Here is a 113,030-nt window from a genome sequence, read left to right on the forward strand (position 1 = left end):
CAATCATCTCCAAGCTCTTACACAGGCTCATTGGGGCCCCCTTTTGGCTGCACCCTGTGTCATATTACAACTCTGTGAATGTCCTAACGAACAAATAAAGACTTTAAATGGGTAAACTGCATGGTATATGAAATATATTTCAATAAAGTTTTGTGGTTTTTTAAAGTCAGATTGTGTTAGCTCTTTAGTCAAAACTCTGCAGTGGCCCCTAACTTTACTCAGACTACAAGCCAGGGTCCTTACAAGTGAAAAAGCCCTTGCCCTGGCTGGCGTAGCTCAGTGGATTGAGCGCGGGCTGCAAACCAAAGTGTCGCAGGTTCGATTCCCAGCCAGGGTACATTCCTGGGTTGCAGGCCAGAACCCTCAGCAACCGCACATTGATGTTTCTCTCCCTCCCTCCCTCCCTCCCTCCCCCCCCCTCTCTCTCTCCCTCCCTTCCCTCTCTAAAGATAAATAAATAAAACCTTTAAAAAGAAAGAAAGAAAGAAAGAAAAAGCCCTTGCCCTGGCTGGCGTAGCTCAGTGGATTGAGCGCGGGCTGCGAACCAAAGCATCGAAGGTTCAATTCCCAGTCAGGTCATATTCCTGTTGCAGACCACAGCCCCCAGCAACCGCACATTGATGTTTCTCTCTCTCTCTCTTTCTTTCTCCCTCCCTTTCTTCTCTAAAAATAAATAAATAAAATCTTAAAAAAAAAAGGAGAAGGTGGATGTATTTTAAAAATTTAAAAAAAAAAGAAAGAAAAAGCCCTGCAGGCTCTGCCTCTCACCTCCTCTCCTGCCCATCTCCTTCCTGTTCACTCAGCACAGCCACACCAGCCCCCGCCCCCCCTCAGAGACCCAGGCACGCGCCTGCTGTGGGGCGGGCACTGGCTGTTGTCTCTGTCTGGAATGCGCTTCTCCATACCCACTGACCTAGCTCCCTCGCCTCCTTCAGGTCTTTGCTCAGATGTCACCTTCCTAATGAGGTCTGCCTGGCCACCGACCTTCACCACCGTCACCACCGCTGCTGCGCTCCCACGCTCACTTACCCTGGTCTACTTGACCTGCCAGCACTTACTGACTTGTAATAGATTAGTAACTCACTTGAGTTAGGTTTGCTGTGTCTCCCCTGCTAGAAAGGAAGCTCGCGGAGGGCCTTGATCTTCGGAGAGCTCACTGGTAGATCCCAGGGACCCAGGACGGTAACTGGAAAGGAGCAGGTGCTTAATAAACACTTGCTGAATAAATGAGTGGCAAGCATCTCATAAGTATGAGCTGCTATTATTCTCCTGTTCAATGAAAAGGTAGGCAGGTGAGGGGTGTGAATAAGGCTTCACTACCCACAAGAGCAGGTAGCTGGGCTCCTGAGGCTGAGATCTTGGGGCGGGGGGGATGGGAGATGGGAGAAGAGAAAGAATGGTCTTGACCCAGGAGCCAAGGAACAGGGCAAGGAAAGGGCAAGCAGAGGCCACGGAGCTACAGAGGCCGAAGGTGGTGATTTTCACACCCAGTGAACTGGAGGTTTTAAACTCTAGAATCAGTAAGGATTCCATGCCACAAAATGCTTGATGATTAATACGTCGAAATTAAAAAACAAATATTTAAATGTGATCGCAACCTAAGCACCCTCCTGGCCATCTAGGAAATGCTGCTGGCACATGGAACTCTGTTACTCTGTATTAAAGTTTTCCCTCTTTGCATCTCTGACTAGAGGAGCTATTTTCCACCCACGTGACCCTAGAGGTGTGCTGTGGGTAAAAAATTTTAAAATATGCAATACGTGAATATTTAATCAGGGGCACTGGCTTCTATTCCTTTAGAATGCCAGTTACAAAAATGACAACAGCCGATACAACCATAGCCGTCTGGTGTGAATGCATCAAAATTGTATCTACTTTTTCTTTTTCTTTCTTTCTTTTTTTTTGTCAGATGGGCAAAACCTATATACTTTGGTGCGCTGCAGAATTTTAGCGATTAGGTTATCTGTGCCATGAGATGAAAACGGTTGAAAATCGCTGGACCAGGATGAGGAGAGGAGAATAGGATTCATTCAGATCCTGCTGACCGGCTTCAGGACTCGCAGACACATTCCATTCCGGTCTCACCAGAGCCCTGGGGGAAGGTGTTATTCGTCACCCCTGTCACAGCGGAGGGAGCCGAGGCATACCGCCAAGGACAGGGCCTGACACGCAGGAGATGCTCAGCAAATACTATTTATTGTCTGGAATCAGAGGGAGAAACGTTGAGTCGGGGAGAGAGGGGAATGCGATGAAGCCGACCGAGTTCCTCATCCCCACTGGAGCTCTCCGGGGTCTCTGAGCTCTCCTGCGAGGCGCGGCCCTCCTGGGAAGTACGAATGGGAAGAGGCGTGCAGTACAGGGCTGGGCCGTCCCGCTCCCCAATTCTGGATAACCGAGCCCCTCCCCCACCACCACTTCTTAGCACCCGCTCGGAAATCTTTCCAGGACACCCCCCAGACAGCCCTGGGTGGTCTGGCGTCCCACCAGGCTGCAGGGGAGTGCCCAGGCCCGCGGGGTCCCGGGAGAGCCCTCACCGCAGCGCGGCGCACCAGCAGGTCTCTGCGACCGGTCCCTCCACCGCTCCAGCGCCTGCCAGGGACGCCAGTTCCCTCCTGCTCAGCCTGGCGCAGCCGGGCTCCGGGGGCTGGAGCGCGCCGACGACACCAGCGGGTCCGGCGCCCCCAGAGTGGGCTGCCTGTGCCGCGGCCTGGACGCGCCAGGGCCATTCCACAGCCCTTCCCCCCAGCGCGGCCAACCGCCTGGGGGATCAGCCCACCCCCACAGCGGCTCGCTCCTCCCTCTGACTCCAGTGCATCCCCGTCTCCAGCGCCAGACGCTGCCAAGCTCACTCCGCCAGCAGCTCCCTGGAGTCGCGCTGGGCGCTGCAGCGGCTGGGCCGCGGGAGCTCCGCGCGCACAAGACCCAGAGGGCCGCAGCAGCCGGCGTACCCTCGGGTTCGGCGGCACCATGAACGGCTCGGGTGGCCCTGGGGCCGAGGACCTGAGCGAGATGGGTGGCGGGGGCAGCTGGCAGCCCGAGGCGGTCATCGTGCCCACGCTGTTCGCGCTCATCTTTCTCGTGGGCACCGTGGGCAACACCCTGGTGCTGGCCGTGCTGCTGCGCGGCGGCCGGGCCATCAGCACCACCAACCTGTTCATCCTCAACCTGGGCGTGGCCGACCTGTGTTTCATCCTGTGCTGTGTGCCCTTCCAAGCCACCATCTACACCCTGGACGGCTGGGCGTTCGGCTGGCTGCTCTGCAAGGCCGTGCACTTCCTCATCTTCCTCACCATGCACGCCAGCAGCTTCACGCTGGCCGCCGTCTCCCTGGACAGGTAAACAAGGCTCCCCCTCCCCTCCCCCCGCAGCCCAGGGGTCGGTCACCCAGCCCGGGGCAGTACTCAAGGGTCAAGGAAAGATGTGCAGAGAGTGGAAAAGGACTCTAAAATGGCAGAGGGGCCAGGCGGGAGTGAAGGACACGGAAGCCTGTTGGAGAAGGAGGAGTAAGAATGGGGGACCGCTGTGTCCCCTCTGTGCCGTGCGTCCTCGGGGCTGCAGGCTGCAGACTTCAGCTCTGCGGGGCCGCGGGCACCAGACAAAGCGCAGCGATTCTGGCCACAAAGCGTTTTCCCGGTGCTGGGTCTGGCTGGAGGCTCCGTGTCTGGGTGAGGTCGGGAGGGGTGGGATGACTGTGCCCAACTTACAAACAAGATCGAGGTGGTAAGTGACTTGCTTGGGGTCGCCCAGTCGGGAGCGCGAAGCCAGCGGTCTCCTGGCATCAAACTCAGGAGCCTCCACCTCGGTAGCCTTGAAGCCACCGTTTGCTCTGCTCCACTCTAGTCCAGACTGTGGAATCTGGGTCCTTCTCGGGGTCCATGCCAAAGTCCCAGCGAGCTCGGGGGAGGGCCCCCAGCTTGGCCCCACCCCTTCTGCACCCCACCCCCAGGCCCCGGTCAAGGGCAGGGAGAAGAGCAAACCCGAGCTTGCTCACCACCCCACCCCCACTCCAGACGGAGTTTGGAAGGACAGGGGGATGATTCCCTGGAAGGAAACTCGGGCGTGACTGCGGTGTCTCCCTGCCCTCGTCACCCCAATGCGCTTCCCACCTCCCTTGGGAAAGCAGCAGGGTGAGGCCACATTCGCGTACACTGAGCGCGGAGCCTGACGCTTCCAAGAGTGCTGGTGGGACCCGTACAGCGTCGGCTTTTGTAAAGGAGCTTCCTCGCGGTGCCTCGCCTGGCCTGTCTCCAGGCCGTCTGCTGCAGCCTCCAGGCTCCTGGGTTCTACCTTTCCGGGCACGTCATTGGTGGGTAATCATAGCCTCCCAGAGCCCCAAAGACGGTTCAGCCTCCGGGGTGCCCTCCCGGGTGGAGTCCGACTGTGGTCACAGTCCCGGAAAAGCAGAGGAGCGGCCTATGCGCGCGCCTTTCCTGCTGCTGGGTCTCGCCCCACATCTAGGCGCGGCTGAGAGTGTCCGGGATGCGCTGGGTCGCCCTCTGCGTGTACGGAGTGTGACCGTGCGCTAAGGACCTTCCTCGAGAGCGGGTGTGTGGCTCGGGGTGCAAGGGATCGGGCCTGCACCCGCGAATCCGCCCGCTCAGCCGACGTCTCCCTTCCCGGCCTGACCCGCAGGTACCTGGCTATCCGCTACCCGCTGCACTCCCGCGAGCTGCGTACGCCTCGCAACGCGCTGGCCGCCATCGGGCTTATCTGGGGGCTGTCGCTGCTCTTCTCTGGGCCCTACCTGAGTTACTATCGCCAGTCAAGGTTGGCCAACTTGACCGTGTGCCACCCGGCGTGGAGCGCGCCCCGACGCCGGGCCATGGACATCTGCACCTTTGTCTTCAGCTACCTGCTGCCTGTGCTGGTGCTCGGCCTGACCTACGCGCGCACTCTGCGCTACCTTTGGCGCGCGATGGACCCGGTGGCCGCCGGCTCAGGCGCCCCGCGCGCCAAGCGCAAGGTGACGCGCATGATCATCATCGTGGCAGCACTCTTCTGCCTCTGTTGGATGCCTCACCATGCGCTTATCCTCTGCGTCTGGTTCGGCCACTTCCCACTTACGCGCGCCACCTACGCGCTACGCATCCTCTCGCACCTGGTCTCGTACGCTAACTCGTGCGTCAACCCCATCGTCTACGCGCTGGTCTCCAAACACTTCCGAAAGGGCTTCCGCAAGATTTGCGCGGGTCTGCTGCCCCGCCCCCCGCGCAGAACCTCAGGCCGCGAGTGCGTTGCTGCGCAGGGCACCCGTAGCAGCAGCGTGCTGGAGCGCGAGTCCACTGACTTGACGCACGTGAGCGAGGCTGCGGGGGCCCTCTAGCCTTGCGCAGGCGCCTCCCTGCGGCCCGGCCTCGCGCGGAGTCGCGGGCCCCTGCTGGCGGGACCAGAAGGTCCTCAACGGCACGTTGACAGTTAACATGACTTAAACGCACTTAGGATGTTAAAGGATTGGAGTCAGAGGTGGGGGAATCGTGGATGGAGTTTCCTCTGTCAATATAATAAAAAGCGCGCACCATTTCACGTGCAGCGACGTTCTGTGTCCCCATTTATCTCAGAGGCTGTGTGGGATATCTCAAAGCCTCTGGGACTTCACAAAGAAGCTTTGGCTGATTGGGTGCCGGTGCTTTCCTGAGTGTACGGGGAAGGAGAGCAACCTGTACAAGAGACAACGGAGTTAAAAATCTGCAAGAAATCCCTAAGTGGGTGAGGCTGGGGAGAGTGCGACCCGCGAAAGCTCTTTGCGCGCGGCCCTCTGAAGGCGCCAGGTGCGTGCGGACCGGCAAACCAGCAGTCGCCAATGCGTCACGTGGGCAGGTAGGCTGTTTAAGCGCACGCGATAAAGTCGGTGGATGACGGACGGGACGCAGACACCGCGGGTGTCCCGGTAGCATTCCAGCGCGGGTGTGCGGTGGGTCCTCACCTGCTCCCGGTTTCCTGGGGCCCTTTCGAGCCTCAGCAGCCCTGTCAGTGGCTACAGACTTTCAACTTTGGGAATTCCTTCCATTGCTGCGTTCATCTGGGATCAGGTCTCCAAAGGCTCACTGGGCTTCTGCTTCCCGCCAGAAAAGTCGCGCCAGACCACGCCCGGTCCTGTTCCAGGGCGCACAGAGGGGCTTTGAGGCCCTGCTGGGCTGGAGCAGGCTGAGAATCCGTGGGGGAACAGGATGCCCTGGGGTTTTTTCATGAGTTAGCTGCCCCCTGACGCTGAGTTCGCCCCACCTCTGGAGTCCTTGAGCCGAGGATTGTTACACGAAATCGGTTCAGTGTGTAAGGAGATGCAGGGAAACGCTCAAGGGCGTGCCCATCTCACATTGTCCAGTGCTGGGCAAGTGCAGGGTGCCTTGACAAGAGCCTGAGTTCTCAGCCAGGCAGGCACCCACCGCGGAAACAAAGGGAGGCCACTGGCATCTGCCCAGGCCGGAAGGGCGGAGTCGGAGAAGGGGCGGGGCTTCGGGTTCTGTGCTTGCCTGGCCCGCTTGGCTGGACTTGAATGTGGCAACATGTGCCAGACGGAGGGAATAGAGCGGGACGGGGAACCCTAAGCAGGTGCAGGGTGGGCGGGGCTTGGTCCTGGGTGTTTTTGGAACCCCGTGTGGGGGTGGGGCTGCCAATCCAAGGCTCCAGGGTTGTTGACCAGAGCGGGTGCCTCGGCCAACTGCTCAGTCCCCCAGACAAGTGACTGACATTGAGGTTGTAGCTTGGACGCCGCTGCTGCCCCCAGCCCCGCTGTGCGGCCGCTCACGATGACCCTGCGGCTCCTGCTCCATGTCGCCTTGCTCAGACCTGGCACCACTCCGCCCTCGGTCCAGGGCCGCAGTGTCTGCGCACCGGCAGGTGGTAGGTGGAAGGCGTAGATCGTGAGCTTTGGGATTTGGGCCCCAAGGTACCTGGGTGACCTCGGCCTTCATCCCTCAGCCTGGCTGTCCTTCTTTGACCTCAACCTGCTCCTGGAGGTTCAGGAAACCATCCAGCTTCCGAACAACGGGAGCAAGTCCCTGCTGGTGGACGTGCCGGTGTTAGTGAGAAATGTGTCTAACGTGGTAAGAACCCTCAGGAGGGGGCGGGGCCCAGGTGCTGAGCTGGGGGTGGGACAGGACTGGGTTCCTGGACTGCGGTGGCCTCCTGCCTTTTGTCATGTGGCAGCCACCCTCAGGTGACATGCTGCCCCCTTCCCCAGGACATCCTTCAGTACACAGTGTCCTCCAAGCTGCTGCTCCGGCTGGTGAGAGCCCGGAGTGGGGGGTGGGCGGGCGGTGAGTGCCACAGGGTGGAGGCGGGGCGGGAGAACCCGCTCTCGGCCCAGCACCCAAGCACCTGTCTTCGTTAACCCGCCAAGCTGAGGGGCGTGTATACACGAAGGGCCGGAGCCTCAGTGGTGTCCTTGTGTCCCCGGGCCTGGGTGGACACTGGCCTGGCCTGGAACGTGAGTGTGCACCCATGGTGCGTGCTTGCGCTGCCCCGGGACTCTCTGTCTGGGAGGCGGGAGCTCTAGTCCAGGACCCGCCGTGCACGGCCCTGCCCCCCATCCACAGCCCGGAGCCCTGGCAGTGAACACCCTCTCCTGGTGGCCCCTCTGGACCACCGGCAGCCCCCACTGCCCACGTTCCCTCTCCCTCCCGGAACCCCAAGGACTGGGGATGGCAGCTGGGCACCTGCCCATCTCCCCCACTGCCCCCTTCAAAGAAGGGGCTGAGCCCTTGGCTGTGACACTTCTCCCCGCAGGCTCCGGGTGGACTGGCAGGACCGGGGCCCAGGGACCCGCGTGGACCAAGGTGGCCATGTCAAGCTCCCCCTGGCCCTCACCACAGAGACCAGCTGCGACTCTGAGCTCCTCTCTGCCTCCCCAGGGACCAGAGGGGCCGCACCCTCGGCTTCTATGCGCCCAGCCACCCCTGGCTCTCCCTGCTCTGGTGCGGCCCCACTTCTGTCCTGCCTCCTCCCCCTCAGCCACTGCGAAGCAATTGCCCCCAACAGCCAGGGCCCCACCGCAGGGGCTAGGCCGCTGGTGTTAGCAACCAGGTCGCTGCAGCCTCATCCCTGGAAACATCCTAAAGGTGTGGCCACGCAGTAAAAATACCCCACGGACCTGCCGGGGGGTGTCCAACTTAGCGGGCAGGCCCCCCTTCCCCACCTCCCCCCCCTGTGGGAAACAGCACAGCTCCTGCTCCTGAACCCTGGTCCTTCAGACACCAGACGAGACACAGGTGGGACTCTGTGGCCACTCCCCCTCCGTGAGGCAGTGTGAAGTGCATTTATTTCTACAGTGAAAACCCGTCTGTGAGCCTATGAAGCCTCCCCCTCTAACTGGAGAAAACTTGGGTGGGGCAACGTGGGGTCCGGAAAGCCCTCTCGGGGGGGCCAGTTCCACCCCCACATCTGCCCCCCCCCCCCCCCGCAGCCGTCCACCGTCCGCGGGCACTGGCTGGTCCCTGCCCTCCTCCCGAGAGATCTGGGGGCCGTCCTCTCCCCGCCCCTCGCAGTGACGGAGCTGGCACTCCAGGCCCACGTGGTGGACGGACCGTGGGTGTCAAGAGGGAGCACAGGGTTCGGGATTTGAAAGCCCAAGTCCCGCCGCAGCAGCTGGTGCCCTGCTACTGGGTGACGGTGAGGCCGGAGGTGGCCACCAGAGGGCTGCAGGGGCATCGCAGATGCAGGGCCAGAGGCAAGACATCACCTTCCTGCCCCCACCCCCTGTGCAGCCCCCCAAAGCCCCCACTTTCTTCCTTCCCACTGCGCCTGCAGAACAGACTGAAGGCCATCATGTTGCTGTCGGTACCCAGGGAGGCGCTGCTGTGGGCGCACGAGTGCAGGGGGCGGGGGCCGTGGCTGCCCCTCCAGGCCACGGAGCGCACCGCCCATGAGGTGACCCTGCTGCAGGCTGCCTGGTCTTCCACTCCTCCCTGGTGCAGGCCCCCAGCCCCGCTCCTCCTCCTGCAACCTGCTGCTCAATGAGCCCTGCACCCTCGCCTGGCCCTGCCTCCTTCTCCTCTTGGGTCAGCTCCCCGGCACTGGGGGCACAGGCCTTGCCCCTGACTGTTGCCCCCGCCCCCCCCCTCCCCCCAGTGTATGTCCTCAGCACTAGAGACCGTCCCGTTGGCAGGGCTGCTGGCCCGGGACCACCTCAGGGCCGAGAAGAGCCCCAGCCCAGCCCCAAGAGGGGAGTGGCAGGACCGGGAGAAGGGGAGAACTCAGGGCCTAATCCTGAAGGCGGGCAGGGGCTGGGCCCTTCCTGGGGGCGGGAGGAATGGGGCCAGGAGCAGGTGGATGGGGCACAGCCGGCATGCCGCAAGCCAGAGGCTGGGGTCGGGGGTTGCTGGGCTACTGGGAGGGCCCTCGCCCTCACTCTGCCGGCCCCGCTGGCCGGGCTGCACCGTGTCCCCCCTGGCAGAAGCAGGTATGCAGCAGGGAGCAGGGCCGGCTTCCCCGGAGGCCTGGCCAACGACTCCGAACTCCCCGGCGTAACCCTGTGCCCGGGAGCCTCTCTAGGAGGGTCCTTCTCCAGCTGAATGAAGATGGCCCAGAACGGGCCGCATCCACACCCGGCTGTTGTGAATCACAGAAGGGGAAACACGGCCAAGGGTCCCTGGGGGAGGGGCCGGGCTGAGCCCTGAAACTCGGCTCCTCCCCCTGCCTCTCCCCGACAGGAGCCACCGGAGGCAAGGAGTCACGGGGTCCCGGAGGAGCTGGGCCGGGGCTGCCGACCGCACCTTCTTCCTGCGGCAGCAGGCGGCAGGGGGGGCGTGTCCGTCTTCCTGGGACTCCGGGCGTGGGTGGTGTGTGAGTCTGACCCGGCCCCCCGTGAGGCTGCACCCCATGGCGGCAGCCCAGCCTGTGACAGGGCAGGGCCCAGGCTCGGGCCCGAGAGAAGGCCATGACGGGGTCTCTGGGAAGAGGCGCAGGAGGTGGACTCTCCCCTAAGCCAGGAGGACCCTGGGCCACCCCGAGCTCTCCCGTCTGTTAGCACGCAAGCAAGGAGTGTGAAACCAACCCATCACCCAGTGCACCCGCAGGGTCTGTCTGCACGGAGCCCAGCTGCTCTGTGCAACTCTGTGTAGGTGGGGCCCCACTCCCCCCCGACCCCCACTCCGCTCCTGAAGTCAGCGGTGGCCACCGGCCCCCCAGCTGCCCCTCACCCCCCAGCCTAACTGCTCTTCCTGCGGCCACTGCTGCTTGGCCCTGGGCCGGGGGACACGGGGACCAGGAGACGGGCCGAGAGTCACGGGGGGCCGGCAGAACTCCTCTGGACGGCTGCGGCGTGCGGGACCCCACAGGGAATGGAGAGCGTGCACTGCTGGGGACAGAGCCCCCCGGCCCCAGGACGCGGCAGTGGGCAGTGTGCTTCCGCACAAAGTCCAAGCACAGGTCAGCCCTGCTCGTGTCCCCTCCAGGCCCTCTGGGGCCATGTGGCCCGCGCCCCTCCACCCACGGGTCTGAGCTGAAGGGGGGTGCCGCGTCCTCGGGGCGGGCAGCAGGGTTGCCCCGCCCCCCGCTGCTGTGCTCCCGAGGCAGCCGTGGGCACAGGCCTGGGTGTCCCTCTCTGTCCTTTCCTGCCTGGAGGCCACCGCGTGGCCCCTGCAGGCTGTGGTCAGGGACACAATGCCCAAGCTGTGTGGGAAGGCGGGAGCCCAGGAGCGCGCTGTGGTGGCAGGCGGGGGCTGCGGGAAGAAGCGCAAACCGGGACTCGAGGGCCCAGGCACAGGGCACCTGGCCCGGGCGGCGAAGAACCGTCCCTGTCCCCAAGGACATGAAGCTCACCCGGCTCAGAGGCAAGTCAACATGGTTTATGTGCCCGGTAGCACGCCGGCCCGCGCGGCCGGGCAGGGGCAGGGGCGGGGGCAGGGGCAGGCGCGGCTCACGCGGACGTGTCGAAGAGGCGGTCGATCATGTCGCCCACCTGCTCCACGCGGTACTTGATGTACTTCTCGGGGTTCTTGGTGAAGGGCACGCTGCTGTACCTGGCCAGGCACTGAGGTCGGTGGGGAGCCCCGGCCCCTCCCCTGCCCCCCCTTAGTCTCAGGCCCTTCTGGTGGGGGTACCCCTGAGCGCTGTCCCTGCCAGGTGTGACGCCAAGGCCCAGGGCACTGAGCCTGCCCCCCCACCCCCATGCTCTCCTGAAGGAGGGCACAGAGCCCCAGCTGGGGGGGTGCAGGTGTGGGGGGCGTGGGGCTCACCTGTGCAGAAAAGCCCCGTAGGTCTCCTTGACGATGTGCTTCTGAGCTTGGCGGATCTTGTCCCTCTGCTCCGTGTCGGGAATGGCCCACGCTTTCTGGGTCTTGCACAGCTCTTCAAGGCCGTCGTTGAAGCCCTGGCACCCAAAAGGGCGGAAACGGAAACAAAGGTTTGCGTCTGTGTCGCCACAACAGCAGCAGCGGCACCCGAGGAGGGGACGGGATCCCGGCTCACCTTAAAGCGCTCCTTGATCATCTGCCGCTCCTTGTCCCGGAGCTGGGGGCCCAGAAAGCCGACGTCAGAGCAGGGTCGCCTGCCGCGCTCCCTCCTGAAATGCCTGTACCCGGCCCCGCCCCCGGCCCTGCCCCTCCCAGCACAGCCAGGCCCCGCCCCTGGCCCCACCCAGCCCCGTCCAGCCCCGCCCCTCCCCACCGGCCCTAGCTCCGCAGCGCAGACAGCCATAGCCACCCTCCGCTCTCTCCTCCCAGAGGGCCTCTAGTCCTTGTCCCCAGGGGCATGACAAAGGTAGCACGCCCGCTAGACACCACTCCGGGCAGCTCACCTTGACTCCCGGTTGGAACACAGGTAGGTTCTTTTCCGAGATGTACTCCGTCACCTTGGTCCAGCTGCCAGGAGAGAGAGAAAGCGGAGGGCAGCGGAGGGGCAGCCTCAGGCAGCTGCTCCTTCCTGGGCTGGTTGGTTTGTCGGTTTGTTTAAAGCTCTTGATCTACTGCGGGGAGGGCAGGAATCGATCCGGGTCACGACTAAGCGAAAGACACCTGAGGTTTTTCCTTGGGAGTGGGAAGTGCCTGAGATGGTTGCTTTTAAAATGAACAAGAAGGCCCTGGCTGGCGTAGCTCAGTGGATTGAGCTCGGGCTGCAAACCAAAGTGTCACAGGCTCAATTCCCAGTCAGGGCACATGCCTGGGTTGCAGGCCATGGCCCCCAGCAACTGCACATTGATGTTTCTCTCTCTCTCTCCCTCCCTTCCCTCTCTCAAAATAAATAAATAAAATCTTAAAAAAAAAAAAGAATAAGAAGAAACAGAGTGTTCAATAGATTGAACGAATGGGGTCGGCTATGCCCCATGTCAGTGGCGAGGCGAGTTAAGACAAGGCAGAGGAGCAGGAGGGGGGCGGGGGGTACAGATCTGGGGAAGGAAGAGGAGGGCCCTTTCAGGGCAGGACGCACAAGGGGAGAGGCACACACAAACCCACATGCAGAAGAGGGATGCTCAGCCAAGTTCAAGGGCCCTCGCAACCTTGCTCTTTGCTTGGGCCAAACGCTCCCCACATCTCGGACACTCAGCCCCTGCCTGGCCCAAGCCCGGCTTCACCTTCCGGCAGGCAGACCACCCTCTGAGGAGGCTGGCACAGCGCCCCCTAGGGAGCAAGCGTGGTGGGGGGGTCCTACTGCCACCTTGTAAATGTGAGTACAACACAAGCAGAGGGTCGGGGCCCACAGGGCCACCGCTCCCTGTTACTGACTGAATCCTGGCTGGGCCAGGTGTCCTGAGACCCTGAGGGGGCGTGTGAGCGGTGGGCACGGGGCGGGGGGAGGGGGCAGAAGGGCCCAGCCTCTCACCTGCGCTGGTAGGTCTGGATCTGATGGTCGATGTGCTCCCGGTAGGAGCGCTCGGCCGTCTTCTGGGTCACGGCCACCAGCTGGATCAGCTCAGACCTGGGGCGGGGCCAGGGACAGAGCAGAGGGGGCGGGGTTGGCTCCCAGGGCCCACAGGCTCCGGGCCGTGGGGCGGCAGCACCCATGGGGCCTGCCCGCCCCAGTGGACCTTCGAGGGCTCTGAGAAGGCAGCACACACGCCCCCGCCCGCCGGGGGGGGGGGGGGACGGCCGCCGACCAGCCCGCGGCCACCCACTTCTCCAGGGCCTTGAGGATGTAGTTGTAGTTGTTGTGCAGGAAGATGGCGCTCAGAGCCGGGTCCTCGTACACCTTGGACTTGCTCAGCAGGTTCAGCTGCAGGTTGCCCAGGACTTTGCCTGCATGGGGAAGGATGGGGCCACGCCCACATGGCAGTGAGGCCACAGCGACCCCTCCAGGGACCCATAGACCAAGGCCTCTCTGTCCCTCCTGTCCCTCCCCGACTCGAGAGGCCCTCTGCCCGGCCCCACTCCGCCCCGGAACTGGGGGTCAGGCTGTAATTGCAAAGGTCGGGGGGCCGCTCAGCGGCGTGACCCGGGTAGTCGGAGGGCACAAAACGGGAGAGGGCGGGGAGGGGAGGCAGGGCCCGGGCCACGGCCGCAGCCGGCTGCCGCGCACTCACAGATGTAGGTGCTCAGGAGACGCTTGCTGAACTCGGAGTTGTAGCTGGTGGCCGAAGAGCTGGTCTCTGCGGGAGAGGAGAAGTCCCGCTGCGGAGGCTGCGGGGGCCCACACCCTCGCCGGCCTTCCCGCAGCAGCCCCAGGGGCGCCCGGGCTCACTCGGGGAGGGGCCTCTGAGCCTGCCTTCCTCTGGCTGATGGGACAGAAAGGAGCTCGGGGTGGGGAGGGTACCTGCTGGGCTCCAGGGCCCCCGCCCGCTGCACAGAGCACCCCTGAGGACCCCTTCTGGAAGCCAGCGCAAACCCCTCTATGGTGACGGGGCGGCCCGTGAGGAGCAGGACGGCCGGCAGGAGAGGAGCGGGACGCCTCCTGCCAGCCAACCCCGACCCGTGCTGGGTGGTACTTAAGGCCCACTGTTCCCACTGGTCAACAGCAGGGCCTCTCCCTGCTCCCACTTCCCACTGCCTCCTTGGCCCATGCCCTGCCGAACAGAGGGGACCTGCCTACACAGAGTGGAAGGCCAGGCTCGGGGAGAGGAGGGGCGGGCAGGGGCTGGGCTAGGATGGAGGGTGTACGCGGGGGGGGGGGGGGGGGTGTGCTTGGGCCACAGGATGCCGCCTGGGTAACCTCAGAGACAGGAAGCAGCCGTGAGCGGGGCTGCGGGAGCCGGAAGGCCCCGGGAGGGACCCGTGCGTTCCCAGACCCCCGCTCCCCAGTGGGTCCTGAGTCTGCCCAGTTGCCTGTCCCCAGGGACCCTCACTCGCAGGGAGGGTGGGGCTGCAGAACCCCGCCGCTTACCTCGGGGGTCTAAAGGAATATTGTATGTGTCCCCAAGAACTATGGAGTGAGAGGCAGCGCGCAGAGGGGAGGAGGCGGAGACAGAGACGGGAGAAAGGTGCAAAGTGCAAAAACAGGTTAGAAGCAGCCGAGTCACCCCGAGTCACAGACCACTCCCACGACAGCCAGGACCCAGAGAGCAGCGCACACCCAGCCAGACCTGCTGCAGACCGGGGACACCCAGGACAGTGGGGCCAAGCACCCCCAGGCTGGCGGCTGGCAACGCGTGTGCCCTCACGCGCCAACCTCAGGAAGACGCCAGGCTGGGCCCGAGACGCCAGCCTCTGTAAGTGCCGGCTGTGTGCGGTTCATTAGGAGGACAGGCAGACACAAGAAGAGGTGGAGAAATCGGACAGAGGGCGGGGCAGGCGGGGCACCTACAGACACCCGGGTGCCCTCCCCAGGGAGCCCAGGGGCGGAGGTCAGCCAGGGGAGGCAGTGGAGCCCGGCTCTCCGGATGCTCAGCCCAGGGGCCCACCAGCCCGCTGTCCCGCCCGGGGCCACATCTCCACCGGCTGGAGGCACTCTCCTCACCAGAGGTGGCCAGTGCCCACTGGGGGGCCTAACCCCCATCTCCAGCCAGGAGGGTGGAGGGGGGCTTGGGGTGGGGGGTCCCGCTCCGAGGTGCCAAGTACCTTGGGAGGCCAACATGGCGCCTGCCGTCTCCTGGAAGTCCAGGAGCTGCTGCAGGAAGAGGATGGCCTGTGTGGGGAAAGGGGTCCAGGGAGGTCAGGGGCTGGACCAGGGGTCAGGTCAGCTCCCACAACGCGCCCCCACTGTAACCATTTGGGTCAAGTGCGGGGTCTGCCCGGTGAAAAGGGCGGCTGACAACCTCCCGTTTCCCACTTCGGGTTTGGCCTGCGAGGGAGGCACCGAGCGCTGCACGGTCTCGGCCGGGCGGCTCCGGGCACCCCCACCCCAGGCGACCGCGGGCAGCACCTACGTTGCTCGTGAGCTCGTGCACAGTGCCGTCCTTGGGCATGTTGTACTCCTTGTCCGGGTCGTTCTGCGGGGGAAACGCAGCACTCCCTGGAAGAGCTCCCAGGAGGCCTGGACCCACCCCCCTGCCTGGCAGCTGCTCATGGCGCCACCTCCTGGCACACAGGTGTCAGGGCATGCTGAAGGCACAAAGGTAAGATGGACAAGCCAGGAAAAGGGGGGGCAGGAGGTTCAGGCCTAGAGCCCCCAGAAAGAAAGGGAGGCTCTGCGGGCCAACAGGAGACTCCCCCCCCCGCCCCCCACCCATTGCAGGCTGCCCCACTCGGAGCCCTGCTCCCTGAACGAGCTGCTCAGCCAGGTCACCGGTGGCCCGCCGGCGGCGGGGTAGGGCGCAGGGGGAGGGGAGCACCTTGATGTTGTCGGCGAAGTCCTCCAGCGCCTTGGCGCCCACGGTCTCCATGGAGGCGATGAGGCTGGGCAGCTTGTTCTTGGTGCTGGCGGCTGTGCCCTAAAGAGGCACATGCCTACGTGGCGGGCAGGCCCCAGCCCCTGGCCCCGGCCGGACGCCGGCCCTGTCCACTCCCCGTCCCCCCCCACCCATGGGACTGCCTCCTCTTCACTCACAGGACCCGTGAGTCGCTGCCGGGCCCTCTCGGAGCAGAGGTGAGGGACAGAGAAGGTGGCTCCAGGGGGAGGCCACGCCGGGCAGGGCGGCAGGACCCTGCCTCCCCGTAGCCCCCAGGGCCTCCCGGTACACTCACCTGGAGCACCTGGTCGACCTCGGGCTTGGTCTGCTTGAGGTGCCGCAGGACGGGGAAGACGGTGAGCACCGCGGAGAAGTCGTGCCTGGCGATGGCCTTCCGGGCGGCCGACACGATGTTGTCCCCCTCGAGCATGAGCCCGTCCAGTGCGTCCTGGAGAGGGGCCGGGGCGCCGCTCAGGGAGGGGCGGGGTGGGGACAGCGGCTCCCCAGGGACCGTGAGGGCACCCGAAGGGGCAGGGGAAGCCAGTCAGTGTGCTTCCCATGGGGAGACGCCAACCAGGCCCGCCCCCCGGGACTGCAGGGCGGGGGCGGGGGTGCCCGAGGGCTGCCCACAGAGGCGCAGCCCCAACTCAGGCTCCTGCAGTGACGGCTCCCGCTGCGCCAGCTGGGCCCGGGGCGGGGCGGGACCTGTATCAGGGAGTCGAAGGTCTTTTTCTGGTGGTGCTCGGGGATGACCGCCGTCAGCAGCTGGTACTCGCTCTGGGCCAGCTTGACGAAGGCGCTGACGCAGTGGATGTAGGCGTCGGTCTCCACGTCCAGCATGTCGTCTCTCCCTGGGGGACGCAGGGCGCTCAGCTGCCGGGCGGGCACAGCCCTCCCCCCGCTGCAGGGGCCTGGGCCCCCCCAGCGCCTGGCCCGTGGCCCCGACCGGCAGCGGGCGGGGAGGGCTGCTCCGGCAGGCAGCTGAGGACCAGCAGGCCTCGCGGGCCGGAGGGGAAGCCGGGAGGAGCCCAGCCTGTGTCCTGGCTTCACTCTCAGCTCTGCCATGGACAGTGCTCACGCCCCAGAGCGCCAGGTGCTGGAGAGGGTGGGAGTCGGGCCCTGGGGGAAGGAGGAAACTCCTAAATGGACTCCCTGGACGGGGTCTGTCTGAGCCCAGGACCGGGGGCTCTGGAACGGACCGGAGAGAGGGCGGCCAGGGCCGGGCAGGGGGCAGCGTGCACGTCAAGGAGGCGGGCACCTTGAGGCGGGCATGCAGCTCAGACAGTGCTGGGCCTGCGAGGGCAGCTCCCAGCCCAGGCAGGCCTTCCGGGACACACGAGAAGGCCGTGGGCTACGGCCTGCGAGGCGTGAGGTTAAAATCCGAGAAGAGGCAACGTGAGCCCCAGAGCTCGAGGGCCCTCTGGCTGCCAGCCGGCCCAGGAGGAGGCTGGGCCCCACCGCTGGAGGCTGGGACACAGGTGGTTCTATGCACCCCGGGAGCCAGAGCTTTGCCACCGCCTTTGGAGCCGGTGTCGGGGCTCCCTGCTCCCCAAGGAGACACGTCCCCTCCCTGCCTGCCTCCTGAGCAGCGGCAACTTCTCCCCTTGGCCCGGCCCGAGAACCAGGTGCGCGCTCCCGCCTGGAGAGAGGCGAGGAGACCGCGTTCCCGGGAGAGAAAGAGAGGCTGGAGGGAGAGAGGAGGCAGGTCTGGCCCATCCTCGGGGCGGAGCGGCCGGCGGGCCCTCCGGCGACTGCGGTGGGGGCGGCGGCGGCGGCCGCCCTCAGGCTGGGCTGCGGTACTCACCGGCCAGCGGCCCGTGCTTGTCGTTCGGGGCCTCGGACAGGCGCTTAACTCGGAAATCATGCTCGTGACCTAGCGAGACGTCGGCCGCACCAACACAAGCAGCGTTTATCCAGGGGCCGGGCGGGCTGGCCCTTGGGGTTCTGGGAAGAAGCCCTCGATCTCCAGGAGGGATGTCAGACGGGATGTCGGGGAAGGGACACTGGGGAGGGCTCCGGGCCCCTCCTCTGCCTCAGGCCACCTTAGGAACAGCCGTTTCAAGCCTGACTCGAAGGGCCCCGGACCGCCCTCGGGAGCTGGCTTCCCCCAGCCCGGAGGCCGGGAGGAAGCTGTGAGGGCCACAGAGAGGTCTGAGGATTCTGGCAGCCGCAGGGGCTGACGCCCCGCGCCAGGGGTTGTCCCCCCGGGTACGGGAGAGACACCCAGTTAGAGAAATGCCACGGCCAAGTGCAGGAGACGGCCTTCTGCCTGTAGCCCAGCATTGCGCTTGGGAAGGTGGGTCAGGCCCTCCAAGGAGGGGCTGTCCTTCCTCTTACAGGACAGAGGAGGACGCGTGGCTGACCAGTTGCCTGTCGCCTTGCTGCACACACCCCCCTTCTAAAGTTGGGGGTACGGGTGACCAGGAGGCCTAGGCCACCTTGGTCCTGCCACTGCTGGTCTGAGCGTGAAAGGGCTGCCCGGGCAAAGAACGTTCTCCGAGTTCAAACAGGAGACAAGGACAGAGACAGGGAGGGAGGTGGGGGGAGCCTCAGGGAGGGCAGAGCTGCCGCCGGCCAGACGGGACCGGGCCAAGGCCACAGCCACAGAACCTGTCCCTGCACCAGCCGGAGGCAGTGGCACAGGGACCTGCCGTCCCCACCCCAGGCCCCCTCTCGGGGCTCCCCCCGCGGCCCTCCTGGGGGGCCACAGGCTCTGCCCTGCCTCGGGAGCGGACACACGGTGGAGGAGGGGGAGCAGGAGAGGGAACACGGGGTGATTACCTTCCAGAGGAATGAGGTTAGAGCCCCCCTTTTTCCCATCTAGACCATGCTGGGAATACTGTTTCAGAAGGTTCTGAGCCTTACGGATCGTCCCTGTCACCAGAGCCACACAGAGAGGAGGTAAGAAGACCTAGGAAACGAGTGAGAGAAAACAGCAGCGCCCTCCCCCGGCCCCCGGCCCCGCGCCCCGCCTCCCGACACCGAGCATGCCCAGGCGCCACCGCCCCCAGCAGACCCTTCCCCAGGGCGGCCGGAGAGCCAGGAGAGCCAGCAGACGGAGACAAAGGAATGGACACCCCCCAGGTGGGCCTCCTGCTACTGCTGCTGACCCTCGTCCCTGTGGCTCTGAGCTCACTGAGGACGAGCCGGGGGTGAAGGAGGTGAGGGGCAGAGGTCCACTAGGAGGGGCCGAAATGAAAAGCGGCCCTGTGGTCACAATAAACAAGGGCTGGCGGGGAGGACCTGGGGACGCAGGCCTCGCACCCAGAGGGCAGGACCGGGGTCAGAGCCTGGGGGAGCTGGGCGCTGGGGCCCTGAGCAGACCACCAGGCAGGGCTCTCGGGGCATGCCTGGCGTTGGCAGGGAGCCCAACAGTAGTCAGTCAGGGAGAGGCAGCCCCGGGAGCTGGCGAGGCGGGAAGCGCTTCCCAGGAGGCTTGGGGACCCCAAGGCAGCCTGGCCCCAAGCACCGAAGGTCCCCACACCTCCAAAGCAACAGGAAAAACCTCGCAAGCTGAGCGGGGTTAACAGGGCCACCTCACAGAGAGAAGAGGGAGGGCAGTGGGAAAGGGTACATGCTCGCGGCACGGAGAAAAACAACAGTTAGTGTCACAAGTAAAAACAACGAGAACAAAACCGCAGCGCCCCAGCCGCGGGGTCGGCCACCTCTGCGGGAAGGAGACGCCTCGGGACGGGGACATGAAACAGCGTTTCAAACAGGCGAGGGCAGCTGCCTTGTGCTGGCGGAGGGGGGGTGCCCACGCGCAGGGCTCTGTCCCCTTCCCCGGAGACAGCTGGCCCCGGCCCGAGTCTCGGGGCACAGCGAGGCTGCCGGAGTCCTGCGCGTGCCCCATAAAAGGCCAGGCAGCGTGAAAGGGACAAGGTCTGCAGGGGCTCATTTCTTTCTGATCGCACCCCGACGAGCTACTGATAACCGGGTTTGGGGGCCCAGCTGAGCGCCTGTCTCCTGTGTCCCTGCTAATGAGCACGTCAGGTCCCTGATGCACACCCGACCTAGAGCAGATGCGCCTGCGGCCCGGCCGCCAGGCACCCAGCACCATGGATGAGCGCTGGTGTCTCGTCACCACCCACTGAGCGAGGAGGCCTCCCCGCTCCCCTCCCCGAGCCAGGAACTGAGGTCCCCAGGCTGGATGCCCCAGGCCTGGCATCAGCCCCAAGCTCGCCAGCTCCTGACAGCTCCCGAAACCCCACGGAGACCATGGGGACCCTGCCAGAGAGTTTTCCTCTTGGGTCTACAAGCCCAGGACTGATTAGGCCCCTGGTGAGCGCCACCTCCTGGCGGGCCCTGTTCCCGCACGGCCAGCCAGCACTCTGGGGCAGAGCTCATGGGGCCCGGGGACTTCAGGGCCCGTCGGGGAGACGGAGGGGAAGCGAGCACGGATGGCCGAGGCCCAGGTGGCCTCCCAGGCGCGGCCCAGCTGGACACGCAGAGGCACAGAGAGGGACCGACCGTGTGTGGCAGCCAGGCAAGCTGGCGTGGTGGAGTCACCGGTTTTCTGGGTGGGCAGTCGGGGCACCCCCACTGGCGGGGAGGACTCAGTGCACTCCCCTCCAGCGTCACCCAGCCACCCTAAGGCTCCCCTCGCGTGTGCCCCTGGGCAGCCTCTGCTCTGCCACGCCTCTGACCCCGAACACAGACGCTCCCGCTCCTGGGGAGTGAGAAACAGTGCCCGAGGACCCGGCCCCAGTGTGAGCGCTACGCCACAGGCCACGCCCACCGAGGGCGACCTCTCTCTGCGGCCAGACAGAGCCAGGCTGGCCAAGCCGCAGCCACACAAAGGGGCACTGTTGGCCCACACAGGCTGCAGTCAGCTCCCGATACCCCAGTAGCGAGTGGGGGCCGCGGAGACTGGGAGAGGGACAGACAGTGGGCTGTTCACCAGGGCAGCAACCACGCATGGCCCAGGCCGCTCCCCACTTCACTCAACCCCCCTCGCCCCCAGCCCCCGCCCAGTGACGTCCCCACCGCCAGAACCCATCTGGCAGTGTGGCTGGAAAGCCAGATGGACTTCTTCCTTTCTGGACCGACTGCGGGAGTGGCAGCTCGCCCCTCTAGGTCAGGCCCCGTGGCACGCCACCCTGGCTTTCTGGAAAGTGAGGTCTGCCCTGTCCCATCCCATGGCCTTGGCGGTGGCAGCACGCAGGCCTCCTGGTGGGACAGCGGGGGGAGGGAAAGGGGCCCAGCAACTGGCTGAGCCCTGGCACCCCGTTACCTTGCCCCCCACATCTGTGACTCCCCTCCCTACTCCAGAGACGCTGATGTAACCCCCAGACTCTGCTGAGCAGAAGGGAGGGCCTCACTGGGTGGGGGCCTTGGCGGCTGCTGGACACTTGCTGTCTGTCCTGCGCACCTACAGCTGGGGTCGCTCCCACAGGCTCTGGGGGGGGGGTGCCGAAGGCAGTGCAGGTCCCACACCGCCTTCTGGCCGGTGCGCACGGGGCCGGGGCGGGGACCCACCTGGCCGCTTGACAGGCTTCTTGGTGGGTGTGTCTTTCCTCTTGTTGGGGATGGCCGGGGAGTAGGGGACCCCAGAGGCAGAGCTGCTCTTCCGGAAGTGCTCCCTCAGGCCCTTGATGGAGCGGTCCAGCTGGCTGGAGCGGATCTGGTAGTAGACGTTCATGAAATCTGGGGAGAGAGGGGCAGCGGGCTGCTGTGGGGCTGCCCGGGGTCCCAGCCTTCCCCGCCAGGCTGGCTCCGCAGGGCAGCGGTGGCGCCCACTATTTCTTCCACTTGCGAATCCTCCCCGGCATCTGCTCTGGCTCACCGCCGCCCACGGGGACTCGTCCCCAATTCAGGCAGACTCTTAAAAGGGAGAGCATACCCCAATAGGACGGATCATTTTTAAGTTCTGAAGCTAAAGTGCTTTTTAAGGTAAAAAAATATAAAGCTAACATCCAATTCAACTTGGTAAGGAGTCCAAGGGTGTGAGCAATTCATAGGAGGCAAAGAGACAACAAGTGTCGGTGAATGGAAACACACCCAATCTTTAGCCGATCACAAAGTGAACATTTAAGGAAATAACCGGAGGGGCCCTGGCTGTGGTGGCTCAGTGGACTGAGCCCCAACCCGTGAACCAAAGGGCCGCTGGTTTGATTCCCAGTCAGGACACAGGCCTGGGTTGCGGGCCAGGTCCCCACTGGGGGGTGTGTGGGAGGCCGCTGATCAATGTTTCTCTCCTTCTCTTTCTCCCTCCGTTCCTCTCTCTCTAAAATTAAATAAGTAAAATCTTGAAACAGCCACCAGGGGACTGTGACAGCCCCAGGGAAGAAAGAACGGCGGTGGGGCTGTCAACAGAGCTGCTGCGTCCCCATCTACCTGGACAGGAGCTCGGTACCTGTCAATGGCACCTTTGAGAAAAGGCCCCGAAGAACTCCCTAAGAAAAGTAATTCACTCACTTGTGCTCAGAGCAGTGCTGCTCATCAGCACTGAGAAGCTGGGAAGCCCCCAAACGCAAGTGAGTGAGGACATGGGGACGGACTCCCAGTGCACCTCAGCACTTCCCGGCAAACGTGTCCCAAGGAGCCCAGGGCAGAAGGCGGGCAGAGCAGGGGGGCTGTCTGAAGGGCCTGGACACGCCGGCGGGCCTCCCTCTCATCCCAGGCTGTCCCCCAGCCCCGCACATGCGCCATGGCACGTTTGTGTGGGCAGTGCAGGGCGGCCGGAGACCCGCCACCAGGGGGTGCTCGCGGGAAGCAGGGACACCGGCAACGCACGCGGAGAACTTGGCGCGCGCGCGCACACACTAACAAAGCGTGGCGGGCCAAAAAGCTTAAAACTGAGTCTTCATTGGAATTTTTGTTTTCTGAAATGTTTGTTTGGTTCGCAGTTTTTGGTTTTTCAATCCGAGGGCTGGCGAAAGAAATGATGGCACTGCCACACCATGGAACACGGGGTGCCACGCCATTAAAGGAGCCCAGAGCAGGCGCGCGTGTCCCGGTAAGGAGTGCTCACGGCCTCTCAGAAGTTCCGGACAGAAAACCACGGCGGGACTCGGGTTTGGGGTGCTGCCTTCCACTCGGGAAGGAGGAGAGGACACGCGCTCACACCCACACACTCGCTGCTGCAGGAGTTTTGGGAAGGGGGTGCATCAACCCCAACAGTGCTCATCTTTGGGTCCTGATGCTGTAGGTATCCAGGGAGTGAGGAGGCGGACTTCCACTTTCCACCTGAGGTTTTCAGTACTTTTTCAGAAATTTTTTTTCCGAATATTTTATTTATTTATTTTTAGAGAGAGGGGAAGGGGGCAGAAAGAGAGGGAGAGAAACATCAGTGTGTGGTTGCCTCTTGTGCGCCCCCTACTGGGGACCTGGCTGCAACTCAGGCCTGTGCCCTGACTGGGAATTGAACTGGTGACCCTTTGGTTAGCAGGCTGGCGCTGGATCCACTGAGCCACACCAGCAAGGGCTGAAAATTTTATAATTAATCCGAAATAAAAAGGTAGAAAAACAGGAAAATAAGGTATATAAAGAAAAGCCTGGATTTGGCTAGACTCACAATTTGATACACAAGCTGTAGATTTATTGCCATATTATTTCCTATTAGGCTTTTTATTAAAAAAAAAAAGAAAACCCAGGAAGATTAAACAAATAAAGGGAGGTCACACCCCCACCCCGCCCGGGCCCTCTCACCTTGGTTGCGCCCGTACTCCACCAGCCAGCGGGAGATGCGGACCACGTCCAGGAGCACGCCCTCGGGCAGGTGCTCCAGGGGCACCTCCTCCTGGACCTCCAGCTCCTCCTCACCGCTGATCAGATCCAGGATGAGCACCGGGGAGACGACCTTACTGTGCCGGGTCATCAGGCTGCGGAACTCGGACTCCAGAGACTCCTTCCCGCGCTCAAACAGCAGCTTCTGCGGGGGCCGAGGGAGGGAGGGAGGGAGGGAGGCAGGCAGGAAGAAAGGGAGGGAGGAAGTGAGGGAGGGAGAGGGCACCCAGCTGGCCCTCACCTCCCTCTCCTCTGCCTCCACTTCCTTGAACCCAGAGAGGAAACGCCAGGAAGGTTTCCTCGATTATGCCTGCACCTCGTGTTCCCCCAAACTGTGTGTTCACAAGTGAGACCCAGGTTTTCATAAGCAGATGCTTCATAAATGTTGGCTGATTATTTTCTCACTGCACGGTTCACTGGCCTTGTTGTTAGAAAAAGGTTTGCAAAAGAAAAAAAATAGCTACATTGAACTATGTCACATTAGAAGCTTTTGTGCTGCAAATGATACAATCAAAAAAAAAAAAAAAAAAAGAAAAGAAAAGCCAACCCACAGAATAAGAGAAAATATCTGCGAATCGCCTGCCTGACGAAGGGCAGGCATCCAGGGCACGCGAGAGAACTGGAAACACGCTCACACAAGAGTGTGCACACGAGGGTTCACAGCGGCACTTTCCACAGGGGCCAGAAGGTGGGGCGCCCACCCAGGGAGCACTGACATGCATGCACAATAGCACGCGTGAACTCTGCGAACGTTACGTTGAGGGAAAGAAGCGAGACATGGAAGGTCACATGGTTGCGTGATGCCACTGATACGAGAAGTCCAGAGCAGGCCCGTTGACAGACAGAAAACGGACTAGAATGGCCAAGTTCACAGAGATAGAAGGTAGAGCAATGGTTGCTGGGGGCCGGAGGGAAAGGAGAGAGGGGAGCTAGGGCTTGAAGGGTAAGAGGCTCCGTCTGGGCTGCAGAGGAGCTCTGGAGGTGACAGCGGTGACGGCGGTGACGGCTGCGCAGCCCAGGGAAGGCACCCCGGGCCGCAGAGCTGCGCACTGGAAGGGGGCTGAAATGTGGGTGGACCCAGAGAGGGGGGTTACGCTAGGTGAAGTCCGTCAGAGGAAGACAAGTGCCATACGATTTCACTGATATGTGGAATCCCAAAAAACAAAATCAATGAACAAACACACAGAAATAAACCCACAGGTACAGAGAACAATTGGTGGTCGCCAGATGGGCAGGGGTTGGAGGGACAGGCGAAAAAGGGGGCGGGGTTAAGAAGTGCAAATCGGAGTTACGCAGATAGTCACAGGGGAGTAAAGTGCGGCAGAGGGGGCACAGTCAGCAATGCTGCAGTAACTGCGTGGTCAGGTGGGCGCTAGCCTCATTGGGGGGCCCCGTCATTAGATGTATCGGCGTCTCATCACACCTGAAACCAATAAGCGTGTCAACTGCAATTAACAACCAAGTTTTAAAAGGTGGTTAAATTGATACATTTTTATATTGTGTGCTTTTATCACTGTAAACAAAGCACAAATGCATGTATAAAAATCAATGTGAAGTTTATATTGTATGCGTGATTCATAATTCAGTTAACTTGCACAAACGCAGTGCAAATGCACCCCCGTAATTCCTGAGGCGGAGGCCTCGAGGACCACAGCCCGTGCGCTGCAGTGCAGACTGCCGTCCGTCCTACTGTGTTCTCCTGCAAGCGGCTCCGTCTCTCGTGAGCCCAGCGCAGGGACTGGTGTCCCTGGGCCCCTCGCCTTACCCTCTGGCCCCTTACCACTTTGTTGAGCTCTGGGCTGTCTGGGCTATTGTCCTGGAAATACTCCACAGCCTTCTGAATCTTGGCCATGCTCGCCAGGTACTCTTCCAGCCTACCTGTGGGGCTGGGAAGGAAAGGGGCCGTATGAGCCTGCGTGGATGGAAGGTGAAGAGGAGGAATGGCATTTGGAAGGGAGGAGAAGAGAATTAATACAGAGGCTCACACGTACGAGTAAGAATGAGACCCTCTGGCCCCAGCTCACCCCTCCCTGATGATCTTCTCTGTGTCGCTGGCCACATGGTAGTAGCTGATGACGTGGTCCAGGCAGGACAGGGTCTTCTCAACGTTCTCCTGCAGCCGCTGCAGGTTCTCTGTCTGCTTGTGCACGGGGATGATGGAGTTCTCCAGCTTCATCAGGCGGCTCTCGAAGGACGACAGGATGGACACCTGCGGGGGGGACCCGGGCTCTCAGGCCTCACGGTTGTGCCAGGACTGCTGCTGGATGCCCACCGGCCTTCGGCATCTGCTGCCTGTCCTCTGGTTGTCTAGACAATACTCTCCGTAAGGGAAGGGACGGGGGCATAGCTGTTCGCCACGGCGTCCTCAGCACCTGCCCCGGGCCCGACACACAGGAGGTGGTCCAAATGAATTGGCTGAGGTTTGATTTGAAGGCAGTCCAGGCATCAGCTGAATCCCTCCTAAGATAATCACCCCAGGATGGTTTCCCTTCCACCCTTTGGAGCCGAATCTCAATTTCTGTTCTTTCTGAGGCTTTCCTAGGCTGATCAGGAAGCAGTTTCACACGGAGCAGCTGCAAACGCATTGCTGGCATTTTCAGAAGCTTCTCTCTCAAAGGGTGAATCTCACAAAGTGAGAACTAGGACCTCATCCTGGTGCTACCAAATACACGCCCAAGTTCGTATTTACTCAATTGTGCTTCACAGTCTCCTCCAGGAATAAAGAAAACCCCGCCCTGGCTGGCGTAGCTCAGTGGATTGAGCTTGGGCTGTGAACCAAGGCATCGCAGGTTCGATTCCCAGTCAGGGCACATGCCTGGGTTGCAGGCCATGTCCTCAGTGGGGGCCACGTGAGAGGCAACCACACATTGATGTTTCTCTCTCTCTCTTTCTCCCTCCCTTCCCCTCTCTAAAAATAAATAAAATCTTAAAAAAAAAAAGAAGAAAACCCCTATTTGGTTGAGCACCTATTGTACACCAGGTACTGTACAAGATGCGTTCCCACGTGTCACCTCCTGTGACCTTCATACGGCCACACTGGGAGGCTGGCATTGTCTCTGTTTTATCAGATGCGTTCACTGAGGCTCGGAGTTACCTGTCCGGCGCCAGACACAAGTAAGTGGAGGGTGAGGACCAGCCCCCATCTGTCTGACTTCAGAGCTCATGCTACCCCGAAGCCCTCTGGGGGTGATGGCTGAGTCCTGCCTGCCTTCAGGGATCTCAGGAGTGCTAACCCCGCCCTCCATCCCCTGTGACCGCCCACTGAATTGAGGATGACATACGAGCAACATCCAGCCCACCCAAGCCCGTCTCACAGGTGTCTGCGGAAGGAGAGGAGGGGGGATGGAGAGCTTGGACAGAGAGCAGAAAGTGCAGGCCAGCGGAGGCAGCGGCAACCTCAGGGAAGAGGGGGGCACGGGGAAGGGAGCTAGGTAAGAGACAAGCCACACGGTTGCTGAAGAAACCACCCACTACTGCCATCAGCACCCAGGCCAGAACCCCGGGTCTTCTAGACCGGAGCTGCGGGTCGCAGGGCTCTCTCCCGTCAGGATCTGGGGGCCTGTCAGCTCCCCCAGGCCGGGGCGTCACTCACCATGTTCTTGGTGAGCTGGTCGCTCTTCTCCAGACTGTCTCGGATGAAGGACAGCGTCTCCTCCTCCTGGGGGAGCGCAGGGAGGGCATCACCAGCAGCCCGGGCCGAAGACCACCGCGCCGCGGGCCCACGGCCCGGCCGCCCAGCCCAGCTCGGTGCAGGGAGCGCCCGGCTCCCCCCCGCCTCCTCCCGGAGTGGACGCCGCGGCGCGGTGTCCGGCCCTGGCGCCCCCAGCCCCAGCCCACCTGCTTCAGCTTGTCCTCAATTTCCCGCCGCCGGGCGGACGCCTCCTGCGGGGGGATCATCCTTGCGACCCTGCGGCTCCCACTCCCGGGGTTTTGTGTCAGCGGCGTGCCTTCTCGGCTTCCGTCCCTGTCACACCCACTTCCGCCCTCGGCCCCGCCCCGAGCGCGCTGCTGGCTGCCCGAGGGGAGTGGCAGGCGGAAGTGCCCCTGCGCGGGGCACCGGGACGGCTGCGGTCGGCGGCCATCTTGGGTGTGGCGGGGAAGTGTGGCTCCGGCCCGGCCCGGCCCGGAGGCCTCCTTCAGCACTTCACCGCTCTGAACAGCACCCAGCCCGGGAAAAATACCGTTAACGTCTTGCTCTATAGGCCTCAGGAAGGGGCGTATCTATGATTGTGAACAAAAACTTTGAACTTTGTACAATGTCATTGCACTTTTGTAAATGAACTAAACACAAGGGGAATTATCTCCTTGTATGTATTTCCTAACACCAAGAATTATCTTCTGGAGGGCGTGCCCCTTGTAGAGCACACCTTCCCCCAGCTAAGTGAGTTCCAGGAACCCTTCTGGATTAGTGCACCAGCTGGCGTTGTTGTGAGAGGCTGCGTTCGGTTTCAGTATATTTTTTTTGTGAAGACTCTTTCAACATGTCTGCCGATTTCACAATGGGTGATAAGAGCGCACCTGCCCACACAGCGCTCAGTGTTCAGCAGTTAAAAAATTTTTAAAAGATTTTATTTATTTACAGAGAGAGGGGAGGGGAGGAAGAAAGAAAGGGAGAGAAACATCAATGTGTGGTTGCCTCTCATGCCCCCTACTGGGGACCTGGCCCACAACCCAGGCATGTGCCCTGACTTGAAATCCAACCCCCTGACCTCTTGATTTGCAGTCCTGAACTCAGTCCACTGAGTTACACCAGCCAGGGCTGTTCAGCAGTTTTTAACTGAAAACGGCATGACCCTCGTGCCCCATCCTCCCTACTCACCTAGTCTCTCCCTGACCCCTTTTTTTGTTTGTTTCCCTGGATGAAAAAAGTCCTCAAAGGGAAACGTTGTGCTGATGTGGAGGAGGTACAACAAAAAATGGCAGAATCACCAAAAGGCACCAAAACCGACGAGTTCAAAAATGTTTTGAGCTGTGGACAAAACATCTCCCTAGGTGCATTGCATCAGACGGAGAGTACTTTGACGGTGACTGAAGTTTAAGCATGTGAGAATAAATATACAGTTTTTTTAATAAATAAACTCTGTTTGGGGGGGATTCCCCCGTGTGTGTGCTGTTTTGTGTATTCTCAAATTTCCTTCACTAAGTGTGATTTGGTAGCCAGCTGCGCTGTACCGAGAGCCTTCTGTTTGCCCATCTCTGTTACAAACCCCTTCCTTGCTCCTTGCCTAATCCTCACAATAAACTTCCAAGCGGGGCACAGCTGAGGAAGCTCAGGCTCCTCTAGGCCAGCTGCGCTAAATCAACACAGCTGGGCAGCGGGTGGGTTCTCTGCTCCCCTCCCCCTTGGTAACTCAGGAGGTTGGTTGGTTGCTATGCAAAGCTGCCAATCTGACTTTCAAGAAAGTCCACTGTGAAAAGCAGGCTACGTATTTGACAGCCACATCTAGAAAAATGTAGTGAGAATGAAAACAGGAGTTGAAATTGTTCTCAGCCCCCAAAGCAGGCCTGCGGATGCAGTACAAGCTGTCATCCCCAACTAGCCTGAGTACAAGCTGTTGCGGCGAAAGGAGCAAGTGGTGTGTCAGGTGCAGTTTCAGAAGACTTCATTCTGCTTCACAAACAGGTGCAGGACACAGGTGCCAATCACAGCCCAGTGCGGGGGCGGGGGGGGCCGTCCCATGGGCAGAGATGCTCTTTCCAGAGGGGGAGGGGGGAGGAGGGAGGGGGAGGAGGGAGGGGGAGGGGGAGGAAGGAGGGGGAGGACGAGCTCCCTCCCCCAACAGTGTTTTTTTTTTCCTTTTTAAGGTAATTTCCTGATTCCAGACTTGGTGTTTCTTCTGAGGCATCAAGTGTGACACTCCCCCATCACAGTGTTTCCTGGCCCTGCAGCCGTGTAAGAGCGTGTGCACTGTGACGTGGGCAGCCGCCAGGACAGTCTGCTCCCCGGACTGCGGCCGCTTAGAGGGACGGGTGTGCTGCACACAAACAACCTGGGGAAACACCGCAGAACACGAAGAGGGTCAGTTGAGCACAAGGGGTGCTCAGTTTTTCTAGTTTCTAAAGGTGGTGAGTTTTCATTATCTTCCTATGAAAACACTTCTAAGAAATTTTCCTTGTTTTGTAATAATCAAAAATAGTCTCTTTTTTTTCATTCAGAAACTACCAGCCATCAACAGTGCACCTGACGGGAGTGCTCAGGAGGGTTTCTTCCCCCTTGAAACCCTTCTAAGTCTAAAACGAGAGAAGGGTGTGCAAAGCCCAGGAAGGCACAGCCTGTCGTGCGCTTTCCTATCAGGAGGAGAGAGCAAAGGAAAGATCTAGTGTGCTTCCAGCCACGTGTGGGCTCAGAATGAGAGCAGTTTGCCTTTAAAACAGTTTCCAAATTCCATGTGGTTCTATTCAAACTGCAGAGAAGATAAAACACAAACAGCATGCTCCACTGCCTTGACCCCCAAGCATCTGTGCTCCGGAAGCAACCCCAAATCCAGGCATATTATACACAGAATAAGCTCTTCTTTCTTTTTCTTAAAGAAAACAAACGCTGTCACATTAAACATTTTTTCGTCACCTGCGTGTTCACTTAATAGCATACCCTGGTCATCTGTCAGTACTGATGTTGGAGATGCGCTCCCCTGTTTGCCCAGACTTCCATCCACTGGATCACAGAGCGGTCCTCCGTCAACGGGCACTTGGGTTGTTTCTGGGTTTTTTCCTGTTGGAAACTCTGTCTCATGTAGGTAGGTGGCTCGTGCATGAGCACACCCGTACAGACATCTAGATATTACCGAATTGAAACACATATATCTTTAAAATTTCTGCAGAAATGCTCTGGCTGGCGTAGCTCAGTGGATTGAGCGCGGGCTGCGAACCAAAGTGTCGCAGGTTCAATTCCCAGTCAGGGCACACACCTGGGTTGCAGGCCATGACCCCCAGCAACCACACATTGATGTTTCTCTCTATCTCCCTCCCTTCCCTCTCTAAAAGTAAATAAATAAAATATAAAAAAGAAAAAAACAAAAGCAAATTAAGTCCAAAATAAACAGAAGGAGAGAAATAAAACTTAGTGCAGAAATCAATAAAATTGAAGGCAGGAAATTGATAGAGAAAAGTCAAGGAAATCAAAAGTCGGTCCTTTGAAAAGATCAATAAAATGAATAACCTCTAGTTAGGCTAATCAAGCAAAAAGAAAGAAGATACCAATTACTAATACCAGGAATGAATTGGGAGCGTCATTACTGACCCCATGGACATTAAAAGGATGCTACAGGGGTATTATAAACAATGCTATGCCTTCCAATTTGATAACTTAGGTGAAACAGACCTATTTCTTGAAAGACGGAATTTACCAAAACTCACACAAGGAGAAATAAATAATCTGAATAGGCCTATAGCTAGTACAAAAATTGAATCAACGAATAAGATTCCAAAACAGAAAGCACCAGGCCCAGATGGTCTCACTGATGAATTCTACGGGACATTAATGTAGTACACAGAAGCATTTCAGAAGAGAGAAGCAGAGGGAACCCTTCCTAGCTCATTCTGTGAGGTCGGCATTACCCTAATCCCAAAACTAGCAGAAGACATCACAAGAAAGAAGAACTACAGACCAATATCTCTCATAAATACAGCTGCAAAAATGCTAAAAATATCAGCAAAGTCGACTCCAACAGTATATAAAGAGAATTACAACTAAGTGGGATTTATTTCAGGTATGCAACGCTGGTTCAGCGGAATCGTATTACACATTTCATGTTCAGTATTTCCTTCTTGGGGTTTTTCTAAACAAATAAACAAACACAACCATAAGCCTCTGATTTTGTTTATTTTTTTTTCTGGTGAGCTTTAAAATCATTTTCACAACTGCAAATTGAACTCAGGTGCTCCACGAGGCTGGGGGGTGTCGCAGGGATCCACGCCCACTTCTGGGATGGAGGCAAAGTGTGACCCCGGGAAGGGAGGGCCGGAGGCTGCCCAAGGCCCTCCCGCAGCAGCTGCCGAGGCTGCCACAGCGGGGAGCCGGAGCTCGGGGCAGGGGCTGCAGCGCCGCGGAGGGCGGATCAAAGGCAGGCAAGAAGCACCTGGTCTTCACAGCGGAGCGACCGAGTCAGCGGGGGCTGGGCCTCCAGGCAGGGAGGCATCAGGGGGGTGCAGGCAGACCTGGGCTGCCTCTCTGGTACCCGGCCCGACACGGAGGGTGCCCACCAAATCTGTGATGGACAAATAAATCAGTGATGGCGGACCAAAGGGGTGCACGAGCTTGTGGGTGTGTGTCCGGTACCCAGAGTCGGGGACCAAGGGGAAAGCGGTCGGCGCGCCGTTGGAGACCACCGGAACCTCTGCGCCCTGCACATGACAGCCACATACATGCTCACGAGGAGCAGCAGCACCACACACAGATATGGCTGAGAAGACGCGCTAGTGCCCTCTGCCCATCTGTGTCCCCCCCAACCCCAGCCCCTCAGCCCCCCACCCCAACTTGTCACTGACACAGGACAGGCCCCAGGGACAGGTGGGAGTCTGGCTTGGGACACGTGTTCCCCTGGGAATACGTTCCACCTGGCGGCTGACTCCCGTCCTTCCTCATCCTGCTCTCCCTGGGGCATCTCCCGTCTCAAGGTCTCTTTTTTAGGTCCCCTCCTCTGCTTTCCAGAAGCCTCTGAGTGGGTTTTGAGGACGCGGCTGAGCCGCCGGGGGGCGCGCTTCCCCGCTAATTCGTTCCGGAGCTGAAAGCCCAGCGCAGGCCGCGAGGGCGCGAGGGAGAGTGCGCCCGCCAAGGGGGCCGCGAGGGGGCGCCCCGGGCAGGAACCTCCTAGAATGGCCAGGGGGGCAAGGCCAGGGAGGAGAGGCCCAAGAGCAGTGGATGGATAGAAACAGAAAAAGGGGGGCCAGAGGGGGCCCTGAAGAGGAGTGGAACACGGAGGCGGGAAGAAAGCCAGTAAACGCGGGGAGAGGGGCAGGCAGGGAGGAGAAACCGTGGGGCCTGGGCCAACGCTCCCGGGCTTTCTTCCCGTTCCCCCCAGGCCCCCCACCGGCCGGGAAGGAGGTCGAAGCCAGCGGGCCGTGACGACGTCGCTGCTGGCACCGCTGGCACCCGCGCCATTTCGGCCGTGCGGCTCCAGGCAACGGAGGACGCCAGCGGCCGGACAGCCCTCCGCGGAGGTGCCCGGCCACTGCGCCCCCAGCGCCGCGGGTGCCGGCGCGCTCCCGCAGCTCCCGGCACGCTCCCGCAGCTCCTCACGGTTGGGCGAAGTCCCACACCCCCGACGTATTCCCACAGCCCTGCACCCTGAAGGTCTGGCTTCCCCGGGGGCCGCTTGCCTTGAACTTGACTCAGCGCTTTCTCAGTACACGGCTTCAGAGGGCCCCACCCTGGCCGTTGTGGGCTTGGAGCAGGGGGACCCCAGCGGAGGACTGGCCCCCACACATGCCCTCCCTCTGGGGTGAGGGAGGAGTCCCATCATTTGTTCATGAATTCGAGGGTGCTGACGGAGGACCTACCGTAGGCAGCAGAAAGAGGGAGCAGAGCCCCCCTCAAGGGGCAGACAGACGGTGTGGGTTGGTCCAGAGCCCCCCTGCTAAGTTCGCAGATAAAACGATAGTCTTGGAAAAAACTGGGAATTTGAGGGGCACTGCCAGCCCGTGGGATACAGGCCACAGGAGGGGCAAAGGCCCTGGGCCTCAACTGGGGGAAATAGCTCTATAGTTACCTGGACGGATCAGGGAGGCCTTGGGAGGCACCGCTGTGTGGACTGGATGTTGAGGGGTCAGGAGAGGAACCCCAAGAAAGTGGCCAGCTTCGGGGCCACTGGGAAGTAGGGGATGGCTCTAGGTATCCAGAGAGGAGAGCGGTGTCTGCCTGGAGCAGTCAGGAGTGGAGGAAGGGTGGCCGCAGGTAGCACGAAGCAGACAAGGTTGGACTTATATTTGGCGAAGAGCCTTAGCAGGGTGGCCCGGGACAGGGACACCAGGGAGCAGGCCGCCACAGTGATCCCGGCGATAACTGGAGTGGACGCAGGAAGACGGCGGTGAACGGCCTTGCTCAGATGGGGAAGCGCAGGGGAGGCTCTACGGCTACTGGCTGTGGGGGGAGGGGACGCAGGGAAGTCCTGCCTGGAGCTGCCAACCACGGTCACTGGCGTCAGTTCAACACCAACAGGAACCCCGCTTTGGGACGTGGTGAGAAGGAAACGTGACTCAGTGCAAAGCAGCTCATTTGTGCTACAGCGCTGGGGATACTGCGCGGGTGAGAGGCGGCGCTGGGTCCCGGCCGCTCTGCCCGGCTCCTCACTGGTCAGCTGCGGCGGTCAGCTGTGCTCTGCACCGCCCTGCGCAGCCACGACATGCTCAGTGTTTCAGGTCAGCCAGGGGGAAAAACCACACACCCACCTACCCGTCTCCAACAGCAAGGAGAGCGGACTCCCCGAGACTGAGAGGAGCTGGCACACACAGACAGAAGTCCTGGCTGTGGGTCCCTGATTGGTTCGTCCTCATGCAAATGAGGACTCCAAATCCTCGTAGTGTGGTTGGTCGGAAAGGCACTGTCCTGATAGGTCAGAAACGAGCTGCTGATTGGTCAGTAAAGATGTTGATGGGCGTGTAGCTGCGCAGCTCCGATCGGAGGGGGGGCCCAGGGCGGGCTTGGGGGGGTGGGGGGCAGAGACACCTTTGGGACGGTAGTTCAGCGCACGCTGCCTCCTGAAGTGCAGGTTGCGGGAGAGGCCCCCCTGCGTGGAGATGGCTGCTAGGCGCTTTTTTAAAAATAAAGATAAAATAAAGATTTTATTTAGCTTTCAGTGAGAGGGGAACATCTATCTGTTGCTTCTTCCACGCCCCCAAGGGGGGGGGGGCCTGGCCCACAACCCAGACATGAGCCCTGACTGGGAATTGAACCGGCAACCCTTTGGTTCACAGAGCCGAGCTCAGACCACGGAGCCACACCGCCAGGGATTTAAAACAAACAAAAACACCTGAGCCCAGTTAGCCACCAGGAGCCCTTAGTAGGTATCTTCTTTCTCAGCGTCCCAAGGGCCATGTCTTTCCCTGATGCTGAGGGTGGAGGGATCCTGCCTCTGTGGTGGGAAACCAGGGGGCCTCCTTCCCGGATGTGGCAGCTGCCCTAGGGCAGGGGACCGAGTGAGATGACCCTGCCTGGGGCTGGTGTGTGTGTTCGGGGGCTCCACAGTGCACTCGTGGGGCCCACATTGTCATGCTCTGCGTATTTGGTCTTCTGTGGTGTGCATGTCCTCCACACCCATGGAACGAAGCGCCTCTCCTCTGGCTGTTTGTTGAATGAATGAATGATTGAACAGAGACGCCAGTGACGGGTGTGTGTGGTTCTCAGCGCACTCGACCTGCAGCACGCCACACAGGGTTAGATCTTTAGCAAGGGGCTTTTCAATGGGGCCAAGGAGGAGGGCTGGGCTGGGAGGGGAGGCCTGGGGTCCCCAAGGGCGGGGTGGACAGGTCCCAGCTGCCTTCCCCTGGCTCCCCACTGTCTGCCCGGCTTAGAGCTCTGACTTCTGGATCTAGCTCTGCCAGTGAGTGACGGAGCATGGGGCTGTGCCCTGCCACGCCCCCACCCCCGCCCATTCTGCCATGCTCTGTGGAGCCCACACCACGTGCCACTCCCGACTCCTGGCAGGTGTCGTGGAGAACCGGTCATGGCCCCTGCCCTCCTGGAGCTCCCAGTCCAGCGGGAGAGGCACACACACTGCCACTGTGGTGAAATAAGGGGCACTTGAGGCCTGCAGTGAGTGGAGAGGTGACAGAAGTCCAGATGAGTCCCCATCTAACAGCACCCAGGAGAAGCCACCCTCGTCTGTGCTGACAGCCTTAGCACCGTGCCCACTCTCTGTGCCCCGGCGTGCTCATCCGTGGGTGACGCTAGGAGGCCCCTAAAATCTCCTGCGGGCTCCAAGTCCTCGCCGAGATGACGGCGGGCCTTTCCGGCTGCCCCTGCCTCCCGGAGAGCGTGAACAGACCTGCGCCCCAGGAGTCCGGGCCTTTAGACGGGGGTGTCCAACCTGCAGACCCCAGGCCGCATGCGGCTCAGGTGGGCTGTGAATGCGGCCCAACACAAAGCTGTAAATTTCTTTAAAACATTATGAGGTTTTTTGTGTGTGATTATGTGTTGCAATGTATCTCACGTGTGGCCCAAGACAACTCCTCTTCTTCCAGCGTGGCCCAGGGACACCATAAGTTTGGACACTCCTGCTTTAGACCACACCGGCGCCCAAGGTCTGCCAGCAGCCCCATCGGCTGGTACGGCAGCTGCTAGAGTTCAGGGCCCAGCCCCAGGCCTCCTCCAGCAGACCTGAACCCCGATGGCAGCTGGGAGCCCCCAGTGGGCTGCTCACACTGGCCGCAGGGAAAGGGCACACACACTTGTCCTCTGACCTTGAGTCGGGAACAGACTGCTGGGGTGAAGCAGGGAAAGGGATTCTGACGGAGGTCACCCCCCAAACCGAGTTTAGATCCTGCAGATGAAAGGGCTCAAGGTCGGGAGGGGACCGTGGGTGCTCAGCAGGAGGCAGAGCAGGTGTCCGGGGACACTGCTCCAACCTGCCCCACCCTTTCTGGGGGCTGTGGCACCGCCGGTGCTGTCACTGATTTGAGCACAGCCTGGGGTCCTGACGTGTGCAGCCACCGCCTTCTCCAGCAGGAGTGCAGGCAGGGTGGGCCTGCGTGTTTCCGGGATGACGGCCTTCTGTCCGAGGGGCCACGGCCGGGGACTCGGACTTCAGGACCCTGGAATTAAGTGGTGGAGGGAGTCACCCAGGTGAGGGGAGAGTGGGAGGGTGGGGAGAGACTCTGGGTGACAGGTCACGGAGGGACGACGGGTAAGTGAGAAGGCGAATGGCGGCCGGGGCGGACCTTGACCCTGCTTGGAGGGCCTGAGGTTCTCCTGTCGGCGAGGGAAGCCACTACCGTGTCCTCAGCAGATGCGTGATGTGGTCAGCAGTGCACTAGAGAGGTCACCCTGGCCCCTAACCCTCCCCTGTACCGAGCCAGCCCCATGGGTTGCCACCTTGGAGGTTCACCCATTCCCCGTCTCCTGCCCACGACTCCTCCCTGCGTCCCACTGAGTATCCGTGCCGACTCTCCTAAACACACACTCCCCTCCCAGCACACGCAGGCCTTGCCGTCTGAGAGAACCTCCCCCGGGGCCTGTACCCACCACTGCCCACGCTCCCCTTCCTTTCTCCCGATTCTGAGCCCGGGGCAGCTGCCTGCCCGGGTGCTACCCTCGCTGTGCTAAGGAAATGTCCCCTGGGAGGCAAATGCCAGCTTCCTCCCTGAGCCTGCTCGGGCGTGTTGACTCCCTGGGCAGGCTCCTTGGGGCGTGTTCACTCCCCGGGCAGCAGGGGAGTGTGTGTGCGTGTGTGTGTAGGGGGGACAGGGGGCCCTAACAGTGGCCCTTTTCCAAGGCTCAGTCCTCGCTGCCTCTTTTCTTCTGCCTCACTTTTCGAAGAGCCTGGACTCAAGCTGTGACTTCCATCCTGGTGGCCTGGGACCACGCACCTCAGCCCGGCTCTGTGTCCTTCTGGTCCGTGGCACCCACTCACCGTCAGACTCCGCTGCCTGACCTGGGTGGACCTCCCGAGGGTCCGCTCCTCCCCTCCCCACACTGGGCTCCGCTTCCTTTGCTAATTCATGCGGTCATTCACGCGCCTGTGAATTCGGCGAGTATCCGTTACGCGCCTGCTCCTCCCAGCTGTCCCGGAGGTTTGCAGGCTGGATCAGTTTTCCGTTTGGAGCTGTGCCCTTGTGGCCGTCTCCTCTCCGAGGCTGGAGCTCCCCTTGCCAGTGGAGTTCCCGGTGGAGGTCACCACGGGTCCTCCCGGTGGAGGGGTGGGTCTGGGAACCGGACTGGGAGTTGGGTGGAGGTCAAAGTTCAAGCCTAGTGTAGGGGCTGCTGTCTCTTTGGGCATCGGCTGGGCTGTGACCCGGTCAGGCCAGGTCACGGGGACACTCGACACCAGAGTTAGGGACGAGGTGGCAGAGGTCAGTTCTATCCTCCGCAGACTGAGGGGTTGGGCCAGCTCACTAGTTCATCCCACTAGAAACACATATCACAGTGGTCCCAAAGTTTTCATCAGACAAGAGGTCTCAGGGCCAGAGGGCGGCAGAGCCCTCGAGCTGAGCCTTTGGGCCGGGGCCGCGGTGGGAGCGTCTGCTCTTCAGGACCCGCCTCTCTTCGCGGAGGTGCCACAGTTGGGCCTAGTTGGTGACTCTCGTTCTCCCCTGCCTGGACTCCCTTCAGGGCTGGGAGACCCCCCATGTCCCACTCAGCCCAATAGAACCCACCCACGACGTAGGGAGCCTAGAGGGACCTAGGGAACGTGGATGGAGGCATAAGTCCCGGCCCACTGTGAGGTGCCCCACCCCCTTTCTCCAGGGCTGGCCTTGAACTGATTGGTGGTCTCCACCCTGCCCTGGCCGGGGTTAATTTGTAGCCAAGTACCAGGCTCCGGGGGCTCTCTCACTCCCCCCAGATCTCCCACCTCATCTCAGAGCCTGGGCGTCAGGGCTGCCGGGGACACCTGCTCAGTGGCCCCCAGGGCCCATCCTGGTGTCCGGTGCGGGGGGGACCAAGCAGGAACAGCTGCGCTGGGCACAGCTCTGTCCTGGCGACCTTGCAGCTGGGGGGCAGATAGGTGAGAGGCCTGTTCGCTGATCCTGTGGGTTTCAGGGGGGCCTTGAATGCCAGGTTCTCCACAGCAGCCCTGCCTCTTGGCCCTCTGTGACCCCCCTGCCAGGCCCCAGGCCCCAGGGGATGGGGACCAGAGGAACAGATGAGAGTGAGGAAGACCACACCTCTTCTACCTCCTGACATCCTTTGCTCCTTATCCCATGTCCCCTCTCCCTCCTCCTTCACCTGGCTTGCATCGGCCACACGTCCCACTCAGGTGCAGCTGGCACTCAAAGCCCCACTGTCTCTTTTATTCCCCCCACCATACACACACCCCTTGTTTCCAGAACAGGGCAGGCAGCCTGGGGCTTTCCTCAAAGAGCCCGCTGGCCTGAGCCCTCTCTCCCCGCTCTCTGCAGCTCTGGGCTTCGGGAGCCTCTGCAGCCCCACGGGCCGGAGACCCCTCCATGGTCACTGTGTGTGTGGAATCCCGCCAAGGCTACCTGGCTGTTTCTCTGCCCTTCACCCTCTGCCCAGGCAGCGCATGCACTCACTCACTCACTCACTCGCTCATTCCCTCCTTAGGGGTCAGGCCCCGTGCCAGATGCCGAGAAGGCTGCACTGAGCATGACAGGCGGCTTCTGTGCACGCAGGAGCCTGCAGACTCCGGAGCTCCTGAGGCTGAAAACTGGGCTCAGGTCCGCACGGCCCTCTCCCCACCTGTGTGGCCCACCCCCGAGCCGGGCCCAGCACAGTGCGCTGTCAGCAAATTGGACACAGCTGGGTGTCCAGAGTGAGGCAGGAAGCAGGGCAGGGTGTCTGGACCAGGGGCGAGAGCGCTCGGCGGCCTCCCTGCTTAATTCCCTGGGCAAACAGCTGGGAGGGCTGTGGGCATTGGCTGCAGCTTCAAAGGGCCCTGGGGGCCCTGGGGGCCCTGGGCGGGGTGGGCTGTGTGCACTCTCAGCCCGCCTTCCCCAGTTCCTGGAACTCTTGCTTTCCTGTGAGCTGAGCGGGCTGCTTCCTTCCAGGGGAGGGGGTCCGCCCTCCCACCCGGGCTGCCCTCCTGCCCTCAGAGCAGGCGCAGGCAGGGCCAGGGGCTGTGGGAGCTGGGGAGCAGGGCATGAAGACCTTCGTCCCTGTCTGTCACTCCCCTCTTGGTTAGTATGCACCCCGCCTCTCCCTGCACCCCCGAAGGTTGCTTGGCTTCTGGGGGCCAGCACCCTGCAGCTGGTCCCTGCCTGCCCCTGAGTCACGCCGGGAAAGATCCAGCCCCGGCATGCCCGTTACACGGCTCTGATCTGTCCCTGTCCCACCTGGAGCCACCGAGTGGTACAGACACCGGTGCCCCAGGAGGGGGGCGACCCCCCAGGGCTTCCACGTGCCAGCACAGTCCCAGCAAGGGCGCCCTCACAGAGCCAGCCCCCCACCGCCCCAGGGTACCTGCCCTCCCTCGTCACCTGTGTTGTCTCCTCATCGTTACACAAGAATGTGTCGGCGGGACCTGGGGCCACTCCACCCCATTGTTAATGCAGGCCCCTCCCCCTCATCTCCACCCCGGACAGGCCCGGGCCTGCCCACTCCCCCCTGCTGGGAGTCCAAATACACCTGTTTACCTCTGGGCCTCCGCCCAGGATGGAAGCGCACCTGATTCCCGACCACCTCCCGCCCACCTGCCCTCACACCCCTTCTCTCCCGCCCTTCAGCTCAGCCTGTTCCTTCTGAAAGTCCCTGTCCCTGTGTGCGTGTGGGGGTGGGGTGGGGGTGGAGAGGGATTCCTGTCCTCAGCTCAGCTCTGCAGGTGCCTGGCCACCTGCTCCAGGACAGCATGGGATGGGGGGCTAGGGGGGGGTCCCGGGCGCCTTCCAGACGGCCCGAGAGTCGCTGGAGCCTGTGGTGGCCCACCCGGTGGGATGGGACACGCTCTGGGTGCGGGTGGGGAGAGCCCCCAAGGTCCAAACTCCTGCCCTCGCCCCTCATCCCCCTCCGGGCTGCAGATACATGGTGGAGGGAGGATGGGGCAAAGATAGCCAGTTAGGGGACAGAGAGGTGGCTTTTTCTTTGGGAAGGCCTGTGGCCAACACCCAAGAATGAAATAGCCAAGCGGCTTCTCATCACACAGTCTCATCACAGAGGTGGGGGTCAAGGAGACGAGGAGCCTGCTCAGGGGTCTTGGGTCAGGGCCCCAGAGCACCCAGCTCACAAGAGACAGGCCCTCGGCGCCCCTCGTCATTCGGGCCGGGGTGCTGGGTGGGGAGGCGCCTCGGTGGGGGCCAGCTGTGAAACTGGAATGGGGTCTGAGGTTTCGGGGGCCACCAGGTCAGCGTCAACTTCCTGATGGTGTTGGTGGCGCGAAGCTCAGGTGGCAATGTTCTTGCTCCAAGGACACATGCCCGGACGTGGTTTGTGCCGATGGGCGCCACTGTGTCTGCCACTTACCGGCTGCTGCTGCAGAGTGCGCTGTGGTCGGGGTCACAGGGAATTGTAAATAGACACGAAGCAATGAACGCCCCTCCAAGGCAGGGATGAGGGGGCTCTGAAATGCAGGCTTTCCCTTTTCCGGCGCTGCCTGCTCGGGGGCCTGGGAAGGCCTGTGCCCCAGCACCCTCACGGCTTTGGTGACATCTGGGGCCCCTTAAACGATGCCGATGCCTGGGCCCTGACCCCGGACGCTCTGGCCCTGGGCACAGAGGTTTTTGGGAGCCCCCAGTGATACTCCCTGCAGCCAGGGGTGAGCCAGAGGCTCTGCTCTGCTCCCCGGGCAGTTCTACCTGCCCCTGACCTTGCCCTTCCTCTGGGCCTAGGCAGAGGGTGAGGTGGGGGAGAAGGCGGCACGCGCTGCCTGTCCATCTAAGGTGTAACTCCGCTGACCGGTGGGGGCCAGTGAAGAGGCCCGCCTCGTTCCCCCACTGCTGGGGGCCAGTACAGAGTCAGGCTGGCGGGTGGCGGGTGAAGGGAGGGAAGATTTGCCTGGGGCTGAGGGGAGTCTCAGAGAGGAACTACAGGGAGGGGGCAGGCTGGCTTCTGGGCTCAGTGAGGCCTCAGCCCCCCCAGCCCTGCAGCGTGTGTGCCCTTCTGAAATATTTGGAATAATTAGCAAGTGAAAGCAGCAAGCTAGGGAGGGGCAGGCCAGGCTGGCCTAGAGCCGAGCTCCAGTGAAGGGAGAGAAAGGGGCTGGGGGAGCGTGGGGTCCAGGCGGCTGGGCAGGGCTGCATGGGACAGTGCCCGTTTGTGCAGGGGTGTGTGTGTGTGGGGGTGGGGCTGTACACCCCCAGGGGCTCGGCGGGGGGGGGGGGGGGCTGGGGTTCCGGACAACGCTGGGGGACGGGATGGAGAGGTGCCGCTTCGTGTTGCTCAAACACACGGTGTTCTGAGCCTCGCTGTCCCCGTCAGAGCCCTCGGAGGCTGGCCCCTCCCAGAGCAGACATGCCAGTACGAGCGGGGAAGCAGGGTCTGGGGCCTTGGGCTTCTTCCCTGGTGGCCTTCCTCCTGCTCCGGCCTGTGGCGGGCCCGGGAGGGAAGGCACCAGGCTGAGTGGACACGCACCAGGGTGGGACGTGGGGGCCCTGGGGCTGGGGCCCCTGGCCTCACACTGTCCCCTCCAGGAGGGGACTGGGGGAGGGAGGTGCTGGAGGTTGGCCCAGGCCAGGGACAGCAGATCCAGGCAGGCAAGCCCAGGCAGGCCCTCAAGGTGGGGGACGCTTGAGCAGAGCCCTGGGCGGGCCTTGCCTTCGTGGGTCCTCAGGGCCAGGGAGGGGGCTGAGTCTCCCTTCTCGCACCCCCAGGGGGCTGTGGGCACAGTTCCCCCCACTGCACAGGTGGAGGCACTGAGGCCCGGGCTGCAGGCGACCCCCTGGTGGCCTCCTCTCCCTCCCTCTCTTTCTCCCTGGGGACACAGAGGTCACTAGGAGTTCACCAGGGACACTCCTCAGGCCTTCGGTGCCCCCCCCCCCAGCTTCCTCCCAGCCATTCCCCCTTGGCACCAAAGACAAGGCCCAAGGCCCTCCGCTCCGACATTGGCCTTCACCTTTTCCCCAAGAAAGTTGCCAGCAGGTCCAATGTGCAGATTTTTTTAACATTTTATTTTCAAAAAATTTTTATTGCAAATAATTTCCCATGAAAAAGGTTAAACTGCCCCATGGGGCAGGAGGATGGATTCGGGACGCCGCAGCCTGGGGTGCTCTGGGTGGAGCGGGGCACCCCCTCCCACAGCGCAGGCAGGGGCACGGGGCGACCCCCGCCGCTTCTCGGTCCCGGTGGCTCCGGAAGGATGGGCGTCCCTCCCTGTTAAAGCTCAGCTACACGCTACGCCCGCTACGTTAGTCTGTCTGTGCCCGCCCCGCCCCCCACGGCTCGGCTGCCTCTGCCCCTAACTCCCCCTGAACCCCAACTCCTTGCTGCTCTCAGCCTCCAGTTGGGCTCAAAGATTAGGGATGGCTACCTCTGCCCCGCCGCCCCCCTCAGAGGGGGCCAGGAGACTGCAGAGGCTGCGAGAACATCTCCCGGCCCCAGCAGGCACCTGGCCTCCTTTCGGGCAGCTCGTCTGCCCTCCCCTCCAATGCCCGCCCGTTCCTCCCCAGCCCCCAGGGAGGCTTTGCCCTGAGAGGCCTCCGGGGGGTTAATTTGCAGTCACCTAATTAGCATGTGTTGTACCTGGGAACTTTCTTTGGATAGAGACCTGGGGAGGAGAGTGGGAGAGGGAGAATCTTTGAAGCTGAGGTGCTCAGGGACGGGGGCCCTGTCCTCTCACTCCCTGGCCTGGCCAGGGTCCCTCCAGGTCACACGGCTGTCACCGCGCGGGGCTCCTTAGCCGGTCCCTGGGGGCTGGAGAGGGGGGTCGGTGAAACACTTCGCGTGTGTGGGGCTGGGAGGGGAGGCAGCAGTTCTGGTCCTGAGCCCCAGTTCTCAGCCGCCGGGGCTGGAAGCAGAGGGCAGCCTGGGCTTGGGAGGGGGGTGTGTGGCCTCGTGGGGCCAGCCTCGGAGACTTGGCCCAGCCCCCGTCTGGGCAGTCGGGTTCCGTGGGCCTGTGTGGGGGTCAGTCTGGGCCCTGACTTGGGTGCTGTCCGGAGGTGGGGCGGGGCCTGGCATCTTACAAGAAGGCACCCACACTGGCCCAGTCTTGCAGGTCGGCGGCCAGGGTGGCGTCCCCGGCCTCAAAGAGGGGCTCCGGGGGCAGGCAGCCGCTGCCATTCTCGTCCCAGGGGTGCTGCAGGAAGGACGTGGCCAGGAAGGTCTCGTCGAAGTCCAGGCTGTCGGCGGCCTGCTCCACGGAAGGCCCCCAGGTGGCAGGGCAGTTGATGTGGTGGCCGTGGACGGTGAGGTCCACGTCCCCGTGCGAGGCGGGGCTCAGCGGCGGGCTCAGCTCCAGGGCCTCGAGCGTGCCCAGCTCCCCGCCCAGGGCGCCGGCGTCGAACACGGCCTCCCAGTCGAAGTTGCCTTTGAGGGGCTCCAGCTCGCCCTGCTCCTCCTGGGTCAGCAGCAGGGTGCTGGGCGGCCGCGGGACCTTGGCCACCCGCTTGGGCAGTGGCTGTTTGCGCTTGTGCCCGAGCCTGCCCTCGCCCGCACCCCAGCCCGCCTCCCCCGTGGCCTCCTCGAACTCCCGCAGCAGCTGCTGGGCCTCGGTGTTCACGGCCAGCGGCCCGGCCCACGGGGCGGCGCTGGGCTTCTGCGCGGCCTGGCGGGCAAAGGCTGGGTGGATGTGGACCGGGGTCAGCCGCCGCTTCTTGAAGGCCCCGCTCAGCAGGCGCTCCGCGTACTGGGGGTCGATGCGCCAGAAGCCCCCCTTGCCGGGCTCGTCCTTCTCCCGGGGCACTTTGATGAAGCACTTGTTCAGGGACAGGTTGTGGCGGATGGAGTTCTGGGCGCAGGGAGAGAGGAGACACACAGGACCGGGTGAGCGGGGAGGGAGGGTCAGCGATGTGGCAGCGAGTGCTCCCGCCTGTCCTCCTGCCATCCTTCCTCTGATGGGGGGAGGGGGCGGGCTCTGGGACCCCGGCCACAAGGCGTGCGGGGAGCCAGGAGTGCCTTCGGGGGCTTTTGTTCCCTGTTGCCCGGATATCAGCCTGCTCAGTCATCCGAGCCCCCGAGCTGCAGGGCGGCTCTCAGTGCCACCCTGTCCTGCCCTCCCTCCCTCCCTCACCCCACTGCCTGCAGCCTCTGGCCAAACGCCCCAGCTCCCCCAGGGCCTGGACGGCCGACTTCCTCCGCCTGGGCCTGGCCGGCCCTCTCTGTTTGTGAAGTGCGTGGGTTGGGGTGGGCGGCACTGGGGGGCTGAGGGTGTGCGGGTGTGAGTGAGCACCCACACGTGTGCATGCCTGCGCGGGGGGGGGGTGCAGGGAGACAAATGGTGCCATCCGATGACTTCCCTCGGTTGTTGAGCCAGCGGCTGGCCTGGGCTCTGACCGCCCCCCCTCACCCTCCCTCTCTGCCTAGGCTGTTTGGCCTCCGTTGATTATTACCCAGCAAAGGGCATAGCGCTCATTCCTGGGGCCCGTTTCCTGCAGCCTGAGCTTCCCAGGCTCGGGGGTGGGTGGGGGGCTCTGCCTTCTCACCAAAGCTGCAGATGGCATTGCCCCCGCCAGGGCCCGGCAAGGGTAGAATGGCTGGGGACTGTTGTGACAGGCGGCCTGCTGCCTGTGGGCGCCCCAGGGAAGAGTCTGGGCGGCCTCAGGGCCTCTGTGGCCCTCCCGTCCCCGCTCCTGCTGGCAGAGGACGCCCAGGGCAAGGTTTGGTCACCGTCCTGCCTTGTCTGTCCCTAGGGGCGCAGTCTTATTCAAACCACGATGGGGGTAGGGCCAGGGGCCTGGGGAGCGGGATGGAGGGGTGGGGGGTGCCCCTTGGCAAGGCTGGGATGTTTACGTGGCAGCCTAGCCCCTTGGCTGCTCTGCGCCAGGTTCCGGAGACGTGGAACGTGAAGTCTGAGCTGGAGGCAGAGCCCCTGTGGAAAGCACCTGGCTCAGGTAATTGTCCCCCCTGGGAGGCCGACTGAGAAGAGGAAAAAGGTTAGAGGCAGAAAACCGGGGAGGGGCGGGAGCGGGGGCTGAGACAACAGCTTTTGGAAGGCCTCACAGCCACGCCAGGGAGACACAGCTGGCCTTCGCACCCCACGGCACCCCCACCCCCGCCCGCCCGCCCTCCGCCAGCCACCTGCAGCCAGGCAGGTGGACACAGGTCCTGCTTCCGCCTGGGAGTCAGGTCCTGACGGGCTGCCCTCGGGCAGGGCTGTGTCTAGGAATTTCAAGACTTGGGACAGAAATGTACCCCTCATTTTGTCACCTTTGGGGGGAGCTGTGTCCATGGCAAAGGCTGGCCCTACCAAGTCTTTGGACTGAGCTTCTCGGGTGAGTGGCAGGTGCTTGCACCTTGCCCCTCAGCACCCTCACCCCTGAAGCCCTCCGAACGCCCTTCCTCCTCCTTCTCCAGAGTCAGATGAGGGGCATTTCCAAGCACCGGGCTCCCTGGAGGTCCTTCTTGCAGGGCCTCGGGCCCCTGGGTGCACTGCACCTGCCTACTTGACCTGCGGATCTGAGACGTGGAGTGAGCCCAGTCCTCACAGGAGTGGAGAGGGAGGGAGGAGTTTGGGACAGAGCTGCCGCAACCCACGCCTCCCCTACCTGCCAGGTGGGATCAGCATGGCGGAAGTAGCAAAAGTTGTCCGTGATCCATTTGTAGATGGCCGACAGGGTGATCTTGGTGGCCTTGCTCGCCTGCATGGCCATGCAGATGAGCGTGGCGTAGGAGTAGGGTGGCTTCACGTTCGGGTTGGTGGCGTAGTCCACGTCGTCCGGGGGCGGAGCCTGGAGCCCAGAGGGCGAGCTCCCGGACGTGCACGATGACGTGGGCTTGCCTGGCGTGTGCGGCTGCCCCAGGCAGGCTGGGTCTGCCGCCAGGGGGGACCCTGGCGCGGCCGAGCCTGGTACCTGGTGGTAGCCATGGGGGTCGGCGCCCCCCGGGGGCAGGGCAGGGGCCTTGGCGTTGAGAATGGAGAATTCCTGCAGCCACTGCAGGCTGGTCAGGCTGTCGTCCAGTGCATCGGGCTCCTCCAGGCCGCCCTCCGGCCCGGCCCCCTCCGCTACCCCTGCTCCGGAGAGGCGTAGCCAGCTCTCCGCCATGTCTGCACCGACTCTCCGAGGGGGCGGTCAACGTCCACGGCCGAGCCCACGGTGGCCCGCAGCGCTCTCCGCCCACTGACTTCCGCGGCTCCAGCTACACAGCCTCGGGGACGCGCGCTTCCATCCTGCGACCCCGCCGAATATGAATGGGGGCCCTGCGGGGAGCACGGCGGGAGCTGTGCGCTCTTCCCCACCTCCGAGGGGAGGGGGAGTGTGGGGGTGGGGGGAATTCCTCTAAAATCGTCCCCACCGCTGGGAGGATCTTTCAGTGCCCGGGTCTGGGAAACAGAAGCCGGGCCCTGAGGCCCGACCCCCGCAGGGTCGCCTCGCTCTCCGTTTCCTCTTCGATACAGGACCAGAGACTTTATTAGCCAAACCAGGGAAGATGGTGGGGGCATCCGAAGTTATTCCCTTCTCCCCGAGGGCGGGAAATCAGATACCCCCACCCCGCGACACCTGGGAAAGGGGCAAGGGAGCCCGGGAGGGCAGTCCCGGGGTGGGGGTGGGGGACAGGGGAGTTCGTCGGATCTTTGGAAAGGGATATCAGGATGGGAGGTCACGGGGAAGGAGGGGAACAGGACATATTCTTATGCGGGGCGGGAAGTGAGGTACCCCAAACTCCAGACATGTCAGTTCCCGGGCCCACCACTTCCGTCGGGACGGATGGGAGAGTGGGCTGGTACCAACTCTCTCCCTTCCCGCGGCCGGCAGCCCTCCCAGTACCTTACCTGGCTCAGAGCGCAGCCCGGGCCAAAGGAAGGTTCTGGAAGAAGTTACCCTCACCCCCCGCGGCTGTCTGCCCTCAGCTTGAGGGCCTCGCCAGCACCCCTTGTCGCGCCCCCGCCTGACGGTGCCTCTCTGAGCGCCCGCGGCCCGGGGAGCGGCGTTAAGTAGCGGCTCCAAAGGCTTCTCCGGCTGCCATGGCGACGCTCCGCCCCCATAAACAGCTTTCGCTTCTGCCATTGGTCATCACGTTTCCAAGGTGACCGCGGGCTCTGGCCACTCTGTCCGGCGGTAACTCTCTTCGAACTCCCTCCTTTTGCACCCCTCTCCCGCGCCACCCAGCCCCCTACCCGCCACCGCGGCGGGGCCGCCCGCATTCCCGCCCGAGGGCCGCGCGCAGGGCTCGGAGAAGCGCGCGGCTCGGCGCTCCCGCTGGGGCTCGGCCGCGCAGGAGAGCCGTTCGCCCCCGGAACCGTCCTCCCGCCGTGCCCTCTTCCTGGCCCCGCTGCTCCGAGGCCTCGATGGCTCCGGGGACGCAGCCCGGGGTGCGGGCGGTGCTGAGAGTGGGGTCTCATTTCCTCTCCTCTGGGCTGCGAGGGGCACTTGCTCACGCTCTGCGGCCCGACCCTCTCTCCCACCCTGGGTGTCGGCCCTGGTGCCCGCGGGCAGGTCTGCCTCTCCGATGCCGCCTGCCGCTCAGGACCGCTCGCAGACCCTCCAAGGCGGGTAGGGCAATCCAGTTTTCCGGTAAGCGGCTGCCTCCCTACCCCCCCCCCGCCCCCCGCCCCGACATTCCAGAGGCTTCTGCGGAAGTGCACTCCCTCCTTTCCAGATAGCGAGGAGGCAGAGCCAGGGGGTGAAACTCAGAAAAGCCACGGATTCACCAAATTCTCCTAGTGGGGTCATTTGCCCCATTCATTTCACCAACCTTTCAGTGACAGGGACTAAGGTTGGAGGGACCGGACGCGGGGACGGCGGCCCTTCCTCTTCCCGTCCCGGCCTCCCTCCTGTCCCCCCTCCCGTCCCCAGCGTTCCTGCTCCTGAATTATTGAGCAGCGTTGGCAGTTCTCCGGTTTAAGGCCAACGGTGGGGCCGAGGGCTCCTTACTCAGGCCTCTGCCCAGCAGCTGCAGGGCTGGGCGGGGAAGCCTGTGCGGTGGCCAGGGGGGGAGGTGGTGCACCTCAACTCCAGCCCAGCAGTCGGTGCTCCCCTGCCCCTTGCCCTGGACCACTCCTCCGCTCCCACACCGTCTGGAGCAGAGGCACGAAGGGCTGTTGGAACAGGGCAGACGGGAGGGAGCTTTCACAAACAAGCTGACTGCAGTCAACAGCCCTCCTTCCCTTGTGAACAGTTTTATTCAGTTTTAAGAATCATGCAGCAATCCGTAAATATTGCATCCTCGATGTCCCCACTGTAGCGTGCCCCCTGAGCGTCACTCCAGGGAGGGAGAGGGGCACAACAATGCACATACACACTTGCACACGCCAGGTGTGCAGATCCTAAAGCGAAGTGAGCAAGGAGCGTGCCAGGATCAGGTGGACAGGACAGAACTCCCTCCAGGTGAGAGGGCCTCAGGTTCGCCAGCCTGTGCCCCAGAGGCGCTCCCGCGCCGGCACAAACCCTGGTGGGATGGAGCTGGGGAGGAGGAGGAGCAGCAGCAGCTTCGTGGGGCGTGGGGAGCCCCACCCCACCTGGAGGCCATGGGAGAGCTCCGACCTGAGTGTGGCAGGGAGGAGTCGCTGGCCTCCGGTCAGTCAGTGCCCCCGAGTGTGAGGAGCCGGGCCATCCACTCTCCCTGGGTCAACTGCTTACGACACGAGTGTCCAGATGATGGGCGGGGTGGTGGGGCTGGCCGCCACCCTGCTCCCTGGTCAGGCTGACTGAGGACCAGCCTCGTTGGATGGGGTTTTACTGTTTGCCGAAGATCTGGATGAGAATAAAGCAGCGGGGGCGGGGGGGGATAGGAAGGGTCTGAAAAACGAGGACCGAAGGGCCGTTCTATAACCAGGTGTCTGGGTGGTGGAACCAAGGCCTAGAAGAATCTCCCCGGGAGAGGACACGGACCCCCCAGGAAGGGTGAAGATGATGGCTTCCTCCTAGGGTTCCTGGCCGCTGTGGCTACTGTTTACCTGCACCTCCTTCGTCTCAGGTGACACCACACCGTGAATACTACCTGCCGGGAGAGCAGGTGGGTCTGTGTCCCGCTACCCCAGGCTAAGGGACGCTCCTGTTCCCTGACGTTTCTGGGGCTCAAACTGCAAGGAGATGAGGGGGGGGGGGTTATTGCTCAGCTTGTAAATATGAACGGGACTGAAAGCACACGCGGCAGGGGTGGGGAGGGAGAGGGGGCAGGAAGCGGGCCTAAACCCACAGAGTCCACTGCAGGAGTTGGGGAGGGGGTCCCAGCAACTCAAGACGGCAGCCGAGAGCCAGGCTTGGCTCATGGCACATCTGTCAGGACAACGGGCCTCCCCCTCGACCAGGGCAGAGCGTGAGCCACAACCACTAGACAGTGTGAGGGTCCCCCGCCCGCCTGGCGGTGCAAAGGATCCCCGGGGCCCTGCAAGGGCTCTCTGCGAGGTCCTGGAAAGGGCCCTGAGAAACTCTTCTCCAGGGACACTTCCCAATACTAAGACAAGCCATCAGGACGGGGACAGCCCAGGCTCCATAGTTCAGCCTCACAAATTGCTGGACCCAGATTTGCCTCCTGGTCCTGGGCTCCACTGAGAAACCACCTTTCCCGAAAGCCAGTGGACAGAGCGTCTGCCCGAGAGCTATGAGGGGTCCACAATGCTGGGGCTCAGCGCAGAGAAACACCCAGCGGCATGCGGGCCAGCGCAGCCTCACCGTTGCAGGCTTCTGTTCGCCCGCCCTGCACGGGGCCGGGGTGGGGTGGGTGCCTGATGCAAACAGACAGCGTCTCCGAATCTCGAACGAGCCGGTGGAAGGCAATGCCTCCCCTTTCTCCTATCAGGCTCAGGAACACGGGAAGGTTGGGGGGGTGAGTATAGGGGGGGTGGGGAGGCTCCCAGCCCACTGCTGGCCCTGGCTTGGTGCTTTCTACCACTTCCTTTCGGGCTCCGGGGTACCAGAGGCGGGGGGATCACTGGTCCACCCCTCTTGCGGCCTATTTCTTCAACTATTAAACTACTGACAGCAAGGGTGGAGACGGGCACCAGGGGTAAGACCGCCGCCGGACAGGGCTGTCGTGCTGACACGGCTGCCCACACACGCCCCTCACACGGAGGTGGCCGAAACCGCGGGTTCTGAAATGCTGCCTTAGGGCGGAGTCCCAGGCCTCCGTGGATGCGCCCTGATCCTAAGAAACCCTCCTGTGGGTGGTCGTCTAGGGGGTATTCTCCAGGTCATGGCCCCCTTCCTAAACGGACAGACACACGGGGCGCGAGACACCAGCTCACGTGCCAAAAGTAAGAACGGTTTTTTCCATCTGTCTTCTCGGTTGCCACCGGCTCTCCTGTCCTTGAGGACCGGGAGACTCCACTGAGAGCGCCACGCGTGGGGCTTTCCCTTGGCCCAGGCGTCATCCCCACCTGCCCCTTCCAACAGGAGGGTTCGAATTGGTTACGATGTCCCAGAAACCGAAAAATGCCAGGCGGATGTCTGTTATGAAGCCACGAAGACTCCGGGTCTCTCGGTCTACCTCCAGGGAGAAGGATGCTCAGCAAGCAACCAGCCCGTGGACCTTGGCTCCACCGGAAGGCCACGCACGATGCAGTGGGAACGTTCTAGAGAGTCTCTCTGCAAAGGGTCTCACGAGCGGCAGTTCCTCCGGTGGTTTCAGGCCGCGAGGAGGAAGGAGGCTTCCGGTCCGTCCTGGGAGGGGTGGGATGGCGGCCGTGGAGGGAGGCGAGACTGGGAGCGGGAGCGGGCTGATCTCCACACCGGGCTTCTCCGCGTGGGTATGCAAGTCTCCGTGTGTCCTGCTGAGGACGCCCAGGCGGCCCTCGGTCCCGAGAGGCCAGGACGGGACGTGGGGACAGGAGGGAGCTCCGGCGCGCGGGGGCGGGGCCCTCAGACGGCCAAGGGACCCCAGACGCAGGGCCTGTTCTCGGCGTCCTCCAGGCTGCTGGACGACAGGCGACGGCGCTGCGTGTTCCGACAGTTGACCACGTTGTCGTCAGCCTGCCAGGGGCCTGCGGGAGAGAGAGGGCGGTTACAGGAGCCGGACCTCCGGCCGGGTCCACGTGGCGTCTCCAGAGGGGCGGCCCAGGAGCTCGGCATGGAGGCTGGCGGGACACACGTCACCTGAAACTCCCATGCCGGCCACAGCACAAGCGCGCGGTGGGAGAAGTGGGCACCGCTAGGTGCCGGGGCTGCGCCAGCCCCACGGGGCTACCTACGGTCATGGCCACCGTGGCCCCTGACAGAGGGATGTGCAGGGTGCTCCTTGTTCTGTGGACTTGCCCTGGGACCGCTTTTGTGCCTCGTTCGTTTTGAAGTTGGCCTGCGTGTTGCGGTTGGACCAGGGGCAAGCAGCGGAGTCCAGCTGCGCTTCCCCGCGGGCAGGAAGCAGCGGAGCGGGGGGGGAACAGTGTGCTCCTTTGGGCCCGGAGATCGCCGTGCAGCCGGGGCGGGGCGGGAAGCGGCTGGCCACCCAGCAGGGTGTGGGGGACAGTGCCGAGGCTTTGACACCCCACCGTCCCCCATCCCTGTTGCTCTCTGTCTCCTTCCGGCCCGAGCGGCCCACCGAGGCGTGCTGTCCGCTGGGGCCATCGCCCGCAGCAGACACTGGCCTGAGAATCTTGGGGGCCCCCAGCAGGAGTCCCCTACTAACTTCCTCGCCCGCCCCCAAGTCTGGCCGCCACGCTGGAACGTGTCCTTTCCCTTCCCTTTGGGCTCTGCGTCCGGCCCACGCCCCCCAGTTTGTTCACGTCCCCGGGTGTCTGATCTGTCGTTGTCGGAGCCGGGGGGCTCCACCCCTGGGTCCCAGCTCGCTGACTGTACAGCCATGCGTGGGTCACGTTCCCACGCTAACTCTCGGGGCTGCCAGGAGGACTGAATGGAGTCACCTGGCAGCGTGCTGACCGGGGCACCCCCTGGCAGAAAGCGCCGGCACCCCAGGCTCTGCTCAGGCTGTCCCCGTCTCTCTCTCCACCTCCCCTTACTCGCCCTCCCAGCCCACAGCCTCGCTCAGCCCACTGTGCCATCCCCTCCGTTCTGGGCGGGGGGGAGGCCGGGCCTCAGCTGCCCACGCGCTGGGGAGGAAGGCCTCCCTCTGCTGGAGCCCCCCACGCCCTGTCCTGTGGGGGGCGCTCTGAGGGCGAGGGCTCCCCCAGCAGCCTACACGGCCACCCCTTCTCACACTGTGCCCTGGCCGCCTCCACGAGACCGGCAGCCCGTCCCGGGCGGGGCCGACGGCTCTGGAGGGCGGGCCTGAGGCTCACTGGGCTCACACTCACAGGCGCGTGGGGTCTAATGGCAGCAACACTGGGATTAAGGGCATAAACCGCTCATTTCCCAGAAACGTCCTGGTGGGATAATCCCTCTAAGGCTCTAGTAACCGTCTGAGGAGGGGGACCCCAGGGGAAGAGAAGCGAGCAGAACAGGAAATGCCGCGGTATCTCCCACACCCCGCAGCAGGGACTGGGGGAGCTCTGGCCCCTGGGGTGTGGCCGGCGGTGGGCTTTCCCTCTGGGATGGCACTCTTGGGGGGGGCGGGGACAAGGGGGCGAGCAGGCAAGGCTGCCCTCCCCGTCAGGAACCCCACAGTGACGTGAGTGGCGTGTTCGTTTGCACAGTCGGGTAGGTCTCATACCTATTCCTCAATGTCTATGGGGCAGGACTCCGGAACTGCGGCTGTTCGGTGGGAAAGACCAAAAGCACATGGTAAACAGGAGAGAAGACACACACGCACGCACAAAACAAAACCACGCCGCCGCCGCCGCCAGCTCACCGGCGGCCCGCCCGGACGGCGTTCGCACATGCGCCCTTGCGGCAGACACGGCTGTTCCGGGATCCGTAGCCAGACCGACACCCCGTTCCTCCTGGGGCAGCCTCAAGGCCCAGCTCCGACGCCGACGTCTGTTCTCCCTGGTCCCTGACACCTGCGCTCCGGGGTGTCCTCCCCCCCAAAGGATGCTGACGCGCCCTCAGCAAAGCGCAGCTCTACGTGGGCTCACCCGGTCGGGGGCCAGCCTGGCCACGGAAACGAGAGCCGGGAGGCTGCGGAGAGCTCCCTGAGCCAGCGCTACCCTACCCTCCGGTCCTGCCTGCGGCCAGAAACCGCGGCCGGGAGGTTTACAACCCTCGCAGGGAGATAGACTAAGGTGCTTTCCATTCAATCCCCATTTCGGGGAATCAGACGCGGGAGAGTGAAGAGACCTCTAGAGGTAGATTTTGGGAGCACATTTAGGGCCCTTCCGCGCGCCCCTTCCCTGTGGCTAAGTTTAAGGGCTACAGTAATAATAGCTCAACGGTCTTGCAGAGTTTCTCTCTGGTGGGGAAAGAGAGTCATCGGCTGTCCCCTCGGGGCCTCTGCAGCATCAACTTCCCCGGGAGCACCTCAGCCTGGGGCCGCTTGCTCCCCTGGAGTTCCAGGAATTCGTAAGTTCTTTTGGGTTTCGTTAGATAGGTCCCCTGGTGCTCCATGCAGTCATTTAAAACTGTATTTGCATTTCCACTGCTAAACCCAAGTTCTCTTTGCTCTCTTCCACCAGCACCCTCCCCAGAGGCTCTGCACGGAATTGCCACGGGTCCCCGGACCCCCGTCCCAGGTGACGGTCCGTCAGAAACCACGGCTGCTTAGCATGGTCCTGAAATCCCGATCCGTCCGCCCTCCGCCTACACCTGTCTGCTGGGATTCCTCCCTCTGCAAACCTCTCAGAGCAGTCTCAGAACACACCCCTCCACCCCCTTGGTTTTTTGGGGCCCAAGAACACCCAGAAACATCTTAGGGGAAGAGGGCTAGAAAAACACAGGTGCCCTCCCAGCATCACTCCAACAAGAGTGGTGACGATGGGGACCTGCGTGGTCCTTGCCACTCACGGGCTGGGCCTTGGCCTGGGTCCCCCCAGCCCACCCCGTGAGCATGGGGAGGGAGATGCAGATAGGGGGCCTGACGGACCCCAGGCTCTGCCTCTTGCTGGCCATCCGGCCACCTGGGTCAAGCAGAGACCAAGGGCGGGGGAAGCTGTCCTGAGGCCGCAGGTCAATAGGAGCCCAGTTGGCCGGCAGGTACCGAAGGCATCAGATGGAGGTTCGACCTCCCAGCTGAGGGAGAAGAGGCCTCTATTCCTTCCCCAGGACCTACCAAAGCAGGTACGCCTGTCAGTAGCTCAGCGGATGCTTCCAGAGAGTTCCCCAGCACTTTGCCACAAGCATATGCTAACAGCAGAAGCAGAGAACATTCTACCTCGAGAGCTGGTAGGTCCCCCTGGAGACCTCTGGTGAGGGGACAATGGGACTTCAAGCACTTACACCCGCGTCCCCCTCCTGACAGTCGTCACAGGCGCCTGGTTCAGGTCTGGCCTCAACTGTGAGCCCAGCTACATCTCAGGTCGGCTGGCTCCCCTCCACCATCAGCACGAGGGGCCCCAGGGGTTCCTCGCTCCTTCCAGCTCTCAGGCCCTTCCTGCGGCCCCACAGAGTGGAGTACATGCCAACCAGCGGGCTGGCTGGAGGGAGTTGCAAAGAGTAGGAGGCGGAAGGAATAAGCTCAAACTTCCACCAGCATGGTGGGCTAACACAGTTCCCCTCCGCCAGGAAATGGGGGTGGTGGGGAACCCCTGGAGGGCGGCAGGAACCTCGGTTCTCTCCTGACGCCCAGTGAGCAGGCTGCTGTGCGGCTGCCGCAGGCACGGGGCGGGGCCAGGGGTGGAGCGAGGGCGGAGCCGCCCCCTTTGGCCGAAACCCATCGTTCCCTTCACCCTTGCACTGAAGCACCCCCGTTTTTCTGGAACGGGGATCAATGTATCCTCGCGCATTTTTTTTCTCATAAAGTCTTTGCATACAGAGCACGGGCCCTTGGCAGTTAGGCATGGGACCCTAAGCGAGAGCCTCTCGGAGGCGCGCAGGCCCAGCAAGCGCGGGCGCAGCGCAGCCGGGGCGGGCAGTGTGGGCACGGAGCGAACATGAACTTTCGGACGGAGTCCAGGTGACGGAGATGAGTTGAAAAATGAACACACCAGACAAGACAGATTTACGCTTGGCACACAGACGTGGAAAACGGACGGACAGACAGCAGCGAGGTGGGGAGCAGGAGGCAGGAAGAGCAGTCCAGACCTGACTGGGTCAGCGCCAAGCGGGACATGACCCACGAGCCCTCTGAACGGCTGGAGGAAGCGTTGCCCGGGAGGCCCGGCCCCGGCCGCAGCCTGTGCGGGCCGGGCGCGCGAGGACCCGTGTCTCTCAAGGGCGGATGGAGCATGGCAACCACAGGAGGCTGTGTGGCTCCAACGCCGCTGCCACTTCGCTGAACGAGTAAAGCACTGGACCCGTGATGGGACGGGGCTGCTCTGAGGCTGGCACAGGTCTGCATTTCCGAGGATGCCGGGGAGGTTACAAGCCCATAAAACCGGGAGGGCAAGTTACCTCGCCCACTTGGGCAGGACTTGGCTTTGGAGCGTGTGGCTTGCGGGGCCTGGGGCGGGCACGCAGATTGGAGGTGGCCAGTGCCGGACACGGGGTCAGCAGCGTGCCTCTTTTGTAGGAAGTCAGCCCCGATTCGCTGTAGTGTGGTGGGAGGGAGTAAGGGGCACACTGACAGCCCCGGTGACATTTAAAGTTAGGGCTCCAGGGAGCGGTCACCCTCCACCCCTGACCTGACCTCTCCTTTGGGTTCCAGAGCCAGCGAGCACAATGCAACTGGTCACCCGTGGGCAGCCTCCTCCCTGGCGCTCTGAAGCGCGTTCCTTGGAGGGGCCTCGGGGGCCCTTTCCAAGGGCTCTTGGACCCTTTGCAAGCTGGAGAGCTGTGTCTGCCTCACACTTCCTGCTGATGAGGGCGAGACCAGGCCACCCGCCACGGGATCACCAAGATCTCGATGGAGGGGGCCGGCCAGGCCCGGTGGGAAGGACCGGAAGAGCTCTCCCTTCTTCCTGTCCTAACACTCTCCCCCTCGAGCACAAAGCTGAGGCCTGTCCCGAGGCCTCCTCGCTTCCTTCCTTTCCGCAAAGAGCTTCGGGCATCTCAGCACAGCCAGGGGCTCCTGCAGGAGCTGCAGGGCAGGAGACGGGGGGCGTCCCGGGGTGAGAGCAGGGGAGTGAGCAGGGGAGCGTCTCCCACCAAGTTCATGTTCAGCAGACTGCCACTCACCGGGTAAGCAGACCTCAGAGCACAGCTTATTGTCCAGTGCTTTCACGCTTGCGATGTCAAAGTCATTGTTATTGTCACACTCCATACCTAGAAATGCGCATGTCCTCTGGCCTGTAACGGAGTTAATGCAGTTAGACAGGGGCTGGCTGGATTTTTCTCTGCTTTGCTGTCCTTAAAATAAAAGTCTTAAGGATGGAGACAAAAAATAAATAAATAAAATCATGTGTTTTAAAAAAAAAGACAATAACTAAGTGGGTAAAGAGTGGACAATAATAGGAATCAAACTGTGCGGGCAGGTACGTGTTCTAGAGTTCTCCTGCTCTGTTCCTCTTATCAGCCCCCTTCCAGCTGCCGATCTGCAGCAGGTCAGACAGCTGGGGGGTGGGGCGGGGGGCTGCTGACGGGGTCACAGGCTCCTGAGGGCACGTGAGCCACGCGGAGCTCTGCCAGAGGCGGGGACCCGCTGGGGAAGCCGCCCTGCCCCTGCCTGGGTCTGCCGGTGCTGTGGGGTGTGCTTAGCACCAGAAGGCTCTGCAAATGCTAAGTGCTAGAACCAGAACCACCACGGAAGGTCTTAGGGTCCATAGTCTTGCATGTCCAGTCAGAGTCAGCACATGCACAAAATTACGATTTATTTGCTTTGGAGGATTACGAAATGTGTTATGTCGAGTACATTTTCACGGACTGACCTGAGCCCTACAGACATACGAGAGGGGAAGGGGAAACTTTTAGAAGTTACTTTTTCTAAGCTCCCTCTTTTTTTTTTTCTTGGTGAATGGGAAAGGAGGAACCATAACCCGCTGTGTGGGCTGTGGAATGTGGGGCAGGAATACCGGCGGCCCTGCGCCTGTCGGAAGCAAACACTCTGGGGGGGGGGGGGCGCAGTCCCAGAGGGGGCCTGGAGCACTGAGGATGTCACTCTGGTCGACGAGGCGCCCGGCGCCGTCTGGGGCTGGCGGGCAAACGTGTGGCGGAGGCTCAGCCGTGGCGGCCATGCCCTCCTTCAGGGCGACTTGGCCAGGCCGGAGTGGTCAAGTCCGCATGCACGCCCCTGAACTCCCAAGCAACGGCCAGCGCTAAAGCAGAAGCAACTAGGATGACATCTGCGCCCCGGCCGGCGTCCGGGTCCAGGTCTGCTTTGGAGGCGCCTTCCTGCAGGAGGCGCCTCAGAGCAGCGGAGGGAGACACTCTGGTTCCTGGAACCCGCGGAAGTCCATCCCCAGGTGGGACATCCCCCGGTGGGACGTTCCCAGCCCACCCCCTCCGTCCTACTGCCTTGCTCTGGGGATCGCCCCTCTCCTGCCAGCTGTACTAGAAACAACGTTGTTCCGACGGAAGCGCTGAGTCCTGCGTGAGCGCAAGGACACCGCGGACACAGGCCCGGAACGCTGGCCCCTGCCGTGGCTTCCCTGCGCCGCTGGCTCCCGAGGCCCCGTTACTGGGACGCCAGCCGCTTTCTCCGCTAAAGCAAAACCACACCGGCAGCCCGGCCGTCCTTCCCCTGCCGCTCAACGTGGGGGCTGCGACAGGGGCTCTGGGGGCCTGGGCTGCACAGCCGCGGCGGGCGGGAAGGCCACGGGAGCTGCCCGGGAAGCTTTGGGGCCCGTCCGGTGTAAACGGAGAAGTGCGGGGTCGCCCGCGGCACCCTCCTCCGGGCAGCCTTGGCGCAGAGCCCAGAAAAAGCCGGGAGGCCGCTGGCGTCCTCCGGCACCCTGCGGGCGTTGCTGCTCCATCAGGAAGACGACCCTTCCCCAACGGCACACCGAGGAGGGGTGCCGCGCACGCGCGCCAGTGCGCCCCCTGCAGGACCCTTGAAAGAACACCCGGGAAAGAACAGAACGAGAGGGAGCAAAAGAGACCAGGTCTTTTACCATCTTCTTGCGTGGGGGATCCGTCGTCTTCCTCCATCACGTCGTTCCCCTGCAACGGAAGGAAGGCGCGGTGAGTCTCCCGAGTCGGTGAGGGAGAACGGTCACCCACAGGCCATGCGGAGGCTGGGGCGCTGACCAGCCGCACCGTCGGAGGATGTCCACGGGGCACTGCCGTGGGCCCCCTGTGCATACGCTCCGGGGGGCGGGGAGCAGGCTGAGAACACCACGGGCCCTGGGACCACGCGGTGTGCCCTGTGCTGGTGGGGGCTCGGCTGCAGGAGCACTGTTCTCAGGCTGTTGAGACCTTGCTTCCACATCTACCCTCTGTTCAGCTCAAATAAATTGTTATAAAAATTTTAAAACGGCCCTGGCTGGCGTAGCACAGCGGATTGAGCTCGGGCTGCGAACCAAAGTGTCGCAGGTTCGATTCCCAGTCAGGGCACATGCCTGGGTTGCAGGCCACGGCCCCCAGCAACCGCACATTGATGTTTCTCTCTCTCTTTCTCCCTCCCTTCCCTCTCTAAAAATAAATAAATACATCTTTAAAAAATTTTAAAAACGGAAAGGCCCAACTGTATATTCACGGGCTGAAGACTGAACAAACCCTCCTGAAGGGGTTTCACGCCAGGGCTGCTGGGCAGAGGCAGGCCTGGCCTGGGGAGGCCCGGCAGGGTGGGGGACCAGGTCCAAGGCACAGTTAGCGGGCACACCAGGCGTGTCAGCCACGGCCTGGGTGGTGGTTTCGCGCGTCCTGCTTTCTCAGACAGGGATAAAAGGCCAGTGGAAAAGCAGACAGTGGGATCTGAACAGTTTCTGGAATCCCTGAGGGCTGGGAGCTCTATCCAGACACTCCTGTGAGTACGTGGGGCTCAAGACAAAATTCTAGAGGAGAAAAAGAAAAAGTTCTAGAGCTTTCCCTGTGGGCTGGGCATTTCACGGCTCTCCACACACCTCGGTCAAGGCACTTCTCGGCTGAATTGTGACCGGGCCCCCCCATCCCCCCCGCCCTCCCGCATTGGTACAGAGGGTGGTGGGGCAAGCAGAAACCAGGTCGCTTTGCTGGCCCCAGTGCCGGGAAGCACCCGCGACATAGCCGTCCTGTGTAAACAGTCACTAAGTGACCAAGGACAAACCCAGTGTCAGGCCCAGGGTCTGGAGGGAAGAGTTCCCTGCACCCAACTCCCTCCAGGCATTAACTGAGACAGTGCCCCCTGCTGGCCGGACGCGCCATCGCCAGAGCGTGCAGCTGCCCTGAGCGTGCAGCTGCCCTGGTCCCCCACACCACCTCCAATCCAAAAGCCACCGGGGACAGCCCCGTCCAATCTGCCTCCCCAGCCAGCGCCGAGTCCTCCGGGGGTGTTACCTCTGCATCCTGCTCTTCCGCGAGGCCCACAAAGTTGCTGTCTGCAGATGCCGCCACCTGCAAAGGAGTGACAGGGTGACGGCACTGAGAGACGCCCTGCTGGCCTGGCAGCAAACCCAGCCCCTGGCCTCCGGCCAGAGGTGCAACAGAGGCGGGTCTGAGGGGGAGCCTCGGGTCCTACTCCCTCTGGTTGCCATGGCTCCCCTCCCAAGCATAGAGTCTGCAGGGGTCCCCGGCAGACGCCCGTCCCGCAGTGAGCTACCTGGGACTCCTCGCACAGGGTGGGCAGCCCTGCGCCCCCCTCACCTCTCCTTCCTCTGAGGCGGCCCTGCTGTCGGCCAGCGGGGAGGGGAAAGCCTCTCCCTCGTCCTCGGTGCCGGTGCCGGTGCCGGGGGCGATGTAGGAGCCGGACATGGAGGAGACGGTGTCGGTGCTGATCTGGGAGTGCCGGCTCTGGGAGGACACCATGGACATGACCGACTGGGCCAGACTGCTGCTGGCGGGGTCTTTGGAGACAGGAGGTGGAGGGAGGAGATGGAGGTCAGGCACGGGGTCTGAGAGCCGAGTGAGGAGCGCGCGCGCTCCCTGCACCACGCAGCGAGGGCCGCGGTGGCCCGGCCTCGCCCTCACCTAAAAGGGTTTCAGATGTAAGGTTTTCCAGGGTTCTGCTCCTTCCCACTGAGAGCTCAGAACTCCACTTCGGGGACCGGGATCGGTGGGACTGGGAGTGAGACAGCTGCCCGCCCCTCCGCCCCCAGCTCAGTGGCACGGCCACCCCCACCCCAAGACAGGGAGCCCCCTCCCCTCTATGGGGGGCCTAAGCCTCACGCAGCTGGCTCAGGTGTTAACGGGAGGCCCCCAGGTCTGTCTCGGGAACCCCGGGCTGAGGGGAGAACGTGAGGTCCCTCCCTGTTCCCGCGTGTACCTTCCGGGGAGGAAATGGTGGAAGACAGAGGTGTCCCGGTGCAAGATGACTGGTCAATGCCTCCTGACGAGGACAGGGTCAGGTTCTCGCTGTCCGGAGTGACGCCACACTCCTGGGGGGAGGGAGGGAGGGGGAGGGCGGGTCAGACATGCTGGAGGATGGGGAAAGGGCAGGGGGCATGGGGAGAGGGGACCCTGGGAGGGACTCGGGTCCCCACTGGCACCACATCAGCGCCACGCAGAGGCGGGCGGTTTCTCTTCTGTCCCCGCTGCTCTCGGGCCCTGGCCGGCACGGCTGTCTCCCAGGGGAGGTGCCGCCTGCGGTCGGCACGGCTGGCCGAGGCACAGCGTCTGCTGGGGCCGCACAAAGGCGGCAGCTCGGGTGACACAGGTCACCCAGCAGCTGTGACATGGGCACACCCCAGGTCTCCCTGGGATTAAAAACAGCTTTTCTTCGGAAGGAAAAGGAGACAAAAGCAGCAGAGGCCGCCAGGCCGGCTGGGCGCCTCCACGTGGAAGCCGGGTTAGTTCCAGCTCGCTCGGTGGGGCAGACACTGCACCGCCCCTCCCCCAGCCCGCCCCTGGCAACGCCCCCACCCCCCATCAGGCACCCTGGCTGGTGCCCTCGCCCCACCTGGGCAGGCGCCCAGCCTTCCGGGTTCTGTCTCCACAACCCAATCCCTTTTTGACCTTAGACCCGGCCTCGCCTCCGCCTGGGCTCCTGCAGCATCTCCTGGCTCAGCCCCCCCCTCCACCCCCCTCCACCCCCACCCCCTCCACCCCACACCGCCCACAGCGGGGCCTTCAGGACCCGGAGCTCTCCCGGAACTACTGACCTGCTCAGAGCCTGCACGCCCCCTCCCACCCCCAAGGGCCGGCTCGCCTCTGTCCTCATTTCTCAAACTTCTGAGTCTTGGCTCCGTGTGGGCCCTCCCTCGCACCTTTTCCCAGTTTCCTCCACTTGACCTCTGGCCGCCCCTCTGCTGCCGCACTGTCTGGTCCCCGGTTTGGGCGCACTATGGAGTTCAATTCATTCATTCAACAAACACCTAGCTGAGCAACTGCTATGTGCCAGGCACGATGCTGTCTTCTGTGTACTGGTCGTGCCCCTGTTGGACGTCGAGTCCCTCAGGACGGGACCCTCCCTGTCACCTGTGCATGCTCCACGGCCCCGAGCTCCCTGCCTTGCCAGGAGTGGCTATAATGACCCCCTGTTAACTGAAGTCTTTGAGGGGAGCACCTGCCCTCCACCCCCCACCGCACGGCCTCCTGAGGCCCTTCCGCCTGCTGGGTCTGCGCCCCCTGGCCCCTGGCGTCTGCAGAGCTCGCTGTCACACCACCTCTGGTGTCACTCACGGGCCGCTTCTTAAAGACAGACACCCCACCTCTCGGCCCGACACCCCCTTTCTCCCCTATCCGTCCAGTGACCCACCGTGCCCTGCACACGCGTTTTTACTTACTGCCTTTTGTCTCCCCGCGCCCTGCCCCTGACCTGTGACCAAGAACAGAAGCACCGTGCCCTGGCTGGTGTGGCTCAGTGGACTGAGCACCGGCCTGTGAACTGAAAGTCTCCAGTTCGAATCCCAGTCAGGGCACTTGCCTGGGTTGCAGGCCAGGTCCCCAGTTGGGGGTGTGTGAGAGGCAACCACACACTGATGTTTCTCTCCCTCTCTTTCTCCCTCCTTTCCCCTCTCTCTAAAAATAAATAAAAAATCTTTAAAAACTAAGAAAAGAATGTAAGCACCGCAGGCAGGGGCTTTGGCGACCTCCCCACTGCCACGGTCCTCAGCCTGTGGAACGGTCACAAGTGGAGGACACAGGCCCCACCGAGAGCGAGCGAGCGGAACAAAGCCTTTGCTGCCGGCGCAGAGCGTGTTCAGAGGCGCTGGGGAACGAGTGACTTGCAGGGGGAGCAAGTGCTGGAGCCCAACACCCAAGCAAGGGAGGGCCGTGCGGTTACCTCTTCGAGCTGCTGAGCTGACGGCCTCTGAGACAGGTGCGTCTCCGATTCGCTGCAGGAACGCTCGTCCTCCTCCTCCCGCAGCACGGAGGAATTCTGGGAGACGGACCTGGGAAAGCCCGGGGGCGGGGTGGGGGGGGGCGGCAGTGAGCCCACAGCCCCCAAGAACGCCAGAAGAGGAGGGCGGCGAGGGAGCAGGGAGGCGCAGGGGCACCGGGCAGGGACCAAGACCTCTAGGTGTTGGGGGGGGGGCAGGGGGGTAGAACACCTGCATTTTCTCTTCAGCTCACTCCGTAACTTCTGTCTGAACTTGAAAAAGCCACTGACAGTTTTAGTGTCTTAATATTTTCGTCTATAAAATGCCTTCCTTGGGCCCTGGCTGGCGTAGCTCAGTGGATTGAGCTCGGGCTGAGAACCAAAGTGTCCCAGGTTCGATTCCCAGCCAGGGTACATGTCTGGGTTGCAGGCCATGACCCCCAGCAACCGCACATTGGTGTTTCTCTCTCTCTCCCTCCCTCCCTTCCCTCTCTAAAAATAGATAAATAAAATCTTTAATAAATAAATAAAGATTTAAAAAATGCCTTCCTTTATCACGACTTGTGCCTAGCTGGACTGAAGTGCTCTAAAGAGACCGGTCACAAGGTTGCTCTAGTCTGCAGGCTGAAGGGTGCTCCCTGTCCCCCACCCCCATGGAGAGAATGCATGACACGCTTGTCCATCTGGACACCCCCCAAGGGCCCGTGTGCTTCTTGTTTTCCTCCCCTGAGGGGCGGGACCAGCTCCCCCCAGGTGTTGGCCCCAGGTCCTCAGTGAAACGGGACCCTCTGGGAACAGCCCAGAGGGTCCGCCTGCCCTGGGCCCCCAGGACAGGGAGGCTAGAGCCAAGGAGATGAGGGGTGGCTGGACGCCCCCCACACCGAGGACCCTGGGGCTGACATGGCCGGGTGCCGGCCACTCACTTGGAGAGACTCCGTTTGAGCTTCAGCCCTTGGCTGCTGCAGTCGGACAGGCGGTCCAGCGGGGACAGCGTCCTGATGGGCGGCAGGTGGCCTTCGCTGCCGTAGGCAGGCAGCATCCCCGACAGGTGGCCGTCTCCAAGCACGTGGAGCGGGGGGATCGCTGGCGAGGGCGTGAGGGGCCCGTTGAGGGCCTCCAGGAGAGACACCACTTCGTAACCCGGTGGAATGTTCTCCGAGGACTGGGGGAACAGACGGGTTGAAAAATGAACGAAAGGCTCTTCGTTTAGCGGAATGATGCGTTTCTTACTCTGCACTGGAAAAATGTCTTTTTTTTTTTTTACATCAGGTCTGGGGGTCTGTCAAAAAAGCTTCGGTACTAGAGGCCAGAGAAAGCTAACAGACCAAAGGACCCCATAATCCCAGCTTCTGCTTACACACCAACTTCTGAATGTTTCTTTTTTTTTTATCATAATAGAAATATACAAGAAACATTTGTTACAAGAAATCTGGAAACTACATAAAAGTAGAAAGGAGGGGGAGACCCATCAATAATCAAATCACCTGAAAGAATAACCTTATTCGCATCCCCTGTACTTCCCCAGGTTTTCCTCTCCCCTGTTCACGCAGGGGCAGCCCATCTGTCAGTGACAGTTTTGTGACCTGTCTCCCCAAACAGAAGCATTTTCCTTCACACGTGTCCCCTCTGCAAAGGCAGGGAGAGTCCCTGACGGTCCCGCCGGCGCTGGGATTCGGCTATGCCTGACATTTCTGACTGTGAACATTCTGAGGAAAGTTCTTGTGCGTAAATCTCTTTTTTTTTCAGATTATTTTCTTGGTATTGTACTCGTGGACCTTAGAATACCAAGTATAAATGTGTATAAGGCTCTTGGTACATATAGTTGTTTTATTTTTTCCAACGATCTTTCTAGTTACACTCCCAAGAGCAGAACGGAAAACCTGAAAAAGGTTTTCCAATTTGAAAGGTAAAAAATGGTATCTCATCTTAATTTGCATAGTGCAGATTTTTAATGGGGTTGACTTAAAAAAAAAAGAGCGACTGTTAACCCACTACGTTTCCTCTTCTGAGAATTTTTTTGGTTATCCTTTGAGCCTTTATCTGCTGTTCACATTCACACGAATCTACTCAACCACTTACAGCCTTTGCTCTGATGGAAACACCGTGAACACATTTTTTTTTTCTTTAAATGGTTGGTTGGTTGCCATTTAGCTTCGGTCATCTTTCACACCTTGGAAGCTTCACAATTTTTATGCAGTAAAATCTGTACGGTCTTTTTTTCCTTTTAGACTTAGCCTTTCCCACCCAAAGTCCACCGAAGAGTCACTGGTAATTTATTCCAGGTTTTTAAATGTTTTGCTTGCTTGCTTTGCCTGTAACATAGTTCACTCGTTACTGCACGTGGAATTTGTTATCTGGTGAGGAGCAGAGCGCTAAACGGAGGACTTTCCCTCCCCAAACAGCTAACGAATGACGCTGATACCCCTTCCTGCATGGCAAACCCCTCCCACTGGTGTGTGAATGGAAGGCAAGCTGGCATCCGCCGGGCTGTACCCACAAGGTGGCTCTGAGCCTTCACTCCGCTACCTGCCTTCGCTCCGAGGCCAGGAGAAGGGTTTCGTCTGCTCGGCTCCCAACCCCTGAAGCCGTGAACTGGGATGAAGAAAAGCGGCGCCCCCGCCCCACTTCGAGGATTCAGATATGGACGGTAAACAGCATTCCAATCTGAAACAGCGCCCCCTACCGTTTCTGCTTGGGCACGTTCCAGAGCGGGCCCCCTTGGGGGAGAGGCAGGAGGCTCCGGGCATGCTCAGTGCCGGCCGGACACCAGGTTCCCAAGCAGGGCAGGGGTGTGACGAGCGGTGCACACTCTCCCTGGCGAGACAGCTCAGTTCCAACCAAACCCGGTGGCAGCCAGCTTACTAACTCCCCCCGCTGCCAGGTCTGATTACTTGCTGCCACGTTGGGTCAAGAGGGACCCGAGGTGAGAAGCGGCCGTGCGGGGACGCAGCGCTGGCCCGGCAGGAGCCGTGGTCCTGAGCCAGACTCACCGAGTGCTCTTCCGAGTCGGACGTCTGCGAGGAGATGATGGGGTTGAAGCTGGTTGGGGACAAGGGGCCCAGTTTCTTCCTCATGGCTCGGATCTGAAGCAGAGCCCGGAAGGCTGTGCGTGCGGCAGGAGAAGGACCGTCAGGAGGACAGCTGGGGGCGGGAGTCAGACAGACGGTGTGACCCCTCCCCCCAGAGCCCCCGCTGCGCCCGCCTTGGGGGGGGGGGGGCTTACGCAGTCGGCAGATGGGGCAGTTGTTGGCCTGGTAACGCAGCGTGTCTGCGCAGGTGTTGCACAGGCAGAGGTGGCGGCAGGGCAGGATCAGGGTGTCCCGGACGTCCGAGAGGCACACCACACACTCGGCGCTGTTGTCGCTCACCTCGTCCTCCGCCACCTGGCGGGGGGGGGGGGGGGGCACGGGGGCGGGGCCGGTGAGGTAGACACGGACTCTGTGCACGAGATGGTCAGTCTGCCGGAAGGGCTGGGGCGGGCCCCGCAGGTTCACGCACCCCGGGCTCCCCGGTGCACCAAGTGCGTGCGTGCACAGACTCGGGCTCACTGGTTCCGGGACCTGCCCTCTCGGGCTCCTCCTAGGAGGCTCAGGTCTGGCTCTCTCTGGCCATCCGAGCCGAGCCGAGAGGCCCAGGAGACCACCCAGGGAGAAGAGGGGTTTACTGCTCAGTATCCAGAGAGCCCTGCCAGCAAACGCGGGCACGGGGTTTGCATTTCCCAAGCGATCCAAGTGTGGTCGTCTGGAATGCGGAACGGGGAGCTACCCTGCCAGGGCCCAGCCGAGTCCGGACCCCGGCCTCCTCGGAGGTGTTTCTCACTCTGCCCCTTGGGAAGGACACACTATGGAGAATTTCGGGCAGAACTTGCCTTGGACTCTTGCGTGTTGTACTTGTTTTCAATCCCATAGATCTCCTGGAGGAGGTAGCTGACCCCGTCTACCTGAGAGCACACAGAGAGAGAAGTTGCAGGGCCGGCCGGCGGCCGAGAGATAAGGGTGGGAACTGACCCCCACCCCCACCGCCCTTGGACCCGAGGACCCCAGCGTCACCACGAAAAGACAAGCGAAGGGTGCTCTCATTCACTTGGGTTTCCTCTTTGAGAGGAGAAAGGAAATCAGGGGCTTAAGTCCCCAGGGGGAAGCACAGAGGCTCACGGGCACAGCCACACCTGTCCCGCCCCTCACTACTGCCGACAGCTCAGAAAGGTGCAGACTAGAAAAAGACGGAAGGATCTGCCTCAAAGTATGACATCAGCGATGACAGCAAAGTTGGGTTTGGGCATCATAAAAACGAAGGAACGGAAGAGAAAGAAAGAGGAGAAATGGGCAAGGAAAAGAGGGGGCGCCCTTCACTGGTTGAGTTTCCAACACGCGGCCAAAGCCCGCCTCTCGGCCTTGTTTCCTGAAGCTCCGACTCGGACCCCCAGTGTCCCTGCCGCTGACGGGGGCCGCGTGGGCGCGAAGCTGGCCCTCCCCTCGTTTCCTCACTGGGGGGACTCTCCACTCCCCTCCTCTGCTGGCCTCCCCCCCCCCCCCCAGCCTGTCACCGGTTTTGTAACCCACTCTCCAGGATGACGAAGTCTGTGAATGCCATCTAGCAACAGAGACAGAGAAACCACTAACCCCAGGCAAGCCCAGCTGTCGCCCGCCCTCTCTTGGCCCCCTAGGGAGCTGGGCCTCCCACGGGTGCTGGCCTTCCCAGGCGGCACCCTGGGCTCAGGCTCTGTTTCCTCCCTGTCTCTCTTAACACCCCTTTTAACTCAGTGGCTACAGGACAAAGGACACGGGCAACCGATGTACACGAAGGTGTGATAGACTACTAGTGACCTTGCTAAGAGGGGGCCGCACTTAAGCACCAAAACGGAATAATGCAGGATTTCGGATGCCCATCGCCCACGGGAGGGGGCCTGCCAATGTCACGGGCACCCACCGCCCCCGCCTCAGCCGCCATGACTCTCCCCCTTCCACAGCAGCAGCGGGCGGTGCGGCACCAGCTGGGCAGGGCCCCTGGCAGACACCCCCACGGCTTGCTCATCGTTCTGGAGGGGCGGACGGCCAGCACACTCTGACTTTTAGAAACGCGCTGGTCAGATAAATTAAGCCAAGGGCTCCAACTGGCCCCGAATCGGACACTGGCACTTTATCCTTTAGCTTGAAATGTGTCAGGCCTGGCATTTCAGATAAAAGGGGCTTCTCCCCAAACCTAATGCCCGCAGACAAATCAGGTCCTGTCACTTCGAGAGAGGCCTTCGCTCTGATAATGGCTGACTCCACACCAACCATCCTGGGACAAGAAAGGCACCAAAAAATCAGCATTCCTTCCAGACTGCCCAAGCAGTTCCTGACATATAAAAGCATACCCTTTCGTTGCTCTTTGATTTACAAAGTGGGGAGGGGAGGGAAAGGAGTGTGCTTAGTAAAAGAGAGAGGGAAGGAAGAAAGGGAGGGAGGGAGGAAAGGAGGAGGGAGGGAGGGAGAGAGGAGGAAGGAGGAAGGGAGGGAGGGAGGGAGGAAGGAGGAAGGAAACGCCAAAAGCCCCGGCCTTCCAATACTCACTACTTGTTTCTGTTTGAGGGGCTTGACACAGAAGGTCCCGTCTGTGTGCTGGAATGAGAATGGGACAGCTGTGACAAGGGGGGAGGCCAGAGTGCCCGGCTCTTCACTGTCACTTCTCCCGGCTGCGCATGTTTTGGGACACCCGCCACGTGGAATTACAGACCCCCGGGCTGGTCAAACCCTTCCCTTTGAGGAGGGGGAAACGAGGCCCAACCGGTTGAAGGTCACGTGCAACTGGATGGCAGAGCCGGGGCTCAACCCCAGTGTAACCCCCAGCATGTTCCTTCGACATCCCCATCCCCAGCCTCCTGAGCCCCATCTGCTGAGCTCAGGCGGCCGGCCACAAGGGCGACTCCCGTCCTCCCACGGAGGGGTCGGACGTGCCCACGTGAGGCCTGCAGAGCCACTCACGTACCTTTTCGAAAGTGCCCAGCAGCACGTGGCAGTGGCCAAAGTACTCTGGAAGAAAGAAGGGCCCACGGGTGAGGGAGGAAACCGAATGATGCACTTGGATGCCCAATGACCTCCCCGGTTCCCCGCCACCCGGCACACGTCCGGAGCTGCCACGACAGGAGCACGGTGTGGAACCCGGCAGTGTTCCTGTCACCCGAGGGCCTTGGGGACTCGAGTGCGGGGCAGGGCTGTGTGGACACTGCTCGAGTGGCCCCCACGGAGGAGACCACGCTGCCCCGGCCTTGTGCCACGGAAGGGCAGGGCGTCGGCAAGGGAAGACAGAGGGCACCCGTACCGTCTCCTTCGTCCACCACCGCGTGCACCACCAAAGGGTAGACCTCCCGGTCCAGATCGAAGCCGAGCTGGAGAGAGAGAACGGAACGTAAGAGCGGAGAAGGACTTCTGCGTTTAAACGGCACGGGAGCCCACCGGAGACGGGGTGCTGCCGAGACCCTCATCTCCGCTCCTCCTCCGGCCACCACGGAGCTGCCGAGCCCCTTGGACGGACGGCCCCAGTTTCTTTCTTTTTTTTTAAAGATTTTATTCATTTATTTTTTAGAGAGGGAAGGGAGGGAGAAAGAGAGAGAGAGAGAGAAACATCAATGTGCGGTTGCTGGGGGTCATTGCCTGCAACCCAGGCATGTGCCCTGACTGGGAATCAAACCTGCGACACTTTGGTTCACAGCCCGCGCTCAATCCACTGAGCTACGCCAGCCAGGGCGCCTCAGTTTCTTTTTAAAATGTCACAGACGGCAGCCCCGGAACCCCCAGGTGCTCTGAGTGTGGGTCTCCTGACACCCCCTAAGGAGCTTAGGGGCAAGTCTGGATAGAAAAATGATGAGGTTAGGTGTATATATCCTTTTAAGAGTGTGAAGGCGTTTCAAGGCTGAAGGTGAGCATGCCCTTCGAGCACCCAGGCGGTCCGTGCGCTGCGGGCCGTGGTCCTAACCAGCTCCCAGGCCGGCCCGGGGTCCCCCTTCTCCCAGCAGCCTGCCCCCTGTGGCGGCGGCAGCTCACCTCGTCCTCGGCCCAGTCGGACAGGTCCACTGTGTGCGAGGGCAGGCAGAACTGCTGGCACACGCCCCGCTTGAAGTGCACGGTCTCCGACTGCAGGCTGTTGTCTTTGGGGATGTAGCTGCCGGAGCAAGAGGCAAAGTGGAGTCAGCGCACGAGGCCCGGAAAGGACCCGCCCCCTTGCGCGGCCCCGAAAGGACCCGCCCCTTTCCCCCGCTGGTGCGGGTTCTCAGTGGTCTGCGGGCCCGGGGCGTGGAGGCGGCTAGACCAGGCCTCCTTGGTTTCGGTTTCCTTCGCTTCTGCTTGGTAGTGCCACGCAACCTATCCACGCAGCCCGCCCGGCCACGGGAGGGCGGCTTAGCGGGGCTTTCTCGGCTTCTTAACGACCCGAAGGGCTGTGCGGCCATCCGCCGCCGCACCCACGTGGCACAGTTGAGGGGGAAAAGGCGCAAAGTGGGTGGGGCTCGGTGTGTGGGGGGGGATCCAAATTGGAGAGCCAGGTCTCACCCGGCTGCAGAAAAGGAACGCTTTCCTCCACAGCCGAACACGCAGGGCGCAGGCCCTGACCTGGCTGGGGGGAAGGGGCGCGCCGGCCTGTCGCCCGTACCTGGCGATGCCGTTCTGGAACTCCTCGGTGGCCTGGTAGTAGATGGTGATGGCCACGCGGGCGTCGGTGTCAAAGGTGAACTCCACGTTGTAGTGGACTTTGGCCTTGCCGGCCTCTTCCCCAGGGGTCTTCACTTCCTCGGCGCACCTAGGGAACCCGGGAGACGGCGTTCGGCGCGTAGCAAGTCGCTATTTTAAAATTTATCTTTTTTTTTTTTAACTTATATTGTGGGCTTCTCTCCGTGACCCCGACCTCGGGCCTGCACCTCCCCTGGGGACGCCCGCAGAGGGCTCCACGGCGCTGCCTGCCGTGGGTGCGGGGTGCTTTCTGACATCCCACGGCGCTGCGGCTGACGTGCGCGCGCACCTGCCCGGCTGCGTTTTTAGTTTTCAGTGTGATCGTCATTACTGGGCACACCGTTTCAGACTCCCACGGCCAATATCCCGTCTTTCCACAGGCTTGTTGAGGTAGCTGCAAGATTCACTTTTCCCCTCAATAATTCTTTATTTGTTTGTTTTTTAAATGCATAAAGTAGAGCCGACAGTGACTCTTCCAGGAAAGGAACGTTCCCCACAAGCACAGGCTGTGCTGTGCAGTCTGACGGGCCCGACGCAGAGGGGCCGGATCTCAGTGGGCGCGGTCAGGCTCGCTGCCGGGCACCCCTGCTCTGAAGGTGGTCTCTAAGGGGCGTGGCTGCCCCTGCCCGCAGGAGGGCACCCGCCCCTGGCCCGAGCACCGGGGACTTACTTGACGAGCCTCAGCGTGTCCTTCCGAATGTTGATCAGGCTTCTCAGAGTCTTCACCGGCTCTTGGGGCGGGGGCGCAGCGTACGGAAACTGTCGGGGACAAAGCGGGAGAAGGCTGTGTGTTTACAGAGACCGGTGACTGTCCCTCGCCCGTACAGGGCTTCGCGGGTGACAAAGAACAGCCACTGGCTCTTGGGGCCGGGTAGGCAGGCGCCAGTCTCCCGACGACGGGAGGACAGTGACGTCTGACCTGTCAAGCGAGCTCGCTCAAGGTCACGGCTAGGAGAACTGAGATCTGAATTGGCATCGGAAGAGGGAGACTTCTCTACTTCCCCCCCATTCCATGCAGCTCACCCGAGTCAGCGTTCAGAATGTGGGTAACTAATACGGACGCCCACTGCAGTCCCAAATACCAACGACACACCGTGGCCGCGTTAGTCACGGAAGGCTTTTGCTTCTGACTTCGGACGGCGGGAGCCAGAGCAAGGTTCGCCCTTCAGTGAGGAAGCCACGTGGGGGCTTAGGAATTTTGGGGGGCTGTGAACGAAACAGCCAGCCCATGGTCAGAGAAAAACCCACGCTCCCTCAGCTGACCGTGGGCAGCAGCGACCTTTCACACGCCAGCCGAGGGCTCTTCCGGCGCCATCAGAGGTTTGGGGTTGTCCAGCGTGTACCTTACACGTTCACTCCTGGGGCTCTGAGTCAATGAGGTTGAGGACATAAGAAAGGAGAACCGGTAACAAATTCAACCGGGAATGGCTTTCGGAAGGTCAAGAATGATGTATCATGTTCCCAGTATCGTTCTGAAGGTTTGGGGGACGATAAACGATCTTTGCCTATAATTCAGGGAAATCCCAGGAGTCTGTGTGCTCCTTCGGGCATCTGTCTACCTCCTGGCACTGGCTGCAAGGGCTCCAGCTCTCGCGTCTCACCCCCATGTGACTTCCCTGGCGTCTGCTGAACGTGGCTCTTTTGCCGGGAAAACACAGCCTACAGCACCTCCGGTTTTCAGGCCTCGGCATGACCGCCGAGACTTCACCGGTATGGCTGCGGCCCTCAGGAAAATGCACCCAATCTAAATTGGCAGATGGGTGTCCAAACGACCCACTCTGTGGGCATCGAACAGCAACATTTCATTTTGTTCACTGATCCATCAAACTCGTATTCTTTTAAAATACATGCTAGTTGGTTTCTCTAATTACAAAGTATTACACATGCAAGTAGAAAACTTGAAAAAACACGACAAAGTGCAAAATCGGCCATCATGTCACCGCTCGGTGACACCACAGTTGACGCTGGGGAAGGTCTTCCCCGAGGCTGGGCCTCCGCCCCCTGCCGCCCCCCTGCCGCCCCCCTGCCGCCCCCACGCCCTCTCTGCATCTACACACCGGTTCCAACTGCGTGCCCTGTTTCGTAGCCTCTTTGTCCTTAGAAAGGCATGGCGAACATTTTTAAAATCTATAATTTGATGACACGACCACACACACTAGCAATAGGAACATATGTGCCTTAATCCGTTCCACGTTCTTCAATGTTTAACGTGCATTGGTTTTGCTTTTTTATTTTATTTTATTTTTCCGCTGCTGTAACTGTTGTGGAGAGTGCTTTGCTCCCACATTTCTGCACACTGGTGTGATTCCCTCCTTAGGACAAAATCCTGGATGTGGAGTTACTGGATCAAAGAGTAAGCATATTTTTGAGACCTTTGAAAATATTTTTGCCACGCTGTTCTCCAGAAAGCTGACTCCAATCTGCTCTCCCGCCAACAGCGTATCAGGAGGCTCTTACCCCGGCGAGCCGAAATCCCGGGTTACGCCGCATCTGTGGCCGATTTTCCACCCCCCACCCCTCCCCTGGGCTGTCACACTGAAGGAATTTAAAACAATTTTAAAATAAGCTTAAGTAAAAAGTAATTAGGCAGGAAAATCTGACACAAATGCTAGTCTATTCTAAAGCCAAAATAAATGACTTTGGGATTAAAATCTTTTTTTTTTTCTGGAGTAGCAAAGCTAATCATATACATTTGCACAGGTACTTGGGAGTGAGCCACAACTCCTCCTGAGTGAAAGAAAGGAAAGAAAAAAAGGAAAAAAGGGCCCTCCACACTCTCCAAAACAAGAAAAACAATCGGGAGGGCAGGATGGGGGTGGGGGCAAACAAAACCTGTGTTCTCAGCCTTCCCTTTACACTGTTGCCCAAGCCTTAACCCTCTGTCTTAAAGGCTCAGGCGCACACGGTTTGGTCCGCGAGGCCCGGAGCAGACCGCCTGCCTTCACTATGAAAAGGGAAATGGAATTCTAGAAGCTGCACTTAGGTGCCCTTCAGGGCTGCTGAGTTGACTCGCTCCAGAATGGTGTCCGGGAAATGGGAAGACACCCCACAAGCCCGTATGGAGCGGAGCCGGGAAGCCAGGATGGGCCCCAAGGCTCGGCGCCCCCTCCAGGTGTGGGCTGGGGGGCAGGCTGTGCGCGACAGGGAGGAGGCTGCTTCTTCCCCCGCCCCCGCCTGCGCGAGCCCCGGCGCTGGCACCCGGAGCAGCGACCCCCGCTGGTCTTCCCGGGCTGCGCTCCCCCGCTAAGGTGGTAAGACGTCTACTGAGTGCCCACTGTGGGCCAGGCTCCACGCTGGGCTCTTTAGATCTCTTTTTTGACTTGACTTTATGAAATTAGGGTAACATGCACGTAGCACAAAATTTTTCACCTTGACCATCAGAGGCACACCATCTGGTGGCATTAAGTACACCGGCGCGTCGTGCGCCCCTCGCCACCGCCCAGCTCCAGTCCAGATCCGCCCTTATTTAATGTCCCCCACAGGAACATGCGTGTCTGCTGTGGCCGCCGGGCTGTGGGCTCCGGGAGGACCGCCGGACACGCGGGAGAAACTCAAAGACATGCTGGTTCACCGGAGAGACGGCGGTCTTCAGCATTAACATCCCCGTTCTGCGTGTAAAGACGCGGAGACTCAAAAGACTCATGTCGTTGCCGAGGGTCCCAGCGCTCAGGAGCCGCAGCGTCAGGGTTTCCACCCAGAAGCCACGCCCCCTCCGTCGCAGCCGCTCCACCGGCTGTTCTGAGCCCGGGATGGTCTAGAAACGTGAGAGGGACGCGGAGGGCCTGATGGTCGCTGCGAAAGGCCCGGAAGCCTGCGCGGGTCCCTGGAGCTAGCCCGGACCCTCTGGGCGGCACCGTCTGCTCGGCGGCAGCACACGCGGCGGGGCACCGGGTGCCACGCTCCCCCAAACGTGAGCGGGAGAGCCTCAGGCCTCCTCAGGGAGGAGCTTCCCTGGAGCACGGCACGACAAAAGCCTCGTCTGTGCGCCCCAGCGCCACCTGCAGAAGACACAGGTGGACGTCCCAGGGGGGACAGTGTCAGAGGCCACCGCCGGCGGCCACAGCGGGAGCGGTCGCCGTCCGCCTTCCGCCTAAGATGCGTGCACGCGTGTCACCGATGGACGCAGAGGAGTCTCTCCCAAGCTGTTTTCAGAGGGCCGGGGCATCTGCCCATGCATTCCACACTCTCGCTGCGCCAGGCCCCGCCTGCGGTTCAGTGGGGGACCGGGAACACCCCCCCTAGTTCCGTTGCAGGGGGCAGAACTCGGGCGGCTTCCACCCGGTCGCCTGCACGCGGCACAGCGCCCCCCAGGGACAGGCCTGCAGCATTGGTGCTGAACGAGCCCAGATCTCAGAGTGACTTAAATCCCGAACGCCTCGAGCCCAGGATGGGAGGACAGCACGGGTTCAGCCAGATGAACTCCTAGGGGCCCTGGGGGTCTTGCCGGTGGAGGCTCTGCATGACACTGAGCGAATTTCTCTCTGGTCTTTACCACCCCGCCGCTGCCCGCGCCTTCATCAGTTTCCCTTCACGTGGGCCTCACATTGGCAAAGTGCCACCTGGTGACCAAACGTGGAACTGCCACTGTGTGTGTGAATTATACACACACTTATGCACGTATGTATATTATGAACCATAAATCCTAGATATTTTTTATTTGATCTTTATTGTATTTTCCCCACTACTGTTCAGTCCCCTTATAACTCCCTCCCCCCAGCAGTCACCACCCTGTTGTCCATGTCCACGCGTCCTTGTTCCTTCCTGCTCAGTCCCTCCACCGCCTAACCTCCCCCCATCCTACATATTTTCAAACCATTCTAATTTCAACTATTTTGTTAAACTACCTATACAAATGCACTCCCACTCTTGTAGAAAATATGGCCACAGTGCAAACGACACAGTAGGGTATCTTATGGGGCAATTCCTATAAGTCTATAAAAAGGACTAAAATCCACTCAAAAAAAATTCATTAAACAGCCTTTTTTTTTTTTTCCTGGCTGGTGTGGCTCAGTGGATTGAGCGCTGGCCTGAGAACCAAAGGGTCACCGGTTCAACTCCCAGTCAGGGCACATGCCTAGGTTGCGGGCCAGGTCCCCAGTAGGGGCCACATGAGAGCCAACCACACATTGATCTTTCTCTTCCTCTCTTTCCCCTCCTCTTCCCCTCTCTCTAAAAAGAAATAAATAAAAACCTTTAAAAAAAGAAATCCTTAAAAAAGTTTTTTGGAAAGTATATAATTTGCTGACATCTGCTATTTGTTTCCGGCCAGATCGTGTGCCTCTCGCACCTCCGATCGGGCCCCTAGGAGCCCCCCTCAAGGGGCGTCCGTGCCCTCTGACCCGCCCCAGCACTCTCCCAGCGCTCCCCTGCTGTCGGGCACCGCAGGGAGGCTCGGGGTCACTTTGGGTTCCTCCTGTCCTGTCCCTGAAGCGACTGTGCCTTGAGGAGCCCTGGTGGGTTCCTGAGACCCCGGACCGTCCTTTGCTCACTGGGCCTTGCTGAACATGTGGCCGGTTCCAGGGCTCACCATGAGAAACAGCGATGCACGAACATTTCTCGGAAGGAATCTTAATTTAATTGGGGGGGGGGGTGTGGGGAGGTTAAAAGAAAACCAATGAACACGCACCAATGCAGTTGTGACTTGGCGAACAGAAAGCCCCGAACGCCAAAACTCTGCTTCCAAAGAGGGAGAAAAATTATTTTAGACAATTTATAATTAGAACAGAAAGGCACTCATTTCCTACATTCGCAGACGCGTAGTGTTTGTGCCAAAGAACCAAACGAGAGTTCCTGGGCGGGATGAGATCTGGGTCATGTGAATAACTCATTTACAGCGCTACACCGCCCTTTCTTTTATAGACTTCAGGGTTTTTATATTTAAATTTCAGTTCCCTTTTATTTGGCGCCTGGTTATTTTCTCAGCTTTCTCTACTTCCTCTGTTCTCAGAAACGCGGTGTGTCCAAGACCTGCCGGTGGGTATTTTTAGACTGGCGACGCTTTAGAACCTTTTCTGAGATCCGTGCCGGGGGAGAACAGTTCGGCCTCGGCCTGAAGGCTGCAATGCGGGCACAAATCCGCCTCTCCCACCAGCTGCGGCCCCGGGGCCGGCTGCACCACGCCCGCCGAGGGCCGGAGCATCAGCGAGCTATATTTACAGCAGAAAAACCCCCTCTCGCTCATTTTCCATCCAGCCCTCGTGGGGAGTTAATCACCAGAGCAGAGCGGTGATCGCAGGGCTGACGAGACGCAAGACGTGCTTTCCACTCGAATCAAAGATGTGGGGGAGACACCGAGAGGGGGCCGCCAGGCGACCCTCACACAAGGCTGCTCGGTGTCCAGGTTCGGTGGCCAAAGGTTTGGACCAGGAAGGCGGTCTGTGTATGGTCTGCTCACAGCTCTGCCGGGTCCCCTGGCAGGGAGAACACGGGACGAATGGCGTGGCTACGCGACATCACTTCCAATGTTGACCCTTTCCAACATGACTGAATCCCCAGCACGAGTATGCCCAATGCACCAATTCCCCCTGTTCGCCTCAATCGGTGATAAGAAAGGAGACACCGGTCTGTTGCAGAATAAAGCGCCCATCATAAGATGGCACAGCTCTCGGCCCACGACCGAGGCAGACCCACTGCCCCCTGTCCTCACAGATTGGGGGGGGCACTGAGACCCGGCAACCCGCCGGGCACTGCTCTGACGCCAAGTGCACCTGTGGGGCCCTGCACACTGTTTCCATGACAAACGCGACCTACGGGGCTTGGGGTCCCTCACTGAGAGGGGTGCCTCCCAGCAGGACAAAACCCCCCCCAATCACACGGTGCCACTACAATAACAGTACCTTCCTCGAAACGAGCTGTGTTTCCATACAAAGGGTTTTGCCTACCACCAGCTAAGTTTAAGGAGAGTTAAAAGGGAAAAGAAGCGGAAACAGCCATCTGTTCCCTCCAGCTAATCAGCAAACACCACAAGCACGGGGACCCCCTTTCAGATGAGCACCCCGTCCTGGACGCCCGGCTTTGGGCTTGCATCTGCTTCGAGGTTCACAAATAAGAATCCACCCGTGTGGAAGATTTTCAGGTGCCTGGTACTGTGGCAGAGAACATGCCCAGAGAGGCCAGCACCATCTCAGTCAAACTAGGCATTTTAAAACATGCACCACACGCTGTTTGTTCCAAAGAGGCACAATGTAACTATTACGTTCCAGACGGGGAGTCTCAGAGACGAAAGTCAAACACCCGCCACACGTCCTGTGTCCCGTTCTGAGGCCAGCTGCAAGGCTCACTCACGTCACCGGCAGCTCTCTGGCCCTGGGCTCCATCCCCAGCCCCTCCCTGGCCTCCTACCTGAGACCTCTGCCTCCCTCCACGTCTGCCACCGACCGCCTCTCAGTCCATCCTTGCGAGTCTCCCTTCCTGAGCCACATCCTCCAGCTTCCCTGTTCTCCGCGGCCGCCTCTGAATGGCTCCCCTTCTTCTTACTGATTCCCTGCCCTGCCTGTGACGGAGACCCTGGGCTTCTGGTCGTCTTTCGGGGCTTGTCAGAGGTGACCCCAGGTCATGAAGGACAAACAGGTGCCTGAGCACTAACCTTCAGCTCTCTGAGACCAAACATACCCAAGTGCCAAGTTTAAACACGGTACAAAGCGAAGACGGCGCAGCAGCAGATAGTAACTCCCCAGGATGCATGTGCGGTCGGATCTCCTGATATTGATGGTGTGGCTCCTGGCCCTGTGATCTTAGCCTAGTGGTTGTGGCTCAGTGGATTGAGCACTGGCCTGCGAACCAAAGGGTCGCTGGTTCAATTCCCAGCCAGGGCTGCCAGTCAGGTCCCCAGCAGGGGGCGCATGAGAGGCAACCACACATTCTGTATCTTTCTCCCTCCCTTCTCCTCTCTCTCTAAAAAAAAAAAAAGAAAAGAAAGATTCTAGTTAATCAGGCAAGAAATGGTCAAGGTCACCACCACTGGCCTCTGTGCTTCCTCCACCCAGTCCAGGGAAGGTCTGTGGGATATGTAACTGGATATGTAACCGGTCCATCTCAGAACCAACACGGTCATGAAGAATAAGGGGGACCCGGGGAACTCACAGACCGGAGGAGGAGGCGGAGGAAACGGGGCAAAGGTAACGAGGGGTCTCGGATTAGATCCTGGAACGAAGCAGTGACAACAGTGGGAAAACTGGTGCCTTCCTAACAAGGTCTGCGGTTTCTTAAAGCAAAATGCATCCCGGCGAGTTTTCAGTGTGGACAGTGCACCGTGGCTATGGAAGGTGTCAGCGTGAGAGGAAGCCGGGTGAAGGGTGTGTGGGAATTCTCTACTATCCTTCTGCAAGGAGGAAGTAGGTTCTGGAAAAATAAGTTCAGCCAGGCAGATGCGGAGACGGACCGGCCAGCGGGGGACCTCCAGGGGGAAGGTGTAGGTCTCAGCTCTCGTGGGACTGCAGGCAGGGGGCCGGGCCCTAACAAGGCTCCACCTCCCTCCCTGTGAGACATGCTCAGCAACAGCCACCTTGTCGCCTGCACAGCAAAAGGCTTTGTCAGTCCAGGTCCAGTCAGGGACACAGAAAAGCCACACCAGTCGTCTTCATGGAGAGACTTGAACTTGAGGGACTGATTAAACGGGCATGGGAGGACTGAAACAACCACAAGTGGACCCAGGGTGGCAGAGGGTAACAGTGGGAAGCAGCCATCACCACGGGGGCTCGGGGTTATCTGATCCGAGAGACCCCACCCCCCACCCCCGAAGCTGGGACTCAAACCTCCAGCCTGCAGCCGCCTAGCGCCCCCTGTTGGCAGAGCCTGGCAGGGAGCCCCCGGCCTTGGAGAAAGGCGGCCGCTGCAGGCACAGCGGGGGCTGCACAGGGACCCCAAGTTCAGAGGGTGCTTTGGGGCAGGCAGACACCAGCTTCAGTGCTAACTGTGAAAGACGTCGAGTGTACACGCCACCCACTGGTACCAGCTTCTATCACAAGCGGCTATTGAGTTCCTAGGCTACCTGCCCGCTCCCCTCGCTTCCTGTTAAAACTGTTACAGTGTGGATCAGTCGAGGAGCCAGGCCTCCGGTGCTTACAGCAGTGAAAGTGTTAATGAACGGGAACAGAGCTGGGACCCTGCTCTAGTCTGTAACTGTAACACCTTCACTCATCAGCGCCGCCTTCCAGAGATAAGACCCGTTTCTGTAATAATTGGGGTGCCTGTGGCAAGGGGGTTCTAGGAAGTGAGGGAGTGTGCCGCTTCCTCGGAACCCGCCGTGAAGCTGCCCGACCCGCAGATCTCTGGCTTCTGCAGGCTTTTGTAGAACAGTTTCATGACACGTTAGGGCCACAGGCGTGTCTTTAAAGGCTGCAGAAGTTAACCAAATTTTTCTTTGAAATGCAATACCACTAAGTACAGTTTCCCGTAAGTGGGGCATGCAACAGGAAACGGAGACGAGTGTGCGCCCCGGGTTTCAGGGCGTTTCAGAGACATTTCGAGGAAATCCCTCCGGCGCTGGCCTCCGTTTCACCGGTGAATGCCACCGAGTCCTCTGTGCCCTCGTGTGTGAAGCAGTGCAGTGTGACAACAGACCAAAGGTTCCAGTGTTTAGTGGCATTCTCCAGGTCAGCAGCACGTGGCCACCAAGTTCCTCTCTCCGAGCTTCCGTGAGACCATCTACACTCCACTTGCTTCTTCCCCTATGTGTGTGTGTGTGTGTGTGTGTGTGTGCGCGCCTGATCTTCCCACGAGATTGTGAGCTTGAGGGCACTTCCACGTGACAGCCGCCTTTGTGTGGCCTGGCGAGACGAGGCCGGCGTGGCGGAAGGCGGGGGATGTGGGGGCGGGGCTGCAGGACGGACAGGCAGAGGAGCCCTACGACGGATCAGTGCAGCACACGCCTGCGGCGACCCTCCGGATTCTGAGCATTTGTCCCTCAGACTGAATGACAGGCTGGCACCATGAGCGCTCACAAGATAACTGCACAACAGCCTGCCGTGGGGTTTCCAGTCACGGGTTTGAGGAGGAGCGGGGGGTAGGGGGGGGGACCCTCTGGTCCTGCCAGGGAGCTGTGGGCAAGCCCAGAGAGGGGAAAGGAAGTGACGTAACAGAACTGGCGTGCCGGCAGGAGCTGCAGGGCCCTGGGCCTCAGCCTCCCCACCCGGACGGCGGGATCTGCAGCCCTGGTCCCCCTCGAGGGGCGGTAAAAAGCAAACAGAAAATGCCTGTACAATCATACAGACTCTGCAAACACAGGCGATGATTAGTGGTACACGCTTGCTGTTGGCGACACTGCCTTCCTTAAGGAATTCCACCTGAGCGCGGTTCTGAACACTCGGGCAAAGGACCGTGCATGTGACACAGCAGCAACCAGACAGGCATCTCTTATCTACGGGCACCAAAGCACTCAGCGTGAACTCGGCTGGGACTCAGCGGGACTCCCGAGAATCCCGCCCCCCAACACACACTCTATTGGAAGTTTTCCCCTCTGCCCCCCCTCTGCCCTGTACCCCCCTTCCCTCCAGCAACCCCCACTTACTTCATGGGTCATGCATAGAAGTTCTTTGGCTTTTCCATTTCTTAAACTGTTCTTAAGACTCCCCCCACCCTGTCTCTATTTTGTGCCTACCATTTAGCTTCCTAATCCCTGCACCTTTCCCCCCCATTTCTCCCCTTCCCCTCCCTGCTGATAACCCTCCATGTAACCTCCATTTTTGTGACTCCCTTCCTGTTCTAATTTGCTTCGTTTGTTTCTGGTTTTGTTTATGGAAGTTAACCTCTTGGGCGCAGCAGCCTCCCACGGAGACCCACGAACCCTCAGCTGGGTGAGAGAAGGCTCTCAGAGAGTCCCGGTTTACGGAAGATGCTGCTGGAGTCAAGTGGGAGTGAAGCGACGTCTCCAGCCTCCTGTCTGCCGTGACCCCGGTGGCCTAACACGCAGGCGCCGACGGGGCTTGGAGTGCAAAGCCAGGGTCCGGGAGGGGCCGGATCTGTCCTGCAGGGGGGGCCCTGCGCACCGCTGGCTGGGGCAGGGGATCCACGCCTCTGGCTGAGGGCCACCGAGCACCGTCACGCTGGCTGGCCTGCCAGCCCCACGGCCACACGCATATGGCGCTGTGGGCCTCTCGGTGGCACGTGCACGCACGGGGGCTCCTGGGGTTCCGTGGCCTGCCTGTGGCTCACCCCTTCTTCCCAAGAAACGTCCTTGTTCTCTTTTTCTTAAAGTCAATGTAATCTACAGCCAGTAAAGTTCGCTCTTTATAGCGTACAGTTGCATAAATTCCAACAAACACAAATAGCTACGGAACCAACACCGGAATCCCGGTACAGGGCGTCTCCGTCACCCCAAGCGTTCCTTCGCGCCCTCTGCAGTCCCGCCCCCACCGCCACCCCATCCCTGATGACTCCTGACCTGCTTCCTGTCCCGCTGGCTCCGCCCTCCCCAGAACGCCGAGGCCGGTCACACGCCTCACAGCGCTTAGACGAAACAGCCCAGGGCCTCCCCTGCTCGCAGACGCCACCACGCGCCCCAAGAGCCTCTGCGCACGCTGGGAGGAGCGCAGAACCCAGGGTGGGAGGGCTGCACAGGGTGGCACGAGTCCCCGTGGCCGGAGGTGACTCTGTCAGCTGCGCCCGACGCAGGACGTGTCCCAGGGAGGCATGAAACCGCTCTTTCCATCCACAGAGACCTGTTTTGCTTTGTTTCATTCATTCATTCATTCATTTTAAATGGAATTTATTGAGGTGACAATGGTTAATAAAATTATCTAGGTTTCAGGGGGCCATTCTATAATGCATCACCTGTATACCGTGTTGTGTGTTCCTCACCCCAAGTCAGGTCTCCTTCCGTCCCCACTGATGCCCCCTTCCCGGTGTCCTGCCTCCCGCCAGCCCCAAGGGCCCCCTATTTTAAACTGTGCCTTTATATAAGTACCCGCTTCCCTCTCTCCTGACGGCATTGCACCAGACACGGCCAGATTTCCTTCCAGGTCAGGTGAAATTTCGGTGTTAAAAGGAAACATGAATTACCGTGGCTAGGACTGATCACAGGCTCATAAGAAAACTCTGTTTAACTAAAAAGCTTGAGTTTAATAGAATGTTCTCCCTCCTGTCAGGTTGGGCTTGACCTCACACTGAGCTATCCTGTGCCCAGCAAAACACTGAAGCTTCGCTGAATTGCGCCGGAACCCCTAAAGCGCCCGCTGCGCGGGGCCCGGGCAGGCACACCGGGAAGCCCAAGCGGCTCCGGACGCGCAGAGGGGCGGTTCCGAGCCTCGCGCGCGCCTCCCGGGCGCGGGGACGGCGGTCACCTTCTAGCACAACGCAGGTCACATTGCAGCCATTTCAAAAACATGTGTAGATGTTTCCAGAAGGAAAACTCTCGTAGCGGCAATACCAAAGCTGAAATCACACTGCTTATTCAATCCCTTTGTACTCTACGTAGTAAGTTCTTTACACAAGTCATCGGGAAACGGAGAATTAATTCTGTGCAGCCACCAGAATGGCTAAAGTAAAAAAGACGGAAAGTAGTAGGTGCTGGGGACTCCACGGCCGGTTGGTGGGAGGGACACTGGCACCAGCGCTTTTGAAGAACCGGCCAGCGGCCCGTCCTCCTCTGCCTCTCCCGGGCGGACCCCAACAGGGGCGCACGCACACGCTCACCCACAGACGTGTAACAGGCCGGTCACGGCCGCGCTCTGGGTCACGGCGAGAGCGCTCCGAACGGCAGAACGCCGATGCCACACAGGACGGGGGACGGGGCGGGCTGCAGCGCGCTCGTCCGCGGGACGCACGCCGCACAGGGGGGCGGGGGAGGACGGCCGCCGCGCGCACGGAGACGGACGTCTCGCCGACGCTGAGTTCAGGAACCAGGCCCGGCCGGGCGCGCGCAGTTCACGGTTCCGCTTGCGTCCCGCGCGAAGCAGGAAAGAACTCAGGCTCCTGGTCACCTCAGGTCAGAGGTAGTGAGGGGAGGGGGGTTCGAGGGGAGCTCCCGGGGGTGCTGGCTGTGGCCTGTATCCCGATCCGGGTGCTTGTCCCTGAGTGCGTGTCCACTTTGTCAGAATCCGCTACACACGTGTGCTTTGCTGGCTTTCGATGTATCAGCTACAGCTCAATAAACGAGTTTAAAAGTGGACAAGCCAGCCCCATGTAAGCGAATCTAGAACGATCTCCGGGACACACTGTTCGAGTAACGAGCAGGGGCAGAAGCGCCGATGGGGTGCGCAGTGACGTGGGGACTCCTCCCACCGCGGAGCACGCTGGCCACACCCAGCCCGTCCAGGGTCCTTTTCGGTGGCTCCCCCGCGGGGAAATGAGGAACCAGAGCCACCTGGTCCCTGCCAGTGGCTGAGTCCTGCTTCTTCATACCGCCACCAGACAGCCGACAGCCAGTGACTCACGGATGGGGTGCACCGCAGGCTGGCCCCTTGCCTCACCATGGGGTGACTCTGTACAGGCTGTACCCAAAAGCTTTCCCCAGGGGCCAGGGTGACTGGTCTGGGCCAAGACCATGCTGTTGCTTAGTGCTGCCCCTGACCCCCGTCTGACCCCCAACACCCGCTCCCCCGGGGCAGCGCCCCTGCCGCAGGGAGCTTTCTCCAATGTGCTTTCCCCAGAGACCGACCTAAAGCAGCTGGTGCCAGAAGTCGTCTAAGGAAGCGGTGGAATGCGGGGGGTGGGTGGTCCGCAGCCACAGGGCAGTGAGGACCACCACTGGGTGTGGCCCCTGGCCCGCTGCAGTGGTGTGACGCGGGGCAGGTGTGCAGTCCCTGGTACAGCAGGCCCGGGACCAACGGTCCCACTCAGGACTGCAATGGGCTCACTGAACATGGAAAAAGACCATCTCAGATGCACTACCGACCATTTAAAGCTAGGCGGCCGGCTGGTCGACCTCCCCTGGGAACGCTCACTGGAAGGAGCGGCAGCACTAAAACTCTTGGCCCCGGCAAGGCTCCGAAGCCAAAGTCGGGGGAAGCAGGGGTGGGGAGGGGGTGCACGCTGCGGCTGGAGGTAGGGCGTCTGTGCCGTTACCTGGGAACCACAAACCCAGAGTCCCTGGGCTTACAAGGTGGGCGACCCCTTCTCCCTGTAAGACAGAGGGACCCCCGCCCCTTGCTCAAAGACCATGCCGCCGTCTCAGACAAGTGCTTACAAAACAGCGCCCTCCAGAGGCCCCCTGCCCCGTCTTCCCTCCTGCCCACCAGACCGAACTGGGGGTCGAATCTTTGCATCGCTGCCTGGGGGCCTGCCGGGCCTGCCCGGAGAGGAGTGGGTATCACAACAGCCAGAGCGCCTCGGGCCCAGGCTGACACACACACTGGCGGGGACGGGCGGTGCGTGCGGGCTGGAACGTGAGGCTGAAGGAGAAAGAGCCTGTTGCAATGGGGACATCCTCTCGTGACACAGAGTGAACACCAGGGCAAGGGTGCTGGGTCTAGCACCTGCTGGGGGAGGGGGCCTCTTGGGAGCTTGGAAAAGCCACGGACCACACTAACTGTCCCCAGCCGCTTTGGAAGAAGAGATCAGCTTAGAGGAGCAGGCGTGGCTCGGCCACAAGCCACAGGAGAACCCAGTAGCTGGCCACATCCTTTGCGGAGGGGGGGGTGAACCTGTGGCCTCTGGTGACCAGAGCCTGGACGCTGCCGCTCGCGCCGGCTGCCAGCACGGCGCTGCCTCGGGGATGGAGCCGCCCTCTTCATCCATCCCTCCTGCTCCCCGAGAGCAGACTCCCGTCAGCCCCCTCCGGGCAGCTGGCGCTCCTTTATCTGTCCTCACGCCCTCCAGTCTCCGCTTTCTCCGCTGGAGTCAGTCTGAGTGATCTTTCGCGCTGGGTATCACGTGATTGCCAGGTTCACACCCAGCAGCGGCGTCCCGCACCCACAGGGTGAAAGCCCACACCTAGGCCTGGCCCCACGGCCCCAGCTCTGGACCCCCCAGCCCCCAGACCCGCTAGAGTCTCCAGGTTCTAGGACGGGTTCCCTCGGGCAGGGACTGCCTTTTATCTGTCTTCACATCTCTAGGGTGCAAATCAGCCCGGAGTAGCGCAGGTGTTCGGTAAAATGAAGGGATGATTGAATGAGCCCATCGATCCACCGTGTGCGTAATGGGGGGAGGGGGTGATCCACGGTGGGCGTGGCCTAGTGATGAGGAAAGGAAACGGTCTTTCCCACTCCCGCAGAAACCAAATTAAGGTAAGAACAAAGTAGAAACCATTTCCTCCTCCTCCTCCTCTACTTCCTTCTCCCAGCGCGGAGTTTTATAATCCGAAATGGCTCTGAAATTCGTAAATGGAGAAGGGAACGCGCCAGGTGAACAGGGACGGAGAGCCTGCTCCTGCTGCTCAGTGCCCCCCAGCCGAGCTTCTTCCCCAGAGACTTTCTTTCCGCATCGTTTCAGGCTACACCGCAACCCCTTCCTCTCACTTTAGTCCCCAAAGCTACACCCCAGGCAGGTGTGCGCCTCGGGTCTCACGGCCACGCCGTGGGTCCACACACACGTTCTGCTCACTCACCTCAACCAGCGCAGTGTCTGTGGCTAAAGAAAGGGGAGGAGAGAGCTCAGCTCATGCTTTTTGTACAAAATGAAAAAAAAAAAGGATCTAGGCAGTAGTTTCTAATTATCTTCCCCAAGATACTTAACTGCAAAGGGAAAGATGGTCGCCACCGAAATTCAGCCCCTGTGAATTCTATCTCAGTAAGGCTGTTACTTAACCCAGGAGCACCGCTGGGATGGCGGGGGCATGGGAGGACCGCTGGGGTGCTGGCGTGTTCCATCTTGATCTGGGTGTGGTTACCAGGGTGCCTGTTCACAGCTTCTTAAAAATGCAGATATATGGTGTAGGTACTTACAGATGAATATTTGGTCATTCAAAATTAAGAAGTAAAAAGAGAAAAAGCAAGAGAAGGAAAACTAAAAGCAACATAAAAATACAGATGAACGTAAAGCAGTTGTTTCCTGTTTTCCAAAGAGAATGTTAAAAAGGAGGGGACAGTTCATCTCTTGGGGCAGGCCTTCTCGGCCCGGGGCTGGGGGCTGGGGTCTGAGGTGTAGCTTCACCAGCCTCCGTCCTCCAGCTGGCGGTCCCCTGGGGACCCTTATCCCTCTGACGGGCCACCGACTGCAGACACCCAACTCCTCCACAAAACCGAGGTGTCAGGGTAGAGAACCCTCAGAACGGGAGCCACATAAAAATCCTCTGTGCGGGGGCGGCCAGGTGGCAAACGCCCAGACCCAGCTGGCTTCTCAAGGCTGTCTTTCTCATGCTGTAACTTGTTTTCCAAGGGTGTGGCGAACTTTACAGTTACTGTGAGGTCTCCTACGTTATGCTCTTATCTACCGAACAAAAGAAGCTATGCTGCTCTCAGGTAACCGGCTTTTCCATGTTATCTCGGGAATCAAGAAACAGTTAAAACTGCCCTGACTGGTGTGGCTCAGTGGGTTGAGCACCGACCTGCAAACTGCAAGGTCGCCAGTTCGATTCCCAGTCAGGGCACGTGCCCAGGTTGTGGGCCAAGTCCCCTGTTGGGGGCATGGGAGAGGCAACCATGCATCACACATTGATGTTTCTCTCTCTTTCTACTCTTTCCCCTCTCTCTAAAAAAGTAAATAAAATCTTTAAAAAAAGAAACAGTTGAAATTAACTCTTGAATAAAACCTACAACTTGGTTATGTGGAAATATGACTATGATATTGTCTCCATGCTGCAAAAAGAGTCTTTGTTTACAAACTCAGTATTTATTCCCTAAGTGGACCAAAGCAACTTTCCCTAGAAGAAAGCATTTGAAATAATTTATTCTTTCTTATCAAGGATAAAAAGTAACACAGATGGAATAAGGGTTTTTATTTTAATTTTTAAAAATATGTTTATTGATTTTAGAGAGAGAGGAAGGGAGGCAGAGAGAGAGAAACATGGATTGGTCGCCCCCATATGTGCCCCAACTGAAGATTGAACCCACAACACAGGTTTGTGCCCTGGCTGGGAATCGAATCCCCAACTTCCTGGAGTACTAGGCGTACTTGGTGTATCGTGCAGATACACCAAGGTTGTGGGTTCGATCCCTGGTCAGGGCACGTGTACAAATCAACTAATGAATGCATCAACAAGTGGAACAACAAATCAGTCTCTTTCTCTCCCTCCCCCCTTCCTCTTGCTTTAAACATCAATAAATAAAAAATACTATTTTTAAAAATGGAAGGGAATTCTGACTCACGCTACAACAGGAATGAACTTGAGGACACTACGCTAAGTGAGAGAGCCACACACAGAAAGACCAAGACCAAGAACTCCCCTCAGGCGAGGCACCCAGACTGACACTCACAGAGACAGGAAGCAGGAGGGCGGTTCCCGGGGAGGGGGTGGGGGTGGGGAGGAAAACGGGGACCAAACGCCCAGTGGGTACAGGACCCTTTTACAGGGTGGAAAGAGCTCTGGATGCTGGATGCACAGCGACGCGGACGCACTGAGCACCACGAACGTACACTTAAAATGGCTAAGAGGTCCCGTTTCAGCTGACGTGTCTTTTGTCACAATTAAAGAAAAAGACAACCTGAAGGTAAAAGGCTGAGAAGACCACGCACTTAACCAAGCAGGGAGGTCAGTCTGGGCGGAGCCTACAAGCAGGGAGACGTGGGTAGTAAAAACGCTGTTTTATTTTTTTTAAGATTTTATTTATTTATTTTTTAGAGAGGGAAGGGAGGGAGAAAGAGAGAGAGAGAAACATCAATGTGTGGTTGCTGGGGGCCTGGCATGCAACCCAGGCATGTACCCTGACTGGGATTCGAACCTGCGACACTTTGGTTTGCAGCCCAAGTTCAATCCACTGAGCTATGCCAGCCAGGGCAAAAAAACCGCTGTTTTAAAACCCTTGAGCAGAACCGTCTGCAAAGTCCTAAACCACCTAGGAAGCAAGCATTCTCATCCCTTGCTCGGCCCTTCCACCGTCGGGGTTCCCTTTCACTCCCGCCTCGCTCCGCAGTGGGCACGGCCACTCCGAGCCCAGGGCTCCGGGAGGAGGAGCCTCGCTCCGTCCCTCCTCCCGCGGCCCTCACTCTGACTTCCGGTCCTTCTCCGCCGCCTCCGCCCAATTCCCGCCCCCACCCGGCCGGCCACGCCCTTCCTGCCTGGGCGCTGTAAAAATGACACCTGTTATTTTAGGAACTACCTTCATTTTCCTACGTCTATATACTCGCCTAGACATCCTTCCTTCCTCTGCTCGGCAGCTGTCCCGTCTCTACATTTTAAGAAAGTGTCAGTGCTTTAAATTACAAAATGAAAACGTGTTCAGCAAGGAAAACTGACACGACATACGGAAGAATTCGACGATGCACGCAAGAGCTACCGCTGTGTGTCCTTTCACGCACCTACCAATGCCAACGCGTGTACGTACACAGAAGCTGCCACCCACTGCTACACCCGTCACACATGAACTTGGACTCTGTATATAGCAGCTTGCTTTCTTCCGTAAGCGACGGAGTTGCGGGTGCATTTGCATCTCAGTGGATACAGATCTAGCTTATTTTGGCTGAATACCAGTTCATAGCTGGGTTTACTGTACAAGAGGGAGGACTCAAAAAAAAAAAACAACGGATTTGCAAAAAATTGTGTGCTTATTCTCACATGTTCAAACTTCGGTCACCATCCAAGTCCTCTCCGTCGGCTGCAACACACCTGTCGAGACGGTTTTTCCGCCACTCAGAACAGTTTTTGAACTCATCGGTTTTGTTGCCTTTCAGTGCTTCTGTTGTTTTTTGGTTTCACCACTTCCACATCCGCAAAACATTTCCCTTCGAGGAATTTTTTCATCCGGAGAAACAAACATAAGTCACTTGGGGTGAGATGGGGTGAATAGGGAGGGTGGGGTGCGGGGGTCACACCGTTTTTGGTCAAAAACTGCCGAACACTCAGTGCGGTGTGGGCAGGTGCGCTCGTGAATCACCCGTCGTGAAATGGGCAAACGTGTTCAAAGAGTCTTCCAAATAAATTCACCGAGGCCGAACGCAGCCTCTCACAACCACGCCGGCCGGCGCACTGATGCAGATGAGAACACTCAGCTGCCGGGGGAAGCCTGTGCTGCAAGGAGCCCGCCTCCAGGAGATAACTCTGGTTTGTTTTTTTGTTGGGTCCCCCCTTGTAATGTACCTAACACTTCCCGTCTGATGTATGCAAAGCCCACCCAATCCTAAATTCACGAAGCCTCTAAATAACAGAGATTTTAGCAGCAATTCACCTATAAAATAAGATCACACACAATACAGACGCAAAAAAAAAAGCAGCCCCAGCTCTTCCGCCAGCCAGGACAGGGAGGGGCGGCCTCTCTTTAACAATTGATGACTGTGCTGTCCGCACACGATGACCTGACCCCCCCCTGCCCCGCACGGGGGCCGGAGCACCGAGACCAGCAGAAGCCCTGTTCACCACTGGGGACTGTTACTCAAAAACCAGCGAGCCCTCTCTCCACCCAGAACCACCAGCAGCTGCAGAAACCGCCGCCCTGGAAGGCTGGCGAGTCTCCCTACCACTGCTCCAGGCTTCTGGCTACGGGGCGATATCAAGGCGCTTTTTCAAGCGGGGCAGTCCTCTGAAGGCAGGCTCCCCTCCCTGAGCAGCTGGGTGATTTGAGAGCCTGAGCGACGACAGACTTGCCACGGTTGCCATGAGTTTAACACTGAGATGCAAAAAAACCCTTGAAATCTCGGTTCCAACCTCTCCTCGACCATCCAGCTGTGCGGAAGGGCGAAGCCAGCCCCACTTGCTACCGTGGCACCTTTGCTGAGCAGGCCTACGACCTCGTGAAACGTGGCTGCCATTGTACTCTTCCGGGCTGATGTCCCCGGGACTGGAAATCACTGGAAAGCAAGAAGAGAACTGACCGCTCTCAACAGCCGCGGGCGGAAGATAACATCCGGACAAACTGCTGGCTCATGTTCCCACACCCCAGCAGCCCAGGGGCCCCACCACAGCACCCCCACCCTTTTTAAATCCAATTATAACCCAATAAAAGCTCAAAGCCCCCACCTCGCCCCTCACTGCTGGCGTATCTCTCCTCACTGTGCCCCCCCCCCCAACCTTTCTGGGAGAGGGAATAAAAACTTGACTCGACACTTTCCTCTCGTTGTGAATTCTCTCACAGCCAGTGTCACTGACCGCCCTCACCCTGTGTATACAGACACTCTAGTTCTTGAACTCCGACCCTTGAGGCTTGACGGTAAATCTGACTTCCCCGGATTCTCCCAGGTGGAGCTCCAGGAAAAATGACGGGCGGAGTGATGGCCCATCACACGGCGCTCTTTTCGGTCTGACCGCTAGGAAATGCTGGGAAGGACCGCAAGTCCCAGCAGCCAGGACGCCTGTGGCCCTTCCAGTCTACAGAGCAATTCATTTCAACCCCGTCTTCCTGCCCCTCTGGGAAGAGGGGCTGCTCCGGCCTCGTGCTGCTGGGCGGCTTTAAAAGGCGTCCTCTTTCCTCTGCAACCCGACACGTGTGCGGGCTGACGCGGGAGGTGAGTTACCAGGGGGTAGAAGTCAGTGCTTCAGCACTCAGGCTGCCCGCTCTGCAACCCCTGGGCCTTCCCCTGACCAAGAGGGACGCACGGGGACGGCACACCCGGGGCGCAGGTCGGTGGATGGAATGATGCACCTCGAGGATGCACTCAAGAAACACTCTGAGAAAACATGCCGTCGCCACTCAGTCTACTTTTAGCCACCGCCCCACATCTCCCCAGGTGCACGGAGTGGCCTCTGCTCCGGCCCACGGACGGGAAGCGGGCAGAGCCCCCGGGGCCGCCTGGCCGGAGCACAGACGTGGCCCTGGGGCTGCTCCACTGGGCTCGAATCCCGGCGCCGGCACACACGGGCTGCGGGGTCTGCGTTTACACGCTCCGAGCCTCGAGTTCCTCGTCTGTCTCGCGGGAACCTTCCTCACTAGGGTGTGGGGACAACGTGCCTGGAGCTTAGAGCACCCAGGCCTGGCAAACAGTAAGCGCTTCATAAATGCTAACCACTATCATTATTACATAACCTAGGGGACGTGCGCTCCCTTCACTCTGTACGCTCTATCGCTACCCACCCATACGGCATCGCCTGGCTCGCCCGCTCTCCTTTTCCAATGTTATGTTTCAGTTACACTTGACATTTCGGTATTGTTTCGTGTGGGTTTCAGGTGCACAGCACGGCGGTTAGGTGGTTAGACCGTCAGTCACCTAGTTCACGGAACGACGCCCCAGTGTTTCCGGGAGCCGCCGGGCCCTGCAGGCAGGTACCAGTGTCGCCGGCTGCGTTCCCTAAGTGCTACGTGCCCCCGACTGTTCCCCATCTCCTTTCTTTATTTTTTTTTTAAAGATTTTATTTATTTATTTTCAGAGAGGGAAGGGAGGGAGAAAGAGAGAGAGAGAAACATCAATGTGCGGTTGCTGGGGGTCATGGCCTGCAACGCAGGCATGTGCCCTGACTGGGAATCGAACCTGCGACACTTTGGTTCGCAGCCCGCGCTCAATCCACTGAGCTACGCCAGCCAGGGTCCTATCTGCTTTCTTAACGTGAAGTGTTGATGTCCTTGGAAAACACACCTGCTCTGTCCACCGGGAAGCACACTGGATGATCACCACATGGAAACGACGGCAGAAAGGCCCGTGCCCATGCTCCCCAGGGGGGAAGAGTCCCACGTCGGGCCCAGGCTGCTCGCCCGAGCTTCTCAAGGAGCCGGGTCGCCCGGGGCTCCCAGAGAGGCGGGGACTCAGTGACGGAACCCTGGGAAAGTGCGCCAGCCGGCACAAGCCTCGACCCGAACCCAAGCAAGCAGGGACTCGTTCTAAAGTCATCTTTGTGGCCTGGAAGAGGTCAAAAGTGTAAAAACAAACCCACAGACGAAAAGCGCTGTCCTGGCCCGAGACGAGGAAGAAGGAAGGAAGGGACCAAGGGGAAGGGCGGGTCCACGTGGGAGGAGGCGGAGGGTTGCTTCCCACGCGTGAGCTGGCCTCGGCGGGGCAGAGAAATCCTCACCTGGCTCAGCCGGGAGAAAAAGGTCTTTCTCCTCCGACGGCCAAGGCTGTCGGAGCAGAAGCAGCGTGGACATCTGATGAGTCTCAGCGGGCGTCCCTTACTCGGAAGCCGGAGAAGCTTGGTGTTTTGGAAAGTGCTAGTGGACTGAGAGTTAGAAGAGGGGCCAGTCCAGGCAGAAAGGAGGAAGATGATGAAGCCACTGACAAGAATGCTTTTAAATGACAGCTCAAGATGGAAGACCACTGCTGGACTAACCTCTCTGAAGAGAAGTTTTTAACTTGCCTGCCTGTACGTTGTCAATACTCCCCACGGCCTACAGGACGGAGCCAGGGCCCTGTCCCAGTAACAGAGCCCCCCCCCCCCCCCCCGCCTCTCCAACCGTGTTTCGCCGTCGGGGGATGTCCACTCCCGCCAGACTGGCTCCCTTATTCGTTCCAGGGAGGAACACACCATGCTCATCTCAGCTTTGTGCCCCAGTGCCCACCACACAGTACTCGCTCAGGGAACGTTTGCTGACTCAACAAAAACACGATTGTGTGTAGGCCTGTTCGCTGCGCCCGGCTCCTGGAGAGCCCCTCCCCCAGCCCGCTGCCGGCAGCCCAGCCGTTCCCCGGGGGGCTCGCTGGCCGCCTGCCACCTCTTCCCAGCACCGGCACCCAGGCAACCCGCCCTGGCCTTCTCTGCTCCCGGCCCCCGGCCCACAGACTCCCGCAGGCCCTCGGCGCTGTTTCCTATGTTTTGTCTCCTGTTCGTATGTTTTGTCTGCGCAGCTGAACTGGGAGATTCTAGAGGCAGGCGGGATATTCTGAAGCGGTGACAAGCAGTGGAAAGGCAGGTTATTGTTCTGTGGCCTGGCAGCCCTAGTTATGGGACTTCGGGAATATTCCATGTGAAACGCTTAGAACGGTACCGGGCACATGGTATGCACTTTGCAAATGCTAGCTACTGCCATTCCTCGTCTCCCAGAACCTCAGTTCTCTCATGTACAGAACGGGGTTCATAATAACTGCTCTGAAAAAATAAGTAAATAAATACAAAAGTAAATTAAGCAAAATAAAGTAAGATAAGAAGTAATGTATGAAGTCTCTAAGACCTTCCTTAGACACTCCGCAGCCACATGGCAGCCATTATTATAAACTTCGTGCTGGAGGCAGAGACAATGCTCCATGAAGTGTGTGGAATGAGCCCTGGCTGGTGTGGCTCAGTGGATTGAGCACAGGCCTGCATACCAAAGGGTCACTGGTTCGATTCCCAGTCGGCGCACATGCCTGGGTTGAGGGCCAGGTCCCCAGTAGGGGGCATGTGAGAGGCAACCACGCATAGATGTTTCTCTCCCTCTCTTCCCCTCCCTCTAAAAATAAATAAATAAAGTCTCTGTGGAGTGAGCTGAAGGAACCGAGAGAGACACAGCCTAACATCCACTCAGACCCGGTATCAAGGGCAACCCTTCCGTCATTCATTTCAGCGACCTTTACCAAATCCACATTCTAAAGGGGCAAGGCAGAGAAATAAAAGTTTCTATGGTATGAAGCGCTAGGAAGAAGAAAAAAACATCAGGGAAAGAGCAAGCTAGTGGTGGCGGGGGCGGGGCGGGGCAGGGGCGGGGCTGCCTGCAGAGCTGCTGCTGGCACTGGGCAGAGTCTGAACCCTTGGCAGAGCTAGCGTTGGGGGGCCGACCTCCCCCTCCGGCAGACTCTGGTAGCCTTTCCACCGCTCGGACTCCGGTGCCAGAGGCCCAGCTCTGTCGGAGGGGCGGCCGTCTGCCTCCCGGGACCCCGCTCCACTCAGACCAAGCCACAATCCCTGCTGAGCCAGCGACGTCGGGAAGGAGGTGGCCGCTCAGCCCCACGCGGAGGAAGCACGCGGAGCGCAGCCGTACCGCCACGGGTCTGTTCCCCAGGAAGTTCAGATCGCTGTTCTCGCCGAACAGGTAACCTTCGGGGTGGGTCGAGTCGAACTTCTCTCCTCCCATGATGAAGTGGCTGGCAAAGTAGCTTCCTGGCGGGGGAGAGACAGAAAGATCAGAACCAGCCAGACTAAGCCAGGTGAACATGCCGGTTCGGAGAATTGTCAGCCCTGCAAACAAACAACGAGGGCACTTGCTAACCCCCGGAGAGCTTTCTCCTCTGGATTTGGGACGACAGCGCAGAATAAGCGAGCGAAATCACAGCAACGAGAACAGAAGACGCCAAACGTAAAACAGATCGCTGTTCTCCTTTCGGCATTCTTTATTCAGCCTTTGCCGCGACCTGCCTCTGACGCCATCAGCCGAAACCCCAGAAGGCGCCCCCAACGATGCACATCAGTGAACATACACATGCATTTCGTTCCTGACTTTCCCCCTTGAATCGGAAGTGGGGATTCTCTGTCCTCCCCGTACTGTGGAACCTCAACCACAGGGATCGGCGTGTGCACACACATTCCTTTGCCTGGTTTCCACAGGCCAGCCCGCCCCCCACGCGAAGGGGGCTCTGTGCCCCCGACACCTCGTGCAGCCCTCCGCAGCCCAGGCTGTTCATGTCTCATACGTGCTTCAGAATGACCGTGTAACGGGAACACGCGAACGTAAATATCACAGCCGGCGCTGACCGTCCTGGCAAGGACTACGCAGGTTACAGAGTCCGGCTGGACCACAGGTCAGTGCTCGGAAAGACAGCCACGCCCGCACGCCCGCCGTCTCAGACTCACCAACCGGGCCGAGCTGAGGGCCAGGGCTGCCAGGGCTGTGGGAGTCAGCGGTGACTGGCCCTTCTGCCCCACGCGGCAAAACCCAGACGCCGCCAGGGGTCAGGGGTCAGCACCCTGGGCAGCCTCCTCCAGACCCAGCCAGGCACTGTGCCGGCACACGGTGGCACCGACTGGTCACCTCGGGAGGCTCAGGTGACTCTGCCAGTGCACCTGGGAATTCATTCCGACTCTGACCGTGAAATGAGGCCCCTGAACCCGGACGTCCGCGCTCTCACTCTCCCATGACGGGGCACGCCCCAGGGGCGGGGCTCACACCTCGACACGCCTCATCCACGCTCCCAGGCACCCAACTCTCACCTTAATACAGAGAAATTATGAAATGGCCACGGGCTTCTTGCTGGGTTGCGTTAGCCAGGATGCAGATTAAACTCCCTAAGTCGGTTTTAGTTTTTGTGGAAGGTCTGCAGCAAACTCTAAAAAAAAAATCAAACGGGCCCTGGCTGGTGTGGCTCAGTGGACTGAGTGCAGGCCTGCAAGCCAAAGGGTCGCCGGTTCGATTCCCAGTCAGGGCACATGCCTGTGTTGCAGGCCAGGTCCCTAGTTGGGGCCACATGAGAGGCAACCACACATGATGTTTCTCTTCCTCTCTTTCTCCTTCCCTTCCCCTCTCTCTAAAAATAAATTAAAAAAAAAAATCAGACGGGACGCTTTCAGCCTGGGAAGGAGCCCCATAGGAAGGAAGACGGGGACAATTCTAACAGAGAAACTGACCCAATGCTCAGTTTCTGGATTCTCTACACGCAGAGCTTGAGTCTAGGAATGCTTTTTTAGACAAAACAACGAGGATGAAATCGCTCACCACGCAGGGAGGCACTTCCTTAATGAAACAACAAGCAAGAAAACATGCAGAGCCGCCAAGACCAGAGCGGTCCCTGACGGGCTCCTGATAGTCACCCGTCAAAACTTAAAAACGCAAGGGGCAGCCATCTGCCGGGAGGCAAGCGATCAAGTCCTCGTTTAGGAGAGCCTAATTCTCAATTATTTATGTCCGGCGCTCGCGGGCCCTATTTTCCGAGTGCATAATTTATAGAAGGGGGAGGCGTCTGGCTGCCTCCAGCAGGAACAGCCACCCCGCCCGTCCATCAGGGAACTACATCCTCTGCACATCAGAAACGATGCATTTATTCTACATTCGGTGCAATTAGAAGAGGCAGAGAGCTTGCATCGGCTGGGTGGCTTGCCCGAATCGGGGAAAAAAGGATGGTGACAGGCAGGTGTGGGGCCTGGCGCTGCAGAGGGCGAGCTCGGTGTGGGGCACCCTGGGGTCCCAGCACCTGTGAGCAGTCGGGTGGGGGGCGTGGGGACAGCAGTACGGATGGATGAGCCGCTGACACGGTCCTCGCAGGAGAACGGCACCCACGGCTAAAGGGTTAAGGAAAGTACGAGGGCTCTACTGGAAAGGCCCCTGTTTGCTACCATATTAAAAGAAATGATGGAGAACGTGGTGTTAGAACTCACTGCGGTTTTGCCTTGCATCAGAAACCAAGAGCCCAGATACACAAAGACCAAACATTAGGGTCAGCAATTCCAGGGTGAGAACAGAATTTTTCATTTCAGGAGAAGCGTCGACGCCAAGTTCCTTTAAAAGGCTGACCTCCCCGGGGCACTTAAAAGAATGCCTCATCACTCAGAAGGAAGAATAAACTGCACCAAAAGTTTGCCTTCTCCTTTCTTTGAAAGGGACCCGTCTAAAAACCTGCCCCACTGAGACCAGCCAGAAGCAGCAAACCCGCCATGTGCGGCCTGGGCGGAGCTTTCTCGCCATCCGAGCCCCGCCCCCCAGAGGCACCAGCCAGTGGGACTGAGCGCGTGCTAACACCGAACTCACCCACGGCTCCTGAAAAGGTGCCTTTTAAACCACGGGTGCTCATTCTTCGCAGGAACTGCGCTCTGAAATCGTAAGTGGCACAGGGGAAAGAACTACACCAAAATACTTCTTTGCCTATTTGCTAAAGGGAAAAAAATATTTATGACTCATAAATAAAGGACAAGTTTTCCATTATTATTTAGCTGTAATTCTTCTTTTTTTTTTAATCTGCACCTGAGGACATTTTTTCATTGCTCTTAAAGAGACAAGAAAGGAGAAAGAAAAATATCGGCCTTCTATATGCACTGGCCAGGGGACAATACCCTTCCGGACTAGGGATCGAACCTGCCACCTAGGTATGTGCCCTGACTGGGAATTGAACCTGCAACCCTTCGGTTACAGGACAAAACTCCAACTGACTGAGCCACACCAGCCCGGGCTTTAACTATAATTTTTAACCCAAATTCATATTCAGAATTCTCTGAGGGCTTTAAGAAGACGTATCTTGTGGTGATCATTTTGCAAGATATACGAATGTCACATGATCACACTGGACGCCTTAAACTTATACAACGTCACGTCTCAATGATGCCTCAAAAATGCCCGGAAAGAAAGGAAGGCATGTCATCCCAGATCTCCAGAATTATATTTAGAACGGAAGGTGCATGGGGGAGGGGGAAGGAGGAATTAGCGTTCAGTGGGTCTAGATTTTCAGTTTTGCAAGAAAAAAGTGTTCTGGCGATCTTTTTTTTAAAAAAGATTTTTATTTATTTATTTATTTTTAGAGAGGGAAGGGAGGGAGAAAGAGAGAGAGAAACATCAATGTGCGGTTGCTGGGGGCCGTGGCCTGCAACCCAGGCATGTGCCCTGACTGGGAATCGAACCTGTGACACCTTTGGTTCGCAGCCCACGCTCAATCCGCTGAGCTACGCCAGCCAGGGCTATTCTGGTGATCTTAACACTACTGAACCGTACACTTAGAAATGGTTAGGATAGTAGGTGTAACATTATGTATTTTTCACCACAATAAAAATCAACATCAAGGAAGCAATCCCACAAGGAGAGGCCCAGAACGACCCACACTAATGCAAGCTCAGTACTCAGGGCCACACGAGAAGGCGAAGGTGGAAGCATCCCTTCGAAGGGCTGGTTACAGAAACAGTCCCGGGCCGTGAGGCGCAGCCCCGCGAACAGCCACGGGATTGTAATGACCGCGTGTGGTGGCAGGTGGGGCCTGGAAACATGGGGGGTCACTTTGTAAGGTGCACAGGTGTCTGATCACTGTGTTGTACACCTGAAGTTAGTATCATATGGTATATCAACACTAGTTTTTTTCTTTTTTAAAAGAATATGGAAAACTGCACCAATTTGCGAGTCATCCTTGCGCAGAAGCCGTGCTAATCTTTGCACTGTACCAATTTTAGTGCACGTGCTGCCAGAGTGAGCACTAAAATAAATACATTATTAAAAAGTATTAAATAGCCCTGGTGTGGCTCAGTGGATTGAGTGCCAGCCTCCAAACCAAAAGGTCACCGGTTTGATTCCCAGGCAGGGCACGTGCCTGGGTTGTGCCGGGTCCCCAGTAGGGGGCGTGTGAGAGGCAACAGATTGATGCATCTCTCACAACACTAACGTTTCCCTCTTTCTCCCTCCCTTCCCCGCTCTCTAAAAGTAAAACAAATAAAATCTTTTTTAAAAACAGTATTAAAGAAAAACAGGCATCCGGGCAAAAAATTCAATTACTTTTAAGGGAAGAAAACGAGACTAATACTTTTCCTCCAGATCGGCGCTGTCCAGTCAAGACATCATGCAAACCACATCACCGTGCATGGCCTGACAGCCACGGTTTCAAAGGGTAAAAATAAACAAGCAAAGCTGTTTAATATATTTTATTTACCCCAATATTAGATATCCCGATATGTCCAAAATATGATTTGAACATGCAATCAATATAAAAAATTAAGATATATATATTTTTTTTTATTTTTATTTTTTGTATGGAATGGAGTCGTCATAATCTGTCACGAGATAAGCCGGTCAGAGAAAGACCAGCACCGTATGATTTCACTCACGTGTGGGATCTAATGAGCAAAATAAACCACAAACAAAAGAGAAACAGACACACAGATACTGAGAACAGGCTGTCAGAGGGAGGAGGGTTGGGGGCTGAGCCAGAAAGGTGAAGAGACGAATAAGTGAAAAACAAACAAACAAAAATCCATCCCACACACAGACAACGGTGTGGTGCCAGCGGGAAGCGGGGCTGGGGGTGGGGCGGGGCGTAGAAGAGGGTCAAGGGGGGATAAAGGGTGGCGGAAGGAGACTTGACTTGGGGTGGTGAACACACAGCACACAGACGATGTGTCATGGAGCTGCGCCCCTGAAATCCATGTACTTGCATTGACCAACGTCGCCCCCACAAAGGCAGTTAAAGAAGCGACACTCCAGCCCCGCTCCACGGGAAGTCGCTGCACCATTCACACCCGTCTGAGCCAGCGGGGTTTCCTGCACACACGTGAACATAAATATTGAGGCTTTCTGAATTGCCGTATTTTGTTTTTAACCTAACTGGGGTATCACACGCACTGGCCTGCGAGTTGTTTTTTTTTCCGCCTCATGTCCCGTAGGCGCCCTCCCCGCCCCTCCGCGGAGCGGGCCCCGCTCCCACTGCCCACCCAACAACTCCGGGCCAGCACTGTGCCGACCAGTCCCCCTCGGCTGCTCCTCCCCACGGCCCGCTCACGGAGGGTTATAGCTTCTCTTTCTTATTTTACAGGAAAGGAAATAAGTGCACAGAGAGTGTAAGTCACTTGTCCAAGGCCACACAGCGGGTAAGAGGCAGCGCCAGGCCCCGGAGCCAGCTGTTTTTACTCCAGAGCCTGGGGGTGCTCTCGGCCTTTCCCCTACAGCCTCACTGAATGCCAAGATAGATTTTTTTTTTTCCATTTGAGTGTTTTAACACCTGGAACTTGCCCTTGTGGATTATGTAGGATCAGGATTTAAACATTTTTTCCAAATAGGAAACTTGACTAATACCATTTTCGAACATTATCTGAAACACTAGTTTTATCATGGTCTGCGTGCCTCGATCCCGGCTCTGGTCTATTCGGAACCAGCACGACGTAGTTCGCCTGTTACCTTCACAGTTTTCAGAGCGAGGCCCGCGACGGTGGGCCCGACCTCTCCCACGCTCTGGAGTCCCAGACCCTGACCCCGCCTCCTTTCTTCTTTGCAGCGCTCGCTCCGAGCCTTCTGCACGTCAGGGGCTCGGCCCCTTCCAGCGCGCCTACCTCTCCAGCCGCACTTTCTTAGGTCCCAGGAAGGAGGGTGCTCTCCGCTCCAATTTCAAGGTTCACTTCTCCACCCCAGTTCTCACTCCCGCCTGCCTCCGCCTCCTCGAGACCTCAGCCACCTCACCCACCCTCATTTCTCCGTATTTCTATCCCCCTCTCCCCGCTGGCTTTTCACCTCCCTCGCTGTACAAGCATTCTCTCCGCAACTTAAAAAGCAAGTGCGAAACACAGTTCCACCCACCATGCTTTAATATCCGCCCGCCCATCCATCCATCCGTCCGTCCACCCGCCCGCTTGCCTGTCCATCTGTCCATCTGCTCCCATCCCACACCCAGGAACTCCTCACACCTTTTCAGCGGTTCCCACCACTCCACCGAAGCTATTCTCCGAAACCCCTGCCCGTCCCGAGCCTCGCTCCCTCCCTTTCGCTTGCTCCCCTTTCCGCCTGGGCTGCAAACAGGGACCCATCTCAGGAGCTCAGTCCTCTCTCCTCAGTTCACTCTCATTCATTCTCCCAGCGCCCCCTTCTTCCTTCCCTCCCCCCCTCCCCCCCTCTTAGATTCAAAGCAAAGGCCTTGAGCAGAGACAGAGCTGGAGTTGAGGCTGATGTTGCCTTCTACAAGTGGCGTGACCTCGAGCACGTTGTTTGACTCTTCTGAGCGTGGGTTTCCTTATCTGTAAAGTGGAGACAACGCCTCTTTCACAAAAGGACCATTGTTGGGACCGAGGCACACGCAGCTGGCTGGGCACCATGGGTGGTCAGTACACGCAGGCTTCTCCCTTCTCTTACTCGACGGCTTCCAAACCTCTGTCTCTCCTCCTTCTCTAGTTTCAGTCCGCATCTGTAACCACCTGCCCTGTCTTTTCATCTGGATACCCCATCTTTGCCTGAAACTCCGTGAGTAACCTTTCCTCCTGGAAGGAGATGGAGTGAAGCGCATTTTATCGGAAGGGCTGGCCCCAGAACTCCTCTGGGGAAGGCAGGACCCTTTTCTGGAACCTACCTTGTTAAGCCATTTAGATCGGAGAGTGGCACCAGGCACATGGGCACTTTCGCTGCTGCTTGATGGAACGCAGACTGCTTTGTAATTTGTTTTTCTTCTGGGGAGGGGGTGGTGAAGAGTCCAAAAAAGGGGGAGTTAAGGGGACAGAGACATTAAGACAGAGGAAGGCTGGGGCAGCTGAGCTCTGCAGAAGTCCCGGTGAGGGGAGGGCGGCCAACTGTTCCTTCGCCTGTGTTTCTGCAACGTAAGCCCCAACTTCTCTGGCAGAATCTACACTGTGACTACGTGCCGTGAGTGGAATTTTTTGGAGAAAGTGACGAAGGCACTGATGTCACCTTTGCAGTGGGGCAACGACAGCAAGCCGGTGCTCACGACCCAATGCGGTCAGAACACGGGTCGCTTGGGAGCTCCCCGAAATCTTGGTGGGGGCACTGGGCGCCCGCACGCGGGGATCTGGGGGAACAGGTGGGTTTCTGTCCCATTCGCCCGGATCCTGAGGCGCAGTTGAGCCCCTCTGACACACGGGACTCGCTTTAAAAGCAGCGTCTGCCCCAGGTCCCCGATTTCTGTCACGGGTGCCTCAGTCCTCAGGTCCCCCAGGCTGAAAGTGTCGTCGTCACCAAAGCTCCGAAAACCCTGAATGTGGGCTTTGTGGCAGGGGTGTCCGACCTTTCGGTGTCTCTGGACCACACTGGAAGAAGAGTCTTGGGCCACGCATTAAATAGATTATGACACATAATCACACACAAAAAATCTCATAATGTTGTAAGTAGATTTACCACTCAGTGTCGGGCCGCATTCACAGCCATGCCGGGCTGCAGGCCGGGCACCCCTGGGAACCACCCTCGTCCAGACCCCTGGCCTTTCCAAGCTCGATCACAGCGGGTTCCCGCGCTACAGCTCCCCGGTGCATCTCTGTGCTCCCCGGCTCTCCCGCTCCAACCCGCATCATTACGAGGTGAACCGTCCTTAGGACACCACGGGATGTCCCTTTCCATCTCGGCTGCTACCTATCTCCTGGGCTTATTTCTCACCACCTTTCCAGAACTCTCTGCCTCCCCCGACTAGCCTGTTCGCTATTCTCCAAGTCCACCAGGCACGCTGGCCACCTTCAGGCCACCACTAACGCAGTTCTCCGCGTGGCACTGTGTCCGCGTTCTGTTCTGCCTTCAGAGCCACCTGCCCCCGGGGACCCCACCCGCGGCGACCCAGTTCTACTCTGTTTTATTCAGCTGTTCTGTCCTTTTAAACAGCTTTCTTGAGCTTTCACACCCGCAGCATAAAACCCATCCAGTGTATAATTCAGTGCCTTTGGCCACTGTCCCCCCGAGATGTTCCCTCGCGTCTGTTCACAACTAAGCCCCGCCCCCTCCCCAGCCTCCGGCCAACACGGTTCTGCCGTCTCTCTCGGCCAGCTTGCCTGGCCTGGCCTGGCCCGGCCGCTTCCGACAGACCGGCTCACACAAGACGCAGTCCTGCAGTCGGCTTCTCCTCCGCGTGCTGGCTGGGGGTTAACCCACGCTGTGCCGCGTGTATCAGCAGGTCCCCCTTTTACATTGCCGAATGGCGTGTCATTGCACACGCACCCTCTGTGTAGTTAAACCGTTCACTGGTCAATGGCCATGCGGGCCACCTCCCATGTGGTGACCATCCGGAGCGATGCCCATGTCTCTGCATTCTCACCGGCACTCGCTGCTGCCTTTATTTTAGCTGCCCTCGTGCTGGTGGAGGGCTGTCTCTCTGCCACGTTAGTGGCACCTCCCAACAGCTGCCGATGGCGGGCATCTCTCCGTGTTTCTTAGCCGTGTTTCCATCTTCGCTGGGGATGCGACTGATCCACTCTCTGCCCATCTTTAAACTGCACTGTCTGTCTTCTTGCTGTTGCGTTGTTTGGTGAAAGTTCTGGATGTTCTGGACACAAATCCTTTACGTGCTTTAGAAGTATTTTCTTTCAGAGGATAAGTTGTCTTTCATCTTCCTCATTTTTTTAAAGGCAATCTTTTTTTTTAAAGATTTTATTTATTTTTAGAGAGGGAAGGGAGTGAGAAAGAGAGAGAGAGAGAAACATCAATGTGCGGTTGCTGGGGGCTGTGGCCTGCAACCCAGGTATGTGCCCTGACTGGGAATCGAACCTGTGACACTTTGGTTTGCAGCCTGAGCTCAATCCACTGAGCTCCGCCAGCCAGGGCTCTTTCATCTTCTTAATGTTGTCTTTTAAAGCAGAAACATTTTCAGTGTTGCAGAAATCCCATTTATCAGGTTTTTTTCTTTTTACAGATTATGCTTTAGGTGTTGTATTCATGAACTCTTTGCCCAATTTGAGTCAAATAAATATCTCCTCTTATAGCTTCTTGTAATGATTTTATAGTCTTAGCTCTTGGATTTAGGTCTATGGTCCATGTAAAAATCAGCTTCATTGAGATGTAATTCACATACCATACAATCATCTAGTTCAAGGGTGCCGTCCAGCGTTTTTTTGTATATTCACAGAGTTATGCAACCGTTCACCACCATCTAATTTTAGAACATTTTCCTCACTCCGAAAGGAAACCCAGGAGCAGTCACTCCGCACTTCCCCTCCCCCGCCACTGGCAGTCGGTAATCCACTTTCTGTCTCCACGGATTTGCCTCTTCCGGGCGTTTCATGTAAAGGGGATTATATAATTCACGAGGTCGCTCCAGAAAGTATCCAGTCACACAATATGAAAAACACGGACACTTACTGAAGAGACAAGATACGACAAACATTGTACACAGGACAAGGACGCCTCAGTCCCCTCCAAAGTAGGCACCTTGGGACCTCACACAGTTCTCCCAATCGCCATCAGCCGCCCTGTCCTATTTTTCTGAATCTCATCAAAGGCCTGAAATCTCTTCCCTTTCAAAGGTGATTTTAGTTTTGGGAAAAGCCAGAAGTGGCAGGGCAACAAATTTGGGCTGTTGGGGAGGGGCGAGCGGGGCTGAGTCACCTGGGTGATCTGATGTTTCACCAAAAACTGCACGAGGCGTGATGCATGAGCAGGTGCGTTGTGGTAAAGCTGCTGCCAGTCACCAGCTGCCCACAGCGGCAGCCTTCCGAATCGTCTGACTAGTTTCCGAGGAAGAATGCTCAAGCTTAAAGCAACATTTGATGCAGATTCATCGCTCTACTTGCTCAGTCATTTTGAATGCGACAGCCACACAGTACACATGCTCACTCAGTGGCATCTACCGCCCCCACTGACTAGTACAGTGAAGTCGTCATTGTTCACACATGTGCATTCCAGTCCACTCTCCTTGGCTGCCAGGTCACATCACATCACCAAGACTGTTCTTGTTACACTGACAATGGCTGAACTTTTCCCGACACCTGGCCATCTCTGACTTAGCATTAGTGTTTTCAAAGTTCGTCCACATGGTAGCAAGTACCACTACCTCATTCCTTTTTATTGCCAAATAATATTGCACTGCATGTGGATTTACATTTTATTTATTAGTTGTTTCATTCATCAGTTGATGGACTTTGGGATTATTTCCACCTTTTAACTATTACGAATAATGCTGCTATGAATAAGCATCCATGTACATGTTTTGCTTTTATTTTTGTTTTTTGTATATGTGTTTTGGTGTGGATGTTTTTTCTTTTTTCTTTTTTTAAAGATTTTATTTATTTATTTCTAGAGAGAGGGGGAAGGAGGGAGAAAGAGGGGGAGAGAAACATCAATGTGTGGTTGCCTCTCATGTACCCCCCACTGGGGGCCTGGCCCACAACCCAGGCACATGCCCTAACTGGGAATCGAACAGGAGACCCTTTGGTTCACAGGCCAGCACTCAATCCACTGAGCCACACCAGCCAGGGCTGGTCGTGGCACATTCTGTCTTCTTGTTTATCTCTGTATGTGTGCATTTTGCCTCTGACTGCAGATGATAAGCTCTGAGACTTTGGAAGGTGCATAATTTTTAAATAACAATTTTTAAACACTGCTAAAGTCTGGTTTTTAAAAAACATTTTCATGATGCAAGCACTCACTCTTTCAGCAACTGAAAATTCAAGCTTAGCATTTAGGTAGTGAGAATAATTAGTTAAAACGGAAGCCAGTATGTTCAATTTCATGTGTCAACTTGGCGAGGCCAAGGCGCTAGCTCAGGGTGAACACACAGGGTGCTAGCTTAGGGGGGCGGGGGGCGTTAGTTATCTAGGGAGTAAGCCCTGGATAATGTGGGTGGGCTTCCTCCAATCAGTTCAGGCCTTAAGAGCAAACACTGAGGTTCCCTGAGGAAGGGAGTCCGCCTCAAGGCTGTAACACAGAAATCCGGCCTGCGTCTCCTCCGCCAGCGTCCCTACTGACGTCAGACTCAGGACCGCAGCACCGCCCGACGTCTGAGCTGCCCGCCTGCCCGCCGGCCCTACAAGTTTGAGACTCGCCGGCCCCCGCGATCACATGAGCCAATCAATTTTATGAGCATTTTTGTATTCCCTTTCCCTGGACAACCCTGCGACTCACACAGCCACCAAACACTAGGTGTCGTCGATACTCCCTCCGGGCCCCGCGTCCTGAATGACAAAGCTGATTGGCGGGCTCTGACCTGCTGCTCGCCACGGGCCTCGAACTCGCTGGGCGCAGGACCAGAACCCACACGCCGGTGCACGGCGCAACGCGCGCAGCGGGCGGGTGACCCATAAGACGCACGGACGCCAAGAGCAAGAAAGAGAAGAGAGACGCCACAGAACGCGGGAGCATAACCGCCATCGTTCGGGGAAATCGGAGGCCCTAAATCTCACGGCAAAATCAAGAAGTGAAAGCCGGCAATCTGCTCTCAATGAAGTAACCTACGCGTAAGAAAAAAAAAACAACACTGGGATTTTCTAAACTAACAGGATGACCACCTTTGAAATCTTTAAAAAATAACAGTGGCATTTGAACTCTTAATCCTGATGACTTCATCATGAAAGAGAGCGACATTTTGGGGGGGTTTTTCTGGTTAAGTGCATTTACTACAAATTTCAGGAACCTACTTAATTTTAGTGGAAGTATCCATCAGACTGCGGTGGAACTGAATAAGTCTTTATTAGGTAGCCAGTTCCATATTTTTAAGTCCCTCATTTTACAACTAACACTAAACTGATACTTCACGAGCAAAGGTGTACTCCCGTGTAACAAAAACTGGGAGAATAATGCTGTTAGCTGCTCAGGATTCCGATAACCATTCTGAATTTTTATAAAACGTTTACTGCTTCACCCTTGAGCCAAGTTCATTCCTCCTAGTTTTCAATTTGCTCAGACATGTAGTGGGGAAGGAACTGGACTGATCAGGTACGGCATTAAAATGAATTTAGTGGCCCTGGCTGGCGTAGCTCAGTGGATTGAGCGCGGGCTGCGAACCAAAGCATCGCAGGTTCGATTCCCAGTCAGGGCACATGCCTGGGTTGCAGGCCACGGCCCCCAGCAACCGCACATTGATGTTTCTCTCTCTCTCTCTCCCTCCCTCCCTCCCTTCCTTCTCTAAAAAATAAATAAAATCTTAAAAGAAAGAACCATTAAAAAATTATATTTTAAAAAATGAATTCAGTGGTCTTTTTTTTTAAAGATTTTATTTTTATTTTATTTTTTAGAGAGGGAAGGGAGGGAGGGAGAGAGAGGGAGAAAGAGAGAGAGAGAAAGAAACATCAATGTGAGGTTGCTGGGGGCCATGGCCTGCAACCCAGACAAGTGCCCTGACTGGGAATCGAACCAGCAACCCTTTGGTTCGCAGCCCATGCTCAATCCACTGAGCTACGCCAGCCAGGGCTTGAATCCAGTGGTCTTTACAGCAGGCCTGTTGCTTCCTGGGCAGAGGAAACAGGCCTCATGGTCGACTGTCAGCAGCTGAAGGTCCCTTTCAAAAGCTGGGTGGGCGGGCAGGCATTAAAAACCACCGCCTCAGCGAAGCCACGTGCCTCCACTACGAGCAAACGACCCGTGGAAAGAAGCGAGGATCTGAGGGGAGGACCTGACCGCCTGGGTGGGTCCCAACTCAGAAACGACAAAGACCGAACCGTGGGCCCATACAATGCTCTGTAACAGCTACCGGTGCTAAAGCAGAAACACTATCGAGAAACAAACTCCCACCACACCCTCTCTGACTTGAATGACTGGTATTCATGGGTGTATTAACAAAAGAAAAACCACCTGAGAACATATGTGTAACATTAAGTATTGCTGCATTGTTTGTAAGAGGAAAAGAGCGGGGAAAAGAACTCCCAAATATTCATCAGTAGGAGACAATGCTTAAAAACAATAATGGCATGTGCATACAAAGGAGTATTATACAATTGTTCAAAAAGAACCAAAAAAAGCCCTGGTCGGTGGTTCAATTCCCAGTCAGGGCACATGCCTGGGTTGCAGGCCAGGTCCCCAGTGGGGCGGGGGGGGGGGGGGGGGGGTTGCGGTGTGTGCATGAGAGGCAACCACACGTTGATGTTTCTCTCTCTTTTTCCTTCCCTTCCCCTCTCTAAAAATAAATAAAAATTTTTAAAAAGACATTGAAAAAGACATGATCATTTATCAATGAAAAAGACAGTTATCATTAAAAAAAAAAGAACCAAAAAAACTCTCCAATATGGACATAATATAAAAATATCTCTCAAACTGCAAAACACAAGGTGTAGCACAGTTTACACAGCACGCCGTGCTCATGTGCACACCGGAAATTCCGGAAGAAGCCAGAAGCAGTTACACAGGGACAGGGGACGGGAGGCGGGGGGCAGTCGGGGGGAGTGAGCAGAACTGGGAGGGCAGACCACCCCAGTGAGGACAGGACCTTCGCAGGATGCCTTGTCCCCCTTTCAGACCGAACCAAGTGACTACACTGGGCATTCAAAAAAGTAATTCTTGTCCGGGCTGGCGTAGCTCAGTGGATTGAGCATGGGCTTGCACACCAAAGGGTTGCTGGTTCAATTCCCAGTCAGGGCACGTGCCTGGGCTGCAGACCAGGTCCCCAGTGGGGGATGTGTGAGAGGCAACCACACATTGATGTTTTTCTCCCTCTCTTTTTCTCTCCCTTACCCTCTCTCTAAAACTAAAGAAATACAATCTTTAAACAAAAGTAATTCCAAATCATTTATGCTATTGTATTTTTACCTATCTCTATTTAAAAACCCTACAAAGCCAAGTTCTGACATGAAATCGGCTGTTCTCAATAATTTTTCAGTGTTTCCAGGTCAACCTACATGCAAAACTAAGGGTTTCCTTTAAAAACACAAAATAAGGGGGGAAGCCACTTGTGCTGGGCACGGTGACCACCATCGAGGGGGCAGGCGACGGCACTGGTTTCTAGAGCGGCTACCACTGGGGCCTCGGAGACTGCCGGGGCCCGGCGCCCGGAGAGGGCGGGCGCTGCTGTGGGCTCAGCCCTGTGCCAGGCCCCACGGGACGGAGGCCTGGAAATCAAGCCAGCTTGATTCCTCAACAGGGCCAGGACGCTGGGTTTTGTTTCAGCTCTGACACAGAATAGCCTCCATTCCTCAACCCTCAAGGGCAAGTTCAAAATCTACTTCCCCGTGAGAGGCAGAGGCTCCTGTGGAGTAGGAAGGGCGCTACTTACTTCCCAGGTGGCCCCGGGCAAGCCAGCGCACTCCTCTGAGCCTCCGTTTGCTCGCCCGCGAAACGAGCGGGTCTTGGGCCCACGTCTTTCAACGGTTCCTTTCAGGTCTAACATACGGTAACTCCATAAAGAGCCAAGTCAACGTGAAGATCAGAGGAAGAGAGAGAGATGCCGCTGGCCCCGTGCGTATTCGTACGTGCAAGTTCACACCAAGTTCACACGAAGGCTCCCTGGCTGGGACGTGAACACTCCGATTCCTATTTTCTGTGCTTTACCTTCAGGAGAAATGATGCAAAGATGTCTCTCACACAAAATTTCTGATTAAAATGAGGAACAGCCCTGGCCGGTGTGGCTCAGCTGGTTGGAGCAGCAGCCTGTCAACTGAAAGGTCGCTGCTGGATGCTTGGTCAGGGCACAGACCTGGGTTGCAGGTTCGATCCCCAGTCACGGCAGATGCGAGAGGCACTGGATGGACGGATGCCCCTCTCTCACGTCGATGTTTCTCCCCGTCTCTGTCTCCCTCCCTTCCCCCCCTCTAGGATCAATCTGCCTGTCCTTAGGTGAGGATTTTTTAAATAGGGGGAAAAGTGAGCAACAATCAGGTAAAACTTTAAAAAATTAGTAGCGTGGAGAGGATTATTTAAGACTGCAGGTACTGAGTGCGTAGGCTAAGAAAAGTTTTAGTTTGGTCCATCACCCTTTCGTGATCATCATCCAAGATTCATACTTGTATCGATATCCTTTGGGGAACAGCCTTCCGGTGAATCACCTCCGTGAATCCCCATCTGCGCACGGAGCGGGGATGCATTGCAGCAGGCAGAACTCTGCTGAAAACTCCAAGCTCAGCAAGACCGCCTCCGTATCCTGATCAATAAAAGCTAAGTGATCCCAGAAAGGGAAAAAAAAAACACTCGCAAATACGTGTGCATATGTTCATCTACGAAACAGCGAGATGCACGCTGCCCTAGCACCGGTTTCCTACTGTCATAATTAGCTGGAGCTTGATTAACGCTCGACTGAACCCCCCCAGCTTTCTGTCAGACTGGTGTGCAGCGGCTCTCGGGCATATTCCTGCCTGCGAGCAGTCCTGCTCTGGCACCGCAGCCGTGGGAAGCTCCGCGCTGGCAGACACTCCGCAGGGGCCGGGTTCACTGTCTGGTGCCCGCGTCCACCTGGCACAAGGAGGACGCGCTGCTGGGAAGCTGGCTTGCCTCACCAGCGTGTCTTTATTCCAATGGCCAGTTCTGACACCTCTCCAGAATTACCCAAAGCCCCACCAGGTCCTAAGCCAAAGAGAAAGCGACCGTCATAGGTCCCCGGAAACCTTGAGAAAAGCAAGGAGCAGACAATTTGGTCATGCACCAGCAGCTCAGAAGTGGCTGGCGCCCGAGCTGGAGAGCCTCTCTCCTTGGCCGTCCAGACCCTGCTCCGTCTCCAGTGCCTGTGCCGCAGCCTGGAGGCTGGAGACATTTCTCTTCTCCATGGCTCTGAAAATAAACACGGCGCTTGTATCCATTTTAAACACCTGCGCCCAGTCCCAGGGCTCTCCCCATTCCAGACCCTGGGCTTGCTGCTACGCTGGCAAAGGGACAGCCTGGGTGACTCCTGCTTCTACTCCCAAACCTTCCGGCTAAACACTTCTTTTTCCTTCTGGCAGCCCCTGGGAAAGCATCAGCAGTGTAAATGCATTTTCTGCCTCCTTCCTCTGGCAGTCGATGCGAGCTGGCCCCTGAGAAACCGAATTCAAACCTGCGCCGGTTCCTCTCTGGGGCCTGATGCTTCGGCCAGGGCCCCCACCCAGCACAGGTGCGTGTTTCCGATGCCGGCCCTCCTCTCCCGGCCCTCGGCTCCCCAAGGGAAAGGGGGCCCCGGCAAGAAAGAAAGGGACCTGGCGCTGCGGCCCGCAGACCCACCTGCGCCCAGGGCACCCCGCCCCTCGGGAGCCGCAGTCCCCCGGGCACAGGTCTCTGTCACAGGGCAGCCTGTGCGCAGGCCGATCTGGTCCACCGGCCGATGGCTGGCCACCGCGGCGACCCCGCCAAGGCCCCTCGAGCAGCCCCGCACTCCTCCCGCACGACCTCCCTCCCTCCAAGATCGCTCTGCGGCGACCTGGAGCGCTCGGTCCCTAGGACCCCCGGAGCCCCCGCCCAGCAGCGTCGCGACCACCTCCCCAGCCCGGGCGGCGCCCTCACCGGACTTGGGCGGGTAGCGGTACACGGAATTGGACGGGATGTCCACCTCCTCCACGCCCGCGTGCTGCCGGCTAGTCAGGGCGCCCATGGCCGCTGCGCCCGCGCCGCCCTGGGCGTCTTCACCGGGGCCGATCGCCCCGCGCCCGGAGCGGGGGTCGGCTGCACCGGGCTGCCGGCTCGGCCTCGGCGTCGGCGCTGCGGCCCTGGCGGCGGGGAGCCCCCGGCGCGCCGCGCACCATCCTCTGCCGGGCCCCGCCGCGGCGCCTCTGCGTCGGGGGCTGCGGGTGGGCCGGGGGCGCCGCCGCCGCCTCAGGCCGCGTGATGTCAGCGGCGACTCCGCGCGGGGACCGCGGCGGCCACGGCCAATGGTGCGGCGGGGCGGGAGCGGCCGCGCGGCGCCAGCCAATGAGCGGCGGGATGCGGCGGAGCGGCAGCCAGGCTCGCGGCGGGGGCGGGGGCGGGGGCGGGGGCCGAGGGCGCGTGGCCCGGCGGAGCTCGCTCCTCCCGGCTCCGAGGACCGCGCGGCGCTCGAGGCTCGGCCGAGGTGGCTCCCCATTGTCCCCCAAACCCGCCGCGGCCCGGGGCTTCCCGGCCGGGAGGGAGCCCCCTACAGCCCAGCTCGGCATCTGCAGAGCCGATGGTCGGAACCCCGCAGAGGGGCGCCCACACAGGCTCACGCCGCTTTGGCATCCCTCACCTCGCAGCGGGCGCCTTGGCTCCAAAGTGCTCTGCCAGTCCCACCTCCCAGGAGTCGGGGACGTGAGTCCGTGATGATGACCCGCCGTCCCTCGCGGGGAGCAGCTTTCCCATCGCTGGTCTCTACGGAGGCCGTCTGTGCGTGGGGTCCCTTGGCCAGCTCCCGCAGCCCTGAGCTTAGGAGAGCACCAACCAAGATGAGATCCAGGCGGTCAGCTTCCCATGGCACCTTCTGGAAACTTTGGAAAGGCCCGATTCCCAGAGTCAACTCAGGGCAAAGCAGGCAGAACCGGGTGGGGCCGGCCAGGGGGTGGAGGGCGCTCTTTTTGATAAAACCCACACCAAACAGCGGGGAGCTCGGAGAGACAGAAGCCGTCATTCCAAAGCTTAATTACAGACACCCGTGTTTTAAACCTTTTATTTTATCTGTGGGTCTGGTGTGTGTTTTGTTGTTTTGTTTTTCTAAGACGGTGGACTGATCAGCAAAAACTTCAGCGGCTGGAACATGACCGCACAACTCGTCAACAGGATTTAAGGTACAGCGCGGAGTGCCTGGTCTCCTTCATGGGGTTCGGAGCACCATTTTACAGAGTCTCGCCTTTTCCTGGGGGCATGTTGCCTTTTCCGTCACCCTCTTTCAGCAGCAGCCAACAGACCTGGCGCCGCGGTGGTCCCCAAGGCCCCAGGAGGGCAGGGGCACCTCTCTGGCCATTGACATTGGCTGACGCTGAGCAGCCTGCACAGCGGGGCGAGTCCCTGGCTCAGACAAGCTGACAGCAGCGTCTCCCAAGCCCCAGAGCTCCCTGGCGGAGCTCAGAGGCCCCCCTCCAGACCCCGGCCCTAACCACTAGAAAGCTTTCAGACGTCCCTTTGGGTGGGAACTGGTGTCCACTTTGATACACCTTCCGCCACCCAGGTTCCTACCTGTAATTACTGGGTGAGGGTGAACCACAAGTCCCGGAGAGCCTCGAGCCGCCCCGGAACAGGCCTGCAGCGCGTCACGGAGCCAACTGCAGCCTCGCCACCGTGGGCTCCATTCAGAAGCCTTTGTTCTCTCTGCCGTCAGCACCTTGAAAAGGGGGTACCGTGTCCTTTAGGGGTTTATCCGTGCTGGAGGGTTTCTTCTTTCCGGCCAGGGTGAGGCAGGGATGGGGCTCCCTCAGGCCATTCCCGAGGGTCCGTTCTGGCCCCCGCGCCGGCGGCTCTCAGCCCCCCAAACCTGTCACTAGGGTTCTCTTCCCACGAATGAGGCATGAATCGATGCGCGGAACGGCCGAGGGAAACCGCAGAGCGCGATGGCATTGGCGGACACTTACCGGACACGGTCAGTGGGAAGGAAAAAGCCTCCTTCGGAAAGCTTTACACACACGGAAGCTGGCATCCCTCATAGCAACGCTACGAAGCGTGTGCTGTCAACTCCCGCATGTTATGTTTGAAAAAAGTGAGGAGAAAACAGGGAGGAGAACAAGCCCTGTTTTGTTTTAAGATTTTATTTTTTAGAGAGAGGGGAAGGGAGGGGGAAAGAGAGGGAGAGAAGTATCAGTGTGTGGTTGCCTCTCACATGGCCCCCACTGGGGATCTGGCCTACAACCTGGGCATGTGCCCTGACTGGGAATCGAACCGGCAGCCCTGTGGTCTGTGGCCCGTGCTCAATCCGCTGAGCTACACCAGCCGGGGTAAGCCCTGGGTTTTGAGTTGGACAAATCAGCACCCTAAGCACTGTGTTAACTTTGGGCTCAGCC

The 113,030-nt window shown here is 59.4% G+C and overlaps 5 protein-coding genes and 1 non-coding gene across 15 annotated transcripts; 2 read left to right on the plus strand and 4 right to left on the minus strand.

Annotated features, from left to right (window-relative positions):
* The first annotated feature begins 2,471 nt into the window (after window positions 1-2,471).
* On the plus strand, window positions 2,472-5,529 carry GALR2 (galanin receptor 2). Its single transcript, XM_028519047.2, has 2 exons — window positions 2,472-3,335; window positions 4,633-5,529. Exons 1-2 carry the CDS (start codon window positions 2,968-2,970, stop codon window positions 5,321-5,323), a joined length of 1,059 nt encoding a protein of 352 aa, XP_028374848.1. The 5' UTR covers window positions 2,472-2,967; the 3' UTR covers window positions 5,324-5,529.
* Window positions 5,530-6,746: 1,217 nt separating this feature from the next.
* On the plus strand, window positions 6,747-9,627 carry ZACN (zinc activated ion channel). The gene is given in 9 exon segments (XM_036009076.1): window positions 6,747-6,806; window positions 6,858-7,022; window positions 7,181-7,256; window positions 7,698-8,070; window positions 8,197-8,207; window positions 8,402-8,881; window positions 8,884-8,915; window positions 8,918-8,996; window positions 9,080-9,627. Coding segments are annotated over 9 exon segments (1,662 nt in total). The 3' UTR covers window positions 9,466-9,627.
* Window positions 9,628-10,769: 1,142 nt separating this feature from the next.
* On the minus strand, window positions 10,770-27,404 carry EXOC7 (exocyst complex component 7). Of its 8 annotated transcripts, XM_028519450.2 has the most exons (21): window positions 27,260-27,404; window positions 27,015-27,080; window positions 25,447-25,631; window positions 25,203-25,308; window positions 23,345-23,567; window positions 21,173-21,340; window positions 18,476-18,568; window positions 17,499-17,567; window positions 16,400-16,545; window positions 15,990-16,142; window positions 15,638-15,736; window positions 15,233-15,295; window positions 14,925-14,991; window positions 14,251-14,289; window positions 13,454-13,519; window positions 13,049-13,169; window positions 12,757-12,852; window positions 11,735-11,798; window positions 11,407-11,448; window positions 11,175-11,308; window positions 10,770-10,958 (listed from the first exon to the last, which is right to left on the minus strand). In XM_028519450.2, the coding sequence occupies exons 1-21, from the start codon at window positions 27,317-27,319 to the stop codon at window positions 10,856-10,858; spliced, it is 2,163 nt and encodes a 720-aa protein (XP_028375251.1). In that variant the 5' UTR covers window positions 27,320-27,404; the 3' UTR covers window positions 10,770-10,855. The 8 variants fall into 8 exon arrangements, with proteins under 8 accessions (XP_028375251.1, XP_035890046.1, XP_028375253.1 ...); XM_036034153.1 differs by lacking the exon at window positions 18,476-18,568; XM_028519452.2 differs by lacking the exon at window positions 17,499-17,567.
* A 14,725-nt stretch (window positions 27,405-42,129) lies between these two features.
* Window positions 42,130-47,074, minus strand: FOXJ1 (forkhead box J1). The gene is made up of 3 exons (XM_028519460.2): window positions 46,891-47,074; window positions 45,665-46,317; window positions 42,130-43,908 (listed from the first exon to the last, which is right to left on the minus strand). The coding sequence occupies exons 2-3, from the start codon at window positions 46,160-46,162 to the stop codon at window positions 43,141-43,143; spliced, it is 1,266 nt and encodes a 421-aa protein (XP_028375261.1). The 5' UTR covers window positions 46,163-46,317; window positions 46,891-47,074; the 3' UTR covers window positions 42,130-43,140.
* Window positions 47,075-48,221: 1,147 nt separating this feature from the next.
* RNF157 (ring finger protein 157) lies at window positions 48,222-110,917 on the minus strand. Of its 3 annotated transcripts, XM_036034155.1 has the most exons (20): window positions 110,593-110,917; window positions 93,865-93,983; window positions 70,689-70,777; window positions 69,942-70,088; window positions 69,338-69,455; window positions 68,616-68,682; window positions 68,283-68,326; window positions 67,868-67,915; window positions 66,181-66,252; window positions 65,536-65,695; window positions 65,303-65,415; window positions 63,236-63,474; window positions 62,277-62,385; window positions 60,318-60,429; window positions 59,699-59,898; window positions 59,393-59,449; window positions 58,030-58,078; window positions 56,159-56,269; window positions 52,662-52,702; window positions 48,222-51,039 (listed from the first exon to the last, which is right to left on the minus strand). In XM_036034155.1, the coding sequence occupies exons 1-19, from the start codon at window positions 110,678-110,680 to the stop codon at window positions 52,662-52,664; spliced, it is 1,983 nt and encodes a 660-aa protein (XP_035890048.1). In that variant the 5' UTR covers window positions 110,681-110,917; the 3' UTR covers window positions 48,222-51,039. The 3 variants fall into 3 exon arrangements, with proteins under 3 accessions (XP_035890048.1, XP_028375258.1, XP_035890049.1); XM_028519457.2 differs by lacking the exon at window positions 52,662-52,702 and having other exon boundaries at window positions 110,593-110,916; XM_036034156.1 differs by lacking the exons at window positions 48,222-51,039; window positions 52,662-52,702 and having other exon boundaries at window positions 59,393-59,447; window positions 59,677-59,898; window positions 110,593-110,916.
* Window positions 97,885-97,988, minus strand: LOC114504372. Its single transcript, XR_003685149.1, has one exon. It is a non-coding gene; the product is annotated as a U6 spliceosomal RNA (small nuclear RNA).
* Window positions 110,918-113,030: the final 2,113 nt, after the last annotated feature.

Source organism: Phyllostomus discolor, chromosome 8 (assembly GCF_004126475.2).
Source record: "Phyllostomus discolor isolate MPI-MPIP mPhyDis1 chromosome 8, mPhyDis1.pri.v3, whole genome shotgun sequence".
In the NCBI taxonomy this organism is placed as follows: Eukaryota; Metazoa; Chordata; class Mammalia; order Chiroptera; family Phyllostomidae; genus Phyllostomus; species Phyllostomus discolor.

What these genes read in the sequence shown, in the direction of transcription:
- GALR2 (XM_028519047.2), top strand. Translation starts at nt 2,968, where the DNA reads ATGAACGGCTCGGGTGGCCCTGGGGCCGAGGACCTGAGCGAGATGGGT. An exon ending in GCCGCCGTCTCCCTGGACAG is followed by an intron (nt 3,336 to 4,632) that starts GTAAACAAGGCT and finishes CCTGACCCGCAG; the next exon opens with GTACCTGGCTATCCGCTACC.
- EXOC7 (XM_028519450.2), bottom strand. Translation starts at nt 27,319, where the DNA reads ATGATCCCCCCGCAGGAGGCGTCCGCCCGGCGGCGGGAAATTGAGGAC. An exon ending in GAAGCCTGTCAAGCGGCCAG is followed by an intron (nt 18,569 to 21,172) that starts GTGGGTCCCCGC and finishes CTCTGGTGACAG; the next exon opens with GGACGATCCGTAAGGCTCAG. An exon ending in TATTCCTTTAGACCCCCGAG is followed by an intron (nt 13,520 to 14,250) that starts GTAAGCGGCGGG and finishes CCTCTCCCGCAG; the next exon opens with AGACCAGCTCTTCGGCCACC.
- FOXJ1 (XM_028519460.2), bottom strand. Translation starts at nt 46,162, where the DNA reads ATGGCGGAGAGCTGGCTACGCCTCTCCGGAGCAGGGGTAGCGGAGGGG. An exon ending in ATGCTGATCCCACCTGGCAG is followed by an intron (nt 43,909 to 45,664) that starts GTAGGGGAGGCG and finishes CCCTGCGCCCAG; the next exon opens with AACTCCATCCGCCACAACCT.
- RNF157 (XM_028519457.2), bottom strand. Translation starts at nt 110,680, where the DNA reads ATGGGCGCCCTGACTAGCCGGCAGCACGCGGGCGTGGAGGAGGTGGAC. An exon ending in GACACGCTGAGGCTCGTCAA is followed by an intron (nt 70,089 to 70,688) that starts GTAAGTCCCCGG and finishes CGGGTTCCCTAG; the next exon opens with GTGCGCCGAGGAAGTGAAGA. An exon ending in CAGCTCAGCAGCTCGAAGAG is followed by an intron (nt 60,430 to 62,276) that starts GTAACCGCACGG and finishes CCCTCCCCCCAG; the next exon opens with GAGTGTGGCGTCACTCCGGA.